The 144,179-nt window shown below is 37.4% G+C and overlaps 1 protein-coding gene and 1 long non-coding RNA gene across 4 annotated transcripts in view; one reads left to right on the forward strand and one right to left on the reverse strand.

Annotated features, from left to right (window-relative positions):
• Positions 1-4,788: 4,788 nt before the first annotated feature.
• On the reverse strand, positions 4,789-101,197 carry ZNRF2 (zinc and ring finger 2). Of its 3 annotated transcripts, none has more exons than XM_012735871.3 (5): positions 100,472-101,197; positions 50,368-50,463; positions 24,990-25,095; positions 19,459-19,538; positions 4,789-16,134 (listed from the first exon to the last, which is right to left on the reverse strand). In XM_012735871.3, the coding sequence occupies exons 1-4, from the start codon at positions 100,929-100,931 to the stop codon at positions 19,481-19,483; spliced, it is 720 nt and encodes a 239-aa protein (XP_012591325.1). In that variant the 5' UTR covers positions 100,932-101,197; the 3' UTR covers positions 4,789-16,134; positions 19,459-19,480. The 3 variants fall into 3 exon arrangements, with proteins under 3 accessions (XP_012591325.1, XP_012591324.2, XP_075862449.1); XM_012735870.3 differs by having other exon boundaries at positions 4,789-16,153; XM_076006334.1 differs by lacking the exons at positions 4,789-16,134; positions 19,459-19,538; positions 24,990-25,095 and adding an exon at positions 27,771-30,952.
• Positions 101,198-141,614: 40,417 nt separating this feature from the next.
• Positions 141,615-144,179, forward strand: part of LOC142872860 (uncharacterized) — a 3,297-nt gene continuing 732 nt past the window's right edge. The window contains exon 1 of the long non-coding RNA XR_012920951.1: positions 141,615-142,031. This is a non-coding gene — a long non-coding RNA (uncharacterized LOC142872860). The remainder of the gene's footprint in view (positions 142,032-144,179) is intronic.

Raw genomic sequence — 144,179 nt, forward strand, 5'->3', positions numbered from 1 at the left:
GCAACAAAGTGAGACTCTGTCTCAAAAAAAAAAAAAAAAAAAAGACTATAGTACAGCTCAAAAGTGGTATGATGCTATCATCTAAATAATGAAGTAGATTCATATTTAATGATAAAGATACTTACAATGTTCTCTTGAGGGTGCAGATTGAAAGATAGCATGTATGGTATGATAGCATTTATGTAAAATCATGTTTGTACAGATTAAGTAAAAGTACATTCACCGAATATTAACAATGGGGTATACACAGTGGGGTATAGGTAGTATTATTTTTCTTTGAGTTTGTAGTTACTTACATATTTCCCTTTGTAACTGTCCCCAAAAAAGTGTTGTTTTTTTTTAAAGCTGCACTGACCTGTCAGGTAATGATTTAAATACTTACCAGCAAATATCAACACGGTTTGAGTGCTCTCTCTGCCAGACAAGGGAAAGCAAAGTATAGCATTTATGAAAATTTTACAAAGCCAAGATCGTGATCAAGTCCTACTAAAGAATGCCCAACTGAGGTCTTACCTGTTATTATGTTATCACCATCATTTACTATATGCAAAAATGTAAAGCTACATTGCTATGGTTTTGTTCATTTGTTCCCCCAAACCTCATGTTGAAATTTGATCCCAATGTTGGGGAGGTGGGGACCTAATGGGAGGTGTTTGGGCCATAAAGGTGGACACCTCCTAAATAGATTAATGCTTCTGGGGTGAGTGAATTCTCACTCTATTAGTTCCTGGGAGAGTTGTTTGTTAAAAAGAGTGTGGCAGCTTCCCTGTCTTTTTCTTGCTTCCTCTCCCACCATGTGATCTCTGCACATGTGGGCTCCCCTTCGTCTTCTGCCAGGAGTGGGAACAGCTTGAGGCCCTTGCCAGAAGCAGATGCTGGTGCTTCTTGTACAGCCTGGAGAACACTGAGTCAGATAAACCTCTTTTCTTTATATTACCCAGCCTCAGGTATTCATCATAGCAACACAAAACTGACTAAGACATACATTAATACTTACAAACTGGAATTACCTCATCTTTAGGTCAAATACCATGGAAAACTTCTTATATTTTTAAGCCAAGAACACTTTCCAATCGCAAAACAAAGGTATAGTTATCAAGACTGTGTCATACTGGTATAAGGATAGATATAGATCAATGGAATAATAAGAACAGTCCAGATATAAATCTACACATTTATAGTGAATTGATTTTCAATAAGAGAGGCAAGACAGTTCATGGGGAAAGCACAGTCTTTTTTCAACAAATGGTGCTGGAAAAACTGGATATCTACATGCAAAAGAATAAAGTTAGACCCCTATATCTTATACCATATACAAAAATTAACTCTGGATGTATCAAAGACTGAAATATTAAGATATAAATTCTTTTTATTAATAAAAGTCTACAGAAGAATTCTAAGAATAGGGCCAGCTGTGGTGGCTCATGCCTATAATCCCAGCACTTTGGGAACCTGAGGTGGCAAGACTGCTTAAGGCCAGGAGTTCAAGACCAGCCTGGGCAATATAGTGAGACACTGTCTCAACAAAAAATTAAAAATTATCCAAGGACAGTGGATTGCACCCGTAGTCCCAGCTACTTGGGAGGCTGTGGTTGAAGGATTGCTTGAGCCCAAAAGTTTGAGGCTACAGTGAGCTATGATCATGTCACTGCACTCCAGCCTGAGACAGAGGGAGATCTCATCTCAAAAAAAAAAAAAAAAAAGAATTCTAAGAATAAAATTCTTAGAAGAAAACATAGTATAATCTTCATGATCATGGATTATGCAATGGTTTCTTAGATGACACCTAAAGCATAAGCCAAAGAAAAAAAAATCAGATAATTTGACTTCATTAAAATTCAAACTTCTGTGCTGCAAAGGTCACTATTAAAAACATGAAAAGACAACCCACAGGATGATAGAAAATATTTGCAAATCACATATCTAATAAGGGTCTAGTATGTAGAACATATAAAGAAGTCTTAAAACTCTATAACAGAAAAACAAATAATTTTAAAATGGACAAAGTATTTGAATAGACATTTCTACAAAGAGATATATAAATGGCCAACAAGCACATGGGAAGATGCTCAACATCATGGATTTAAATACAAATCAAAGGAGATACACATCTCACAGCCAATAAGCATGGTTAAAAAAGATGGAAAAGATATGAAGAAATTGGAAGCCCCATACATTGCTGTTGGGAATGTAAAATGGTACAGCCAAAAAGCTTGGTAGTTTTCAGAAAGTTAAACACAGAGTTACCATATAATCCAGCAATTCTACTCCTAGGTATATACCTGAGGGAATTAAAAACACATTCACAAAAAGACTTCATGGTAGCATTATTCATAAGCCAAAGAATGGAAACAACCCAAATGTCCATAAACAAAATGTGGTTTATGCTTACGATGGATTATTCAACCATAAAAGGAAATGAAGTATTGACATGTATTATAACATGGATGAACCTTGTAAACATGCTAAATGAAAGAAATCAGACACAAAAGCTATGTGTTGTATTATTCTATTTAATAAAATGTCCAGAATAGACAGACCTGTAGAGACAGAAAGCAGGTTTGTGGTTGCTGGGACAAAGAAGGAAGGGGGAAATGAGGAGTGACTGCTAAAGGGGATAGGGTTTCCTTTTAAAATGATGTAAATGTTCTAGAATTAGATAGTGGTGGTGGTTGTACAATCTCATGAATATGCTAAAAAACACTAAATTGTATACCTCAAAATGGTGAGTTTTATGATATGTGAATTATGTCTCAGTTAAAAATTATATATATAAAAAAAAGAATGATAGCAAACTTTAGACACAGTGTGTGACATTAGCATAAGTATAGATATATAGATCAGTGGAACAGAATAGAGTCCAGAAGCAGGCCCACGTATATAACAAGTTACTTGATTTTCAACAAAGATGCCAAGTTAATTCTATAGGGAAAAGATATTCATTTTAACAAATGATCTGGAACAAACTGGAGAGCAATATGGATAAACATGAACCTCAACCCTTACCCTCACAACAGACAATAATTAACTCGAATTGTAGAAAGCCATCGTGACCTTATATTAGGCAAGAATTTCTTAGGACCAAAAAAGGCAGGAAAACAGGAAAAAAATAAACTAAAAAATTTGACTTCATCACAATTTAAAACTTCTGCTTTTTCAAAGGCACTATTAAGAAAATGAAAAGGCAAGTCATAGATTCAGAGAAAGTATTTGCAAATCACATATACAATAAAAGATTTGTATGAAAAACAAAGAATTCTTAAAACTCAATAGTAAGATACACAAGCTATTAAAAATGAACAGCCCAATGAGCCTTTGCAAATATCTGGGTAAGGAGCTTGGCAAATTTTCTCCCACAAAAGCAATTATAAAACTCAGCAGAACTGTCCAAATGATCATTTCGGAGCTTTGGAAATTGACCAAAGGCATGCAACAAATTGAGAAACATGCATGTAGGAAAACCTACTGAACCTTGGTAAGAACAGTGCAGTCTGTGGATTTATAGCCTGAGGCTGCTTCCATCTCTCCCTCTCCCAGTGCCCCAAGTTCTGTGGCACTGTAGTTCTACCAGGGCAGGGCAGGTGGTGAAGGCCCGTGGTATCCCTGCTGGAGGCCGCTGAATTGATTTGGAGCAGAATGTGGGCAAAACTCATACAGCAGGGGTATTACTGGAAACAATATCAATTTCAAACAAAAAGGAAGGCCAACACTGTAGCTAGGTGGAGATACTGGTTGGAGCAAGCAACAGATGGGCAGAATAGCCAGAAATTTAATACAGAGAACTGGGGAAGGGAGAGAGCAGTGAGGAGTGAAGAGGGTGCACAAAGCTACATGCATATGACCCACCAATTCCATGCGTAGGTACTTACCCAAAACAAATGAAACATATGTCCACACAAAGACTTGAAAGCAAGTGCTCATTATTCGGAAAATAATTAATAAAATAATAAAAGCATTATTTATAAAAGCCAAAAAGGTGGAGACAATCCAAATTTCCATCAACTGGTGAATGGATAAACATGTGGTGTATCTATACAATAGAGTAACACTGAGCAAAAATAAGGAAAGAATTACTAATACATGCTTAACATGAGTGGTCTTCAGAAACATTATGTTAGGCGAAAGAAGCCAAATGCAAAAAAGCTGTATTTTATATGACTTCATTTATATGAGATATCCAGTAAAGGCAAATCTATGGAGACAAAAAGATTAGTGGTTGCCTGGGGGTGGAAGAGGGGGAAATGGAATTGATTAATAATAAGCGTGAGGTTTCTTTAGGTTGATGAAAATATCCCAAAATTAGATTATGCTGAAGACTGCACAACTCTGTAAATACACTAAAAATGACTGGATTGTAAACTTTTCATGGGTGGATTTTATGGTATGTAAATCATACCTCAATAAAGCTGTTAAAAACAATGGGATAAAGAATTGAACAGACGTTTTACCAAAGAAGATACAGGAATGACAAATGAATACATAAAAAGATGTTTAAACCTTTGCATTTGCTTGCTTTTTTCTCATTATCCACTCGACATTATCCACACTCGACATCCGAGTGCAAAGGGTTAATGTCATTAGTGATTAAATTCAAACTAAAACCACAAGGAGATACCACTACATATCCACTAGATGGCCAGAATTAAAAAGACTGATGATACCAAGTGTTGGCAATAATGTGGTGAAATTGCAACCCTCATACATTGCTGGTGGGAATGTAAAATGGCACAGCCACTTTGAACAAGTGTAAGACGGTATCTTATAAACAAATACCATACAACTCAGCAATTTCACCCCTAGATGTTTATTGAAGAGAAATGAAATCACATGTTCACACAAAGATTTATATACAAATGTTCATAGCCACTTATGCATAATAGCCCCAAACTGGAAATAGCCCAGGTGGCCACTGAAAGGAAAATGATAATAAACTATAGTATATTCATATAATGAAATACTGCTACTGATTCCAGCAACAACAATGATGCTTCTCACAGATACTATGTTTAGTGAAATAAGACTTAAGCAAATAAGTACACACTGAATGATTTCATCTAATTTACAGTGACACAAAGTGGACGACCGATGGCTGCCTAGGGCTGAAGGTAGATGGGAACTGACTGTAAAGAGACGTGAGGTAACCTTAGGTGATGAAAATGTTTCCTATTTACACATCTGTATATGTTTGTCCAAATTAATCAGATTGTGCACTCATAATGGGTGTTTATTTGTTACATGTATATTACAACAATAAAGATGCTTTTAAAAAGCAGTGAAGAAAAAATTTTATTAGAAACATAATACCGTTCTTACTGAGGAAACAGGCCTCTAAAAATGGAAACAAGTTAAATCTGTGTCTGGCTGGCTCTACCACAATCCTAGGGCTTGCAGTACGTTCATCTGCTTTCACCTTTGTGTTAGCAGTACTGACACATATCAGGTATAAGACCATTACCAGATGCACATTCAAATAAAGGGTTTTCCCATGACTTCAATAACCTTACACCTTCTAAGATCTGACACAAATGATTATTAAAGAATTAGGTTTCAAACGTCATGCTATCTATTTATTTGCTGTACTATATATAACTGACTACTAACCTTCTGCTAGGAATACTGAACCATAAACTCCATAAGGGCAGGAACTACCCTTTTTTCTCATCAATGTATATGCAGTGTCTCAAATAGTATCTTACATCTATCAACTGTTCAATAAATATGTGCTAAATGAATGAACCAACACTTCCATTCACTCTGTATTTATAGTTCAAACAACTCCTACACATTCTTTTTCAGGGTGACAAGATTTCTGAAGATTACCAACATAACTGTAAAAATGAAAATCAGACTATAGTTACATATTTAGGCCTCAGTAGCTTTCTAGTGATTGATATGAGTATAATAGAATACTATTTCTGAATTATTAGCTGCTACATTTTGCATTCCTGGTACTTAATTTCATGTGTTCCTCATTGATCATGGCAACTTAGTGACTCATTGGTGGCCGCTGCTTCAGGACGGAGAGATGATGAGTATAAAACAAAGACATTATTGCTCAGTCATGAGTGCTCAAGTTGATTTTTTTTTTTTTTTAATCCAAAAGAAAAGAAAAGAGTCTGAAAGTCAAAGGGCTTTTGATTTGTCAGAGCCAAATTCTGGAGGCAGAAAGAGCTTTTAGGAATTCACAAACTTTACTATGAAAATCAAGGATCAGAGCCTGGCTGAATTAGGCAGTTTATTCTATAAACCATGAAACTTGGAAAATACATAAAGATGTCAGAGCAGTTCTCTCATCCAAAAGGAGTCAAGAGTTTGATCAAGCAGAAAAGAGAATCAAAGGGAATGCAGTTAGAGCTTAGTTGCAGAGGTCTGAGACATCCTTGGCACTCTTTCTTCTTCAAGGGTTGACACTCTAATTTGGGGTACGGGAGAAAACCCTCGATAGGTTATACACTGCCTATACGACAGAATCACACAGAACAATAAACTCAGAATCTCTGGGTGAGGTCATTGCTTTAATATATTTAATGAGCTGCCTCTGTATTCTCGTCCTCCTTCCTGAATTGACCTAATGTTTAGATAAGTGTTGACAGCCACTGACTCATGGGGATCCCAAAGCAGAAGGACGTAACGTCTACCTTTCCAGTGTGTAGCCAACTTTATAGACAAATTCCCTGCCAACCTCTATCTGCTGACTCCATTCAGCATGGCACTGAGCACAGAATACCTAGGCAGACTAGGGAGCATCTTTCTGAAGATGGCTTAGACTTGACTACTGGTACCTCTCATGCTAGATTTTGAAGAGTCTCAGTTTTCTGAATAAGGGTCTGGTGGACAACTTCAGCAGTTTAAGCATGAACGTGGTAGGAAGTCAACTACAGCTGGAAGGCTGTAAAACTCGTGAAAATGCCTCAACAGAACTCAACACGGGACAAATCTGACTACAGCTACTCATCAGCACTGCTCACAATTCCAATTAATTATTTAGCTGAAAACCTCACAAACACACCAACTCCTAACTATAAAACTGAGCAGTTATTCAATGCCTGTGTGTCCTCACCAAAAAACTATAATCACAATAAAAGCCAGTGCTATCCGTAAATGCACATGAAGAGGACTCATTAGATTCTCAACCTTTTATTTCTGGCTCTTTTCATTAAAAAAAATTTAAAAATTGCCTTAAATTGGTAACAACATAGGACAAATTCTGCTCATATGTAGTAGTAGCAGTTAGATCAATTTTGAAAGAGCCCCAAGAATCTTTAGGAAATGGAATTACAACAAGGCCTTCAGAAATATCCAGGTAAGGATAGAGAAGAGTGGAAAAATCTCCCAGAGTACCCCGGACCTGACCTGCATAGTAACTACTGGTGACACATGACTCTGGAGCACTTAAAATGTGGCTAGTTCTGAATAGGGACATGCTGTAAGTATAAAATACCACACCAGATTTCAAAGACTGAAAAAAAGAATGTAACATATCACTTAAAAATTTTTTTATATTGATAATATGCTAAGATGATATCAGTTTGGATATTTAAATACCTTTGGCCTTTGTAATGTTTGAATTCCAGCAATGGATGAACAGTATGCCATTTGGCTTTCTTGATGAATAACATCTGAATATCTGGATAATGAATAGCCTTAGCATTTACAGATTTAATGACATTTCAATTCAAGTATTAACACACTACCTTGAAAGTTTAATTATATAGATATTTAATATTTTTCTGAAATATAAATTTATACTGCTAACACTGTACAGTCTATGTTCAGTTACCTAACTAGTTAGCTGGCCACAAAATGATCAAGCCAATTAGAAAGCATTAAAATCTCAAACTGACTTAGTTGGAAAGATACTTTTTGGTTACGTCATCTTTAAATCTCATAAAATAATAAACACTGAATTCAAAAGTTCATGGAAAATGTTACCACAGGAATAAGGCACTAAATGGCAGGATTTAAAAGCCCTGTTTTATAATTATAGCATCATTAAGTACTGCAGAAAAATTATTTTTACACACTTTATGTTGGAAATCAACTCTCAAACCACATAGTGATATTTGTAAATACAGGGGTTTTGACATCTTAGGATACATCCCTTTCAGGTGGTATGTTTCTACTATTTGCACAAGCTTTGCTTTGTAGGAATTCTTGGTCTAGGAAGCCTCAAGTTATCTAAAGGAGAACCCTTGAATCAATCTGGAGAAACCTGCGAAAACTTGAATGGGTGTTCCCATGGATATGTTATATTAATTTAGAGAATTCATGTGGAGAATTCAAGTCTCCTTGACCCACAAGGATATCCCAAGGTTTCTGCTGCTCCTCCATAAATGAAATATAAATTTACCCATCCCCATTGCCTATCCTTTGCTAAATAAAAAAGATCATGATGGGGCCAGCAGCAAACTATAGCCTTCTAAGAAGTAATAAATCTCTTCTTCTGGTCCTCCTCACCTAGCCCAACCCAACCTATCTTAGCAGCATCTAACAAGACAGCAGTTTCCATCTTTCCCGTATGTCTGCTTCAACAAGACTCTGATTCCAACAGCAACTTTACTTTTGCTGTGAAGATATGAGAAGACTCATATGATGAAATGAGCATGAGACAAATGAACCAAAGAGAAAACGCAAGAATGCTTCTGAATGCATCTTAGCATTTCACTAAATAAACCCAGGAAAGCATAGCTCTATTTCAATAGGCAACTGGAGCTAAAGGAGGAGGGGGACGCCAGGAGGGGTCCAACTCAACCAAGCTACACGTTGTTAAACTAGCTCAGTGTACTTCACTTAGCATGCACATACTGACTCTCCTAATAGTGCTCACAATACATTTGGGTCTAGGTACCTCCTGAACCCTAATAAGGTACTGCTATGGTTTGAATATCTACCCCTCTAAAACTCATGTTGAAACTTAATCCCCAGTGTAACAGTATTAAGAAGTGGGACCTTTAAGAGGTGACTGGGGCCATGAGGGCTATGTCTTCATGAATGGATTAGTGGGTTATTGCAGGATCAAGTTAGAGATCACAAAAGGGGGTCTGTTACAAAAGCCAGCTTGTCCATCTCTCGTGAGCCCCCTCACCATGTGATGCCTTACACAGTCTTAGAACTCTGCAAAGAGTTCCCATCAGCAAGAAGGTCCTCACCAGATAAAGGCCCTAAACCCTGGACTTCTCAGCCTCTAGAACTGTAAGAAATAAATTTTCTTTATAAATTACCCCATCTCAAGTATTCAGTTATAGCAACAGAAAATTAACTAAGACAGACAAATACATACACACACACACACACACACACATTCTCCCTGAATTCTCACAACTTGCTAACTATTCCTGTGTGGCTTCTCTCTCAAGGCTCTGCCTCCCATTTAAGATCCAATTCCTTCATTTTAGAATTGGTGTTCTTTATGTCTGGTTCTCTAGCAGATACTTCTATCAATAATCAGCTTTCCCCAGGCAGAGATTCAACCCTTTACCATATGGAAAAAGTACAGCTAGAAGTTGTCCTTTTCTTCTCTCATCACTTATATCTCAATGACTACCAAGATGAGTCAATTCTAGTCTTTAAATCTTTAAGTTCTTCCATCCTTGCTTTCCCTATTGTCATTGCCTAAGTTCTGCCCCTCATCACCTTGCCTGAATTAGTACAAATTTTCTAACAGGTCTCTCTGCCTCCAATCTCATCCCTCTCCAATCTTAAGTATAAATGTGACTGTCTTTTTCTTGCTTAAAATCCTTCAATCATAGTTTGGCACATACATCTCCACAAGATTTGTGATCTGTTTACCTCTATAGACATAGCAACTCTCTAAGAGTGCCATGCTTTTGTCATATCTTTATAAGCTTTCTACTTGGGAATACCCTTCCCAAACTTCCCACTTCATGTGTTTCTTTATTCATATCCCCTAGAGCTATGATCCATTTGTTCTGAAAGACTTAGTTTAACCATTTTTTAGCCTAGTCTGAGTTTAATAAGTCTTCTTTGTGCCTCCACAACACCTTGCGCATGTGTCTCCACAGCCTTTATTATTCTCTATTATATGCTTGTTTACTTACTTGCTTTACTCACTAAAAACTAAGTTCCTAGAAGTCAGCTATCTTTCATTTCTATGTTCTTGGTCCTTAACAATCTACTGAATCAAGTGGTGCTTAATTGTATAGTTGCTAAAATAGTAAAGTCACTAGATTTTAGTGAGAATGGAAATCAGAATCCATAGTCTTCTCTACTATACCTAGGTTGCTTTAAAAACATTAGTTAAGGTCATGGATATTATTATTACACCTCATGACTAGAAATAACAAAAATTATGCATAAATGGGCACAAATATCTTTATCACTAACACTAGTGCCTGGAGTTTGCATACATGTACTTTATCATTTAATCCTCACACCAATCCTGTTGTAGAAAGTCGTATTACTTCTTTTTACAAAGGTGAGGCCTCTATCTTGCCCATGTCCAGAGATGGTAAGACTGTCTCCAGAACCCATGTTCCTAACCGCTACCCTACAAAACTCAATACTTTTTACATTATGAAGACTGTGCTTCAAAAAAATTTATTAGTCTTCTTTGAGAAACATAATGGAATGTTACTAAATACAACCTAAATTTAAAAAGTTATTGATTACACACTAGCAGATCATCCCTCCCCAAAACTTAACAGCTCTCCAAACATATATTTCAATTACAAAATTTACATATAGGTTTTACATTAGAAATGTCAGAGTACATCTTTACTTATGGTTAAGGTAATGAAGACAGATCTCTTTGTCCCTTACTACTACAGACAGTCATTTCTTAAGTTATTACAGAATTTTAACTAATAATTCTGGATTCAATTTTATGGGAATGGATATATAAAAATAAAGAAGCCATAACATTAATTAATTCATGTAATTGTTCAGCATTCAGATATTTCTCAGTTTTATTGTAATATATTGTCAATTTCTAGACATAAGGGAGGATATGACAAATTTCCCTGAAAGCATTCTACTTTTTTTTCCAATTTCTAAATAACGGGATAATATAGCAATATCATTTGGAAGATTTATTTATTAAAATATCAATAACGAATTGTTCCATTTTAGTTTAGAATATACTAATACAAGTTACTCCTACAAGGTTTTCTCTATTTCTTGTGATTGATGCTTTTGATACCTTATTTAACAGGAAAACACTTTCTAATAGAAGAAATTAAGAGGTGTTACAGAAAGTTGTAGAGACCATGAATAAAGCAACAGAGGTAAATATCTATTGTTACCGTGATTTTCAATGAAACCCACATAAATGTTATCACAGAGAAATAAAATGTAATGAACTGGTGTAATAAAGATCAAGATCATCATCAAATTCCGAAATCTCTTTTTATCTCCTTATAGGGTCTGCTAACAGGTACTCAAAATGATGTTGACTAATAATGAAACTTTTTTGAGATTCTGGTACCAGGTTTACTGAAAAGAGGATACAGGCAGAAGTGTTAAGTTTACCAAACATAAATCATAAGTACCTATCAATTTCAACCTATCAAATCAGCAAGAAGGCATAAGAATTTAGTAATAGGAAAACAGTCGTTTCTGGTGCCAAGACTAGGGGTCTTGACAGGTGCCTCGCGGTCCAGGGCAGAACTAAGAAACACAATATTGGTTAACAGATACTGCAGTTTCATTTAAAATTTTTTCATTTATTTCTGGGATGTCAGTTTATACCATACTATTCTTTAGTTTATAGCATACTGTTCTTTGCCTCTCTATAAACAAGCAACCAAAAATCTATCTTATTATTAGCCATTTATCTAAAATTAATGATAGATTAAATATCTCAAAATAAAACAACTCTCCTAAATACAGTAATGTTGCATTTTCAACTAAAACTAAATATTATTATAACATATCTGGCTTTCTTCAACGTCTTTCACTTTCCACAGAGAATCAGCTGACTTAGGAGACCATGTATTTCCCATTTAATACAGTAATTCTGTGATTGAAAAAGACTTTTCAGTTTCTTAGCTAAGTGTAGCATTCACAGAATATGGTATTCAAAGTATTGTTTGGATAAATTACTACCAAAAAAGTTTTACCAGCTGTTCTTGAATATGAGTTACTACTAGGGGTATACCAAGTAGCAATTTCCTCTAAAGAAAACCAAGCAGCAATTTAGTTACAGAATGAAAGGAGCTAGGTAGAAAAACAATTAGACAGTAAAACAGATAATTTAAGTACTGTTATTCACAACACAGCCAAGAAAAAAATCAGAAGTTATATACTTCAGGATAAAAAGGGATGGGCCGAAGACAAAATATTGCCATGCTAGAATTTTTTTTTAAACTAAGAAAATATCTGTACAAGAACAAGAGACACTGAATAAGGGTACCTCACATTTAACCAATCATTGGCAATATATACTGAATTCACCTCAGGATAAATCAAAATTGCAAGAAAATGGCCCAGATGAACTAGAAGACTTCTAGCATGTAACAAACTTACTCATATTTAATAAGCATCATTTACCTCTATATAGTTTTACATAGTTCCCAACAATCTGATTTATATGGAAACTTTATCTGTGAAAGAATAAGATGATTTAGATATTGTTATCAATGCATAGTTGCAGAGGTCAACTAGATGATAAATTCGATTATTCTTGAATTGAAAAAAAAACCCAAGTGTCATGCTGTTTTCAAATGTAGCTTCTTATTGGGAAAATTCCCTCTTCTACTCTCCAAGTTAGTACATAAAGTAAGGTAATATTTACATTGAATTTACAGTCTTTTTCATTTAAAAGAATACCCCTATACCTTGCTATAAGAAATTAATTTAAATGATTGCTCTTAAACTTCCCTATAGCCAAATTTAAAAATACAGCTGAGTCAAACAAGTTTTGAAAAGGAATCTTGCCTTTTTTTTTATTAACTCATTCAAACTAAAATCTTTGAAATACATACTGCAGACATACTGAGGGTATCTCTCCTCATTCATTTTGGGGCTACGTTCTGTAATAGTAAAGTGTCTTGTGGGTGAAAATTGAAGTAATTGTATAACATTTATTTAATAAAAGAAATATAAGACTTGCACTATGAAACCAAAACCTATATATTATATAATATGACCTTTTTAATATTGTTTTGCTATCACAAAAAATCAGTTATAGAAGCCATTATTTATATTTCAATCACAACATCGCTCTTAAAATACAACCTATAATCTGATTTGTAATCAGATCTGAAAAACATATATTAAGACTATGCTTAGTCTATTTCTCTGGCAGAAAGTAAAACAGAATAATTTTACTTTCTGTTAAACATTCTGGCAAGAAAAAAAAAGCCAGATCAAAGTAAGATGAGGAATCAAAATTGGCAATAAATTCATCATGGACAAAGACTGGCACTAAAGTGAAATTTCAGAACATATTGCTCTCTATATACGCACTGTGATCTTATTTGAAGATGAGTATTTACAAAGATTCTAGAAAGCTATAACCACCAACTTGATAGCCTAGGCTTTTGATCTTCATCATGTCCTCATAATATTTCATTATCAGTAGTTTCAGCTCAATGTTTAAGCATCTAATGTGATTTTATGTCCTACTTACACTATTCAGTGTTTGCATATAGATTCACAAATACTGTAAGTGATATTACATAAAATATCACTTATAATATTTTCCAGAATAATGACCTTGACTTTGAATAGAAACTGGAGCATTTGGGCTTTAAAAACACTTTCTTTTTTTCAATTTCTAAATTGTTCTTTTCAGGAAGTCACTGATGGAGACAAAATTTAAAGTAAAAATGTCAACTTTTGTAAATTTTAACAAAAAAGGGATTTCTATAAATGGATTTAAGTAAATACTGTTCTAGACAAATACAATAATCAAGTAGCACTTGACAATGGCAAACACTGAACTTTCTTTAAAATCATGGGAGTATCTATTGTAGCAGCTGCAGCACAGACCCTAACACAAACAGAAGCTAAATTAGCAGGACTGTGAGAGCATGGTACAGGGTAAAGAAGAAAACGTGACCATAAGCCAATATAGTTTAAAAAGTAAAGTTAACAAGCAAACTATATTGAAAATCAACTTTCAGAGGAATACAGTTAATTACCACAGCTGTATTGAATCTCTTCCTTTAAGAATGGAAGACAAAATAATTCTTATCACAATATACCAGTAATAGAAAACAAATCAATTATTCACATTCTAAGAGGTTTTACTTGAGGGGATTGTGCAGGAGGGAATGAAAGCTTACAAAATTGAAAATATGAAATAAAATAAATTCAAATTAAGATTTCATACTAATAGAAAAATTTTTTCCAATATTTCCCTTGAGGGAAGAATATTTTCCATAACTGGTTAAAAAGCACCTATGAAACTGTGCTGTCAGCTGTCACAATGGAGGTTTTGGATTCTTTTAGCAATTGCAGCATAACAAAAGGCATTTCACAGCGTAATTTTAGAGAAAATGTTATCTGATCTAGAATCACACAGAAAGCAATTAAAAACTCTTTTAATTATTTATAATACACAAATTTTTCTGGGTAGCAGCAGTTGCTCCTGTACTTGCCCTTTTAAAAAAATATGAAACAGAAGCAATAGGGAAAAAAATTTAGAGAAGACTAACAGTAGCAGCATTAAATAAAAAAGCAAAATTTTAAATACATTAAAGAAAGCTTCAAAAAAGGAAACAGTTTTGTGCAACTTTCAATTATACCAAGTAAAGTGCACTACCTAAATATTCACTGATAACATTTTCCCTATGTTGAAAAGACAAAATCTACTTATCAGTATTTTTTCATATTAAAAAAAAAAAAAGACATTCACTATTGTAGCCCTGACAGCTCTCTTCCAGTATTTTTAACCATTCAGATGTATTTTGTGGGAATATTTATTCACATAATTTTACTTAATACATTTCTTTCTACACAAAACTGAATTTAAAACTCTCTATATAACATTTTCAATTACAGTAATAACACATTAATAAATTATAAATTAACAAAATCTTCATATTTGCTTTGAAAAAAATCATTTATCAAATGCTAACCTCCAGATTTTCTGGAAAATTAAAGATGCAAATTGCTATAAATCTGGAATCCCAATTAAATTCTGATTTTTAAAAGTATATAAAATCTCCCTCAAATTATTACAAGTTCCACTCCAAAAATTTTTATTTTATCCTTTTCTAAAGTTATTAAGTTTACAACTTGCTAAACATTCTACCCGAATGAGGGAAAACTGCCTGGAGATGCAAAGCACAAGAAAATAATTACATGAAAAGAACAAACAAAAAATACCCGTTAAAACAAAGTTATTGTAGCTGGCAACACTTAAAATTGGTAATTTGTATTTTTTCAAAAGTTGCATAGCTCCAAGATGATGCACTGCTGATTAAATATTGAGCAGTTTTATTTAAGAGGAAACAATATATTTAATAAATTGCAATTCAGTAGACAATTCTATATTTAATTAATTAAAATGTAATTATGTAACTTGATTTATTCTTTGGACTGCATTCTGATAATATTAAACCTTTAATTTAAAAATATTAGCATATTTTAGCTTTCCTATGTAGAAGTCTATTTTCCACTCTTAGGGGGAAAAAATGGAAGAACTTCAGATCATGGTCTACATTCAGAGAATGTTTTTACTGCTTGATTACATTTCTTGGTTTCACATTTAAGACTTTAGTTTATAAGAAGTAAATTATGTGGTTTTTCAATTTAAGAATAGATGAATGCAGAAACATTATGTTGGGGAAAATAAAGAGACCCCAAACTAAAAGGCAAAACAAATCAAAACAGAACTAGTTGCACAGCTCTAGAGAACTTAATAAAAAGTAAATCAACTTTTAAATCAGTTAACTTTGGCGTCTGAATACAAAACATTTATCAGTATTACCTATGTAGATGACTAATAAGGGATGTGCAGCATTTTCAAAATCCCTGTGTGTCCTTGATATGCATGTTTGGTACACTGAGTTCTGTGATAACTGTCCTCTCTGCAGCAGGGCTTTCTTCCTGTATGATTGTCCATCTCTGTATTACCAAGTCTCACAAAACTCAGATTTCTGGCTGAGTATCCCTGTGTTTTTGTTTCTCCAGAGACATGTCTTCATATCCTCTCAGTTTTTCAAGCATCTTGAAAAGACAAGAAAACCTGTGTAAAATAGATAAATTCAGTTTAAGCAGTGGCCCATAATAGTAACAAATCAAAACATAACATCCATTTCGCCATGAATATTGCTTTAGTAACAATAAATTTTCATTTCCTTACTATTCCAAAAACTCATAAAACCAGTGTGCTTGCAGAACAGCTCAAAACACAAAAGCACCAATTAAAGCTCAAAATAGTCACAAAAAAATATCAAATACATAACAGTCATTCCCTTTCCACAACAAAGACTATACCAAAGAATGCATACTTTTAATTTTTTAATATCTCCCCCAAATAACTAAAAACTCCAAAATAAAAATAATAAACTATGCTCAGATATGGACCCTAAAGTCCTTGTAAAAAAAAAATAATAAACTATTTCCTAACTAGTCAGGACCTCCAATATTCATGTATCTATTTGGAGCTGATTATGAAATTCTTACGTTGACAGATATCAGAAATGCTGAGCTTTGTTGCTACATATTGCCCTTTTTTTTTTTTTTAATGTTTTAACAACACTGAATCCTCTTTAAACCCATATGCTTTTAATCCAAGACTGCTTAAGGTATACAAAGAATTTATCATTTGACAATAAGAACACTCAGGACAGAATCAAAACTGTGAAAGAGTCAAGATACTCCATATCTATAAATTCTTAAAAATGACTCTTCAAGGCCCATAGAGACAGATCCCATTGGTTCAAGTATCTGTGGGTAGCTAGGACAGTTCAACTTGCCCCATATAATAAACTAGTTTCAAACTCAGCACATACACACACACATAGACAGAACATTCGTATGTGTAATATAAGGAAATGAAAGTTCTATTTAAGACCAATAGGCATATGTATTCTGACTATGAGAGTAAGATGCATGTTCCACATATCTGATAAGCTCACTGATCAGATGATAAAAGAAAAAATGTATACCATATAAAAAGTTTATTGACTCTACTGTGGTCTGAATGTGTATTCCCTTCACAAATTTGTATGTGGAAACCTAATCTCCAGTGCAAGAGTATTAAAAGGTGGAACCTCTGTGAGGTGATATGGTCATGAGGGCTCTGTCCTCATAAATGGGATTCGAGTTCCTATAAAAGAGGCTTAAGGGAGTTTGTTGTCCCTTCTGCCATGTGGGCACACACAGAAGGCACCATAATGAGGAATGAGCTCTCACCAGACACTGAATCTAACGCCGCCTTGATCTTGGACTTTCTAGCCTCCAGAACTGTGAGCAATAAATTTATGTCATTTAATTTATAAATGTCAGTTAATTTATAAATTAACTATGCAACGTATTTTGTTACAGCAGCCCAAATTCACTAAGACAGACTCTAAAGAGACAAATTCTACCTATAGGTGAAGGAGACATATTACTTTGACACATAAAATACTATGATAAAAATTCATTTTATTAGCATTGGTTTTTAGTACTTCTCTTAAAATGCTTCTATAATTTTAACCATAGTTTCACTTTATTGGCTCAGACATAAGGTGACACCAAAGACATTCCAAAGCATTCTCCTTTTCAAAAAAACCTTTTCCATAGTGAAATAAACACACATGTACACATACACTCAAAATACCACTTCATCACTACACTTCTCCACCCAGCAATCTTACCTCAATTCATATTTTAAATGTGTTAGGGTATGATATGAATAAGTTCATAGTAAAAGGTTCAAAAGCTGATGGTCTTTTATTTTACTTTAATATAGTTTATCAAGGCTTTCCCATTTCACATGAACAGCCCTACTATTAATATGACAGAGGTTTCATTCAATTGCAGTTATCATTTCAGTTGCTATGGCTGCCTTAAGTTACCTGAAACCTCTTGTCAATATTCTTATCTGCTACTCTCAAATTATCCTCATCAACAGAGCAACAGAATTCCTTGAGTATGTTTATTACCTCAACACTTACATTCTCAAGTTTAAGAGCAGAAGTTATTGAAATAAAAGGAAATTGGGGGACAGCACAGGACTAGACCTTAGGACATCATCTGCTCTAGTTCCCTGTTTTCGTTCTCAGCCTTTCATATTATCTGTTACTGTCTTCAGTCTCTGAACATAGAGGCTCTAACTCCTGAAACAATTCCAGGATTAGCTAAAATGTTCTGCCTTAATGTAACAATCCAATACTTTACATTATTTCTGCAAGTCTTTTCATAAAAGCTTTTCATATATTTGAAGACAGCAATTAAGCTAACTTTTATTTTTTCAAAGCTAAATGATGCCATTTAATTTATAATACTTCATGAAATATGAAAAAAAGCAATACTCAAGTATCATTTAATTCACGAAACATTTTCAGATAATGCAAAAAACAAAAACCAAACCATGAATTAGCTTAATCAGTGGAGCAAAACTAATTCTTTATCAATCTTAAAACTCAATTTGGTTTTATTTTTCGCCTATTACATAGACAGGCAATTTATTACATGCCAAGGATACAGAGGTGAATAGTTAAACTGAATGAATGAATCCATGATTTAACTTTTTAAAGAAAATGCTCCTACCTAATAATAGCAAAATTGCTAAGAACAGTCCTTAGAGCCACAATGCCCGGGTTCAAATCTTAACTCCACCAAATAACTAGCTATTTTGACCTTGACACATCAAGTTGTGTAAACTTTCTATACTTAATTTCTTCATCTGTATAACAGGAATAGTAATAGCACTGCACTCAAAGGATTGTTGTAACAATTAGATGAGTTGCTAATAGATGTAAAATGTTTAGAACAATATCTGGCACATAATAATGCTAAATGATCAGAATTATATTATCTAAGAACACACCTGGGAAGTTATGGATAAGAATATGTAATTTGATTCTATTGGCTAACTCCATGACCTTAGACTCTTGATGCAACTTGCTTGGGTTTTTTGTTTATTTTTTCCTTAAACCTCTTTATTGAGGTATGACTGACATATAAAAAGCTGTACATATAAATATACAACTTGATGAGTTTGGTACAACTTGCTTTTGAAAGTCATGGAATTTAACTACTCTGACCCTCAGGTTTCTCACTGGGAAAATAAAGTCATAATATGTATTTCATGGCTTTTGTTTAGTATTAAACTAAAATTAAATAAGTGAAAGTATTTTCAATATCAAGAATGTAGCATTTACTCAACATATTATTAACATATTTTTAAATGTGAGTTTTCTATGCAGTAGCCTAATAAAGTGTCTGAAACATACATATACATACATGCATATGACTCAATGAATAAAAATAATGATTAAGAATGTGTAATTCAGGATAACAGTTTAAAAAGTAATTAAAACAACAAAAAGGGAGAATTACCTATAAAACAGGAATCTGATGCTTAATCTGAAGGGTGCTCAGGGCAGGATCTATTTACTTCAAACCATTCATCTATGCAGCTAGAAATGAATAAGATCAGAAAAATTAAAATAGTTACATTTAATTACTTTTGTTATGATAGCCACAATAAAAATGCTTACACTTCTTGACTTTAATATATCTTTGTAGCAAAAAAAAAAATCGACATTTTTAACGATCATATGTGGCAAACATAAATAAAAGATAAGAATATGTTTATTATGTTTTGATGATTCTAAGCCATTAAGGAAAAAAAAATCTTTGCAAAATTATGCTATGAAGTACTTCAAAGTTCAAACAAAACTATCCCCAAAAAGACAATCTATAGAACTATCACTTTACCAATATTCAAAATTAAATGAAAAATTTAGATAGATATTTCTCTTCTTAAAAGTTATTCATTTATGTATATACAACCTGTTTGTGTTATCCATAGTGTAATAAAAAAACAGCTTTTAAATTTTAATCCTTGCCAAAATTTCATCACATTTTAAAAGACTATATTTATGTGATTATTTAATATTTTAACTCTATCCCACTCTGCAATACAGTTTCGTAGTCACACTAGCCATATTTCAAGTGCTCAACAGTGACATGGCTCAGGCTTCTTTATTGGATAGTACAGATATAGGACATTTCCATCACGGTAGAAAGTTCTATTTCATAGTGCTGTGACAAATGATAAAATCAAGATCTTGAAAGGTTAAGTAACTTGCCTAACAGTTAGTAAGTTCAGGATTCAAACTGTGATTCAACATTTTCATTGGCGACATATGCCAAATTTGCATATGTCACAAAGCCACAAGGTTTGGCTGATATGCTGAAGGGCAAAATTAATATTTATTGTTCTTGTATCCTGACAAGTTGATTTGGTAGATGAAAATGACTGATGAAATTAAAAAGAAAAAAGGTAAAGTATCTCATCCACATGTTCTTCAAAATATCTAAATTTCTGAAGACTTCTCTAAATACATCCCCAATTTGGCTTATGACATTGTCTTCAGCCTGCTGTCTACCACTTAGCTCTAGAGTCCCCTGGTCTACAAGAATACCTCTTAAAATGAAGTACTAAGAACTAAACAAAATGCTCTAGATGCATTAACTCACAGTGTATCTGAATAGTACCTAGGTGTGATCTATTAATAAAATGGGTATTTCTTATTTTAAAACCATGTAAATTTGTCTCGTCATGAGAAGTAATCATTTAAAACCTCAGGCCCTTTACATATAACCTGCTATCAATCCATTTATGTTCCATTCTAAACTATTTTCATTGGTGGTTATTTAAAATATTATTGTCCCTTCTTCTAGCCCTAGCAGGAAATGACTATCCTGAATTTGGTGCTTTTCTTTCTTAGGCATTTTCTTACTCTGTAACTATGTAAGTCTGTATTCTAAAACTACATATAGTACTATTTCCATGTTTAAATTTTTATATAAATGCTACCATAAAATAGCATTATGCTTTTTCTAACTTGCTTTTGTCAATTTGTTTGAATTTTGCAATTGTTAATAACTCTCATTCTGACATTTTCATTGTATACAGTATTCCATTACATAAGTATATCACAATTTATGTATTCATTTTCTTACTGATGGAAATTTTCAATGATGCTATGAACATTCTTTGACATAAAGGGCTTGCACCAGAATATAAGTTTTTATTTTTTTTTATTTTTTGCAGAGATGGGGGTTCTCCCTATGTTGCCCAGGCAGGTCTCAAACTCCTGGCCTCAAGCGATCCTCCCACCTAAGTCTTCCAAAGTGCTCGGATTATAGGCATCAGGCCACCTCACCCAGCCCCAGAACATAAATTAGTTTTGTTACAAATCACACCATTTTAATTAACTTTTGATTTAGTTAGTTAGTTAGTTAAATCATAGCAAGAGTTTCTCAATGAATGAAGCATTGTGCTAATTTATATTCCGTCACAAGCTCCTTATGTCCTTTTTACCTGCACTTTGGGTTGCAATACTGTCCTAGAGCAAAAGATCAACAATTTCTCTAGAAGTGAACTTTCTCTAGGGGTGAGTTTCACCTAAAGGTGAAATTATTGAGTTGTAGGATACATACTACACACACCTATTACAGAGTTAGCCACCAAGTATACCAACCTATATTTGTATATTTTTTGGCCATCTCGGGTTCTTTTTCTTTTTTCTGAATTGACTGGTAACAATTTTTGTCAAATTTTCTATTTTGATTTGTTTTTTTCCTTATAGATTTGTAGGAAGCTATTAGCCAGGTAATTCAGCTATAATGCAATATACATGTTTTTTATAAACCTTACTTTCCACAAAATTGTAAACTAAAAATAACAGGGATTATGGGGAAAAATCAGTTTAAAGGTAGACCACTCAACACAATTTTATAACCAGAACAAAGACATGTTTATTCCTCATAAATAAAATACTACATTAAATATGCTTTTAAAAAATGGTGAAGTTAGCCTCACAGAAAGGATTAAAGAAGGATTGAGACTGCTGGGTTATGAAGACAAAAGCCAATGCACAAAACATGAAAGCTGTGAAATAAGCACCTACAAAAAAAAGGCCATGGTCTAACTACAGTAAGAACATGGGGAGATGGATATCCTTATAGTACTGTATTCTTACACAGCTTGCTGTGTTAGCATACATGCTTTCATCTTGCTGTTAACATAAGGGAGCAAAACATTAATATGCTGGGAAATATTATGTATGAACCAGTAAGATCATGTTACTGATACTGTCTTCATTCTCTCTTTTACCAAATGCAATGAGTTAACTGTATTACAGCAAATCAGTGAAGGAGACTATTATTTCAGATACCAAACCTTTATTGTCATGAAAAACAATCTCCATCTAAGGTTTTGTTTTTGGCTTTTTTGCAGTGTCATACAAATAAGTTTTAAATTTAATATATAGCCAAATTTATCAATCTTTAAGTTTTTCATTGGGGGTATGGTTTAGCTTAGACAAAAAATAATTCCTTCCCAAGAGGTCAAAAATATTTCCCTATATTCTTTCCTTACCATTTTAAAATTTGATTTTCATAAGCAGGTATTCAGTTGAGCTAGAATTGATGTTTACTTCAAATGTAAGATAGGGATACAAATGTTTTTCCATATCAATAACCAATTGATCCTAGTACCATTTATTGAATTCCTTGTCTACTACATTATAAGGCCATCTCTAGCAAATCAATAATTTCATTCATTCTATCCAACAAACATTTATATAGCTTCTATTATATGTCATCAATTTCTAAAATTGAACTCATTTAAACCCTCATAACTCTATAAAGTTGGTATTATCATCTCATCTTACAGATTGAAAGAGAGAAAAACTAAGTAACTTGGCCAAGATCCATACAGCAAATTAGTGGAGGGGCTGAGATTCAAATCTTGGGAGTCCAGATTCCAGTGTCCATGCTTTTAACCTCCATGCTATGCCGTTTCTCCATATAGGTATGGATGTTTATAAACTCTATTCTGTTCCATTGGCTTACCTGTCCCATTTCCACACTGTCTTAATTAATATGGTCTTATAATAAATTTGTAAACAACAAGTCCTGCCAATATAATGTTCTTCTTCATGAGTGTTTTGACTGTTGGTGGCCCTTTGCTCTTTGGTCCATATATATTTTTAGAATCAACTTGTCAAGTTATGGGAAAAAAACTAGTTGAGATTTGATTGGGCTAGTATTAACTATCTAGATTAATTTGGGATAAAATCACATCTTTATGACATTGAGTCTTCCAATCTACAATGTGGTATACCTCCACATTTACTTTGGATCACCTATGATATATTTAAATAAAATTTTTAAATTCAGAGACATTTCTCTGAATGTCTTGTATATCTTTTGTGAAATTTATTCCTAATACACCTCTAGCCCTTGTAGTTTCTGTTGTCATTATGTTACTATTTTTTTAAAAGTTATATTTTCTTTTTTCTTATTGAGATTTTGGGATACGAATGCAACTGATTTCCATATGTTTACCTCATATCTGGCAATCTTGCTGAACTCATTAATTTTAATAATTTAATGTTTATTTTAGCTTTTGTTTTAAAATCCTTAATATGTTAGCATAGAATTTTATTGGAAGCTTTCTCATATTTATTGAGTTAATTTAATAGTCTTTCTCCTTTGATTTATTAATGTAGTAAGTTTCATATAAATATATATGTATTTTCAATCTTATAGGGTCTTGCTCTTGCTCAGGCTGGTCTCAAACTCCTAACCTCAAGTGATCCTCCCACCGTGGCCTCCCAGAGTGCTAGCTAGGATACAGGCATGAGCCCCTGCACCTGGCTCTGCTGTTACTTTTCTAATTTAAGTTAGAAACTTGGCTTATTGATTTCCAGCCTTTCTTTCTAATCTAACACAAACTTTCCAAAAGATAACTAAATATATGTCAAAAATTTTTCATTATTCAGTTCTGAGTATTTTCTAAGTTCCATTATTATTCTTTTTGATCTAGAACTTACTTTGAAGTATATGTGAGGATTATTTATATTTTTATTATTGACATCTAATAGTAGTCAGAGAACAGCATCTTGTACAGTACCAATTCTTTGTAGTTTGCTGAAACTTGCTTTATGGCCTAGGACATAATCAATTTCTATAGTACTCCATGTGTGCTTAAAAAAAACATGTATCCCCTAACTGCAAATACATACCCATTAGATCAAATTTATTACCTGTATTTCTCATTTTCCAAGTTTTGATTTATTTTTTGTGTGTATGGCTTGACTCAATGAGAGTTTGTGTTGAAATTTCCCATTTTTCAACTGATGAGTGTATTTCATGTAGATTATAATTATTGACATATTTGGATTTATTTTTTACCTCATTTTATACTATTTACTCTGTTTTCCTCCACCCCCAACTTTAAATAGAATTCCACCTCATTTTCATTGGTATGAAAGTCATTGTTTTCTGGTTTTTTTGTAGTTACCTTAAGTAGTTTTTCTTTTACCTAAAATTTTTACAGTATTGCTCTGAAAACAAGACGACCTTACAAGAAACCAGACAGGATCTGGAGTCACACAGATTCCAAATCTACTGTAATCTCAGCTCTGTCATTTACTAGCCATATAACCTTGGAAAATTCCCTACTATCCCTTAGCTTGTTCCTCAATTGTAAAATGAGGTTGTTATAAAGCTTACATGAGGCAACTTATTTTAAGAAGCTATGGACAATACCTGGGTTATAGTAAATGTTTAAAAAATGGTAGGCTTCTGGATATAAATAGGTGTGGGTTCAAGTCTTAGTTCTAAAAGGGAAAAAAGGCCATTATTTTGTTAAGTGTATATGTGTGTGTGTGTGTGTGTGTGTGTGTGTGTGTGGGTGGTGGTGGTGGTGGGGGGGGGGTGGGGGGGGCAGGGGGATTATGGCAGGGGGATTATTTCCACTAAGAAGAAACCTTTCCAGTCCTAACTACAATGTCTGAAACTATGAGAATAATCCTTTAACATCAACTTGGTTAACATAAAACTAAACTTACCCTTTATGATATATGCATAGACAAGGCAGTCGTGCTATGGTATCTCCCTGTTGCAATTCTTCAAGGCATATTGCACATTCCCCAGCATCTTTACTCAGTACATCCTCTAAAGAAAGAGAAAATCAATTCAGGACAATAAAATTATCCATCAAATTGAAAAAGAATTATGTGAATGTTAATATATAAAGAGTAGCGTATCTTGTTTTATCAGAAATACATAAAACTCAGCATCTATATTTTAAATACTATTCATAAACAAGTGAATAATGTTTACCCTTACTTACAGTGTCTCACATTGCCATTTCTACTTTACTGAGACATTACAAAAAGCAAAAAAAGTACAGAATTCCCCAAACGGCAAAGGATTTTGCTCTACAACTTTATCATTAAGTCAGTTATTTATAATGTGGAATTAATTTTCCTTCTATTAATCTATATTAGCTTGGTGCCCAAGATGGTTGAAAAAAGTTTAGAGTATAATGTCGCAGAAAAGACAGGAAAATAAAATACTACTATAATTTTTAAAATTCTAAAATAACAAAATTGGATAAGTTCAAGAAATCACCCTACATATGGGACTTTTAAAAGGCTTCTTAACTTAAGAAAATGCAAAGGAACATCAAAGGTTTTGTGTAGATTCCGAAAGAGACTTTTGGAAACTTGAGAATTTCAGACATGGATGTAGCAATTCTTAATAATCTTTTTCCAGGACAATGCCAAGCCTACTCTAGGCAGCAATTAGAGTGGCTTCCAGAGGGACCTGCAGGGTAGTTTAAAAACTTTATGGTATTAAACATTGACGGTGTTAAAATACTCCAGGAGTAAACGGCTTTATAAAGCAAAAGTTCCTTTTGAGAAAATAAAAACATTCTCTCAATTCATGTTTTATTAAGGCCGGGTGCGGTGGCTCACACCTGTAATCCCAGCACTCAGGGAGGCCGAGGCTGGAGGATCATTTGAGGTCAGGAGCTCAAGACCAGCCTGAGCAAAAGCGAGACCCCATCTCTACTAAAACAGAAAAAAGTTAGCCAGGCATGGTGGCATGCGCCTGTAAGTCCCAGCTACTGAGGAGGCTGAGGCAGGAGGATCATTTGAGGCCAGGAGTTCGAGGGTGCAGTGAGCTCTGATGATGCCACTGCACTCCAGCCTGGGTAACAGAATGAGACTCTGTCTCAAAAAAAAAAAAAAATTCATATGCCCACACCTCCTGTAAAAACCAACAAATTCAATTGTTGCACATATGTATTATAGTTCCTTATAGAAAAATTCATGCTATGAGAAGTGGTTCTCCATTTTAATCTATTCATTTTGAGACAGCACATTAAGAGTAAACACGGAGGCTATTTGGTCTATAAAAGGGAAGGTATTAGCAGATGATTTACTCAGAAGGCTGGGGGAGATAACAGGGCAATTTCTGCAGAAGGAGGAAAGGCCTCAGAAAGAAGGGTTTATACTGGCTGAATCTAAGCAATGTGTCAGGAGGGATTTTAGCTAACTACTGGGTAGCTCACAAGCTAATATATTACAATCAGAGACTTAAGCATGAAAAGATTTCTGGACAAGCAAACCTGTATAAACAGAAAGTATTGTTTATTACCACTTCCCTCAAGTTTCCTTTCCTCATTATTTTTCTCTTGAATCTGGAAGTCTCACCCACCATCCCCACCCCACCTGACTCCATACCCCAAAGCGTTTTCTCCTTTTGATCTCCATTTTTCTCTTATTGTTCTGGTATCTTTCAAGAAAAGATTCAGAATAGGGAACCAGTTTAATGCAAAGCACCTAGCTAGAATGATGGCAGTGAGAACAAAAAGAAAAGGAAACACTAAAAAAAAAATCTTAGTGAAGGGCTATAATTCCAAATAATATCATATATTCTTACCACTTAGATTTTTCCTTTTTACCACAAATATATCAACATTTTAAAAAAGAATTATGTGAAGATAAGTACCATAACAAACTTCAAAAAAAAAAATCAACCATCACTTTTTATCAAACCTAGGACCATCAATGATTATAAGATGCACCATTAGCTTTATATACCACCCAGTAAGAAAAAAATGCCTCTATTAAACCATGACATAGCATAATTTAAAGCGCATCTCATTTCCAGAGCTATAAAGTTCGACCAAAAAGTGCATGATGGACTAGGGTATCACGTTTTCCATCTTTTGGAATATATTAGCAATGTATCTAGATTTAAGTAAAAATGAAGCATCAAATCTCATTTTTCATAAATTAAGAAAATGAGACAAAACAGTTTTTAACCTAAAGAAACATTTCTGGCCAGGCGCGATGGCTCACGCCTGTAATCCTAGCACTCTGGGAGACCGAGGTAGGTGGATTGCTCGAGGTCAGGAGTTTGAAACCAGCCTGAGCAAGAGCAAGATCCTGTCTCTACTATAAATAGAAAGAAATTAATTGGCAAGTGAATATACATATATATATATATATATAAAATTAGCTGGCATGGTGGCGCATGCCTGTAGTCCCAGCTACTCGGAAGGCTGAAGCAGGAGGACTGCTTGAGCCCAGGAGTTGGAGGTTGCTGTGAATTAGGCTGACACCATGGCACTCTAGCCCAGGCAACAGAGCGAGACTCTGTCTCAAAAAAAAAAAAAAAAAAGAAAGAAAGAAACATTTCTGCCATCTAAGTCCATGATTCGCAACACTAAATGGAAATAAATAGAAATCTACTAGGTACAGGCTTCTGAATACATTGTTGACAGAAAAATAACTGTCTTGCAACGCTTCTACACTGATCTATGTTCAGATCGCTTCTACACTGATCTATGTTCAGATCGTATTTCTTTATTACAACAGATTTCTTAAAGTCTTTGAGGGGAACAAAAGCCCCCCAAAACCTGCCACTGTTCTATTATATAGAGGTTTCTAGCTTAGGTTAAAAGAGAGAGAGAGTGAGAGAAAGAGAGAAAGAAAATAAAGTCTTTGAGATGAAAATAATTTTAATATTTTAAAAGGTCTCAATTTTATCTTATTTATAAGAAAATTTATAATATAACAAAGACCAATCCAATCTGCCTATAATTAACAGAATGATATATATTTTAAGAATATAATGCTATTTTAAAATTGACAGGGGCAAGAATTATCCCACATATGCTTTGCAGGTACTAAGTATATAAAATCTTTTTAGTTTAATTCAGAATGCTGTATTAAAGTCAGTCACTTTAATCATAAACCCCCTTAAAACCCAGTAATGAAAAAGAGTCAGAACTACCCTTCAAACTATATTTTCTATATCAAAAAAGGTACACCTATATACAAAAACATCCCAAATACATTGATTTCAATGCAAAAGCAGCCCAATATCCACTATAGTTTCTAGTAAAATTATCTCTGCTCAGAAAATTAAAAGCTAATGTTAACATACTGCAGCCAAAGCTCAACTGCATTTTGATAACCAACTCTTGAGCCAGAAGACAGTTCACTCTTACTGTAAAACTTCATGACTACTGCTTCAACTAGCAAGTGCTTAGTTTTCAAATCTTAAAGTCTTGTTTCCAATACAACCTGTCTTTGAATGTTGGAAAACATTTTCAGCTTTAAAAATTTTGAATTCACTGTGCAATGTGATTAATTTTTGCTTACCTGGGGATTTGCTAGAATATTCCTCTCTCCCACCCCATTATAACACTTCCATTCAAAGGAAAGGTTTGAGCTTTTGCCTTTACAAGGGGAACTAAGTTTTACAATTGTGAAAGAGTTGTTAGTAATATGATACAGTCATTGTTAAATAGGGCCTGGAAACACTGCTAAATCCAGGACACTAAACCATCTTCAAGACAGTTGGGAAAAGATTATTAAAAGCTTTTAGTCAATCAACTGAAAACATTTATGAAGATACTATCCACAGGCACTAAGAGGTTAACACTTACAGTCTGGAATACCTTGGAGCAGAATACTAATTAGCCAAAACTGATGTCAGAAAAGCAGAGAAGGGAACACTAACAGATTTAACTACCATAGTTGGCTAGTCTGGAATCTTCTTCCACCAATGATGATCAATGGAAATATATGAGATTGCAAATAAGGAACTAAAGTGTTGCTTTTTAATACATGTTGTTGATCTCCTTCCTAAACATCTGGAGTAGTATAAGTTAAATCAGTGCATTGCTTATTGGTCTCTTTGTTTTACTCATATGATCTATGCATTAATTTAGATACACTGATACAGGAAAAGAAAAGTTAAAAGACTAGAAAACAGCAATGATTTTTAACCAGAGGTAGACAAAAGACAGAATCACTTTTGGGGGTGCATTCTCAACACAGAAAAAAAAGGCATATGTATCTGAGTTCTATTCCTACAGATTCTGAAATATATACCTGCCTCAGACACACAACTGCTGTCGAAGAAATGACATGCTGAAGTAGAAAGCTAAGATTTCAAGTTGAAACTTCATATGAATTCCCATTCTATTAGTCAGCTATATAACCTCAAAAATCTTAGTCAACCTCGAGTTTCCTTTTACTCTTCTTTAATATTAGTACACTAAAGGTACTCAGAATATTATAAAGATGAAATTTTAAAGAATTAAGTGGAAAAAAACTTCATATGTTAAAAAAATATCATACAAAATATTAGGTTTTTTTTAATCAGGAAGTATTTTATGCACCTCTCCAAAAACAAAAGTGGTCATCTTTCAGTTTCTTTTTCTCCCCATCTTTGCATTCTAGTTGTTTCAAACTTATATAATGCCATCAAATAACCCCAAGACAACTAGGAACTTCTATACGATACATTTTCCAGCACCTATTATAATTGCCAGGCTTGGAACAACTTCATGCAAACAACACTGCCTAATTAATTTATAAATGTTTTGGCTTCATTTCATATTTTAAAAGCATTACAAATGTCCCCTTTGTTACATGCTTTTAGACATATTTAAGCTATACATTAATCCTATGAGGTAATTATTGTTACCTCCATTTTACACATAAGGAAACTGAGGCTCAAAGAAGTAAAGTAACTTACCAGAATTTATTAAACTAGTAAGTCCTGGGGTCAGGATTCAAATTTAGGCTAAGTCCTTGGCCTTTTTCCTACTTCATGAATTTTGCTACGAGAAACAATTTCACTTTAAAGTAGCATAAGTACCAAAGCAAATGAACCGTTTCAGACAACTTTAAGTTTTAAATACTCAAGCTGGGGATGGCTACATATTTAGAGGCAGTATTCTTAGTACTAGTCACAAATTTTCTCTTTTGGAGTTATTAAACTGTTATAAAAACTGGTATCAGAAATGAGCTTATACTGTACTGCTTACACAGTTTAAAACAGCCCTAACAGAACTTTCTACGATGACAGAAAGTCTTCTTTCTGTGCTGTCTACAATGGTAACCACTAGCCCATATATGGCCTGAAAATAGCACTTAAAATGTGGCCAATGCAACTGAGAAACTAAATTTTTAATTTAATGTTGGTAAAATATGAAACCTTAAAATATATAGTACATAATGAATATACATTTATAAACTAGTTACAAACTTCTGTTAATTGGTATTTCACTTATAGCCTCTCAAGCTCTTAAAATTTGTGTTGTCCAAAGAAATTACTTAAAATTCAAGCAGCCAAATATGCAAAATGAAAATATTTAGCAGGTCCAAGCACATATCCAATAGTTATTGCAGATCAAGGCAACATGAAAAAAAAAAAAAAGCAAACAGCCAAAATTCTTAAAAAAAAAAAAAACCCAAAACATCAAACCAACAAATGAGACTGAATTTGTTAGAGGCAGCCAAAAAAACTCCATGCGAAAATTTCATAATCATCACAACTTTATTTTCAGATCAAGCATCCAAACAGGTATGTGATATTTCCAGCAAAATACAATGCCAAGCACTATTATGGATCAGGCATTTTACCTGAAGACTTATTTTTTGTTCTTGAACCCTCAATGATAGCAGTAGAAAACAAAAGCAGCTGAAATGTGAAATAATCCCTAGAAAAATCAAGAATTAAAAAAATTTACAACATTAGTAAGAAGCAATTACTCCAAGAATAAAAAGTTGGGGCTCACCAAGTTTAATAATAAATACTTGCACATATTAAGTTATCTCTAATGGGTTTAAAAGAAGTTAACGTTAATATTTTAGATGACAGATCCATGAGTTATTACTGTACTCAAATATAAGGGGGTTTAGAAATGATATTTAACAAAGGAAAGTTGCCATTTTCAATGTAAGATAAATATATTAATAAAAATATGGGAATAACATTTATTAATCTGTCTAAAACTTAAAAGTTTCTGGTCAGTGTCAGCTTTTACCCCTTTTAAAACCTTATATTTCTGATTTATCTGACTTGTCTGCCTAAATGCCACTGACAATTATTTTATCAATTTTTCTTTAGTTAAGTATAACTAAGGATTAAATACATAGCTACCCTTTATCTGCATTGTTAGAAACAATGTAAAATTAAGACTAATTCTCCAAAGGAGATAGAAGTTATGACTCTTCCAATGACTTATTTAAAAAACTTTGTACACTTGGGAATATTCTGGAAATTGGCATTTGGCACATTCTCAACAGAATGTAGCTAAAATAACATAGAACCCAACCTATAAACTCTAAAAGCTACAATATATGAATGACATATTAACTCCAACTTAGATTCAGCTTTCTTGGGCCTTTCTGCTCCTATCTTACCTTAAAAAGCTAACTCAAAATTAGGTATTTTGTAAAATTAAGAACCTAAAAGCTGCAAGTAGTCATACAAATCACCTATGAAATTATCAGATTACCATATTATTTCCCAATCATCAAATCAAACTAAGATAATTTTCCTATGACCTTTCCCTGTCACAAAACAATAACTAAAGCCCAAAAACAATTACACTGATATATTAAAGCCTAAACAAATATTATCCTAAATTAGCTGTCCATATGAATTGAGGAAAAACAATATTCTGAAACTGCTGAATACATACAAGAATAGAATAAACTATATTTAGAACTAAAATTTTAAATTAATTTGTCTTGAATCACTACAAAGAGAAAAACAATAGTCCTGAAAAAACAAACAAACCTCATCTGATTTTTCAAGCTTAATTTTGTTATTATATATATTTAAAATTAGATGAATGTATTGAATCACAATGTATGTAGGCTAATAATAGCAATAAAAAAGGAGACATAAAATCTGGGTAATATGATGTAGCAAACAAAAAAACTCACAGGTGTAACTTGCAGACAGTTCTAGGTTCAAATTCCAACTCTTGCAATTTATTTAGAAAGATAATAGGGATAACATTGCCTGCCCTAATAGGATAGTGGTAAGAATTAAATAATAACTCTAAAATGTCTAGCATTATACCTGGCACAGAGCAGGTATGTTCTGAATCTAGCTGTGTGATTATTGTTAAGAAAGTATTCTTTAAGTTTGCTTTCTGCAATCTGAAGTGGTAATAATGACAAAACCTGCTTGACTTGTCTCTTAGGATTGTGGTGAAGATCTAATAAGATAATGCAAATGAAGGCAGTCTCATGGAAAAAGAATAGGCTTGAACACTGGACAAGTCACAAACCTCTTTGAGCCTCATTTTCTTCAAATAAACTGCAAGTCATAATACTTACATTTCACATAGTTTTAACACTGATGATTAAAAATAAAGCTAATAAGTGTAAAATAATTAAAACGCATCAACTAAATCTTAGTTGAATATAAACAAAATTTTACTACAGTAGTATTGAAGAAAACTGAAAAATGTCAATTCGAGCAGTATTACAGCATGCAATACATAGTATATGTTACATCAGAACTATCATCGGATTTATAAACTAGCATTCCATACATCATTTTGTTAGGAGTATTACAATGTGCATGTCCTGTCTACTGCCTTTGTTGAAGCTAAAGTATAAAGCTCTTTTTTTTCTTCTAGAGGCTGTGAGATAATTATCAGGATTACTGATATATTTCACAAGGGATACAAACTCAAATGCCTAACGATGTAGTTCATCTTCTTAACTATGTTATAAGAAAAAAGAAGAGCATAATTGTGACCATAAATGCCCATTGAATTTGGCCTTGGTTTTAGGGATTTTCAGGGAATGGAGGCAAAATGGTACATGTCGTATCTAAAGAGGCAGTTGCTACTAGAGCAGAATGCTATGTGGAAATGAAGTCCCCGTGGGTTTAGATTATACATTTAAATCAGCTGCAAATTTAGGTTTTTAAGTGAATTTTCTAATTTCCAAATAGTGACTCAAAAAACATTTGATACTATGTAAGCCAAATAAAACATACCTGTGAGTCAGATGTACCCGATGTTTGCAACCTCAGTATTAAAGAAACAAGGTAAATTCTATGTGGGCAGGAGACCCTGTAGGTTTTGCTTATCCCAACATGTCAGCATAATGTTTTGCACACAGTGAGTGCTTGATAAATATTTCTTGAACAACTAATGAAGCAATAGATCTCAGAAGACTAGGGAAAACACCAAGCAATGAGTGAACAGCCAATAGACAGAGAAAGCCTTGTGGTGGTGTTGCCAATGATTTGGGTGGGCACTTTGATTATTTGTAGCCTTGGTGACTCAGCTGAGGTCAGATCTATTCTTTTTTTTTTTTAATTTTTAAGTACATTGATTTCTTTATCCAGAAGGTTCATATCAGCAATCAACTAAAAAGCACTGAATATATGCCAAGTTTGCCAATAAATGCTTTATAAGTTTCTTAGTATGTAAGAGTAAAGTATTAAAAATATGTATGCATAGCAAAGACAATAAAAATGTCCACTCAAGATAATAAAGCAAAGTGTGAAATTTAAATGTGTCTGGGGAAAACAAGATGCCAAGAACCAGTAGCTCTGACATTAGCAGTTATGTAACATGGACAACTGAGATCTTGGAGAATCTAAATCTAGACTCACCTGAAACCTCAGGTAATGTAACCATGTGAAAAATCAAGAAAGTGCAAGCATGAAATTATTTTTTTCTTTGTAATTGTTCTAAGGAGAGAGCGAAAAACACATTGATTTGGAAAGAGGTTTATTTTTCTTCACTGGTCTTGGTCAAAGACAACTAATTCTCAAATTAACTATCCAGGCAGTGAGCAGTACCTGAGTAAATCCACTAGAACAGGGAAGAAAGCTGCTCTTCTTGACATTGAAAGGACTGGAAAGAAGCCACAGAGTTGGGCTAAGGATAAGAACTCTCCCTGTACCCAGAAACAGCCTCAAACAAAAAATCTTAGTGTGCCAAGCTATTAATCACTAGGCTCACAAGAGAGTAATATCTTGCATTCTCTTTTTTTCTATTGAGAAAAAAGACAACAGTATGACCTGCATTAAGTGTTGAGAGATTCTACAACTCCTAACATTATGTAATCGAGAAAGATCATTAGCTAGCTAGGTACACACAGTAATGTTGATGAGGGGGGACATCATGCCAAAAAATTTAAATAGGCACCTCCTATAGGGACAGAATAAATGAAGTAAGGAAGACAGGAAGGAACAAAGGGAACAACAATGACAACAATACTTCAACAGTAAAAGATACTAGAACTAAAAACCACAATTTTTCAGTTTATTATTTCAGAGGAAGAAAAAATGAAAGGTCATTGAAGAAATCTAAATTAATGATGTAGAGTATCAAGTAGATAACTCCATGAAAAGATAATTCATGAATAAAAACATAAGACAGAGTAAAAATCTCTAATATTGGAATTATATAGTCATGGGAAGAGAAAAATGAACAGAAAGAAATAATAATCAAAGAAGTATTAGAAAATAAGCCCCAGGATGAATAAGACTGGAGTTTTAGACTGAAAGGGCTCATGGAGTCTCAAGCAGGATTAATTAGAAATGGGAGTAGGGTGGAAAAACACTTAAATAGATGAAACCTGGAGGAAAACAGAAAAATTTCTGATGTTCAAAATTAGAAATCATGCCACAAACTTCCAAATGGAAAGACCAGGTAATTAAAATGAAAAAATAATGAGACTAAGCCAGATTTCTTATCTATAATACCAGGAATTAGCAAGTAGAAGAATTTTAGATTCAAAGGGGAAAAAAACCCGAAATTAACAAATTCTATATAATCAGCCAAGATAGTATTCACATGTGAAAGCAAATGAAAAATATTTTGGGCATCTAATAGCTCAGAAAGTATACCACCCAGGAAGGCTTTCTAAGGAAATTACCCATATGTGTATTCCAAACAAAAGAAAATTAAAATAAGAATTAAGATCTCAACATATAGAAAAAGAAAAATAAAGAGTATAAAAAACAACAATGAACAAGGAAACACACATAGGTGAAATTTAAATCTAAACAGATAATACTGTGTCTAGAACTGTCACAGGGGTTTCTAAAACAAAATTAATATTCTGTTAACAGAAACTTAATGTAGAATGTAAAGTCTAAATTATCTCATATTACCTAAGACTTAGAATGAGAAGCTGTGCGGAGTGGAGAAGAGGGATGTGAACAAGTATATCAAGTGGAAGAAGTCAGAGAAAATCCCTCATTTTGATAGAATAAAAGGGAAATATATGTTTAAAGATATATATTAAAGTAAGGTAACCAGCAGAAGAACAAAAAGATGCACAGAAGTTGTGAATTCACCTGGAGGAAAGGGAAAACAACTTGCTCAATTTAGAAAAGGGTGGGAAGAACAAAGTAAAGTATTAAAGTGAAAAATAAGAGAAGGAACAACACCAAATTTACCAGTTATAATATAAACGTGTACATGTTGGAAGGTGTAACACATACATATTCACTATGCAGCCTCAACAAATCAACATATTTCCCATGAATACTAAAAAAAAATAGGGAAGTAATGATCTAAAAGTACATGCACAGCTGTAAGCATTCAGGTATAAGGATGAAACTTAAAGTGAAAGAAAAAAACTATTACAAAAATGAAGGTGAAACTAAAAGGAGCACAGTAAAATATTACTGAAATCACAGGGTCTGGGGGGATGGAAATGAGAAAAATAAGAAAAATAAACTGGAAAAGTTAAGAATTAGAAAAAAATGTTATCACAGAATACAAGAAAAGGAGATCGAATAATACAATACCTATCTGTAGTCAAAAAATAAAATTCAAGAAAATATGACAGAAATAAAAGTAGATCTAGATCTACATATTTAAAGGGGTACACTGAGTGCTAGAAAAACACTAAAAATGCAATTTGCACGTAAATTATAAAAGTTATGAATATTTATACACAAATAACAGCATCCTTTCAATTTGTTAAATTTTTCTTTTGTTTCCCTTACTAGGGTCTTAAAGTTTCTTTTAGAGCATTAGACACATCATATGTAGTTTATTCCTAGATATTTTTATTCTTTTATGATTCTTCTAACAGAAACAAAAGAAAAATTTAACAAACTGAAAGGTAAACCATATTCTTAGATAGGAAGACCCTATAGCAAATATGTTAATTTCCCAACAGTAATCTATAAACTGAATGTGACCTTTATTTAAAAAACACAATATTTTTATTTTAAAATCAGACAAGATAATTCTAAAGTTCATAGAGAAAATAATCAAGTATCAATGGCCAGAAAACAGGGAAGAGTAGATGACTGGATATTAGGACAGTATAAAGCTACCTTAACTAGAACAGTCTGACACTGAAACAGGACTAAATGATTAGACCAATGGAAGAGAAAAAGCAGCCCAGAAATAAAACTAAAATTAGTAAAAAAAAAAAAAAAAAAAAAAAAAAAAGAAAGTAAAGATATGCAAATGGGCAAATAAAAAGAACTGTCTCTGGGGAGACAATTCTCTATGGGTCTTGCTCATGTTTCTGTAGGTTCTGGACTATGTTTTCAAGGATATCTGTATGGAGAACAGCCTTGGAAGACAGAGACAGAATCACCCCCAGAGCAAAAGGAGAGACATGCCTGCTTCCCAAGATAAAAGATTCAGTTTCTCTAAGCTCAGGGTTCCTCTTCTGTCATGTAACTCGCTGAGTGTGTAGATGTCACCTGGCTCTCTTCACAGTATCATGTGGAAATTGGGGCTTAAGGGACTGACACACAAAAAATACTGATATTCTGGCTATTGTTATTGCTATGAGTTTAAAAAGTTCTTTGATTCTGATTCAGGGTCTTATGTCTTCTGCTGGAATCCATGAAACTGTGGCAGGCTAACTTGTTAGCTTGCAAGTAGGATAAAATCTCAGACCATTCACAGTTTCTAACAAGCATAAATCAAAACAATATTAAATAAAACAGAATATAAGGCTAAAAGCCTTAAAAGGGATAGAGACGAATACTTGATAACATAAAAAGATTCAATCCAAAAAGAAAATAATCACAAATATTTGTGCAAATAATATAGCTATGAAATACATAAGCCAGAAAAAACTGCTGCAAAGCAAACATCACCAAAACAACCTAAGAGACTTTAAAACATGAGAAAAATGAAAAAAAAAACAGTCACAGTGAAGATACTTTAACAAATTTCTTCCTAAATTTGTCAAGACTATGTAAGACCAAACACAAGCAATAATACAGAATATTTCAATAATACAACCAAACTCAATTGGTTGGAAGTATATACATATATGTACACACACACACACACTGTATTTTTCTAATATATACATATACATATCTTTTTAAAAAGTAAGATTTTTCACTCTACAGAAAACATATATGCTTCTCTTATATTCATAACTTACAGAACTCAATGATATATTTGGCCACAAAGAAAGCACCCAAAAATTTCAAAAACTGAGGGTATGGGCAGCTTTCTCTAAAATCAAGATCAAAATGACTTCTCAGTATACATCTCTTTGCAATTATGAAACATGTTTCCTAATTAATCTCTGACTCAAATAGAAAATTAAAAATTAAATGAGAAATTATTTAGAAATTAACAAAAGAACATTTCATATTAAAACCTTAAACTAAAGTTATTATAAGAAAAACATTTCTATTCCTAAAATACTTTATTAAAATTAAAAGACTGAAAAGAAATAAACTAAATAGCTTTAGTTAGTACTTGGTACTAATAAATTTCAGTAGAATTTTAAAGTAGCTTATTTTAAAATGTGATATTTTCAAATTAAATATTTTAGCTAGTCTAAGGTATAAAACTACAGAAACAAAAATATACACCATTAGAATGAAAAAAAATACAATGACAGATATTTAGAGGATTAACATTTTGTAAGAAAATGTTATGTGCAGTGCTATGGTAATTAATTAGGAAATTTAGAGGAAAAGGATTATTTTCTGGCAAAATACAAATTTCCAAAATTGACTTAGGAAGTAGTAAAACAAAATACACTAAAGAAAGACTGTCAAAGGTCTACCTTTAAAAAAGTAGATGGTTTTATAGTTAAGTTGTATCTACTATGAAAAGAACAGTACTTTCTGAGTTATTCAAATCATTTCAGAGAAAAGATGGGAAGCTTTCCAATTCATTTTATTAGCATAACCTTTAGCTATACATAACCTTGACTATAATGTTTTAAAAGAATAATACCCCATGATCAGAGTTAAATCCAGCAACCTTAGAAATTAATACAATTCAACTAGAAGATTAGAAATATCAATCAACAACTTAAAAGGGGGAAAAAAGCATTTAATAAAATTCAGCTATTTTACTTTAAGTAAAACAGGAAGAAAAGAAAATGACATATACACAATAATGATGATTTACCCAAATTCAAAGCAACCAAACAGTGAAACACTAAACACACATGAACAAGCAGACATGCCCACTGGCACCACTATTATTCTATACTGTTTGTAAGCTTCAAACTAAGGCAGATAGACAAAGAAACGAAACGTACATAAACACTTAAAAATATCATCTTCATTTGCAGATGACAGCTATATATCCAGAAAATCCAAGGTCTCCGCTAAAACCAATGACTTCTCTTTCATATCAGCAAAACTGGTTTGAAGTTCTCAGGGTAAAAACAAATGTCATTCTTAAAAGTAACAAAACCATAGAATACTAAAATACTAGAATACTAGAAAATTTAAGTTTAATACCAAAGATACAGGTTCTATCTATCTCTACTCAAACACATGTAGAGACAAACCATGTTCCTTCATAGGAAGACTGAAAAAACAGTGCTGAGCAAAAGATACAGCGTACATCTTTCTCTGATTTAATAAAGGGTAAAATGCATAGAGTCCAGTTGAGCCTCATGTTAATGAATAAGGAATACTTTATATTCACTCATCCATACTCTGTATATTAATAAACATAAAATATCTGAAATTACAAACTAAGATTTCATAAGTCCTTGCTATGAGAATTCAATAATATAACACCTAATAAAATTAACTCACTCACATTTTCCCTCTAAAACTTGCAGAAGAGAAAATTAAATCTTTTGTTTCTGGTGCTAACAATAGGAACTCTCATTTCCCCAAATCCTTTTCATCCACTATTTCAATGTTAATAATAAACTAAGATTATATGCTTTAAATTATACATGTACCACACACAGTATCTTTTAATGTGTCCTGGGGCTACTTAAAATCAGAGCGCACATGTGGCACATTAGAAAATTTGGGGAGAAAATTATTTTACGTCCCAACAAATGAGAATGTTATGATTAAACTTTCACTGTTCCTGATAGATTTTATTTACTTATTTATTCATTCATTCATTATTTTTTTTAGTATGGACTTGGATATATTTATTTTATCCTTTGGGTTGGAATCCAATACCATGATATATTAATTTTGTTGCTCAAATTGTTCCAGCTTTGGCACTGGGAGCCCTTTCAGGGGGCTCCTGTGTCCCTTTGACATGGCCTATGTTTTTGTTTTTTGAGCATTTCCTAGCTTTCAGACACTACAAGGTACTCCAGGCTCATCTTCATTTTCTCCGCCCCAGCCCCAGAATCAGCCATTTCTCCAAGGAGCCTGATTCCTTTAACCACTTCAGTATGAGCGTCGACTATAGTCAACAGCCACAGATGAATGCGCACAGCGACTTTTCTAATTTTTCATTTATCAAAATAAAATTGTGAACATTTAAAAATAACGTAATAAAAACATGTATGCATATGTTACCTATTCTGATTTACAAGTAAAGCTGTCTGTAAAGTAAAACAAGCTTTCAGTGCTTTAAAGCTTTCCTCATCACACAAGAGCACAACGGATTTGTTGTCAATGCACAGCACAAACTATCCTGCGGACTGAGTGCCGGCTGTGGGCAAGGTTTCGCAGCCGGTGAGCGACGTACCAAAGTGGTTAACAAGAGAATGTGATATTTAGAAACCAGGACCTGGGTATTGAAGTCAAAGATTTTTCAGTTATATAAAGATGCCTCATACTAAAAAGCATTACAAGGAAAAGCCTAGGAATTGAGGGGAATGCTGAGGAGTAGAGTTTAAAGGAATTAAGATAAAAGGAGACACAGTAACAGTAATCTAGAAGGTGTTGAGAGGTCAAGGTCTGGATATCCCAAAATCAGTCTACTGGAAAATGGAGGAAATCAAGCAAATCATAAATGTAGTATAAATATTTAGATGGCAAAAAAAATGGGACTAGATAGAATATATTTCCTTTATTATTTTTATTATGTTACCTTAATATACTTAAAATGTTGACAGTTAAAAACAATTCCCCAGAAAAGCAAAGCCACTGTGCTAATATTGCCTTCCCTGAAACCGAACCACTCAGTGGCCGGGAAGATCTGTCTCAAGGCCACCTCTGAGGCAAATCCAGGGCCAGTACTTTGGATTATCAGGACAAAAGTGACTCAAGGGGGTGGGAGGGCACTTTGAAAAGTTTTATACAAGTAATAAATGGTTGCTGAAAAAATATTCACACACCATCTAATAATCCTCTCTAAAGTCTTTCTTTTTTTTTTTTTTTTTTTTTTTTTTTGAGACAGAGTCTCACTTTGTTGCCCAGGCTAGAGTGAGTGCCGTGGCGTCAGCCTGGCTCACAGCAACCTCAATCTCCTGGGCTCAGCGATCCTACTGCCTCAGCCTCCTGAGTAGCTGGGACTACAGGCATGCGCCACCATGCCCGGCTAATTTTTTGTATATATATTTTTAGTTGGTCAATTAGTTTCTTTCTATTTTTGGTAGAGACGGGGTCTCGCTCAGGCTGGTTTTGAACTCCTGACCTTGAGCGATCCACCCGCCTCGGCCTCCCAAAGTGCTAGGATTACAGGCGTGAGCCACCGCGCCCGGCCTCTAAAGTCTTTCTTGAACTCAATACTGTACTGACCTTTACAAAAGCTATCGGTGAGTAATATACTGTTAGTTTTCTTTATCAAATTTCTTTATCAAAAACATTCAACAATCCTTTGTAATATCTTTACTCCTCCTTTTTGGAAAAATCCTAAAAAAAAAAAATCACATTTTATAATGTTCACATTTTGCAAAGATCAACATGCCTAGCATATTGTTTAGAGCAGATAGGTACTCTCTTATAATCTCTTTATCCCTGGACTGAGTCCACTGCCCACCCTCAAGTAGAATTTAAAGGAGTCAGAGTTTCCAGCAATCAGTAAATACAGCTCACCCTGTCTTTATAATGCCTCTGACATTTGTTTCTTTCTCCTCCCAATACATCACCCAGACCCTGCACATGTAAAATATTGAACCACCTTCCAAACTGGTGTTTACAGAAATTCTTTTCCTTACAAATTTTTTTGCATATTAATGCAAGATTAATTTTCCAAGTTCCAAATAATTTATAAAGGAACTTCATTATACAGCCCTAATTTAGCTTTTGACCGTCAATCCTCTTTTTTTTTTTTTTTTTTGAGGCAGAGTCTTACTCTGTTGCCTGGGCTAGAGTGCCGTGGCATCAGCCTAGCTCACAGCAACCTCAAACTCCCAGGTGTGATCCTTCTACCATAGCCTCCCGAGTAGCTGGGACTACAGGCACACACCACCATTCCTGGCTAATTTTTTCTTGTCCCGCTAATTTCCTTCTATTTTTTTTAGTAGAGAGGGTGCCCTGCTCTTGCTCAGGATGGTCTCGAACTCCTGAGCTCAAACAATCCTCCACCTCGGCCTCCCAGAGTGCTAGGATTACAGGTGTGAGCCACCGCACTTGGCCGATCCTCTTTTATCATTGTTACTCCCAACTACACCTGCCTAGTTACTTTTAAACATGTCCTCCCTTTCTCTCTAAATCTTCTTCATCCTTTTAGGTCTAAGTTAAATGTCTAAATAAAGATTAATTTATCTTTACTACATATATATATATACACAAACTAATTTTGTGAAAGGGTAAAACTGTTGACAGATGTGGGCTGAGTCCTAGCTTTGCTCCTTAACAGAGGAAACACAAAAATGAAATAAATGTGGAAATGCATTTTACTAATATTAGTACTAGAATTCCTTTAAAATGAGATTTTATCAATATCCCCCTTAACCAAAATAACAACCATGACCAGGGGAAAAAAGCTTTTCCTATTTAAGGACAGCTATGTTTTACTTAGTTTCTTGCACTCTCTGTTTTGTTTTTTCTTCTGATTTCTTCTTAAACTTAAGCAAGCTTTCTTGGAATGTTGGAGTGATACAAAAATCAACCTTATGAAAGTGATAGAAGGGAAAGGAGAATCCCCTAAAATGGCAGGGTTTTAACAAAGGTCTATGAAATGATGGAGCAAATTAAGAATCAGTAAATATAGGAAACAAAAGTCATCCTCCTTATCAAATGTTATTAATGAAATCAGAAATGGAATCTGAAACCTACTTCATGCCTTAGAGATCTATCAGAACTTCCTCACTGAACTACTTTTATTTTAATTTCTCTCCTATGCATTTCCTTTTAAATAAGCCATAAAGAAAGAATTTACCTCAACGTAAACACATTTATCCATGTACTTTTACAGCATTTGTATTTGTACAGACTATGAAAGGGTCTATGCTTCCTCAAAGATTAATTTCTACTAGAATTCTAGTAAGTAATCTGCCTGTCATCAAATTTAAAATTCAGATTATAGATTTATGTAGGCCATCATGTTGTTTATAAAAAGCAGGAATACAATTGATACATGATAGCAAGTAGTTTTCTATTCATCTTCCTACCCTCTACACCCTTATATATTATAGAACTAGTAATGTCATGCAAGACTTTTAGACTTCTAATTTGAGTTTAAACCACCATGGGATTTTTAAAATAAAATTTTCAAAAGAAGAATTTTAGATATGTTAGCATGTTAGATAATAGGGCACTTACTATATGTTTACCTCTCAAAGTTAAAGGTAATACTTTTTAGTAATAACAATAGGTCTTATTTACTTAGCATTCACTACCTGTGAAGAACTACACATGATTACTCATTTGATCCTCACACTAACTCTGTGTGTTCTGGCAAGTGTAACAGCGACTAACCAGGGAAAGAACCCAGCAGCACACAGAGAGTCCAAGAATTAGCCTTTATTCTGCCACTGGGCTCAGAGGGGCTCTAAGCACTGCTTCCTTATTCTCCTGCAGTTTTATACCCTTGGTGAAATTCAAAAGGTGTCCAATCAGCAACAAGCTTTACATCCAATCAGCAACAAGCTTTAATAATATCCAATCAGCAACAAGCTTTACATCTAATCAGTAGTGAGTTTAGCCATGGGGCCCTGGGGTGGGGAGTTTTCCCTATCATATGAAGATAGGTTCTATTTCTAGTACCATTTTTTATAGGAGAAAAAAAACAAGACCAAGATTACACTACTATTTAGCGACAGAATTGGGATCTTAACTCAACAAGCTAAATTCCAATTTTGTACTTTGTAACAAGTACTGCCATGCCTCCTAACATCTTAAACACAAATTGGTGCTACTTTTGGGTAGTTATGTGTTTACAAAAGGGCAGTTAAATTTAATTTAGTGTCCTGTAAAATGGGCTTACAATTTTGGTAACTGGATGACACTGTAACTATGATAAAGTTTCTTATATGACCATTTCTGATCCATTATCTTTATAAACATCTGCTAAATTTCAAATTACTCCACACACACACACACAAAGCATTTTAGAAATGTTAACACAAGTGGAACAGGGTAAATTACTACTTTGGGGGTTACATTAACATTTTTTCTCTTTTTGTTTGGTATTTGGTTTATGGATTAGTTATGGATTTATTTTTATTTACATCAGTCAGGATCATTGTGCTCCTTCAATTTCAGAATTCTAGTTTTCTGCAATTCTAGAAGGTTCTCTGCCATTTCCCTTCAAATATTGTCTTTCCCCAATTCCATCTCTTTTTCTGAGATTACTATACATATGGTAGATACTCTCTTTCCAGGCTCTGTGCCATGTACCTCTCATATTTTTCCTCCTTCTGTCTCTGTTCCATTGTGCATAATTCCCTTAGATTTATTTTCACTAATTCTCTTTGTAGCTCTACCTAATCTGCTGCTTAACCTACCTATTATTCAGGAATTTCAATGTCTAATGTCTAAAGAGTTTGAGTCTTTTTCAAACCTTCCTGTTCTTTATTCACAGTGTCCTATTTTTTTCCTTGTTTCCTGTTCATCCATTATAATTTTAATGATTTGAAAATAGACACATTTATAGTAATTTTTAAAGTTCTTGGGGTAATAATTCTAATCATATGTACTCTCACTGCTCATATATTTGTCATTTTTCATCACAAGTCCACCTTTAATAAAGACTATATTTTTCTATAGGAATCCCATGTGGGTTTAGTAATAGTTTTTCTTTCGTTTCTGCTAAGCTCTTCTGGGATATCACCTGCTGTGAGATTTCTGTAATATAGTACCAGAGATTTGACACTTTCTATTGCTTGTTAATTTCACTACATGGATGACAATTTGTAGTATAAAATATAACTCTTCACTTAAATGCTACCTCATAATGTAATCCTTATGAACTCACTTAAAACTACAATTAGGGATTCACATTTAAGTTAAAACTCAACCACAGAAACCTGCCATAGAAGGCAAATATCACACATACTCAGGCAATAACTTATACCTTCCTATTTAAAATTCTGCTTGGAGGTTGGCAAGTTTTCTTTCCCTCTCTCTTTTTATACTTAAATTATAAGAGACATGCCAATTTGAGAAAGACTAAAATAAGTGTGTGTGGAGAAATCTTAAAACTAGGAAAATGCAGTATATAAGGCAGAAAGCACAATTATGACTTAAAATGAGTAATCTCAACTGCCTGGAAGGCCATATTATATCTACAGAAGGAAAAAATATGCTCTCTCCAGCAAATATGCTATATGGGAATTCAGATCACTGGAAGGCTACATATGCAACTGGAAACAAGGTGTGCTAACTGCCAGATATAATCACATGTGCAATATTTGGGTGACCTTAATAAGATAAATTCTCCAATGGACACCATAGAAATTGGGATTCTTTTTCCTCCTCACTTATATTGCAGAACAAGTTGCCTTCCAATTGACTCAAGATTTCTTTAAATATGTTTAACAGAGTAATAGTCACATCTCGCTCTGTCCATAGAGTTGGTCTTTTGTTTCAGATGATTTTGAACAGATCTGCTTTGCACTACATAAGCTTATAATTTAACTCTCAGAAGACAATTTTATTTCAAGTTGCACATCTTCTAGGTACACAAGCACACACACAGTACCAACTACAAATAAAACAAAGATTTCTTAAATATAAATAAATCTTATTGCCTTTAATCACAGAAGTCTAAGTAAAAACTGAACTTTAGATAATATCAAACATACTATGATCCAGTATAGTTTAAAGATCAATACACTCAAGACTAAGAATTTGCTAAATCAAAACTACAATGAGGGCCAGGTGCGGTGGCTCACGCCTGTAATCCTAGCACTCCGGGAGGCCCAGGTGGGAGGATCGCTCAAGGTCAGGAGTTCAAAACCAGCCTGAGCAAGAGTGAGACCCCGTCTCTACTAAAAATAGAAAGAAATTAATTGGCAAACTAAAATATATAGAAAAAATTAGCCAGGCATGGTGGCACATGCCTGTAGTCCCAGCTACTCAGGAGGCTGAGGCAGGAGGATCGCTTGAGCCTAGGAGCTTGAGGTTGCTGTGAGCTAGGCTGATGCCACAGCACTCTAGCTCAGGCAACAGAGTGAGACTCTGTCTCAAAAAAACAAAATAAAACAAAAAAACAAAAAAAAACCACACTGAGATTAAAGTTGCCTTTAATTCAAAGATAGGCAACAACAGATGCTGGCCAGTATGAGGAGAAAGGGGAACCTCTAAGAGTGTAAATCAGTAAAGCTACTATGGAGAATGTATGGCGGTTCCTCAAAAAAACTAAAAATAGAACCATATGATTCAGAAATATCACTGCTGGGTATATATAAAAATGAAAGGAAATCAGTATATCTAAGAGATATTTGCATTCCCATTTACTGCAGCAGTATTTGCAATAGCCAAAATATGGAATAAATTAAGTCTCCATCAATGAATGAATGAAGAAAATGTGGTACATATACACAATGGAATGTACTTCAGGCATAAAAAAGAATGAAATCCTATCATTTGCAACAACATGGATGGAACTAGAGGATATTATATTAAGTGAAATAAGCCAGGCACAGAAAAACAAATATTGCATGTACTTATTTATATGTGGATGCTAAAAAAAAAAAAAAAGTTGATCTCATGGAACTAGAGAGCATGATGGTTACCAGAAGCTGAGAAGGGTAGTGGGGAGGGGGCAATAAAGAGAGGTTGGCTAATGGGTACAAAAATACAGTTAGTATAAGATATAGTGTTCAACAGTACAATAGGGTGACTATAGTTAACAATAATTTACTGTATATTTCAATATAACTATAAAGTGGAACTGGAATGTTCCTAACACAAAGAAATGATAAATGCTTGAGGTGATGGATATTCCAATTGCCCTGATTTGATTATTAAACATTGTATGTTCACATGTACCCCATAAATATGTATGATTATATATATATATAATATTTATAATACATTTTAAACCAAAACTTAAAAAAAGACTAAGGATTTGCTAATAATATTTAATTCATTTTTTTTGTTTGCTCTGAAATATTTTAGAAGATGAAGAACATGGAAATGTAGAGAGATTCTATACTTGTAAAATGTATATTAGGTTCATAGATTATACAAGGAATTACTAGGTCCATAAACTAAACAGTGAAGCACATGAAAGAGGGAAAAGTATATGAAATAGGCAGTCCTTAACTTAAAGGCAATTCTATGTTGATGAACACTCACTGTGGCATTATGAAATTTTTCCATTCTGCCAAAATAGATCTGCAACAGATACCACCACCCATTTCATCAGGAATTCTTCCCTGCTATGACTTCCTGGGATCTTCTACCTGAACCTCTGCTGAGACAGCTGCCTAAGCTCTGAGATCTTTCACCGAGCCAGCCAATTTTCTTTTTCATTACTAGAATTTGAGTGTTCAGATATATTATGAATTAAAAGAAGATAAGAAAATTATCTGGGCTAGGCTGAAAACTAAACCAATATTTAAAATATCATCACTGTGAGAATGAATTTGAAACTCCAAATTACCAACTTATTACTGGAATTTATCCTATTCAGGAGTTTATCTAGAAATATATCCAGCCTGAAAAACAAGCCCAATTATTCTCTTTGCTACCTGTGAATGTTTATAGACAGTTAAATTAATATTCACTTAACAAATACATTGTAAAATCTCAGATCTAGCTACTTTAGGAAAGGCTACAAAGAAATGTTAAGTTAATAAGTTCTATGCTAAAAAAAATTTTCTTGCCTGAGCATTAACATCATTTAGAGGCCCAATCTATCTCATGTGTCTCTCTTTATGGAATCAACATTTAGGAATTCATATATAAAATTGTGAGGAGTCCAGGGGACTAAAAAGATTTAGAGATTCTCTGACTTCACCTTGTTCTAAATTTTATAATAATCCTAGATGTCTTGCTTAGAGAGGCCAATTTTCATACAAACTCATCACCTATGATAGATGTTTTGGCATAGTTCTGTCTTTAAAACAAGGTGCTGTTAGAATTCCCTTAGGAAAACACATTGCCAATCTGCCACCTCTCTGTAACTCTCCAAATCAGTTTAGTCAAAGCTCCTTTCTTCTTTGTTTACCCATATCTGGCCACTGTCCAAAGGCTGCTTTTAAAACTTCTAAAACTATATATAATTTTTATGAAGAAGTTGTGAATGTTTACAAAGTTGATGTATATTTGAAAATTTTTAAAGATTCAGGTCAGCTACTTTAAGAATGGCTACAATTTTATTTACTTTTTGCATGAAGCTTACTAATTTCTGAATTGGAATACAGTCAAATATTTAAAACTTGAATCCTTAGTTTACAGTATCCCTAAGCAAAAGGTTATATATTGATTCTTTAAGACACCGAAAAAGTGATCTAGTAGAAAAGTTTAATGACTTGAGCACAGTTAAATCAGGAAATTAAAAACTGCCAAATATTACAATAAGACCGTATTCTAGATATATTACACAAAAAATAAATGTACAGAATACCAACATTGCATATAAATATATTGCTATATGAGTCAAAGGAAATATATTTGTGGTTTTTAAATTCAGGGCCACAGGCTTAAAATTTAAGGATACTTATTTTAAAGACACCTGTATTAAACATAAATAATTATGGAGTGTAATGGTAAGATAATGAAGTATGAGAAACAAGCCCAAACACTTTTAGCCTTAAATTTTGAACCTGAATAAGACCACTTTTTATTTCTTAACTGAATTTCAACTAGATTATGCAAAATAGCCTATTCAATTTCATAATGCAGGAAGGTTAGGATATAATCAACAGGTACATTTACCATTCGAAGTAATGGCTAAAAGCCACTTTCATATATTCATTGGCAAATGAATGGGGGAAAAGTGCTCTAATGTCATTACTGTAATAGTGTGGCTAAAACATTACCTTCTTAGAGAGAAAGAGAGGGATTAGTTTCTAGATGAATTTACAAAAAGCTATCTAAAGTAATATGCTTGTTTCAATGTTGAATTCTACCCCTCCTAACAATTTTGCTACCAGAGGAGAAATTTCAGATTAAGTTAACAAAGTGCTACTACATTTACTATGTTTTTCATGAAATACCTTTATTTAATCAATAAATCTTAGTTCAGTGATCATTAGTAGGCTATAAACTGTATCTGTTTATTCATTGCTATACCCCTAGTCCCTAACATAGTGCCTAATATATAACAGGTGCTCAAAAGATATTTGTTGCAATAAGCCAATCTGCTATAATATTTACTGGTAACTGGTACTCTTTCTATTCACTTTATTTCAAATAAAATATACAACAACAAAAATCAGACATTTTTCTTAAACTTTGGAAGTTTGCTTTTCTACTCATAAAATTCTGAAAAAACCTTTCATTTTTCCTTTATTTTATTCTATTTATTAGTCAGGACAGAATTATTAGATTTTTCCCCCCAAGTGTGCCAAGACTACACTGAAAATCTCACCTATGTTCTTGAACATATTATACAGAGATTTTGATCAGGAAGGAATGGCATAGCCTAAAGCACCAGAACAAACTAAAATACCAGTTAGCTTCAGGGCTCACAGATTGAAATTTTTTGTTTGTCTATGGAAGGAAAGACAGAGTCAGATATGCGTAGCATAGGTGGAGTTTTGGTCTCTCTTCATGCCTTTTTGTTCTCTCATTAGCCACCTATTTACTATACTTACTAAATAAATTTTTATCTTATCTACTCCTCAATATGTACCTTTCATTTACTATATACTCTTAAACAAAAAGAAAAGTTGCAGTTTCAACCATAAAGGCTTACTTTTGAAAATGGCCACTATGAACATTACTTTTTACTTAAGCCTGACCTGAAAGACTTTATTTCAATGCAGCAGTTCTCAAAGTGTGGTCCAAAGAATCTTGTAGAGTAGGGAAAGTGGGGGAGTCTTTGAGACTCTTTTAGTTTAACAAGGTAAAAATGATTTTCATAACAACACTAGGACATTGCCTTTTTCACTCCCAGTCTCTCCAGAGTAACAATAGAGTTTTCCAGAGGACATATGACATGCCATATCACAAGAAATTGAATGCAGAAGCAGATGTCAGAATTCTTTGTCATCAAGCCAGATATTAAAGAGTTTACAAAAATATAGGCAATGTTACTCTTGTCACTAAATATTTTATCTTAGAAAATTTACTTTTTTTCATTTAAAAATTATGTCAACATAATTATATTTGTTTAAATGAATAAATTAAATCTCAGTTTTAATTTCTAATGATAAATATTGACAGATATAACCCACATAAACAAAAACTCTTTGAAGTCCTCAATAATTTTTTTAAAACTGAAAAGGGGTCCACAAACCAAAAACTTTGAGAACCACTGCTTTAATAAAGAGAGAAAACAAGATCCTTCCTTGCCTTTTAGATTTTACTTGAAACATGCAATTCATAAAATGTAAGGTAAATCTAACTTTAAATATTATTTTAAAGCATTGGACTTACCATTATAGGTTATTCTTGGCTTTGTTAAACACATCACGAGATGCAAATCCATTTCATCTGAGGGTACAAATTTTGAGCATACAGGGCACTTAAATCCTAAAAAGTAAAAGAAATCCAAGTTACTTAACTATTCTGAATATCCCACTGTGGTTTTTAAAAAGCGTGAACAATCAAAAGCATTTCAAACTTCAGTATTACACTTATGGTAATGCACTGCACTATTTATGTGCAACTCAAATTGGAAAAAGAGCTTCTGACTTACATCAGTTTATGACAATCATCTCATCTTCAAATAAAACAAGTTCAAATAAGGAGGGCGTGGCCCACTACAAAACTCCTGCATCTCTTTTTAATGTGGTCCAGTTATTCTCTTTTTCTCTCTAATTTTTTATATTAACCTATACTTATGATTTTACATTACAGTTTTATAACCTGACCATGCTTGTAGAAATTATCTTTCCCAGCTTGGTACAATATACTTTGAGTCACAAGGTTTTATAGCCAGATGGTACCTTAGAACTATTCTACCCCATCAATCTTTTAAAAATTTATTTGACAAAGAGTGTGAACACTTTCAGAACAGCAAAAAATAGGACTAGAATCTAAGGGTCTTGACTTCTAGTTTAATGGTCTTTCTGTCACACCATACTACTAAAGTCATAATGCAAACAGAAAATTAGCATTGAACCAGGGCAGGTTTTTGCAGTCAATTTTGACACTTTAAATCTGCTAGTTTCCTACAATTTTCAATCTGCAATACTAAGTATTTGCCTAAAGTACTCCATTAAAAATAAACTGACATACTGGAGAAGAGAATATTTTGTGTATTCAGCTCTACCTTACCATCCCCCACTTACAAAGGTGAACTGTCCCACCCCTGGTTCCTTGCTGCTTAGGCAGTCATTATACAGTCATTATAAACATGAATACTATGTTTCCCTGCTGCCCCATTGCTCCCACCCCACCCCTCACCACATCCCTAAGCTGTCTGGACATGTGATCCCAGACAGCCAATTTATTGTTTGGCCAGGGACAAATCAGTAGTGGAACAAAAAGATGGGCTGGGCCTATCCTTTTTCTTCTTGGAAATATGATTAAGAAACAGTGAGAGACTACATTGGCAAGCAGGAAAGAGCTGAAGCAGAATGGTCAAATATAGGTAAGAGAGAGACTGAAGTGTCCAAGAAGGCTCAGGTATAAGCTGAACTTATGAGAGAACAGAAACTATAGGCAAGCACAGGAAAGTGGGCCACATGGAGGTCCTGGAGCAGAAGTATAGACAGAGGCAGCAGCACTGTGAGAGACAATGAGACAGATGGTGAAAGAAACATTCTGGCAGATCTCTAGTTCTAGCTCATGTATGTTCTTATAGGAACTGTCCTCCCTTCACCGTGACATGAAACTCACTGCAACCAAATGAGTCAGACTAGAATCATACCTCATACACAGGATTGGGAAAAAGGTGTTGGCATGACTACTCATACAGGTATTCAATTTCTTAAATGAAATAGATGATTTTGAACACTGTTTTTCAAACTATATTACTAATATATGTATTTTAAAAGAAAGGGATGAAGGTATGTTTACTTCAACTTCTTGAAAACCACCAAAAGAAAAAGAAAAAAAAAAAGGAAAGAGAATTCATCTAAAATAAAACTATAAAAACTTGTAATAACCAAACAAAAGACTGCATCAAATACGGTGAAACTGACTAACTAGTGAGAAGACAGAGAGACCCTAAAGCAGCCTTCGGATTTCAGGGACCAACTAATAAATCCTTTGCTTGAAATTTTAAAAATTTGCTTCCTTGAAGTTAAACAAGGCATAAAAGGGCAAGAGGCAACCAATTTTGCAGCTACTGATCAGAATTATCTGAGCACTGGCAAACAGATCCTAAATCAACAAACAAAAGTACAACACTATGAACCTAAAAAGCCTCATTGAGAACCATCCAACCATCCACAAAACAGAGCCTAAGGAGATAAACATCATGTACAAAGAATCACCTGGATTTCTAGTTAAATATAGTGAATTAAACACATGTGTCTCTTTCTCCTCCCAAAACCCACTAAAATGAAAATAAATAAAAGTAAATAAAAATGGTTTAAAGAAGAACATGAGAGGAATCAGCAGCAAATGGTATATAAAAATACAAAGGAATAGGACTGAGAAAACAGACATCATAAGTGCATGCAGAAGTAAGCCAATTCTCATTACATAATTCCCAAAGGACTCAGGAATCTATAGCTCCATGACTTCCTAAGACAATGGTGATGCATGAGGCTAAAATCTAGATTGACTGAAAGACTGAATAAAAAACAGATCCAGTCAGACACAGTGGTTCACAGCTATAATCCCAGCACTTTGAGAGGCTGGAGTGGGAGGATCACTTGAAGCTAAGAATTCGAGACCAGCCTGGGCAACATAGTGAGATGCTGTCTCTACCAAAAAAAAAATAGCTGGGTGTGGTTGCAGGTGCCTGTAGTGCCTGAGGCAGATGCCTGAAGCTGAGGTAGGAAGATCACCTGAGCCCAGGATTGAGGTTACAGTGAGCTATAATTGTACCACTGCACTCCAGCCTGGGTAACAGAGCAAGACTGTCTATAAAAGAAAAAAATAAACAAAAAACAAAAAAAAAACCAGATCCCCAGGTCCCCAATCTATGACATACAGCCAAGCACCTACCATACTCCTACAAGAGCAGAATGGAGTTTCACTGTGGAAAAAAGAAAAGAACCAAAGAATATTCAGAATTGAGAACACCAGGCACAGAAATGGGCAGGGAGGAAAACAGAGGAATAAATAAAGATCTATACACTGAAAAAGGCTCCTTGTCCCATTGAGACTCCTTGTCCCATCTATACCCATTGAGAAATTGGTAGATTCTTCTCTGAAATCAAAAGGTTCCACAGAATGAAACATCAAAATTCTTGCCAATTAATATGCCCTAGACTTTCCCATAAAGCTTCCAATCAGCTTTTTAGGGCACCTCTTAAGCATCATGCAATAAAAAAAAAAATTTGTTATGGCAAAACACTCCAGAAGCAAATTCAAAAGACAAATGATAAATTTAAAATATTTGCAATATATGTCAAAAACAAAAGGACAATATCCTTAACATATAGATGTTCCTCAACTTACGACATTAAGGTGAAAATATCCTAAATTGAAAATGCATTTATTATATCTAACCTACGGAACATCATAGCTTAGCCAGGCCTACCTTAAACATGCTCAGAACACTTTCAATACAGTATTCAATAAATTACATGAGATATTCAACACTTTGTTATAAAATAGGCTTTGTGTTAGATGATTTGGCCCTGCACCGTGACATTATCATACTGTACATTGTTAAATCAAGAAAAGATCGAAGTTCAAAATTCAAAGTATAGTTTCTACTTTCATATTGTTTTTGCACTATAAAGTTGGAAAACCACAAGTCAAACCATTGTAAGTCATAGACTATATGTATAAAGAACTCTCAAAATTGAGGAAAATAAAACCAAATACTGTTAGAAAAAGAGACAAAAGTTCTAAACAGACATTTCACCAAGAAAAAAAAAGATATGCATATGCCCCTTAAATAAATAAAAAACTACAGTGTTTGAATAAAAGAAGCACTTTCTACTCAAGTTCTTTACATTTCCTTACTCTCATTTTAGTAGGTATAAGAGGGAGGAGAGAGAAATACATCTTTAATTCACTGCATGTACCTAGAAATCCAGGTGGTTCTTGTAGACTGTGTTCTCCTTTAGGCTCTGCTTTGTCTCTACACTGAGATACTATTTCTCATCCTAGATCAGCAAAAACTCAAAGCTTGACAACAAGGTGGGCATGGTGGCTCTCGCCTATAACCCTAGCACTCTAGGAAGCTGAGGCAGGAGCATTGCTTGAGCTCAGGAGTTTGAGACCAGCTTGAGCAAGAGTGAGATTCCAGCAAGAATGAGACCATCTCTACTAAAAATTAAAAAAATTAGCCAAGTAACTAAAAATAGAAACAAAATATTAGCCAGGTGTGGTGGTAAGCGCCTGTAGTCCCAGCTACTCAGGAGGCTGAGGCAGGAGGATCGCTTGAGCCCAGGAGTTTGAGGTTGCTGTGAGCTAGGCTGATGTCACGGCACTCTAGCCAGGGCAACACAGTGAGACCCTGTTTCAAAAAAAAAAGCTTGAGAACACACTGTTGATAAGGCTGTGGACAGATACTTTCATATACTGATGGTAGGATTGCAAAATTGTACGATCTCTATGAAAGGGTAATTTGTCAATATCTAATCAGACTACATATGTACTTATCTCTTCTGATCTGGTCCTTGAAATGTGCACTGAAGGTATGTCCCCAATGATACAAAATACACATGCACATTAATTTACCATGGCACTATTTGAAATAGCACAATATTCAAAACAATTTAAGTGATCACAGAGATTTGGCAAATAAACCATGATGTGTCCGCGTGATGGATGTACTAATGCAGCTGTAAAAAAGATATGAGGAAGATCTCTATGAGCTGACACTGAGTGATTTCCAGGTTATATTAAGTGGGGAAAAAAGCAAGGTTCAAAGGAATGCATATGTTATGCTAGCTACTGTGCAAAGAAGAATAAATAAGAATGCATGTGTATAGCTGCACAAAGAAAAACAGGAAGGATAAACTTCAAACTAGGGTTTACACACGTTATCTACAGATGGTAAGAATGTGGTGAAAGACACAGGGAAGATGGTACTCATGTCTATACCTTTTAATAAACTATTTGACTTTTGAACAATGTTAATGATTTACATATTCAAAAATAAAAACCAAGAATTAGTAGAAAATCTCTAAATTTAAATAGAAACAAATGAACCTAATTACATATCAAATAGGTAATCACAAAGAAAAGTACACACAAACTTCCTAGCTCTGCCCACTAAAAGGACCTAGAAGCAATGACACTCCAAGAGCCACAGGCAAACCCAGCCCCCAGATCTTAGGTTTCTAAGTATTATTCCTCCCAAAAAACAAACCAGAGCTCCTTGGAGAAACGGCTGGTTCTAGGCCTGGGGCAGGGAAAGTACAAGATGAGCTTAGAATATCTTCTTGCACCAGACCAGATGTGGGGAACCTGAGGCTTTAAGGCCACATGTGGCCTTCTAGGCCCTTAAGTGCAGCCTTTTAACTGAATCCAAATTTTACAGAACAAATCCTTTTATTTTTATTAACATGTTTTTTCTTTTATATCTTTATTTTAAATATAAATATATTTAAAATACCAAAAAATAAAATGTTTCAATGAAATAATCCTCCCAGATTGACTTGGCACAATGAGAACATTAATAAACCATAGGGGCTAAATTGACAGCTGATACGCTCATGATTTAGTTCTAACTTCCCGTGCCTGACTGGTGCCACTACTGCATGAGGCTGGTTGGTGAGAGTTTATGGATCAAGTATGCCAGTCTGTTATCAGCTTTTGACAATGGTGCATTGTGTTTCTGCTTGAAGTGGAATTGTGAATAGTTGCACAGCTCAACAGTATTTTTTAATTTTGTCTGCTTAACAGTCTATCACGTCAAAGAAGACCAAGAGAATGCTGAAGGAAAAAGAGTTTTTTAATGAGGATTGGGAATTGCAATATTATCTTGTTTCTGCTAAAGATTTGCTTGCTTTGTGATACTACGACATCAACACTAAAGAAATTCAAAGCTCATCAGCATTATAACATTCATAAGGACCACAAATATTTTAAATTAGAGGGAGAGGCATGAAAAGTTGTATTGCACAAATTAAAAGATGGGAAGTAAAAGCAAAGACAATTCTTTCAAGCAGCAATACGACCTGGAAATAATGCCACTAAAGCAACTTATAAAGTAGCTTACATACTTGGGGGGGGAAACGGAACCCATTCAGTGATACAAAAATTGTGAAAGAATGCACTGTTGAAGTTGTGGGATGTTTAGACCGTGATAACATTTCAAAGTACAAACAACTGCCTCTTTCAAGGAGAACCATAACTGACTGGCAGCATGAATTAGCCTTCAACATAACAGAACTTCATGCAATACTTCAAAAGGAAAATATATATTATTCAATCTCTCTGGATGAATCAACTGATACTACTGACTTGGTTCAGGTTTTATACTTCATTTGGGTCATGACAGAAGATTATCTTTGCTACAAAGAGTTACTCATTTTGGGCACTCTTGTGAACAGAACAAGGGCAATAGATACCTTTAACAACTTTCAAGATAAATGTCATGAAGTTGGACTGAATTTGGTAAATTTAGTGAGTGTATGTACAGACGGTGCACCTTCCATGACAGGAAAACATGAAGGGTTTACTGCACAGATAAAAAAGGTATATTAACAGATACAGATGTTGATGTATCTTGCATCAGCAAAATCTCTGTGCTAAAGCTACTGTTTTAAGTGACACTTTGCAAAAGTTATAAGTATTGTCAACTATATTCATGCAAATGCAACAAGGCATCTTTAGTTTCGTAACACGCTAAAGTTGAATGATGGGGTATTCAGTGTGGATTTGCTATATCATCCCAAATTGTGTTGGCTATCACAAGGACAGGTGTTAGCCAAAAATTTATCTCTGTGAGAACAGATAGTTAAATTTTATAAAGAACAGAATCAGCAATGTGAATTACTGAAAGATTTTACAGGAATCCAGCATTCCTGTGAGATATCATGTCAAATCAAAACTACTGAATATTTCTTTGCAAGGCATGTGGCAAAAAATCCATGCATTTTGAAAAAAGCTATATTTTTTCAAAACACTTCTTTTTCAAAAGAAAACTTTGGATGAACATTTTCCCCAGTTAGCAGAGGTCACTGATGAATAGGACAATATGTTAGGAGCATTTGAAGAATACATAGCTGTTATAGATCTATTAATTAGAGAATACAATGAAAGTTTCACTAACTTTGAGAATCAAGACATCACTCAAATTAGCATGTCATCCTCACCTAGTTGATACCACCAAGGCACCTAAAGAACTACAGATGGAATTGACTGAGCTCTTAGTAGATGACATTTTAGTCATTGCTTGATGCTAAGAAAGATCTAATTGAAATATGGAAAAATGCAGAATACCCATGCCTATGGCAACATACTCTAAAAATGCTTTCTTTTCTACACAACTTATTGCTGTGACTCCACATTCTCCTACCTCACCCAAATCAAGACCCCCTTAAGGTCTTGATATTCATCTAGATGATCAACTGAAACTGTGGGTCTCCAAACTGTAACCAAATATTCAAATGCTTTCCAACAAAAAGCAGACACAAGAAACTCATTAAAAGGTTAACTTTAAAATTAACACATATTTTTCATTTTTTTAAATTGTTAAGTACAAAGTAGTCAGATTTTACAAAATAATGTACATTTTTAAGGATATCTAATTGAAGTTTACTGAATGCAGCCTTATTTGATTACAGCTAAATTAATCAGCCTTCCAACATGAAAAGGTTTTCTACCCTTCTGCCATACTAAATAAGTGCTCAAAAACTAATATGGACATATAAAAGGCACAGAAGCCAGATTGAAAGGGCTTCTTCTTACCAAATTTGGACTGAGAATCAAAATAAGGACATAGTAAATTATAATATATTAAATTTAAAAGGAATGCAAGAGTATGTATGTATAATTACACATTCTTTAAGTATCAACCCAAGATCACTTAATTAAGAGAAAAAGGTACTTTTATAATGGAAAGGCTGGTTTAAGGCTGACTGCCTTATACCAAAGTTAAAACTCAGTATCCCCAACAAAAGGGCAAACTGACATCATGTACGCCCTGATGTAATGCACAGAGGACATGTTACCTAATTATGCAGCAATTTGGGGAAAAAAAGTCTCTAATATTTAAGACAGTCATCAAAACAAATAAATAGACCAGGGGAACAAAGATAAAAGTCTTCTGTAGGTAACAGAAGAAAACTTCAACATTGCCAATCCCTACCCCTCATTCTTATAATTATTAATAAGATTTCTATTTAAGGTTTTAAAAATGTACCAATTTATTTTGTTCTACTTATTTGTTTTGGTTCCTCTCTTTTATGTTACAGGCTTTTTCCAAATTTCCTCAATCATCCCAATAATTCAAGATGATATCACATCCATGAAATAAGAAAAAGGGGCTATAAAAATAAGAACCAAAAGAAAGCTCTTAAAAAATTAAAAATTTGATAGAAAAATTCAAATAGTTGGAATATTAACTTGAGGTAATAATGATGCCAAATGATAACAATAACAATTAAATTTTACTATGTACCAAGAAATTATCTAAGCACTTTGGTTGAATTAACTCATTTATCCCTATAACCTTTGATATAAGTACTAATATTTTATAGATAAAAACAGAAAGAGTAACTTGTACAGGGTCACACAGCAGAATTCAAACAGGACTTCCGGCTCTAGAGTTAAATCCCTTAACCATTACTCTACACAGGTTTGTCAATCTCTCAGAAAGTAGAACCAAAGTCAAATAGGAGGCAGATAATAAAATCAGATCAGTCTATGTGGTCTAGTATCCAACCAACCATAAACACAGAATTGAGGAAAGAGGAAGAAACTGTCAAAGACATAACATATTTTTCCAAACTGAAGTTCATGAGTATATGGACTGAAAGAATATAAATGACATGAATGAAAACAAATAACCATACCAAGGTACATTACATGAAATAACAGAGATTAGAAATAAAAAACAAAATCTAAAAGTTTTCAAAAAGATCAGAGTAAAATATCTACAATAATATCCCAGATTTTATTTTTTTGTCTTCCACGATACTAATATTTTTGGAGAGTCTAGGTTCAACTGTTTCATAATCAGAATGGCACTGATCTTCTCAACAGCAGCATGTGAAGTTAGAGGACAAATGAAGCATTAAGTTCAGAATTCTGAAAGAAAACTTATTTCTCTTAGACTATGTACCCAAATGACTACATACTCACACTTGTTTGATAAATACATTTTTTTTTGCAGATAGGCAAGGTATCAAAAACTTTATCTTCCTTCTATGCGCTCTCTCAAGAAACTTCTATGGCAAGAAGTCCACTAAGATAAGGGACATATCCCTCACAGGAGAGAAGTTAAAGGAAATCACAATTTGTTTCCTTCTCCCTCTATAGAGAGCCGAATCTATATATATATATACATAACATACAGGTATCACTTGGTAGACATGGAGAGGAAATCTTCAGAACTCTTAAAGGGAAAATATATTGGGACTCAAAAAATTTATATCCTCAATCATTCAAAGACTCAGGACACAACCAAGAGATGAATCAAAACAAATAATTCAGGAATAGACAAGCTGTGGTTAAAAAAATAAATATATAAATAAACACACACACAGAGGTAGCACACACATGCATGATTCCATTTAATTGCAGAAATAAATGTAAAGAACTACAGGAATTACCTCTACAATACAGTATGTAAATATTATAAATGCCAACACTGTAAAAACGATTGAACTAACAAAAACTGGGAAGGGAACAGCAGGCTCATGCTGGTTTATAAAAGGCCAAGGGGGACTATAAGGAAGAAAATGAACATTAGAGATGAGCCAGATGACTCTGCTCTTTTTAAACAGAGGAAAAAACATGTATAGAGATAATGAAACAATGCCATTACTCCCTCTCTTCTACATATTTACACTTCTACCCTAAGGAACTTTAGATTGTCACCAAAATCCTGCTAAGCTTCTCCTGGAATCTTTTTCTAAATGCTCCACCCCCAAAGCAGATTTAATCATTGACTATCCCTTTGTATCTCTTCTGCACTTTAACAATACTTCCAATACTGTAACACAGCATAGCATTGTACTTATTTATATTTCTATCTCCTTATGAGCCTTAATAGTGTAGTGAAAATATGGAATTTGAAGCCCCAAAGACCTGGGTACAAATCCCAGTTCTACCACATATAGGCTATGTGACCTGGGGAAGGCATTTATGTCCTTTAGACCTGACCTTTTCCCTATAAAATGTTGATAATATTACTTATACATCAGAAATCTGGTGAAGATTAAATATTGCGATGTATATAAAGTGCCTGCAGCATAGTAGGTATCGGTAAATAGTGGCTATCATTTATGAAACTTTTCCCCTTTTCAATTCTCAGACAAGTTATTCTTTGTAAACTCTTAACAACAGTAGTTTTAAAATGTCATTCTTTGACTCAATGACACATACTGCTATATCAAAGTTACTTTACATAGTAAAATAAATAACATCAGCACCTGTAAATGTCAATACCAAGTGATTTTCCACTGTGGATGACTAAGGCAAAAAGATTCTTCTTTATATTTCCAGTGGCCCAACCCTACTTTTATTCAGTATTTGTACATTGTTTCCTCCTAGCAATCAACTACAAACAAAAAGGGATTGATCCTAAACCTGAGTCTGGTAAATATAGCTATTAATAGGAAAAATAAAGATGAAATTTTTTTGATTTTTTGGTGGTAGAAAAATTGCTCCAGTCAGAATCTGTTGGGATGATAGAAGATGAAAGTACCAGGCCCTATTATGAGATTTACATATCAATCTACAACTGCAAACAAGTCACCTAAATACAACTTGCTTATGAGAGCTCCTGATAGTTACAAACAAAGACACCAGAAAAAGTCACACTGGAGAAGCTATCCTCTTAACTACTAGCAAGTCCAGAGAGAAAAAAAAGACAACCAGGAACTACATTATATTGGGTGATGTGGAGAAAGAATAGATGTCAGACTTTTGGACCGTTCTATTTTAACCTTTATAACAATCCAAAATTTCTACCCCTCCTCCAGATATCATCAACCTCCTATTATCCTCACTGGTCACCAGTGTTCTCTCTACCCAAAGCTGGCAGTCCAGCAAGTTCCCCCCAAATGAAAACTATTCCTTTATACTGTCCCTAAAACAAAGCTCTATTCCATCTGATCTCAGTTAGGTAATTTAATTGGCTAATTTAAATAATCTCTAGAATGAAATGATCAATGGGCTTAATCTTCCCTAGGTAAACATGCACTGTGTATGACAATCAATGGAATGAATCAATGATAGAGATTACAGCAAGTAACCTCCATCTGCCACAACAGGTAATACAAAAGAGTAGCTGTCATTTCTTATCTGCAATAATGGAACTAAAAAATATTAAACATAAGGAGCCTATAGACTCTCTTGGTTTAAACTGCTCGCTTGAAGAGAATATAGATCTAAGCGAAAATAAATCAAAATTGCCAAAACTCAGCTCTTCTGATTCCTAAGTTTTCCAGCTTTCTGCCCCAGCAACTTGGCTTTTGACACTTTTATATTACTGTGCGCCCACAAGCACACACACACACAACCCAGGGAATTCTAATTACTGGTGATTATAACTATAATTAGTAAAGCTCTAAGCACTGCTTGAAAAAATGCACTGCTTTTTTTAAAAATTCAGTTTAAAGGTATAATTGTTTTAAATATGCCAATAAAAAGAGAGGTAATAAATCAACTTCTATAAGCAGAGATGTTTTATAATATATAATGCATAGCAAAAGGTCTGGAGCCTAAAAAGAGAAGACTTATTTTATAGGCTAGTAGGATATATTCAGAGTTCGGCAAATACAGCATTATCTGTTACAAAAAAACTTCCCCAGAAAATGCAAGCTAACTAACCTAATTAACTACAGGTAGGATCAGATGTAAATTACTACAGTTAGGATCAGCTGCAATTTATCTTCTCCTATATGGGAAAAGATGCTAAAGAGGCCAAAGGGGAAATGCCTAAGTAAAATCTATACTTTAAAAATGACTGTTACTTAACAAGGGACAGAAATATCCCTAACGAAATTAAAATGGCAGAATAGCAAATGTTCCAACAACACAATATAGCAGAATACATTTTGACCTTGTTCAGTCAGTACTTTACCAGACTAAATGCCTAAATACCTAATTTTGTAATCAATCATCCCAAGCAATCCTTGATGAACCTACAAAACTAACATTGGTATACATCAATTTGCATAACAGACATTCTTGAAAAAATTAGTTTATGTCAGGACCATATTTTCAGTCCATCAGAGAAAATCATTAGTTTTTACTATCCATTTGTGATCATTCTTTTACTTAATTTTTTCCATATATTTTCCTTTTAGAACTACTACTGCTGATGAGAATGGTAAAAGGAAATGAAGTAATTTTAAGTGAAAATTATGATTTAATTTATATTTGTAGTCCCAAACCAATAGTCTGCCTATTATGACACATATGTCACTCGAATATTTGAATGAATGAAAGGCTATCCAAAGAAGTGGAGTTTCTCTAATGTTATAGATACTGGTCTGCTGAAATGACTCATTAAATGTCTTAACAAAGTTTCTTTAGATATGCCCTGAATGTGTCTTTATAGTTGAAAACATGTAATTTCTTTTCCTTCTATTTGCTCCTGACCAAAAAAAAAAAAAAAATCTTATGAGATCAGACATTTTTAAATGTTTTATACTATGCACCTAACGATGCCCTCAGTGTTGTCCAAAAAGAGCTACTTCTCCATGTTCACTGTAATTACTCCCACAACATTTAGACTCAGCTTTTTGAGAATGTGAACAGACCCCTAAGGGAGCAGGTACTCTAATCTTCTTTCACAGATAAGAAAACCCAGTGAAGTAAAAATGCTTGCCAAGTCATAAAACTAGTCAGCAGTAGGGATGGAACTAGGACTCTTTTCATTACATTCTGCAGCCCATTCATCTCTTTACCAGACCTCTCATAAGCATTTATAACCAATTAAACTAACAATTTACAATATACCTTATACCTAAAAATGTTATAATATTGCAACCATCAGCGGAGGGGTCTATTCTGAGATTGTTTTCAAGAGATAATCCTTATGGTTAATCCTTATGGACAGTGGCAAAAATCAACAAATAAATGGCTAGGATTAATAATACTAGGTACCATGAATAAATTAGAATCCATACTGCAATCAAATTCTGGACATCTTAACAAATGTACTTCCCATATTTGAAAAACTATTCAAAAACTCAGAGAGTAAGTATTTGCCATCCAATAATTCCCCCCTCCACTGAAAAAATTTTACAGCACTGCTTAACTCACATAAAATGCCAAGAAAAGCATGCATACATTTCTGTCTTTGGCACATTCACAATCTTACATATAACACTGCAAAGATACCCCGTTTGCTTTTCTTATTTATTATTCATACCCTTTTATTGTCTTCTAGCCTATCAATCGATTTTGTCAACTTTTTTAACCTCCCTTACCCTACTCCCAAAAATATCCCTTTAGCTTTATTTCTCATCCTATATTTTGGCTTTTTTATTGTCTAAATTATTTTAAATATATATAACCTGCTAATCTAATAGACTTGAATAACTATAAAAGATTTTATTGGTGGTCTACAATTGACAGAAAATGTTTCCATGTCACTACAATTTGCATGTGCCCCATAAAATGTATAGAAAATAATTCTGATAATGAAAATTGCAGCTTGATTATAAAGGTCATCTTGAGCAACATGGGTATTTCCCTGGGAAAACAAATAAGAATTTCTCCTTTGAATTTGTTTGAATGAATTAAGAAATTAAATCTATTTTATAGAAGAATGTCAAATAGGATACAATGTGACTGCTCTTACCAAACAGCTGCAGAAGGGGAACAGAAGAATCAAATCACTATTTAGAATGTTAAAAAAGCCAACTTAAAACTATGGTAGTCAACTCCCACAGAAAACAAAATAAAATCCATGTGGCAATACAAAGTGTCCTTAATTTATAATATGAGAGAGTATGCCAATAATAAAACAAGGACCTAGGGATCAGTGGGCTTTGTAAAATCTAATATACTAAATATCTTTTGCCACTAGGGAACCTCAAAATGGTCACACATCACCACTGAGCAAGGAGGTTAGACTGGAGTACAGAATGACCAAAAGGTAGACACACAGAGGTTAAGTAGTTTTTACTCTTCACTGATATGAAACAAGCTCACTACAGAAAAGGAGGAAGATGCTTCAGTGCCAAGGGTAACTTAGTCTCTGCATTCTTAGGGGCAATTTTAGAACTTGACTACAAATGCAAGGCACTTCTGAAACTGAGCATGAGGTTCGACAGCAGTTAAGAGTCTATTTGTGGCCGGGTGCGGTGGCTCACGCCTGTAATCCTAGCACTCTGGGAGGCCAAGGTGGGCGGATTGCTTGAGGTCAGGAGTTCGAAACCAGCCCGAGCAAGAGCGAGACCCTGTCACTGCTATAAATAGAAACAAATTAACTGACCAACATATATATATATATATACATAAAATTAGCGGGCATGGTGGCACATGCCTGTAGTCTCAGCTACTTGGGAGGCTGAGGCAGGAGGATCGCTTGAGCCCAGGAGTTTGAGGTTGCTGTGAGCTAGGCTGATGCCATGACACTCACTCTAGCCTGGGCAACAAAGCAAGACTCTGTCTCAAAAAAAAAAAAAGAGTCTATTTGTTTATTTTCATAAATAGGACAATAGACTCTACACTGGAAACTTTCTTTCAGTTGGGGGGTGTAGAAGGGGGAAGGTTGGAGTAATGGCATTTGCTCTGGGAGTTCACAAACTAGATGAGAAAAGCACCTTTGAGCCACAGCTTCTCATCTAAGATACTACTCAAATGTATAATGCCCACTAGCCTGTGGGACCATAACATACAAGCCATATGGTAGTTTTGCCATGGCCTTATATTATATTGTAGAGGTCATATGAAGAGAAAAAAAAATTAAGCAATGGATTTCAGAATAACCATTACAACGAATTCTAACCACTACAGTTACTGCTTACACTTACTGGCTTAAAGCAAAACACTAGGAAAAATCTGTACCGACATAGCTTAAATTCTCAATTAAGTTCAATGTCCGAGAATATTTGCTTCTAAACATACACACACCCAATTACCTTCAGTTACAGACAATATATAATGAAAGAACTAAGAAGGAGCTCCAGAACCAGAGTATCAATTTGGATATAGCCCACATGGCTTATAATTGTTTATCAACTGACTGCTTCATTTTTGGTTCTTTTTGTAAGGTATACATACGATTCCAATCATAAGACATGCATATTATTCCTATCAGATTTATATCTGTCACCTTACCATGTTTTAGCTATCCTAAAAACTATTTGCTAAAGGTTCAATTGAATTTTACTGAAATTTCTTGTCTTTTTAAAATATAAGTGAAAACAAAATTACTGCTTTTAATGTGTAGCAACCAGGTAACAAATTCATTAGACTAAAAATTTATTCAAGAGCAACAGGTGCAGTTATAGTCTTAATGAAACTATCAATCAAATAATAGCTTTAGGACTTTCAAATAAAGACAAAATATCTCAAATGATTCTGCTGAACTAAAAAACAAAGAATAATTTAAAAACACATCTTCTTCATGTTTCATATCAAGGTACCTATTTACAGAAGTATGCTAAAGTATAGTATTCAACAAATATTTACTGAATAAACAATGTCCTATCTCTAATATATTCTTCTTCTTGACCAAATCTAAAGATAAAGTATTGTTTATTACTCTCTTCACAATTTTCTCCTAAGTGCTCAAATGAACAAAGATAGCTCTGAAAAGCTAAACTGACTTTTTTTTATTTAAATAGATCTGGGGATGTAAAGGAAAAATAAAAATCTCAGGACCCCAACATTCATTATGCCAAAAGGAAGAACCAAGCCCTCAAACTAAGTCACACAGGCACTGCCATCCTCTCTCCAATGAGGTACAGGGGTCCTCTTTTAATAAATAAAGGGGCTTAGAAAACGGCTATTAACAGGATTTTTCTCTTTGGACTGGACATGGGAAAGAGAAAGAAAGCCTGACTGACAAGGTGGTCTTGTTATGCAGATAAACTTCAGAACCAGAATAGCCCTCAGGGAAATATATTTATTCAGACCTTTAAGGGTGCCAGACTCTCTGCAGACCTGTCCCAGATCACATAGGCAAGGCCTGGCAGCATTTAACTGAGATTTTTCTACAAATGCAAATCTCTCTCCCAGCCTCCCCCACTTAGACAGCCTTACAGCATATTCCTGTTTGCCCATAGCCATCTCAAAATATGACAAAGAAATGTATTTTGAGTTAAAACATATATTTCCTTCAGCCCTTAAACAAAAAATCTTCAAAATATACAGCCCCTATAAATAATTGCATGTCAATTATAACCTTAGGACTGCAGCCTGAATAAACTCTTAAATGTCCAAGTTTATCTCCACAGATGCAAATCAAGAAAGAGATCACTCCTTTATGCACCCCAAGAAAATCACAAAATTGACTACTTCCTCTATCCCCGTTTTTTGGGAGGCGGGGTGACTTTATTTTTGAGACAGGGTCTCACTCTGTCACCCAGGCTAGAGTACAGTGGTGTCATCACAGCTTATTGCAGCCTCAAACTCCTAGGTTCATGTGATCCTCCTGAGTAGCTGGGACTATAGGCACCCACTACCACCCCTAGCTAATTTTTCTATTTTTTTATGTAGAAAAAACAAAGTAGACTCCCAAAGTGCTGGGATTACACGCATGAGCCACCATGCCCCAGCCTATAAGAGAGGTAAAGATCTAAAAAAAAATGCAAAATGTTTTTATGATTTGTCTCTTTAAAATCCCTACTCTTTGGGGGAATTAAAATTTACATACTTGCCGGAGGCCAGTAACCAAAGGGGCAGGAAAATGTTCTTTGCTGTGTGTTTCTAGCATATAAAACCACAGGAAAGGGCTCTACAGAATTGTCCAGAAAAGGTCATGAGATCATGAGACTATCTTCAATGGAGAGATAAGTAAGGTCCACCTAAATCACCAACTGTAGTTGAACAACAGCCCGAAGCCAGGACATGTGATACTGGTCACACAGACCCAAGCCCAACCACCAAAATTCCTCCCCAACCCCTTAAAAAAGCCCTGTATTTCTGCTTAAAGTCAGAATGATGTTATTTGAGAAACTAGTCCTCTGCCCTCCACATTTGCTGCCAAATTAACAAACTTCTCTTTCCTTTTCCTCAAACCACTTGTCCTTGTTCTTTGTTCTTACTGATTTTCAATGTTCATCTTATGTAGATTTACTGGGCACCAAACAGAAATTCACAAGAATACCATCAACTGCCTCACTGCTCATCTCCTTCACCCCTCCCTTTTTCCTATACACCCCCTTTTTTCCTTTAAATTCAAAATCTACAATCTCTTCTACAGAGAGTCTAGTCCACAACAAATACTTTCCGGGCTGTGCTTTTCCCAGGCACATCCTTAAAGTCTTGGGTTAATAAACCTCGACTGAATGTGACTCTCTAATTTTCAGTCACTTATTATTTTAGTTAACAGGGATACAAGTGGTTTTTTTGTTACATGGATAAATTGCACAATAGAGAAGTCTAGGCTTTTAATATCCCTATCACTTAAATAGTGTACATTGTACACAGTAAGTTATTTTTCATTCCATAACCTCCTCCAAGTCTCCAATGTCCATTAAGTCACCCTGTATGACCATGCATATCCCCACTGCTTAGCTCCCACTTGTGAGAACATGTGGTCTGATCAGCTGTCTCCAAGCTTTTTGGCACCAGGGACTGGTTTCATGGAAGACAATTTTTCTGTGGACCAGGTAGGGGGTACAGGGGGTGGTCAGGTGGTTATGTGAGCAATGGGAGCAGCTGTAAATACAGATGAAGCTTCCCTCACTCTCCCACTCACCTTCTGCTATGCGGCCCAGTTCCTAACGGGCCACAGACCAGTACCTGCCTGCAGTCCAGGGGCTGGGGACTGCAGATCTAAATGACATTTTTGTAGCATGGCTCACTGTTTCACTTTCTCTCTTTCACACACACATATACACACATAAACATGCACACACAATAGAAATTTATTATGCTGTCAGCTATCAGTATGTAACCTAAATCAAAGTAAAAAAAAAAAATTCTAGCAAGTAGGAGAAGGTGGGAGTGGAGATCATAGGGTTAAGAGACAGAAATTCTAAGCTTTGTTACTTTCTTAATCTGGACTAGTAACTTGGTGAAAAATAGCTGGTGCCTTTCTGTTGCTATTTCAGATAAAACATACATTGAAATGCCTTAATGTTCCATTTAGGAGAACAAGAGGTCTGAGAAGACAACAAAATGGGGCACACATTCTTCTGATTAATAATCATAGTATAGATGCTCCCTAACTAAAATACATGTTTTATAAAGAGCATGGAATGATATAGGAACCTGCACATTACATTCTTAGAGGTCTTTTCAATAAAATGCTAACATTTTTCATGTATACTGTTTCTAAAGCAGATAATCTTTTATCACTCATCCTGATCAGCTAAATTTTAAAATCTTTAATGATTCCATTCAATCAAATGGAATTAGAGATAGATTCCCCAAGAATAGCTATTTAAAGGAGCAAAAAAACCCCAAAAGTTAAGATCCAACTGGGAAGGCTTAAAGAGCAAGAGGAAGTACAAGGGGCTGATGTACCAGCTAAAGCAAAGCTATTAGAACACAATGAAAAAATAGGAAGACACAGGAAAGAGTAAAGATACTATTTAGGTCATTAAATATGAAATGTCCATTTTCATATCAAAAGTTTATTGTGTCTCAAACAAGAAGCAGTACAATTAGTCAAACTATGTGCCTAAACTATAGACACAGTTTTGCCATCTTAATGGTAGCTTGCTTATGCCAGCAGCGAGGAAGCCTGGAGAGTGGAGATGAAATCGTGAAAGGCATTTTCTACAACTTGTTGAGAATTGAATATTTTTCTTGCAAAAAGTGGTCCAAAGCTTGGAAGAAGTGGTAGTTAGTTGGGACAAGGTCTGGTGAATATAGCGAATGTAAGAGAGTTTCCAAGTCCAGCTTATACAGTTTGAGCAGCATTGTTTTTTGCAACATGTGGTCTTGCAAGAGGATTGGCCTGTCTCTATTGACCAATTTTGGCTGTCTAATGGCAAGTATCTTCATCATTTCATCCAATTTGTTGCAGTAGACATCTGCTGTAATCGACTGACCAGATTTCATAAAGTGGTAGTGGATAATACCAGCACTGGACCACCAAACAGACACCACTAGCTTTTTTTGATGAATATTCAGTTTTGGACTATCTTTCGGCACTTTATCCAACTATTGTGCTGAGTGCTTGCAATTCTCAAAAAGAATCCATTTTTCATCACACATAACAATACGGTGCAGAAATGGTTCGCCTTTATGTCGTGACAGCAAAGAAAGGCAAGCTTTGGATAATTTCTCTTCTGATGCTCGTTTAATTTATGAGGTACCCATCTATCCAACTTCTTTACCTTGCTCATTGGTTTCAAAAGGTCCAATATTGTTGGAATAGTAATGTCAAACCTTGCTGCTAATTCACACATAAGTTGAGATAGATTCATTTCCACTACAGCTTTCAGCTCATCATTATCTACCTTGGTCTCAGGTCACCCACAGGCTTATTTTCAAGATTAAAAATCACCAGAATGGAACTTCTCAAACCACTGACATATTGTGCACTCATTAGCCACATCCTTCCTAAATACTTCGTTGATATTTTGAGCTGTCTGCATTGCATTGGTTCCACAATGGAACTTATATTCAAAAATAATAGGAATTTTTTACTTATCCATGGTGTCACAAAAATTGCTCTAAAAACAAATTTGAAAGATAATCACAAGCCAAAACGTGCATTTGAAAGAATGAGGATGTACCCTCACAATAAAAAATTTAAAAAAAGAAGTTTCAAAGTAAAATGTCACAGACATCAACTGTCAAACTTAGTTCTTAAGGAAACTGGACATTCCATGCTTAATAACCTAATATATCCCTTCTTCTACAGTTGCATTTCCCTTCTTGCTGTACTCTATACTGTCCAAAAAAGAAAAAGAAAAAATATTTTAGTTAAAATTTTTAAAGAGGGTCGAAAGAAAAAATACTGGGCCACAGGTAATACATAGGCATATAATATGCAAAGCATTTACATTTTGTAAGTTGTTAGAATTAAATTGAAAATATATTGATGTCCTTCTAGTTGTATTTTACACTTATATGAATAAGCCCACTCTCTCCCCTGTGATCAATGTATTAATTTGAAGTGTGAGGACAAAAGAGGACAAAAGTAACTAATAAATAAAACAAGAAATTATAATTTACATAATAACCAGAATAGCATTTTTTTAAAATACTATTTAAATTCTGCTGTTTTCCATTAAAAGTAATTTGGTTTTGATGTTATAGATGGAGATTTCTTATCAACAATAAAATTCACAAATGTGTGTATGTTTAGCATAAATCTATTTCTCATAAACACTACATTCTTCAGCAAATAACTGCTTTTATCAAATGCAAACATACCTAACAAAATTTTATAGGATATTTTAAGTGTGCTTTTGGCAATTAGGACTTAAAATTTTAAATATATTTGGCTAAAGTGTTTTTTGTTATTGTCAATAATTTAATTTTTTTACAGGCATCATGACAAACAGATAACCATGAAAGCTAAATATATATTAGCTTAGTATCACAATTAAAATCAAATTTTAATTGAAGCAGTTGGGTAACTGACTGTAATCATTATCATTTACACAGATAAAATTTTGCCCACTACTGTTTACACTCAAATAATCCTACTGAATGTTGCCAGTATTTCATAAAACAATGCATACATAATTTAATCCTTATGAGTTATCATGTCAAAAATTGATTTAGAATTGAAGGGCTGGTTCTACAAGGGTTTTGAAGTTTAGCTGAAGGCATGCCAGCTCCTAAGTATGAGTCAAACTCACTTCAACTCACTAGAACCAAACTCTACTTTCTTAACACATTTGCATTTAGTCTGACAAAAGTTACTAACTTTCTTTCCCTAGGGGCTGACCTATGGAAACTACTTTCACTGGTATATTTTAATTACCTTCTAAAGATACTATTCTTCAGGGAATTCATTCTACATTAAATATTTCCTAGCTATATTGGGTTTGCTGGTATTCCTTGTTTTTAAGTGTATTTAAGTGTATTCTTGCCTCTTGGATCCTCCAAACTCACAAATGGAAGAATCAAATACATCATAAGTATTTATGCTTAAGTATTTATGAATCTTTAGGAATGAAAGGAATTAACATCTCATAGACTATTTACTATTTATCTTGAAAGTTTCTTGTAAAGAAATTACACTCGGGGTCATTCTATGGTTGGTAAACTATGGGTCTACAGGCCAAATGTGGCCTACTGCCTGTTTCTGTACAGTCTTCCAGTCATGGCTTTTTTTTTTTTTTTTACATTTTTTTTAATGGCTGCAAACAATTTTAAAAGAAAATTTTGTGGTACATGAAAATTACAGGAAATTCAGATTTCAGTACCCACTGATAAAGTTTTTTTTTTTACATCCACTGATAAAGTTTTATTGGAACATAGCTACACACATTCATTTATATATTGTCTAAGACTACAAAAAAAGAGGATAGAGATCAAATGGTCTGCAAAGGCCAAAATATTTACTGTCTGGCCCTTTACTGGAAGTTTGCTAACTACTAAAGTCAGTCATTAAAAATTGTTCAAAATGTCTGAATATTTGTTTCATAAGAGGAAACTAGGAAAACCCCTTTTAAAAAGTTTGGTTATGGCAAAAACTCTATTTGTAAGCTATAAGTAAACTTGATTAAAAAGTTTAGTCTACCAAAGGGTTAAAGAAAATAAAGATGATGTTCTAGTTAAGCCAGTATTATCACTGCTTCACTACAGCCACACCTGTTTGTTCTCAAAGCCTTTACCAACCTGCTGAATAGCTGTCAAATTCAATGACTTCTCTAGACATCCACCACCTTCCTAAATCTAGCTATTATTAACTTTTCCTAGACTACTGCAGTAGCCTCTATACACATCTGCTCTTGCCCTCCCCATCCCCCAAACTGTTCTCATAGGTTATCTTCAAAATGCAAATCTGATCTTATCACTCATTTAAAATACACACACACAAACTTTTTATTATACAAAGCCTTGTATCATCTGTTCCTTTCCAACTCCAGCCTCATTGCTCTTTCAACCCCTAATCCACATTTTTTATAATTTTTGATAAATTAAAAATTTATATTACATACTACATATCTGTAGTTCCCTAATCAGCATGACTTAATTGATCACTATAATGTAAAAACAACCAAAAATTACTGAGCACCTCTCTGTACTGCTTAATAACATATAATATTAGTGTTTAATTTTTGTCTTCCCATCTATCCTGAAAGTTTCCTATACTTTTTCTTATCCAACAATGACCCACAGAGTAGACCCACTCAAAAAATATTGCTTAATTCATTAACAAACATTGTGTTATTAATTCTACTGGAAGTTTACAAGGGGGTGTGCTGAGTTCAGGGTATCTGAACTCAGCACAACTCAACAGCAAGCCAGTGGCAGATGTAAAAGATTATATTATCTGGACTTCCAAAGAGTTGCTCCTAAGAATAAAAAGTGGGAACATCTTTCAGCTGTCTACTTTAGTCATTAACTAGGACATCATTAGACATGCTGAGTTTTATCAGGGAAGTGATAAATTTCTGAGCACCCGAAACATTTTCTTATCCCTAAAAGCAAATCCTGGGTTAAACAAACACTTTAAGAAACCTAAATTTCTGATTCTACTGGTGAAACAGAAAATATTCAATATGATTATTTAACTAAATATATTAGAAGAGTTCAGAGGATGTTTAAAGACTATAATTCAAAACCTCCCACTCACGATATCCAAATAACAACTTACATATTGTTTTGCCATTATTTTAGAATTTTTTAATATGATGCTGTTCTAACTTTTTAAAATAAAAAGGTCCTCAGTAATAAAGACATTGCTATCAAGTAAAGAAAATGGTACATATTTAGATATGCACATTTAAGTATATAGGGGTGAAATGACATGGTATCAGGGACTTGTCTTAATTCACAGAGAAGAGATAGATGAAGCAAATATGGAAAAATGTAACAAATTACTGAATGTGGATGATAGAGATATGAAGTTTTTTTAGTTCACTGTACTATTTCTCTCTACTTCTGAGTATGTTGGGAAATTTTCTGCTATTTTCATAAAGTCCTTAGGAAATTTAAGAAGTCCATTATTTCAATAAATCTGAAAATTCAATTTTAGTTAAAAGTGAATTCAAGCCGGGCTCGGTAGCTCACGCCTGTAATCCTAGCACTCTGGGAGGCTGAGGCGGGCGGATTGCTCGAGGTCAGGAGTTCGAAACCAGCCTGAGCAAGAGCAAGACCCCGTCTCTACTATAAATAGAAAGAAATTAATTGGCCAACTAATATATATATATAAAAAAAAATTAGCTGGGCATGGTGGCGCATGCCTGTAGTCCCAGCTACTCGGGAGGCTGAGGCAGAAGTATTGCTTGAGCCCAGGAGTTTGAGGTTGCTGTGAGCTAGGCTGACGCCATGGCACTCACTCTAGCCTGGTCAACAAGCGAGATTCTGTCTCAAAAAAAAAAAAAGTGAATTCAAAAATTACTCAAATTCTAATTTTAAAAATAAAACTTTGACAATATTAATTTTTACAGAGGATGTAAAGAAATATGAACCCCTAAACACCACCAGTATAAGTAAAAACTGATATAACCACAATGAAAAACTATCTAACACTATTAAGCTAAAGGCATTCCTCTTCTAGGTATATATCCCAGAGCAATGGTTCTCAAAATTTTAATGTACTTAAGATTCATCTACTGAGCTTGTTTCAGTTTCCTGGACCCCATTCCCCTGATATTCTGACTGAGAGTGGGGCCTATCAATTTGCATTTCTAACAAGCTCACACATGTGACAACACTAATGGTGCTGGTCCAAGGACCACACGTTGAATAATGTTGTCCTAAAGAAACCTATGCACATGTGCACCAGAATACATGTTAATGAAATATTCATAACAGCAGTGTTCATAATAGCAAAATGGAATACCCACAATGGAACGGTTAAATAAATTCTGATATATTCACAAAATGGAATACGATGTACTACAGAGTGATGGAAATTAACCATAGCTACACACAAGACAAATGAATCTAACAAACATAATACTGGGGGGAAAGAAGCAAGACCTAAAATAAGAGTTTGGGATGATTCCACTTATATCAAGCTGGCAAAATTAAACAAATTATTTAGAAATGCATATGTAAATGATGACCAAAGAATAGCAAAGACATAATTATCATAAAAGTAAAGATTATGATTACTCTAAGAGGAAAAAAGGGTTTGTAATCAGGAAGACGTAGGGGAAGGTTTCTGGAGTGTTGACAACGTTCTACTTTTATATATAGGTGATAGCTGCACTAGGTGCATTCTGTAGCTGCACTCTTCTGTTTTACACATTTTTCTTATGTCTATTTCACGCAAAAAATTTAAGACATTTTCTTTGGTGGTAGAATTTTATGAAACTAGCTTCTCAAAGTTTACTATTTAAGTTTTAAATACTCTAAATCTAGCCTCATTCATCTTTTTTTTTTTTTTTTTTAAAGATAGGTTATCACTCTGTCACTCAGGCTGGAGTGCAGTGGCCTCCTCACAGCTAACTGCAACCTTGAACTCCTGGGCTCAAACAATCCTCCTGTCTCTGCCTCCCAAGTAGCTGGGACTATAGGCATGCACCACCATGTCTGGCTAATTTTTCTATTTTTTGTAAAGACAGGGTCTCACTCTTGCTCAGGTTGTTCTCAAACTCCTGACCTCAAGTGATCCTCCTACCTCAGCCTCCCAAAGTGCTAGGATTACAGGTATGAGCCATCACACCCAGCCCTAGCTTCATTCTTTTAATCAATTAAATTATATTTTGTAATCAAAGTTTAAAGAATGAAATATTAGGCTCAGTTGTAAATACAAATTTCATTAAAAGTCTTGCAGCAACTACATAACAGATATTGCTAAAACCATATTTCTACCTTTTAAAACACTTGAAAGGCTCAAATATCTTTAAATTTGAAACAAGAAATAACACAACACAGAATGTGATAGAAAATTTAGCAGAGATAAAAGTCAATGGATAAAAATAGTATAATTTAATGGACTTCAACTCAATCTATAATTCTGCTCAAAATACTAGTAATTATGCTTTTACTGTACGTAGAGCAAACATCTTACAGAAATCTAGCTGGCAAAATCTGGAAAGATTCCAAATGCTGCAGGAAAAATAAAAGTAGAACAGATGTGAGAAAGAAAACTTTTCTCCTTCACATCCCAATTCCCCCTCCAAATAAAATAAAATAAAAAAGGCAGAAAGAAGAGAAAGGAGAGTGCAAGCTCCAAGAAAAACATTACTATGAAACACACAAACAATGGATGCCATCTGACACAGCATGCAAGGACAGGAGTACCTCAAAACTAAAGTCTTACCAGTCTACACACAGGCAACAATGAAAACCTGAGAAACCACAAAGACCATCTGGAATCTACAAAGTTTTTGCCAAGATAAAGTGAGGGTAAAAAAAATCCTCACTAGGTGAAAAACTTTGTAAATCTTATTTAAATACTTACCATTAAACTACTGGTTCCAGAAGGAATAGAGGTAGCAGAGTAGAAAAAAGAGGGAAAACCCAATCAATACTAAGGATACAAAGTGGCAACACAATATCAAATCTAAGCACCCAGAATAAAATAGCAAATAAATACAAAATATGAGGGTAGGCAGCCAACTGTCTAGTAGTATTGAGGTGGGTTGGCAATGCTCCTTTCTGTCTCTCATTCCTGTTTTGCTTATTATTTGGACATAGAGCTACTTAATAGCTATTCCAAAGAGCAGACTTGATGAGGCACAGAAGGTAAAATCTGTAAGTTTAAATATGGCCAACAGGTAGGTCAATGTGCAACTTAAATTACTAAAGGAACCAAGAATCCTTTTATTAAACTAAGTTCTATTCTATAGAATAGATTGGATTGGATTACCCAGTATTTTAGGAAAATCATCTATGTTTATTCATAATGTGTGTATGTGTGTATAACTAAAGTAGCTGTTCAGCATTTCAGTGAACAAAATAAATGATTTTATTATTTGCTGGTATGGTTGAGACCTAAACATTATCCTGAGCCAATGAAAGGTAACACTACTTAATCCACTTTACTCCCATACATTTAATATGTCATAAAAGACTGAATTCTATTCCTCCTGACTTGTTTTCAATAGCTTTAAGTATTTTATGTAATCATTTACTTACTACCAGTTTTCAAGCCTACAATTTAAGGCAACTACTAGATAGGAGAATTTATTATTTTCATAATAAGAATGTTAGCTCATTCTTTACTAAGAACACTTTACTATAAGCCAAATGCTTTGCTAGATGCTGTTATCTCACCTAATCTTTAAAACACTATGTGAGGTAGGTGCTATTATTATCAGTTGAATATAGTGGAAAGAGCAGCTTACAGAGTTGAAATGATTGGGCCAAAGTCACAAAGGCCCAACATTTGATGGTACAGATCCAAAAATCTAAATCACTCTATTAAACAAATAGTAATAAAAGATAAGAAAGTTAAAATAATATTTTCAATGTTATTTTCATTGCTATCAAGTGCTGGAAATATGTATGACAGATAAATGTTAATAAGAATCACAAATCTTATGGAAAATTTCCCAATTCACTGATTTTCTAAAGTATCAGAACATAAACTAATATACAAGTAGGAAATAATTAAACAATACTTGGACCTCACAAAAAAAGTTTCTTGGCACAACTGGTCAACCTCATCTACACTGTGGTAAGAATTAAATCATAAACACACAAAAACATGTCCCCCTAAAAAGAATGAAAAAGTATATTCCTCCTTGCTACAATGAATTCAAGAAACGAAACTTAAATGGCTTACAAGAAAGATAAACTGCGGGTTGTTTTTTGTTATAAAGAAAGATTTTTCAAGGATACTTTTAAATGACAAAGTTTTAAAAGACTAGGAGAAAAAATCTGCAAAAATACTTTCTACATACAAGTAAAAACTAAATAAAAAAGGCACATCTTTCCTTTAAGCTTAAGATAAATTTAAAAACATCTGAGCAAACTCGTATAGTTACCCATTTTCCTAAGAACAATTAAAGCTTTGTATAAGACTGGACTGCCCAAAACTTCAGAAAACAAGTATATTTACAATGATAAAAGACAATCAGTATCTAAAACAGCAAAATGTTATACCCAGTGGTATTCTAGTAGATGTTTAAGAACTGCTCTCCAGGGAGGGAAATAATCCTGATTTATAGTATTTAATGATTTCTGTGGTATAAAAAATCTCCATGTCCAATTTCAAAGAGTCAACACTGGACACAGACTAGGGAAGAGATGTGCAATAGTGCATTTATATATTATATTTCCACCACACAGATATACAATAGATGTCAATAACCTCAAGAACACAGGTAACAGTAAAATGTAATAAAATAACTAGGATATGAGTTTTCAGTATTAATTACCTTTCTTTCCAATTTAAGTTTATATTAATATAATTTAATTTTAGTGATGGTTATATTTAACAACTGGTTTGTCAAAGTTCTGAAAATTTATCAACACTGGGAAGAGCTGGTTCCAGCGCACCACTGGCACATAGTTCCCTTTTTAACCTACCCCTGTCTTTTGTTCATTTCCCTCATTTTCCTGTAACTTTTTGGTGGATTAGCAAGGAAGCAAGTCATAACATTTTCATCAATCAGCTCTCTCAATGATTTCTCCTAAGCCTATCTGAAATGTCCTCTAAGTCCACCCACCCTTGCTGCTCAGTCAAGCAATACCCAACCTGTGGCCCAAATATTATAGACTGGTAACATCCATTCATATTTTTCCCCAGTCATATTACAGAAAAATGAAAGCAATGGACAGGTGCATTTGCTGGAAATATGCTTTCCTCCACCTATTCCCTTGACATCATGACAGTTTTTGCCTGACAAGCATTTTTTTTAAGTTTCCTAAAAGACCAGAACAATTTGCATTTACACCAGTATCACTTACAACCCATACCACTTGCAATAGTATGTTATTACTTTATTTTCTGCCAATCTGACAGGCATAAAGTGCTATCACATTACTACTTCAGTTTGCATTCCCCTAGAAAGCAATTTGGCAAAATCCATTGAATAAGAGGAATATGCTGTTCCAAGAATACAGTGGAATAGGTACTTGCACCTGCCCTCCTAACAGAAACCACTCAAAATCTAAGATTAAAAAAAAAAAAATCTTAAAAACATTAATGACCTGGCAAGAAAACTATAAATTCTTAGGCCTGAAAATGAGAGGAGGCTGGAAAGCCAGAGAGAGAAACTGAACAATAAAAGTAGGCTTCTGTCTTGAGCTAGGATGCCCTCAAAAGGATTATGATTTCACAGTTAGGGAAAACTAAAAGTAACCCTCCTCCCCTTACCATCACCACCAATGCAATTTCAATGAAAGCTAGTCAGTGTTGATACTGGGGAGGAGAAGGGGTAGAAAAATCAAGACTGAGAATTTAGAATCACAAATAGAGTTCCTGCTGCTTCTGCAGTCTGAATTCATAATTCCTAGGTGGTCCAAAACTACTTTGCTGATACTCCCACATTTTAGTATTCATCAGAATCACCTGGAGGTTTATTAAAACAAACTGCTGATGCCCCTCTCTCTACCTTCAAGTTTTTAGCAGGTCTGGGGTGGGCCCAATAATCTATTTAACCAGTTCCCAGGTAAAGCTCAGACTGCTGGTCTGGGACCAAACTTTCCCAGGAACACTGATATGGAATGATGAGTGCCCAAGGCTTCCGGAGAAAGCAAACATTTATTTTATAATAAGGTGGCACTGCAGATCAGAGGCTCAAAAATCATGCTGGGACAAATGGGTATCCATATGGGGAAAAAAAATTAGACCCTACCTTACATTATATACAAAAATCAATTCCAGGAGGAGTAAAATCTTAACACAAAACTTAAGACAAAACTACAGTGCTTTCATCTTAGTTACTGAAGAATAACTTTAAGACCCTGGAGAAAATAAGAGTTTAAAAATAGGAAAAGAATGACAAATGTGACATTAAATAAATGATTATTCATCAAAAGTCTCCATTAGAAACAACATGTTTGGGATTTGCTTTAAAATACTTCAGGAAAATACACTATTCAGGTGATGGGCAAACTAAAAGCCCAGACTTAAGCATTATAAAAGGTATCCACATAACAACATTTGTACCCCCTTAATATTTTGAAATTTAAAAAAATCCAAAAATTTTTCAGGAAAATAGGGGGAATAAAGATAGATGATATAAGTATGGCAAAAATCTTGATAAATGTTGAATGTGAGTGATGAGGGTTTATTATACTATCTTCTCTACCTTTGTGTATATTTTTTCTTGTAAGTGAAAAAACAAACAAACATTAAACTATTCATTCAATGGAATATTACAAAAATGAATAAGCTACAATAGATAATAACATGAATGAAATGTACAAATAATGTCATATATTTAGAATCACTACATTTATATAACATTTAAAACCAAGCCTATTGTTTGAGGATGTCTATTATTTAGGTGTGCATAACTGAGTGGTAAAATCATAAAGAAACATACGGAAAATAGTGGTTATCATGGGAGTAGGAAGAATACAGGAGAATACAATAAAACGGCAAAAAAGGAAATTCTAAAAAAACCACGAATGTTATATTTCTTAGCATGGGTGGTAGTACATGAGGATTCACTTTATTAGTCTTTAAGATATGTATGTTTTATATACTAGCCTGCATATAAAATGTATTTCACAATAAAAAATAATTTTTAAAACTGCCCTTCAACTCAGAAATCCCCTTCTGGCTAATTTATCCTATAGAGATAATGGCATCAGTCCACAAAGAATACATAATCAAGGATTTTTATTTGTTTATAGTAGCAAAAATTGACCATCAATAAAAACAGCTCAACAACTGGTCCAACATCTCTACCATGAAATATCATTTTGCCATTAAAAAGAATATGAAGTATACTACTTGAAGAATTTTCACAATGTTTTAAGTGAGAAAAGCAAGATACAGACAAGTATCCATAACATAACCCCAATTTTGTAAAACAATGACCACGAAATCCCTATGTATGTTTGCATATTATTATATTCATGTATAGCACAAAGGTCCAGTGGATAAATACCAAGTTAGTGTACCTGGCAGGTGGAAGTATGAGGGATAAGAATGGGAAGAAGCCAGAAAAATTGTGTGTGCACATATACACACATATAAAGAGATGCACTGAAGAGTATACCAAAATGTTAGTGGTATTTATCTTAGGGAGTGGATTTTCAGGTAATTTTTATTGTCATCATACTTCCACATGTTATTTCAAGATTTAACAATAACATATATTACTTTATAGTCAGGAAACACCAAGAAAGATATTGTCAAAGTATTTCTGGACTCTAGAATAGGCAATATTCCATTGGTAACATCTATACGGAAGCAGCCCTGGGTAGCCAGTATATAAAATGGAGAATAAGTTATATTGTGCACCAAGGTAGCATTTTCCATTGCTGTATCAGTGCTTCTCATGTGATAATATGCATACAAATCTCCTGGGCATTTTAAAAAGGCAGATTATGTCTCAGTAAGTCAAAAGTGGGACCTGAGATTCTGTATTTCTAATAAGCTCCTAATAACACTATTGGTCCAGAGTCTATATTTTAATTAGTAAGGTAGTGAGCACTTGGAATGTGTCAGGCCCTTTACTAGACACTTCTGCATATATTATATCATTTAATCCTTATCACAACCTTTTGTAGGTAGGTTTAATCATTTCCATCTATAGACAACTAAATTGAATCTCATACGAATAGCAAAAAAAATACTGATAACAGAAGGGAAATACAGCACTCAGTATCCTTGGGAGAATTGTTTCTAAGACACCCCTCCCCCAACCCACTCCACCTCCACCCCACAGATAATGAAAGCCTTGGATGCTCAAGTCCCTTATGTAAAATGGCACAGAACTTACATATAACCTGTGCACACCCTCTAGTATACTTTAAATCATCTCTAGATTACTTATAATACCTAAAACAATGTAAATGCTATGTAAATAGTTGTTATACTGTATTGTTTTTATTTACATTATTTTTGTTTTATTGTTATTTTTTCCCCGAATTTTTCCATCCTTGGTTAGTTGAATCTGTGGATCGGAATCCTGGATACTGAGGGCCAACTGTAATGCTACCCTAAGTAATGTAGTTAATCCCAATCCCCCTTGGATACTCTTTTCATGATAAACACAATTATACCAAAATTTTAAGAAACATTCTTTCAACAGGAAAACACTAACATTATAGTCTATCATAAGAGTTCTATGAGCTTATACCTGAAGACAAAATAGAACTGGGAGGCACATAACAAAGGGAGCACAGGGGAGTGAGCATCAGCAATACCTGGAAACTAGACAGAAATGCAATTTCTCATTCCTCATCCAAATCTACTGAATAATTCTCAGGCCTACCAAAGTCTGAGGACCATAGAACATCAATAAAAGATTAATGGGAAAAAAAGGTCCAATTACTGTAAAATCAATTTGTGAAATACTGAATTAAAATAAATTAACCAGATTTTATTGCAGAACTGTACTAGGTTACAAACTTGCTTGGCTACAGAACCTTTTCTTCCAGGAGAATCTTATGAGACATTGTTCTATGGGATAAACTTCCAATGATGTTGTCCAGAGTAGAATTTGTTCCCTGGGGCCTTGCAGGTAAGGGTACACACCTTAGTAGTCAGATAGGCTTAGATTCAGATAGGCTGAGCATGAATTTGAGCTCTGAAAGCATCAGTAGTGGCAGTGTGGGAGTAATATTATAGCAGTTAAGAGTAGTTAAGATGATAATATCACTACCAGTTCATTTCTGTTTATAGAAGGGATACAGGTATTACTATAGAAAATATATAGCAATACATATGAATAAAACAGAACAGCAGTATGTCTACTAGCCAGAGAAAACCAATGTTTAGCGTATGGATATTACTTTTCTTTATGTACACATACACACACTAATTTGGTAACAAGATTACCAAAACAAAACCATACCACTTTTATATTGTAATCATTTGTTTCCAACACTATAGTAGATAGCCACTAGACTATAAATTTCTTAAAAACAAAAGGTTTTTTTCATCTTTGCATTCCCAGTACCAGAAAGCCTACCTAACCTATGGCAGCAGGCATGGAGTACTTTTTGACAATATGAATAAGCGACAAAGAAAAATCCTACATATAGACTATGTATGATAAATAGGGAACATTTCAAGTTTTCTCTATACTAAATTTTAAAGCCAGCTAAAACACAAAAGAAACCATGAGCTGCTTTTGCTTGTAAAAGTCCACTATCACATATTCATATATAGAATAAGGAACATTTCTTTCTACTCCTTGCTACATGTAATAGTAATTTCAAATTATAAAAAGTCTTGACATTAAATATGTGGACACATAGCAAAAGCAAAAATGTCAATAGGTGGTCCCAATTTGGTCCCCAACAGACCTCAATTTTCTGTGGAGTAAGTATGTCAGATTTCTCAAATTCCTCTAGAGCTCCTGATTCCCAAACAAATGAAAACTGCTTTCAGAAAACCAAGGAGTGAAGCTGATCTAACTAGTTCACCACCCCTCTGGGGGGGAGGAGGGGACTGAAACCACCTCCTTCTCTGAACAAGTAGCAGCATGCTCCTTTCTACAAGCATCATTATGACTCCTTTTAGTGTATGGCCAACAAGAGGACACTTCTCTTAGGCTGCTGACCTAATCGTTACTTCTTATACGTTTAATTACTTTTTAGAGATTGTTATAAAGGGATTTTACCTGCACTAGTATATTCAAGTCTAAGACATGGACATGGTTTTAACAAAAAAAAAAGCCTCATTATTCTATAGTCTATCTTGGAAACTGAAGCCCAAGAAAATGAAAGATGAAGGTCATAGAGCTAGTTTGACCTCAAAGTAAAATTGTTCTTGCCACGCCCAGTGCCTTTTCTAAAAATGCTTAATGTAACAAAAGTGAATGTGGCTAGCCATGCCCCAGATTGCTATGGGAATTTTAGCCAAATCTCTTTCCTAGTTTTTAAAAAGACACTCTTTTCCCCATAAATACTAAAAGAATCCAGACTGAGGTTCTGCCATCCCACTTATCCTCCTCAATCAGGCAGCTTGATAAGAAGAGCTGTAAGAACAGAGCAGCAGTTCCTTCTTTTCCTCTGGTCTCATCTTTGGTGAACACAGTAGTTCATATTTAAGACTCAGTACATTCTGTCTGTCAGAACAGCCATAAGAACTCCCTTTTCTGGTTCCTCTTGCATAAGGCAGAAGTTTCTTTTAGCCCCAAATGTTATTTTAGATTACAGTTAAATTGTACACAAAATATAACATATTTGATTCCTTTATATTTCCTGGACTTATAGATGAAAATAATAAACATACAGACAGAAGAAAACCTGTATCTAGCCACTGTATACCTAATTTTTTAAAAAATTTCGACTAAACCAAAAAACATAATAAAATTCCCAACTCATGAATCTTTGTCAACCCCTTCTCTACATTCCTTGAACAAGTGAAATTTCTCCCATACTTGGAAACACTGATCCTAAAAATAGTTCCCTGAACTTTGTCCTTTTCCTGAGAATTTAAAATTTGCAAATCAACCACTATATCCCATATCCCACTTTACTATAGTGAAGAATCCTATCTAAAACATTTAATATCATCCAAAAATTTGGCTAATCAGATGATTTAAAATTAAAGAACAGACAAAACAGGAAGCATTCATTGGATTTTAATGAAGTTCACCTTTTATTAAAAATATCTATGTACTGAAGCCTAGTATATCCATCATTAAACACTTTGGGTATTCTTAGTTTTAGTGCTCACAAATTATGGCACAGTATTACTGTACAGTAATTAATGGCATGGGGAGCAGGGAGTAGAGTGAAGGGAAAAGGGGAGTGGCAAGAATGACTTTCATTAACCTTTCCAATGACTCCCATTTCTAATCATACTTTACAATTACCCAAACTCTGGACATGAAAGTACATGTTGTATGACTGTTTATATGAAGTTCACCAAAGGCAAAACTAGTCTAAAGTGACACAATAGGTAATATTAATCAGCCTCGTAAAAGTGGGGCAGAAATGACTAGAAAAGAACATGAGAGAACTCTGCGGAAATGAAAGTATTCTCTACGTTGATAGTATGTTGGTTATACAGTTCATGCATTTGCTAAAACTCTTCAAACCCTACACTTAAGATCTGTGCATTCCACTGTATGCAAATTAATCCTCAATTTAAAAAAGGAAAAAAGTAGCTGTTTCCTTCCTACAAAGAAGTCAGTGCCCAATGAAGATAAAATTAGAGAAGGCTCAGGAAAAAAATATTAAAATAGTTAAAAAAAAAATTACAAGAACATGATAATTGTCAAGTTCCATGAAAAGAACTAAGTCTTTTACTACATACTTCTATATTCCATACAAAATACAGAATACACCAACAGCAATTTATAAAATTTATAAAAACTTCTAAAAGTAAAAAGTACACAGATAGTAGAGGTAACAAATTATTGTAATAGGGAATTTAGTATTTATAGGATTATATCATTTGGATTTTGGTCAGTTCTGAATCACTTTTAATAAAACAGAATAGAAATGATCTGGATAAACACCATCTACAGAATTTTTTAAAAGTTATTAACAGTTATTACCTTTAGACTTATCCCATTATACTGTCACAGTAAGTATTCTCTTCTTTCTACTCTTTGTTACTCTTAAGGAGTTAAAATGTTCCAAAAAAATGAGGAGCTAGATGGGGCCTATGTAATTTAAATCCCTATGAAATTCAATATAATATTTCTGAGCTAGCTAAAATCACAAAATATCTTGACAATGAAGGCCTTTTTCTTTTTCATTTATAGGAAGCAACAGACTTATATTTTAATTTATAGCCCTCTATGATTAGAATTGACAAAACAAATCTAATTCATAAAAATTTAATTTTGTAAGTCAATGGCATGGGAGGAAATACTTAAAACATATGAACACCAAAGACTAATATGTAAAATATACAATGAACTACAAATCAATATAAAATGGATGAACATAAAAATGGGAAAACCCAATGAACAGAGAATTCAAAAAAGATATATACATGGCTAACAATAAACATATGGGACAATACTCATTTTCACTAGTAATTAGGAAATATAAATCAAAATTTTTCATGCAAATAAATGAAAAGAGAACAGAATAACATCTAACAAAAAATAATAACATTTAGTAACAGCAAAGTTCAAGGAAATTGTACTGTTAGTACAGAATAAATTAGTATGCCTTTGGAAAGGGAGTTTTCAATACCTATTAAAAATTAAAGTGTACCTACTATTCAACCAGAAAATTATACTTCTAGGTATCTATTGTATAATAAAGAATCAGTCTAGTTCCTGGCACAGAGCTTCCTAAACCCCTTGGAATTTCACAAGTGATAGGGGTTATCATCATTATTCATGAGTACCTTGGATCACACCTAACTTTAAGGAGACAAGTCAGAATGGGAATTAGTCATCAAAAAGACCAACCATGTGATTACACGGTTGAAGCTTTGAGCTAACCCAATCTCATGAGAGAGGTGGGCTGGAAATGGAGTTCAATTAATTAGCCAATTTTACATCAATCATATCTACATAATTAAATCCAAGTAAAAAGTCTGGACACCTAGGCTTGGAGGAGCTTCCTGGTATGTGAACATACAGATGTGCCAAGAGGGAGTCACAGATGATTCCGCAGGGAGAGGGCAGGAAAGCTCTGCATTTAGGATCTTCCTGGACTTCAGACTGTGTCTCTTCATTTGGCTGGTCCTGATCTACATCCTTTATGATAAAACTAAACAATCATAAGTATAGTGTTTTCCTGAGTTCTGTGAGTCAGTCTATTGAATGACAAAACCTGAGGGATCCTGGGATCCCCTCAAACTTGTGATCAGGTGGGCAGAGATGCAGGTGCCCTGGGGACCTCTAAAGTATGGCTGGTATCTGAAATGAAAACAGCCTTCTTAGGATAGTGCCCTTAAACCTGTGTAATCTGACACTAATTCCAGGTGGTTAATGCCAGAATTATATTGCCATATACTTGTTGTTAGTGTCAGAATAGTATTCACCCTTGAAAAATTTGTACACATTTACAAAGACATATTCATAAAAGATGTTTACTATAACACTGGGAAAGTAGAAAAGTGGAAACATTCTAAATGTTTACTAATAGAAGAATGGCTAAGTAAACTGTGGTACATATGTATCATGGCACAGTAAATACACAGCATTTAGGAAAAAAAGTTGCATTTATATGTTCTCCCACAGAAAAATTCCCTAAATACATATTTTAAAAGTTTTAGAAAAATGCAGTATGACCACCTTCTTACCAATAACCGCCTCCACTGCAAAACCCTATACAAAATCAAAGTACTTTTTTTCTATGTACTTATAAGTATGTAAATGAATTAAAAAGTTAGAAAGTATACGTACAAAAAAATGATAATAGTTATATCAGGGAAGAGAATGAGATCACCAGAAGAAGACTGAAAGTAACTTTCATTTCATCTAAATTATTGAAATTTTATAGGAGTGGATTCTTATTTCTACTGCAATTTAAAAAAAAGGGAACTTCCAGTTAAAGATGAGTAGCTGAATACATTCATACCAGAAGAAGACTGAAACTGATTTTTATCTGCATCATCTAAATTTTTATAGGAATGGATTCCAATTTCTTCTATAATTTAAAAAAGAAGATTTCCAAAGATGACTAGTTGTACACATTTCTCAGTTTTTGCTCAGTCCAAACATCCTACTAAAATGATAACAATGTAATTTTTTAAAGGGAATAAGCCTATAAATGGATCAATAAAATGAAAAAAGGAAAAAGCATTATCTTTAGACTTTGGAAAGAAAATAAATGAGTGATAACTTTCATTGCAGAACTAGGAAAGCAGAGAAGCAACCTGATTTACACCAGGGATGAGAACTGGCAGGCACAAGATATCCCTGGAAGCAGGGGTGAAGGCAGGCCTAAAAAAAGAAAGAAGCTATTAGATCTCCCCAGTTGTTCTCCCTGACTTCCAGCAGCTAAGTAACTCCAACCCTGGCATTACTAAACTGGAGGTTTGTTATTTGGAAAGGGAAAAGTTTCTGGACTTGGGGACACTAGGAATAGCTGAAGGTAGAGGTAACTGTGTTGATACTGAATACAAAGATTAAATCTAAGTATCATGATGAGTGTTAAGACTCCCAACCTTCCTCTCACTCTGCTCCTAGAACACTGGCATAAAAAAATTATGTCTTCTAGGAAAGAAAAGCCATTTCTGGAAAATATGATTAGCCCAAGAGAAAAGACAATAATTTAATATTCCTTAGAAAGGGGCCCAGACAGATGACACCACATGCACAGAGCTTCCAATCAGTTTTTTAGTGTTCCATTTTAAAGTGTAAGTAGTCAGCCAAAGATCACAAAACATTTGAGGAAAATACCTAACAAGAGACTGAAGACAAACAAAGAGAAAAAGCAACTGGGAAGAAACTAAGTAATCAAGAAGAAGAAAAAAGCATATACATACATACATACACATATACACAAACATATGCATATATAATTACCTATCAGTAATATTTCTTAGAAATAGATGTTGTACCCATAAAAATGGTATGCATGAAAAAAACTCAATTTTTAAAAAGCCTTTAGAAATTAAAAAACATTCAAAATTTAAAAATAAAAATTATAGAGACAAAAATCAGCCAAAGGGTTGTAAGACAACATTGGAAAAAAAATCCCCCAAGAGAAGAACAAAAAGCAAAGAGATTAGAAAACAGAAGAGGAAAAATGAAAAAGCAAAGGATCACTCTAGGTGTCTAACATAAATAATCAAAGAGAAAATGGTAAAAGAAATAATCACAGAAATAATTTGAAAACACCACCCAAAATGAAAGTAGCAGATTGAAAGGGCCTACCAAATATGCTGTACAATGAATGAAAACAGATCCTTCTGAAGACATGTAATAATGAAATTTTCATACAAATGATCAAAAACTGGAATGACATCCCTGTGCTCAACAGCAACATTAGAAGCCAGAAAGCAAAAGACCAACACATCTAAAATTCTGAGGGAAAATAATTTCCAACCTAGAATTCTATATTAAGCCAAAGTATCAATCAGAGTAAGGGCAAAAATAAAACATTTTTAGACACTGAAGTCTCAAAAAATTCTTACTTTACACACATTCTTTCTCAGCAGGATATAGAAGATTGTGTCCCACCAAAAACAATGGAGAATATCAAGAAAGAAAAGACATGAATGACATCTAGGAAACAGGAGACTGAACCTAAGATGGAGGCAAATGAAATCTCCAGGATGAGGAACAGAGCGAGCACACTCAATAACCAATTCAGAGTGGGGGAGGCCAGAGGGCCCCAGAGAAGACTTTAACAAGCAGATAAAATTCAGAGAATACCTTATGTATATGAACAAACTGAGAGGAGATTCATACAAATGAGGGAGGGTTATGAAATAAATTAAAAAAAAAAAAACACTAAACATTTCTGAAAAATAAAAAAAAAATACTAAAATTTTTAAAACACAAAAAAGAAAACGTAAAATTGTGCAGGAAAAGAAAAGCAGCCAACTGTGAATAGGACTCTGAAGGTAATTAGGTTCCACACACTTTAAAACCAAAATACAGAATAAGTAACATTTAAAATACAAATTCTGGCCGGGCGCCGTGGCTCACACCTGTATTCCTAGCACTCTGGGAGGCTAAGGCGGGCGGATTGCTCAAGGTCAGGAGTTCAAAACCAGCCTGAGCAAGAGCGAGACCCCGTCTCTACTATAAATAGAAACAAATTAATTGGCCAACTAATATATATAGAAGAAATTAGTTGGGCATGGTGGCGCATGCCTGTAGTCCCAGCTACTTGGGAGGCTGAGGCAGGAGGATTGCTTGAGCCCAGGAGTTTGAGGTTGCTGTGAGCTAGGCTGACGCCAGGGCACTCACTCTAGCCTGGGCAACAAAGTGAGACTCTGTCTCAAAAAAATAAAATAAAAATAAAATACAAATTCTAGTAGTTCATCTAACTTCATAGTCCCATCTCCAAATAACAGCTCAGTTTTAATATATGTGCTACCAAAGAGAACAATAAATAACAGCTCAGAAAATTACCTACTTTTTATGACATGAGACTCAAAAGAGATATTGCTTATGAAATCACTATCCTAATATATAAATCACTAATAAGAGTATTAGTTCAATATTTATAAAGACACTTAGTTAGAGTGGCCTATAATGTTAAATTGTCTTAATTTTAGTTTAGTGGGTTTTTTAAAGAAACTAATGGCAATCCTTTGAAGAACTCTGTATATGCCAAGATATTACAGAAAGAGTGGACAAGAGGAATTATTAAGAAACTGAGATTTCAAGGTGACCAGATGTGCTATTTTATGAAGAAGTGCTATGACAGACAGGAAATCTAGAGAATTCCAAATCAAGACCTCCGCACTCTCAGACCAGAGTGTCAAAGCACCAGTAGTGAATTACTTTATTAAACGCAATGTCATCAAGGTTGCCTGAGATGCAGTCAATCATACAACAACTATAAAAATACTAAGTTTTTCACATTCTGCCTTAGAAAAGCAGCACACCCTTACCAAAAAGACAGACCTGCCTTATTGTCTTACCAACCAACCTTCCAATCAGCTCCAACCACCCACAAAACATATTCAGACTGATGAAGAATATGTTATAGAACATTCATATGGTTATAAAAGAGCTATAAGCACAGTGTAATTTCTAAGGCAATTTTATGACTGTCCCCATTTGTATAATCCAAATTATACCTATTTTCTTTGGTCCAAAAATTCAATTTACATATATTTACTTTATGCAAATAAAAACATAGCATATTGCTTCTTTCTAAAGCAATTAGTTTTAAAATATGTTTTAAATACAATAGTTTTGGTAATCAATGACCTTATTTTAAAACATAATAATGTAGTTATCAAATATATTTTGGAGAATATTCAATAGTTACAGAGTTTTTAACCATGTGTCTGGTAGAATAAATGTGCCATAAAGCTTAATTCAAATATTCAGGAGAGAATTTTGAAGATAGGAGACATATACAAAAATAATAGTAACAAAAACTAAAATGTTGGATTTTTTCAAAAATCTAAGAAGCTGGGAAGAGAAAGGAATGTTGTACCAGAGTAAAACACATGGTCTTTTCAAGAAGAGCAAGAATGGGAAGTGGGGCATGAATCTTGGATGTTTTCAATTTCATAATAAATTCAAATGTTGAAGGTATAAAGGACCTTATGTGGATTACTTTAAGCCTCAGAATATCAGAAAAGCAGGTATTATTTTTATACTATTTTAAAGATGAAAAACCTGAGGTACTGAGGTACTAAGTGACTGGCTTAAGTTCACACAGAGAAAATGGACTCAATCCAAGAAGCCTGATTTTAAGACACAAACTCTTCCCCGTAATAAAATAATGCCTGGATGTAGACATAATAATGTAGTTATATCAAATATATTTTGACACCACAAACAGCATCCCACCTCCTTTGCTTCTGTGATTGATTTATGGATTGGCACAGCATTTGAAATGAGCTAATCAGAGTCCTTTCTGCTGGAGGCAGAAGGAAGTACTCCCCTCAGGCCTGTAAAATCACATGTGGTGGGAAGTTTGGTGAGCCTGTAGGCCATCAGCTTAAGAAAGGCTATTTTCAAATGAGAAAGAAAAAGCTTTTATCTGAGGAATGCCAGCTCCTTTAAATTATCAGGCCCAGAAAAGCATTTAAAATGTAACAGCAGTCACGTCTCATTCCCCTTTGAGCTAAATAATTACCTCTTGAAGCCACTTGCTACACAGGGCTTTAGACTAACTGACAACAAGTAACCATAAAATGCCATACACCCTATAGTTCAGCAATGTATAGCCCATCACTAACCAATGTTATTTCTGTAAACCAATGAGAATTCCTGAACAATTTTTGTAATTTATCTTGAGTCGTCTTTTTCTTCTTTAAAAAGTTGAGCCTCTGGTTCTCTGGAGCACTCACCAAGACAACTTGGAAGTGTGTCCCTGGCTGTAGTCCTCAACCTTGAACAAACTCTCTTTAAACTAGAATCTAACCTTTTTAATTATTTTCAGTTGACAAAATTGAAGAGGATAAAACTAAGTGAGAAGTAAAAGGAGATTAGGTTGCCTGTTATGTGTTCATGTGCACACATGCAAACACACACACACACACAGAACTGCTAAATTTCAGCTCCAGGGGCCTTGGTTCCTGCACCTGTTCCTTCAATTCTGTAAGCCACCTTAGGATCATTTTTAATAATTTGTGACAATATGTAGTTTTTCCACTTAATGCTATTTTGAGTTGTGTTCCTATCATTTAAAACTGAAAGGATCTTAAGATTCTCCGATAACAATGCAGTATTTCTAGTTAACACTAGAAATAATAACAAAAGGGTGGTAAGAACAATAAACCTACATAAAAATGTTAAAGCTATACTTTAACTTTCAAGTAAAAGAAAATATTAAAATCCAGTTAACAAGATTATTCTACCATATAACTGACTTAAAAAGAAAAAAGTATACTCAATAACAACAAAAATACTAAATATCTAAAACTATGGTTTATACCAGGGGTCCTCAAACTTTTTAAACAGGGGGCCAGTTCACTGTCCCTCAGATTGTTGGAGGGCCGGACTATCGTTTAAAAAAAAACTATGAACAAATTCCTATGCACACTGCACATATCTTATTTTGAAGTAAAAAAACAAATGGGCAAAAACACCCACATGTGGCCCGCAGGCTGTAGTTTGAGGACGCCTGGTTTATACTATATGTACTAAGAAGTAATCATAGCCTTAAATGTTTTTATCATTAAAAAAAAAAATGAAGCCGGGCGCGGTGGCTCACGCCTGTAATCCTAGCTCTTGGGAGGCTGAGGCGGGCGGATTGCTCAAGGTCAGGAGTTCAAAACCAGCCTGAGCAAGAGCGAGACCCCGTCTCTACTATAAATAGAAACAAATTAATTGGCCAACTGATATATATATAAAAAAAATTAGCCAGGCATGGTGGCGCATGCCTGTAGTCCCAGCTACTCGGGAGGCTGAGGCAGAAGGATCGCTCGAGCCCAGGAGTTTGAGGTTGCTGTGAGCTAGGCTGACGCCACGGCACTCACTCTAGCCTGGACAACAAAGCGAGACTCTGTCTCAAAAAAAAAAAAAAAAAATGAAAAATGAACTAAGCTAAAAGAAAGAACAAAATTAACTTTGCAAAATCAGAAAGAAAATAATAGAGATAAGTATAGAACAGAATAAAAAGTTGACCTTTCTAATAGGCCATTTGGCAATAAAGATCAAATGCCTCGAACAAATGCGTGTCTTTGGGTCTAGCCATCCCATGTCTGATAAATTTCTAAGAACTGGAGAAACGTAAAACATTGCTTACCAGGGTACCCTGTTGACAGTAATAGTATGTACACTAGTAGCAAAATGCAAACAAACTAAATGTTCATCCATAAGGAACAACCAAATAAATCCTTGGCTCTTCATTTTCTCTCACACCTCCACATCTAATCCAGTTGGCTCTATCTTCAAAAAACTAGATATCCAGAATCTGGATACCTCTGACTACTTCTAGTGCTACCACCCTAGTCCAAGCCACTGTTATCTTTTGCCTGGATTCATACTTTCTTGCTGACTCTTGTCTTCTAAAGTTTACTCTCACATAGTAATCCTTTAAAAATCGAGTAACCCTTTAAAAATCAAGTCAGGTTATGTCAATCCTCTTCTCAAAAATGCTCCAATGCCTCCACAACTCTCTTTAAAACAAAAGCCAAAACACACAGGTTAATGGTTATCAATGGTAACAAGGTATTTTATGATTCTGCCCCCACCCTCACCCCACCCCACACAATTCTCTGCTCTCATCGTCTAAAGCACCCCCCCACTACACTGGTTAGACTGCTGTTTCCAGAGCACACCAGTTACACTCACACCTCAGAGCCTTTACTGTTAATGTTCCCTGTGCCTGAGTATGTTTTTTCCTTAGAGATCCTTATGGTTTGCTCCCTCACTCTCCCCTTGAATGCCACCTTGTCAGTGAGGTCATCCTTAAAACCCTAATTATTAATAAAACTGAAACCTTGGATAAGTCTCCACACCATCATCTCTATTGGCCTTTCCACTCCCTTTTTCTCCATTACACTCAACACCCTCTGACACACTATACTTTTTAGTCATCTGTTTATTCTCTCTCTCAAATAAAATCAAAAGCCCCTAAAAGCAGGAGCTTGCCACTGTTGTATCCCTAGAACAGCGCTGCACATTAAATATTTGTTGAGTGAATTTTGGAATACTAGGAAATTAAAAATGTTGTAAAAAAATTTAATGTGATGTTAGAAACTGATGAAGTGTGGAAAGAGCATGTTATCAAAGAATATGTAATCATGGATCAAGAAGAAATCGCAAGCGAAATTAAAAGATTTTTTTTTCACTGAATTTTAATAAAAACACTTCAAAACCTGTGGAATTCAGCTAAAGCATTTCTTGGAGGAAAATGTATAGCTTTAAAATCTTATACTAGAAAATTAGAAAGGTTTTATGTACACAAAATGAATATTCCCAATTTTGTATCTAAAACAAACACATATATATGAAAATAATAGACATCAATATTTTATTCTGGTTATGTCTAATAAGATTATAAGTGACTTGCAATTTCTTATACATGCTTTTCTGTATGTTAGTTTTCCCTAGGGAAGATGTATTATTTTTATAATTAAAAAATGTTTTAAACAACTTCTTTTCCTTATGGTTCAATTCTAATTGTTGGCTTCTTCCTTTGCCTGTCTCTTAAAATACTTGCTCCCCTGGATTTCTTTTTTGCTTTTCCTCAATTTATATCCATCCCTTAGTATACCTTCTATACTTTTTGAATTCACTTATAATCTGCAAATTGATGATTTCTCCATTTTTTGTAATATCCTGAATTAGAGACTCATATTTCCAAGTGCTTAAGGAATACTTCTATCTAGATGGAAATTCTATAGCCACTCAAAATTTAATAAGCCTAAAAGAACTCATTATCATTTCCTAAAAATTGTTCTTTTCATCTTTATTTTTAATATTGTTAAAGACATCGCTATGCACCCAGGTTCTCAATTTTATCAGTTCTACTCTGGAAAGCTCAATCAAATGCAACTTTTCCTCTTCCTCACCAATGTGGTGATTTCAACGTAGGCATCCTCCACCAGTTATATGGTAAAAGAGTAGTAGCTTATCTTCCTGCCATACTCCCCTCCTAAAGAATTTAATCCTGATCAGGGTTGTTGCATATAGCTCTAAGGCTGGGCACTGCACCACTAGACAAGGCCACCATCCATGTAAACTATGATTGTAATGGTGCCCAATGGCCTGATCATATCATTATCCTGCTTTCAAACTTAGATAAGACAAACTTATAGCACTATAAAATCCTTCAACTGGCCCAATTTTCTATTTTGGTAGCTTCATGTTCTCATCATTCCGAATCCAAGCACCCTACAATCCAGACATATTTAACTTTTCAGTATGCCCTATGGATTTTTCTTTAGTTTGTAGTTCTCTCCATAAAACTTCTAAATCCTTCCAAACACAGGTTACCTTCCTCTGTAAAGCATTCTTTATCCTAAAGATACTTCACTAAGCATTTTGTTAATAGTTCTATTATGAAACTTGTTACACTGTATAATAATCACACATCCATCTCTCAAGCTCAACAGAGTTGAGCAAGAGCAGGAGGAAGCACCCAGATGTACCCTTGAACCTACAATGCCCAGCCCCTAAAAGGAGTTTAGTTCATGTTTACTAATACTATACCTACCATATGCATTATTACAACTTTTATAAAGTAAATAAAAATGAGTTTTAAAAAAAGTTAAAAGTTACAAGTTTAGCTGATCAATTTAAATCTAAAATCTAGGGGGGAGGAGAGGTTGGGTAAATTCACAACTAACGGGTACAATGCACACTATCTGGGTTATGGGCACACTTATAACATTGACTCAAACTCTTCAAAAGCAATACATGTAACCAAAACCTTTGTACCCCCATAATATTCTGAAATAATTTTTTTAAAAAAATCTATAATCCATGAGGCAGACAGATTCAATGTGGTGACTACTCTTGATTCCCACTTCTTGGTGTTTAAATCTTTACATAATTCCCTCCTCTTAAATGTGAACTGGACCTATGACTTGCTTCTAACAATGAAATGCAGCAAAGGCAATGGACTATATGCAATTACATCATGATTACATAAAATGTAATGCCAAGCCCAAGTCTCTCTCCTTTGCTGGCTTTGAAGAAACAAGCTGCTATAAACCTAATCATGAGGAAATGAATTCTGCCAATAACCTGAGAAAGTCTGGGAACAAACCCTTCCCCATTTGAGTCTCTACATAACAACCCAGTCGTAACCAACACCTTGATTGCCATCTTGCAGCGGACCCAGCTAACAGCTAAGCTGCGCCAAGCCTCTTGACTCACAGAAACTGTGAGATAATGTGTGTGGCTTTAAGCAGCTAAATTGGTAGTAATTTGTTAATAAGCAGCCTAGAAAATGAACACAATCAGAACCTAAGGTATTTCTGAACCCTTTGTTCACACAAAGAGCTATGTTCCCCCTAATTTCTAAACACTTAAATGTGGAACCAGTCAAGTACATGCAAAATTAAAGCACAAACTAACATTTCAAATAAACAATCCTTCTTAGGAATATTTACATAAGGTAAAACTTAAGAAGTCATTTTCTACATAAAGCAGTTCCTATACTTCTCTTTTAACCCATTTGCCAATTTTACATATACCTAGTATATGTAATAAGTATAACATTAAGGCAATTCTTATAAACATAAAATGAATAATAAATATTAAAACACTGATATATAATTAATGATACTGGTAATCAAAAATAAGAATTGGTCACCAGGCAAAACAATCAAATTAGAGAAGAGCAGAGGACTTGCTGGAGACACTTTGTGTTAGCAGGACAACAGAGCTCTTACTCCCTCAGGCATTATGGCAGCCAGCACAACATCAAAGTACCAGGTACTCAGGTCATGCTGCTCTCAGGATGGGATGATGCCCTGTGCAACTCATACCACTCCTGCCTCCAGCCCACATTCCACCTTGTCAAGAATACTTTCAAAAAATTTCCCAAAGCTGAAACTTCAATTAAAGAGGGCATACTTCAGTATAGCATAGCATACAACATAAGGCATCTCCTATAGTGTATAAAAATATTTGGGATTACAAGTGAGAAACATGAATGAAAATTCTTATTTTTTCAGAGGTGGCAAGGGTGGTGATTAGAAGTGTCATTTTTCTTAGAAAAATAGCAGACATTTCTCTTCTGACACTCCCTATAAAAATCTTCAATTGAACAAAAGAACAAATAGGAAAAGGAAGAGGATTAATTACAATACCCCAAATTCAAAGATTTTGGCACTTGTTACCAGTTAAAAGTAATGATTGAGAACAATTCAATAACGGTTAATAGAGATAACCTAATACCATAAAAACTCTTAATCTGTCTTGAAAATTAAAAGAAATAATTCTTAGAAATACAGGTCTTATTTAACATATTCAGTTTTAAGAGATAACCTAAACTCCTTCCTAAAAGGAATCACTTTTCATAAGTAACAGGAGGCACTTAAATTACAATCAGTCTACTGAAACACTCATGAGCAGACCACACCTAAACAAGTTCATGACAATTAAGAGGCCAAGAGCAACCCAGTACCACCGATTGTCTTAAATTAAATCATTTTACATTTTCACTTCCAAACTCATGGATACATTATAAAAGTCTTCATGATTTCGCCAGAAATACTCTCCATTCATTGGTATATTCTTATAGTCCAATTCACTTCCTGTACCCTTGCTACATCAGTGAAGTATCTTTTACCATCCATATTAATTGCTTTCATGAAAGTCAGCAACTTGATAGAAAAAAAAAAAAAGACATAAAATAAGGCCAAACAAATCCTAAGACATCAGCAAGGCTTTTTTAAAATATTAGACTATACCCTTAAAGAAAGGTGACAGACATATTAGCAGTAGTCAACATAAGGCTTCTGTTCACTTTAACATTATTACTCACCACTATGAAAATAACAAAAACAGGAAAGATCTACTTCACCTAAAAACTCCTATATAGATAATAATCATATTTTGATGTCCAGCAACTCAATTCTAGGAAATTCCTGCAAACTGAACTATCTGGATCAGGCACCTTTCTTCCAGTTTTCTAGAAAAAATTAAATATATATCTAAAACAGAGCAATACATAAAACCAATGCAGAAACCTCCTCATTCAATCTGGCAATTAGGGAACTATTAACATTTTGACTTGCTAGACTCCTAAGTGTAAAAAAGAAAAAAAAGAAAAAAAAAAGTGGTGCTGTCTAAGTTTTCACTTTCTATAAATTACATGACAGCTCACAAGACAATAATTCTGAATCTCAGTATATTTTCTTATTTGAAGACATTAATAATACAAAAACAGTTTTACAAAATTACAGTAAGAATTTTTTATTCATAAATAATCCTTTTCTGTTTTCAGATGGAGTGACTTTGTATATGCCCAAACATTCGTACAATTTGTAACTGAATAAACACATTAATGTCAAAACACATACTAAAAAATTAAGTCAATGTGAATAGAGTCCATTCTAAATTTTAAAATAAGATTCATCTAGCTCCGTAAACCTCACCATGATGAAAAACATGCTTCTATAATTTTCCTAATGAACCCATCTACTGAAATATAGGTAAAAAGCTCAGTAAGGCACTAGGAAAATGGGTTTTTACATAAGTGTATTCCATCTCCATGTCTGAATGAGGATTTAGGGTCATGGCACTTTGATATGATCACATAATATAATAAAAATAGGTAATTTCTCTGATCCTTTCCAGCCTTTCTCAATAAGGTTCACTCACTGAATTACCAAACACAGAAAATTAATCTGAGTGATTGTTTTCACAAATGTTACAAGAAAAGAACTAGAATACAACTACAACTGTTCCGCACTGGAGATAAAAGTTCATTGCACACGATAGATGACCTAGGATGTGAGAACTCAATTGTCTCCGAAAAACTGGTTGAGAAACGCTACCACAAGTCCCCTAGACAGTGTCACTGTCCTGCTACTAGGCCTCAGTCATCCTAACTCTAACAGCACTAAAAAAACTATGTTGAGTGCACAAATCTAGGAACTTAGATAAGGAAAAAGATAAATGAGCAATTAGGTCTTTTCCACTTGCTCATTTACTATGAATTAATAGCACAGGTGTCAACTGTTTGTCCCTTGCTCTAAATGGAAGGTATTCACTGTAACACAATAAACCCACACAAATATAATTTTTGTCAAAGGGAATTGTCATCCCTTAAAAAAATGAATAAAAATAGTAATCAGTATATTAACTTGTCAAGCTTTTTCCTATTCCCTTCTTTAGCAAGCTTTGCTAAATTTGCATTTAGCAGTTATCAAAACATATATTTTTTAAATATTTACTTTTAAAAGACAAGTATTTTTAAAACCCAGTTGATCATTTATTCTTGCTCTAATCTCCAATTCTCAGAAAACTTCCTTTTTTTAATTCCTCAACATGGTGACTACAGCATCATCAATTGTATTGTTGTGATCAAATCATATTAAGGACACCAATAGTTCTTTTTCTCAAAAAACAAATGATTTTTAAAAGATGGCCCTATTTTAAGAATATTTTTATTCATGTAGCAAAAATTATTTTAAAATAAGGTAGCTCATTAAAAGTCAAGAACTGTTAAATACTAAATGTGCAAAGCATTATTTTTAAAAATAGGAAAACATAAACATGACATTCCTATTTTTGTTAGCATGAATGCTGATAACACTGAACAGCAGAACAAATTACACTACCAAATATTCCACTTTACCAAATCCCTACTCAAAAGTTCTTGCCTTTATCACTGCATGAGTAAAGGGGGCACAAAAATGGAGGGGATGGTATTTTCACTGCACATTTGTGCTCAATTGCAAATTTTTCCAATATCATATACATAATGCAATGATATGAGAATGTTTACCTTCTATACTTTTGTTTCTTTTCCTAAAGGGGGGAAGGTGGTCTTGATTCATTTACTATTAAGTGTTTTGCAATAAAGTAGATCAGCATAAAACTTAATTGGAGAGGGAGAATTCACTCTCCTCAGAACAAGTACACTCTTCCTGTTCCCACATAAAAGCAAACCATTTTGCTATCAAAAATTTCCCTTTTTTACAGTGACTTTTCCTGAACTCTAGTCAACAATGCTCTTCAAAAGAATCTAGCCAATTACTGCACCTTGTAAGCAGAGCTGTAACAATTTTAAGTTTCTCTCCTTCCGAAACTGTTTTCAAATTTTTAAACGCTCTGTTCAAATTAAGGTCTCACATTAACTATGATCTAACGTAGTTTTCTGGGTTTAAAAACACGCTTTTCATTAACACATTCATCTCATTAAAGTGTACGTTATAAGTGAGACTACTGACGCACACTTACAGATGACAGCTTTATATTAAAATTAAGTCCAAAGGAGATGATAACGCCCTCCTTTTTCAAATACTCAAATGTTCATCTGAGACCCTTGGACTTTCGGCCTTTAAAAATTGCTCTCACCACTCGAGTTCCCAGAGAGAACTACATTTAGCAACGGGTCTCCTCTTGACTTCCTGGTACTAAAAGCCACAACCACAAGGGCTGTTTCGTCAATTTGTTTTAAAACAATATTTGCTCCCTTTACCTCACTGGGGAAAAAAGGGGTCTTTCTATACTGGGGAGCTGCTACTGAGGTGAGGGTGCTCTCGGTGTTTAAAAACAAAAACCCTACGTCTGAGCCGTAGCGGCACCGCAGGGGTTCAGTGCGGATTTTCCTCCCAGGAGTGGGACCCGGCGCGGGCCGGGCGGCAAAGCCCCGGCGCCCCGGCTGAAGGAGAAAAGGAGAAGGGCAAAAATAAGCGGCGGCCGCGGCCCACGTGCCATCACGGGAGGCAGGCGGGAGGGCCTGGCGCGCGGGGAGGGGGCCGTACCTCCAAACATGTGCGGCGAGAGGTGAGCTGGTAAGGAGCCGATCACCAGGCGCGGCCCGCCGGGGCCCCCGCCCGCCGGCCGGTCCCTGCTGCCGCCGCCGTCCTCGGGGCTGCTGTGCACCGAGTCCTGCGAGCCGTACGGGCCGCTGCTGCTGTTGGGGATGTTGAAGGAGGACTGCGCGGCGCGGGCACCCGACGCCACACTCCCCACGGCCCCGCCGAGGGAGCGGCTGCGCGGGGCCGCCGGGGCTGCCGAGGCCGCCGCGGCGCCGCCTGAGGCGCTGGGCTGCTGCGCGCCGGGCACCTGAGCCGGAAACCTCCCAGCGGCCGCGGCCCGAGCCCCGCCGCCGCCGCCTGCGGTCCCGTTGGCCCCTCCGCTGCTGCTGGAAGGTAGATCCGAGCCCGAGTACGCGCGGGTGCGGCCGTTAGCAGCGGCCGGGCCGCTCTGCTTGGCGCCCATGTCCGCCCTGCCCCGGGCCGGGCCCGCGCGCAGCGCTCCGAGCGCGGGGAGGGCGGGAGCGAGCGCAGGAGCGAAAGGGCAGGGCCGAGGCGCCGCGGCCGGCCCAGAAAGGCCCCCGCACGTCCAGGGCCGCCGCCAGGCGCCCCGAGGGGCGGTCGGCGCCCGGCGAGCTCTTCTTCTCGGGGGCGGCGGGAAAGGCCGGCGGCCTGACGGGGGCGCGAGAGACGAGGAGAGGCGGAGAGGAAAGAGGGCCCAACTGCGGGCGCGGCTCGCTGGCTCCGGCGGGAAGGGGTGGCTCAGGTGGCTGTGCGGCTGCCGCTGGTTTCGGTTCTGGTGCCCGACGACGGGCCGCTGCCGCTCTCTGCCGCCGCGCTCTGCGCCCGGGGCCTCGGCACCGCCTCCTCCCGGGTGGCCGCCGCTACCGCCGCCATCCTCTAGCTCCCACGGCGGCTCGCGGGTGAGTGGGAGGCGCCCGCCCAGACTCCGCCGGTGCCACCTTCCCCCCGCCCCCAGCCACCCAGCTGTTATTAACGGAGAAAGAGGAAAAACGGGTGGCGCGTGAGGGGAGGACTGGGAAGGGGAGGGAGGGGCGGCGCACGCTTCCCGGCAACCGTCGCCTCGCTGTCCCCGTGAGGGAGGGGCAGGGGGAGCTGGGCTACGGAGGAGGGGGGTGTCTGACAGGGGAGGAGATTCCCGGGCCCCAGCACCGGAAGGCCGAGGAGCAGCGCGGCTCCAGGGTGCGCCTGGGCCCGTGTGTTTGGGTCGCGCGCGGCGACCCCGCCCCCGCCCCCTCGCGCCGCCCGGCGGATTGGCTCCCGCGGACCTGGCCCCGCCTCCCCCGGCCGCGGCCTGCCCGCCCGGGCCCCGCCTGGACAAGGTACGGCGGGGTAGTAGGTGCTGCCACCCGCGGACTCGGTGATGGACAGGTCGACGGCCCCGCCCCCCTCCCGGAGCGTGCCCCGCGCCCCCACCGCGGGGCCTATGCCGATTGGAGGGACAGAGCCCCCCGGGGCGCCAACCAGAAGGCGGCCCCTCCTCCCGCACGTGGCTAGCGGACGCTGGCGGAGAGCGTGTGTCTCCTTCTGCTTTTCCCGGTGGGGAGGTGTCTAGAGCCATTTGGTGTCAGTGGGTGTTCCCCTCCTCGTTGGTGTTACTCTGATTTAAAAAAAAAAAAAAAGCTCGAAAGCCAACTTTGTGAATTAGACTTACCCCGTGAAACACTCCAACCTGGGAGGAAGTGCGGCGTTGGAGGAGCTCAGGCTAAGCCAGCCCGACCTCAGCGGCGGGGCAAAAACCGCGGTGCGGAGAAGGCTGCACCTACTCGGAAGACCTGGATCTACGCCCAACACCAAACTAAATTATGTGTAGTAAACAAATTATTTTTCCTTTTTGGACTTTAGTTTCCTCACCTGGAATGTTTATATTAAATCCTAGGGCACCTGCACCTTTAAGATTCTGTAATTTCTCCAGGATGTAATTTAATAAAATTCTCAGTGCGTTCCTACGTGTAGTGTAGTATCTTGACAGCAGAACGTGGAAACAGCCCGCTCTGACCCTCCCATTGTCTGAAGAGCCACCTACCTGAAAGGAATAGCAAGTGGTGTTTTATACAAACTACAGAAATAAATACTTCGGGTTTTTTTTTCCATATTTGTAATGAGTCACTTATGTAATGATTTTTCATCACTCTTTCAAAAAATATGGGCATCAAGTTTTTAAACAAAGGAGTGAAGAACAGAGATATAAAGACATTTATATGCAGTGTGTATATATGTTTGTGTGTACACATACACACATAAATGGAAAAACAAAGGTACTCATTGCCACCATATGGAATATCATGTTAAAATGTGGTCATCATTTTTTTTTTATCTCCTTACAGGTGTCCCCTGTCACGACCTTCCTCCCTACCCCATCATCACAGACTGGCTTCAGTGTTCCCACTCATTGCTATATAATACCTCCTTCATGGCACTGATCACGTTGTTATCGTTATTAGACTTCTTGCTTGTCAGTAAACAACTGGCTCCATGATCAACTTGGTGCCTCCACCGTGTAACACAGTACCTGGCACCTATGATGGTACAATCAGTGTTCTGTGAGTCGATGATTGAGTGAATGCATAGATCTTTAGCAGTCATATTAAAATGGTTCTCTCTTGAAGGTAACTCATGAACTTACCGTGTTCTTATTCTCCTTGGCATCTCTCTTGTGGTGCGTGCCCCTTCCATCTCCTCTCTAGTAGCCTATTTTGTTTCTTTCCCCACGAAGATGCTGGTGATAAAACTGTGGCTTTCTATGTTCTTTCCTTGTCCCTCTTCCCTCTCTCCTCAATGCTCTCCTCTCTCTCCAAACAGTAATAATCCACAGGAAGCTGTCATTGTGTTTTATTGTCAACCAACCAGTTCTGACTTCATTTAAAATTTGTAGCTGCTTTATTATAACCCTAGCAGTTCTTCAAAAATTAAAAGTGTTACTTCATCCAAATGAGTACACATGGGTGAACACATATGTAGAACTGAAACAAGTTTAGTGGGATAATACCCATGTCACATGGAATGCACTTCATTTTCTATGCTATTTCACTTTTGTAAAATGCTGGTCACTGCCCACTGAATTGATTTCACAACCCACTAATGAGTTGTAATCTGCTGTTTGACAAATAAAGATCTAAATCAGCACTTTGCAAACTTTAGTGCATAGGACAACCTTGTTAAAACAAACTGCTGTGCCCCACCCTCAGTGATTCTCATTCTGGTAGCTAAGGGTTAGGCCTGAATTTGCATCTTAACAAGCTGCCAGTGGTGTTGCTGTCACCAGACCTCAGACCACGTTTACAGAAGCCCCAGGGTTGGGGAACCTGCAGCCTCAAGGTGACATGTGGCCCTCCAGATCCCTCAACCGATTCCAAACTTCACAGAACAAATCCCTTTCTTTATTAAAAGGATTTGTTCGGTAAAATTTGGATTCAGTCAAAAGGCTGCACTCAAGGATCCAGAAGTCCACATGTGACCCCAAGGCCACAGGTTCCCCACCCCGGCATGATGTTTCCCTCTACACAATCAGAACTGTTGTCTTAATGTCTTATTGACTGGGCAAGAGACCAGAGCCCCTGCTTCTTAAAATTACTCATATTTGAAGCTTTTAAATATATTTTTCTTCCTCTTTACAGGGTTAAATGATGATATTTTGATCCAAGACTTGGGTTTGAGATTAGTTTGTGTTCTTTTAAAACACTTCACATTGACAAAACTATTGGCCAGAAACCCAAGCTGGAACAGGTAAGCTACTTGTGAACTTTCAATAAAAAATACCTGACTGACCTGCTGCTGTCTAGTTTGAATTTCAGTTGAGCGGAGCTTCTACCCTTTGGCCCTTATTCTCCTTTGTGCTCCCCTTTCCTCTCTTGCCCCCTCTTTTAAAGCTGTGCTGGATCAGACCTTTGACACATGGGACAGCAGATTTACGTAGAGCAGAAGACCTGCGGCACCCATTGGTTCCCTGAGTTGGGGCCCACAGCCTCCCACCAGGGATCTCCTGCAGCCAGCACCAGCCCTGCACATTTTGCTCAAGTCTTTGCCAGCCTGCTTTCCCTCTCATTATAGTATTTTAAAGATGGCCCTGGTTTTGCCTTTAAAAAAAAATGTTCATACACTACCTGGTTTCTTTACCAAAATGAAACTATATGTATAATTGCCTTGCTTTTCTTTTCTTTCTTTCTCTTTCTCTCTTTCTTTTCTTTGTTTGACAGGGTCTCACTCTGTCACCCTGGGTAGAGTGCAGTGGCATCATCATGGCTCACTGCAACCTCAAACTCCCGGGCTCAAGGGATTCTCCTGACTCTGCCTCCTGAGTAGCTGGGACTACAGGCACCCCCCACAACAGCTGGCTAATTTTTCTATTTTTAGTTGAAATGGGGTCTAGCTCTTGCTCATGCTGGTCTCAAAATCCTAACCTCAAGCAATACTCCCACTTGGCCTCCCAGAGTGTGAGAATTACAGGTGTGAGCCACCTCGCCCGACCAATTACCTATCTTTAAATAGGCCTTTTTTCCGATTATTATATTTTATTTTTTAAAGAAGTAAATGGACCATCTAAACATTATGTTTATCTTAATATATTCTACAGAAAACACTGTTCAAGATTTTAGTGGTGACTACAGACTTACATATTCTGAAATTTAAAGCATTTAGGAATCACATTGTTGGGTAATTCTTCAGAGAACAACAATAGTTTATGTATTGTCTTTAACAAACTTTCATTCTCCCTTTCCTGTACTTTCATTGGTTCTTTAATGAAAAGCAAAGGACAGGAGCCAATCATGACAGGATTATAAGCACACATCATAAAGTGGGTGAGCTCAAGCTGGGGTTAGGCCCTGGCTCTGTCTAACACTGGCTGTGGGATTCAGGGCAAGCCACTTAACCTGGCTAAACTTGTTTCCTCTGTAAAATTCAGATGATCATACAGTTTAATATACCAGTCTCACAGAGTGGTTATGAGTCTCAGAAGATTGTATCTATTTGAGAGTACTTTGAAATTTAATAGATATACAAATGTTAATCTCAATGTTATTATCCTTAGTGAGTTGTAAAAATTTGCAGGTTATCTCTAGCAGGTTATGATATTGTCCAGTTTAATATATACTAATACTCACTGGAATTGATTTTACCGTTTTGTCTATTTGTAATGCTTTTTTTGAGACAGAATCTTGCTCTGTTGCCCTGGGTAGAGTGCAGTGGTGTCATCATAGCTCACTGCAACCTCAAACTTCTGGATTCAAATGATCCTCCTGCCTCAGCCTTTTGAATAGCTGGGTCTACAGGCATGCATTACCACACCTGGCTAATTGTTTCTATTTTTGATAGAGATGGGGTCTCACCATTGCTCAAGCTGGTCTCAAACTCCTGACCTTAAGTGATGCTCCTGCCTTGGCCTCCCAGAGTGCTAGAATTAAAGAAGGAGTGAGCCACCATACCTGGCTTCTTAATGCATTATTGATGCTTAAGGATTTATTGGTAATAATTGTTTAATAGTAGTTTACTAATAAGCATAGATGTCACTGCTATAATATTGAGGATAATATGACATGTCTTGGTGACAGATCTGTATCTTTCTACCATGGTTTAGATGGATATATATATGAAATTAGAAAAGAAATTGTCATTAAGAAACCAGAGACTATTTGAAATCTCTAATATTTAAAGCTTTTTTTTAAAAAAAAAAATTCTCTTGATTCTACAGGGTAGTTAACAGTTTGACTAAAGAGTCTCTGGGGTGCTAAATAGACTTAAATATGTCACAAAAGCATCTCATGTTAATCAAAGACCAGAGCCCTATGCTATGTTTAATATAGATTTCAGAATAATTTTCCTTTCTAAAAATAGCTTAAGATACAATGTCAGCACCTGCTAATAAAAATAAATAACTTAATTCTTGCTTGTCAAAATGGTATGTAGTATTAATAAAAGCTTAAATATTTATGTTACATTTTCAAGTAATTCACTTGCAAACTATTTTCTTTAACCTCTAAAAGCCCTTATTTCAAAATCCTTGATACAAACCAACCACAGTCCATGATGCTTTTCCTCCATTATAAAGAAACCTCTTAGATTCCATATATAGTGTTTTGGAAGGATTCCAAGATCTTTACTGGGGTCGTACTGTTGGAAAGGCCTAAAATTTAGTGGAAAGGCATGTCATGGGGTCAGTACCAAGGGGATTTTCAAAGCCGACAGAAGTGACGACTAGCTCAGAGAAAAAAAATAGCTCTCTGCTACATAATGCATGTGGTCCCTCCTCCAATGCATATGCACCCTCCAAACTGCCTCCTGTCACTTGCTTAAATCACTATGGTTATACATGAATGATTAAAAAGTATTGTAAGACATTTTTTCTTACCATCTCCTCCCTTAAATGTAGCCAAAAGCCCCAATAAAGGCAAGCCCCACGTTTTAGGCCTAGATTGCCTCCCAAGTATAGGAACTCTCCTTCTGCTTTATTTTTAACTCCTCATGGTGCCTGCTTCTAGAGAGCTCCAAGACAATCTGCATGCAGGAGACTTTGCATAACTGCTATGGGTCGCTTAGGGCAGGCAACAGTGATTAATGCATGTCCTGAAATACTACTGACTTAACAGACTGTCATTACCACATTGTGTGTGTCAAGTTGGCTGTGTGCTACACCTTCCCACCAGGGCAGTTTGTACCTTAGGTGGCCAACTCCCTTTGAGTTGCTGTTGAATGATCTGTGCCCCCAGGTTAGGCCAGGTTGAAGAGGATAAGGTCATAGTTGCAGGGACTATCTTTCCCAGCAGCAAGAAAGAGAATAGAGCAAAAAGAGCTCCTGGTCAACTTACCCCACCCTCGTTCCTCAGATGCTATCTGGGCTCTGGCTGAACTCTAGGCATACAAGTCTGAACTGGGTAGGTTTTGGAACTAGCCCTGAGCTGGGTCATCCCTAGTGCAGGGAAACATCAGGATACCTTAGGACCTGTGCTGGGGAAGTTTTCATTCCTTAAACAAAGAGTGGCTGAGCATCTATAATGTGCCAGGCCCTGTGCTTGGCGCGGGGTATCTATAAAGTTAAACCAAACAGGAGGGTCCCTGCCTTCAGGGGGCCTAGATATAAATAAAAAGAGGATCAGAGTGCAATATGGGAAAGGCATACTGGAGCTCAATGAAAAAAAGAGAGTTGGCTGAAGGGCATAGATGTGGTCCCAGAAGTGACACTGGGCTGAATCTTGAGAGACAGCTGGCCTAGGCAGCCACGGGCATTCCAGGCTGAGGGAGCATCTGAAAAACTTCAAGAGTTCATTACAGCTGGAATGAAGAGCAGCAGGCGAGAAGGGGAGAGAATACGCTGGAAAAGTAGGCTGGGGCAGAGACTAGCAGGTCTAAGAGTGGAATCGATCCAGAAGGCAAAACAGAAGCACTTTCCTAAACAAGGAAGTAGCATGATCATATTTATAATTTGGAAAGATGACTCTGGCAGTATTTTGGAGAGTGGATTGATGGGAGGGAGAAAATCACAGTGAAGTGGAAAACGAGTTCTGAGGCTGATATAGTCATCCAGGCAAGAAGAGAAGGGAAACTGAATTAGGGCCATGGTAGGGCAGATTCTAACGCTCTGGAGAGAGTAGCTGCCACAGGTCTTGGAGAACAACCAGATGTCATACATGACAGAGAAGGAAGAGTCAAGGATGACAGGGAACACTTTCCGGTCGCTGGTGCCAGCACTAAGTAGGAATATGGGGGAAGGAGCACATTTGAGAAAGGGAGAGCGGAATTCAGCTGTATGTGGGCAGAACAAAACCAGCCTTGAGGTTGCAGCAAGGCATGGGGTGAGGTTCTGTTGGCTTTAGGCATCTAACTCTGTTGAATTTGCAAGGAAGGTACATATGGGTCACCCTAGTCTGGTCTCAGCACTGCATTTCATTTTGCTCAATGCTTCCCAGTGCAGGGATGGTGTCTCCTGCTCTCCACGTGTGTTTACGCTATGCCAACTCGGTGCTATTCCTGGGATCAACATCCTGAAAACAGGGATCACTGTGAGGCAGTGGAGTTAGAGCCTGGTCAGATTGGAGGCTGACCAAATATTAATGCAAGGTGTGGCAAATTTATTTTTCTACATTGTTATCATTCCATGAGTGAAGGAAATTTCAGCCTTACTATTTTCCAGCACAGTCTACTGTACAAACAGCAGTTGTTTATGGCACTGAATTAGTCTATTAAAAAGTTCATCACCTGAAAAATGCATGTTACTCTAAAAATAATGATTGTTTTAGGCAGGAAAATGCCCCTTCCACCCACCCAAAGATTTTCACATCCGCATCCGCAGAACCTGTGAATATGTTACCTTACAAAGGCAAGAGGGAGTTTGCAGATATAAATAAATTAAGGATCTTGAGATAGGGAGATAAAATCTGGATTATCTGAAAGAGGGAGGCAGGAGAGGCAGGCTCAGAGTGATGCAAAGAAAGACTCAATAGGCTTGTAGGTTTTGAAGACAGAGGGGGCCTCCAGCCAAGGGAAGCAGGAGACCTCTGGAAGCTTAAAAAGACACGGAAATGGATTCTCCCTGAGAGCCTTCAAAGAACGAAGCCCTGCCAACTCCTCGATTTCAGCCCAGACCCATTTCAGACTTCTGACCTCCAGAACTGTAAGATAAATTTGTAGTGTTTTAAACCACTAAGTTTGTGGTAATGTGTTCCATCAGCAATAGGAAAACTAATACAATGACCATTCTTTAAGGCTTCAGAAACTGCCTGATTACAAATCACCTAAAAAAAAAAAAAAAAAAAAAAAACGAAATCTGGTAAACATGGCCCCTAAATTTTTACGTGGCTGATCATATATATTTTTCTTGGTTTTTTGCCCCAATCTTGAGCCATGGTAGCATAGGATGCCATGGTTTCCTAAGGCTGGGCCTACAGGAGTCTGGGTTATCATGCGATGGTTACATGACCCTAAGTGGGATCTTCCATTGCCTGCCTTCTAACATCCTTGTAGGCTGCCTTCCCAATGCACGCCCTGAGATTAGAAGATCACAGCTTTAAAAAGACCCATCTTTGGCTCAGAGTTTGTGTTTTTAAAAGTTCTGAAAAGTCAAACTATGTAAGTAGACAAAATGTTTGGTGAAATCACAGTTCTGAAAATAGCCCTGTGTTTGCCAGGACTTGAGGAAGGACCCTGGCTGATGTCTAGCACATATCCAGCAAAGGCAAAAAGGTGGTGGTTGGGAAAGTCCACACTGACATCTAGTGATACAAAACTGCGCTGCTGAAGGCTCCAAGCGAAGCAGTTTGCATCTGTGGGCTCCTCATTCCTGATGCACCTACTACCCACCACGTGTCTCAAGGCTCAGTGCAGACCAGCCAGATTCATCTGCCCTGGTGGCGGCTGGGGCAGTTCTGGCACCTCTGTGTTTGCATGCACCAGTACAAAGTTTGGCTGTCTAAGAGTTATGCCTCAAGTTTTTTAAATGATCCTTTCTGCACATTTTAAAGCTAAAGCTTTTACTTTTAAAAACCTTTTTGTGTTTCTAGTGGCCAGACCCTATAATGCCAAATGAGCTTTTTGTTTCCTATGTTCTCAAAACAATCGCTTGGGCTGAGATGTCCCAGTGAGGAATAACCTACTTCAGGGGACAGAACCGGTACAGCAGGTACCCGCCCTTCTTTGCCCTGAGAGTCTTTTCTGCGTTTGATTTTCAGCAACTCTGGAGCCTAAAACCCGGAAAAAATGACAAAGAATGCCCCTTCCTTATTTTTCTTCTATGGTCAGCAAAGATAAGATTTCTATTTCATTCCTTAAGGGGGGCAAAATTAAAAGCAACACTGGAGTCTGAAGGCCATTGCAGTAATCCAGCTAAAAAAATAACGATGCGGTTGCACAACAATGTGAATGTACTTAATGCTACTGAACGGTACATTTAAAAATGGTTAAAATGGTAAATTTGTGTTATGTATATTTTACCTCAATTAAAAAAAATGATGAGGGCCGAACAGTATCGGTAACAGTAGGAATGGAAGAAGATTCTGTAAGACTGACCAAATGCCTGGATGCAAATTTCATATCATTCTCATAGGCAAAATGCACATGTGAACAAATATTAAACTCTTTAGAACACTAATGCCAAAAACACTCCTACAACCTCCACATTGAAACAGACCTAAACATTAGGAAATAACTTAATCAGATTTTTTTTTACAAGGAAATGTGTTTTTTTCATACATTTTTAGAACATTTTCTTTTATGACATGTAAATACCAAACGCTTCAAGCAAATTATACAGATGGGAAAATAAAATGTGCTGCACTAAAAACACACAGATTTAGCAAAGAAGGGGCAAAAAGAAAAAAACAAAAATCTCCACGAGGCATGTCTGATTCACTTTTGACTGTCAGAAATACATGAGAGAGATAAAAACATTTCCAGAATTCAGTTGCTTCTGTGAGGAGCAAAAAATGAAAAGATAAGCAACTTTTAGGAAGGTGCTCCAGACATAACTCATGCAAACAGCAACTTCAAAGGTTTGGAAATGATGATTCGTTTCTTTTAAGAATTTGTAATAAATTGAAATAGCGATTCATTGACATTCCAGGCAGGCATTAGAAGGGATCTGGAACTTCTTTGGTAAAATGTAACATTTCAGTACAATGTTTAGGTGCACATCTATCTGGTTTCTCCAGTATATCTTTTAGCAGTTGGCATGCTATCATTTAATAATAATAATAAATCTTGCTGTGTTTCTTCATTGCCACCCCCCCCACACACACACACAAACAACCAATGATTGGGTTAAAAAGTGAAAAATACCATTAAGACCAATATTAATGAGAAGAATGACAGCTATAATTAGGGTTTCATTTTGATACAGCAGGATTTTTATACCTAATTAAATGTCAGTGTACATTTATTTGATAAGAGCTCATAAGTTTCAGTAGCAAGAAAGTTTTTTCTGAAGTTCACAAACTTAGAATATACAACTAAAAAATAATTAATCGCCCTACCATGTAGGAAATTTACTTAGCTTGACACATATGGACATGAGAGAAACAAGAGTTTTGGAAAGCCAGGCTACCTCCTCTGGTATTTTTGTAAATTCAGTCATCATGTAGAGAAAAGAAGCAAGTGCCTCTTACCTTCAATGCTCAATACTAGAACGAGAGCCACCTACAACCAAATTTGAAATGGTGATGACTCGATAAACTAAATAAGAACTATCTTGTTTTTCATATTTGGTGTAATCTAGCTAATGGCTTGTGAATAATTTTCCAGACTGCTTAATGGATTTTTTTATGACTTACAATAATTATCTTCCATGTCAGGCAAGACATAAAGAATCCAAATTCCCTCATGGAAAAGTGAACAGCCTCAGGAAGAAGTTTATTTTATATCTATTAGAACAGTGATTCCAATGTCTGGTCTACGGCCCAGCACCAGTCTGTAATGAAGGGTTCACAGTGAAACAAGAAAACACTAGGACAATGTTTAATGTACAAACCTCAGTCTAAGATTATATCTTCCTACGCTTATGATAGTTGTAGATGGCAGATTTGTGGGGGGGATTGGGGTTTTTTCTTTTTTTAAAATATCGCTTTATTGGAGACAAAGAAAAATTGGCATGTGGATATGGATTCCTAAACTCTTTTTGAATTTTTACAGGATCTGTGAGATCTAAAATGTGGGAAACCATTGCTCAAGAGATCAGTAGTTCTCACCTTTGTTTCTCCTGCCTGCCCCAACACACTGGAGCGATAGGATGCACCCACATCAACCAGAGCCTCAGTGAAGCTTGTTTTCAGCTGGAATTTAGGCTCTTGATGGGGGAGGGCACATATCAGACCAGCTGGGAGTCATGGGTACTAGACAAAGGTCCCAAGTGCTTCTAACAGGGCCCTCTTCTCCTCCCCACGTGGCATCACCCTTCCCCAAACCTAGCTAAACTGAGAATTCCTACTCGGTAATATTGATACATTCAGGGTATTTTAATGGGGCTAGAAATGTCCCAGATATCTCAGTTATTAATTCACCCTTTTGCCCTCTCTACAGGGCTATGCCTTAGCTTCCCAGAAAGATGGGTAGGACTTCAGGTAAGACAAGTCCTGCTGAAATAGGCACTAACCAATGCCACACAGGTTTTCTTTATCTTTAACCCAAATCCTTTACACTTGAATTTGAACCCGTTTCCCTTTACTCTTATAGGCCAAGCCGTTTAGTTATTCTGGGTCATTGTTTCCTCAAGGGAAAATTGAAGGGACAAGGTCAAGGTCTTTCAAATTGCACGTTGTGACCCACTGGTGGGGCAGAAAACCAGTTCTGCTAAGCATGACCAGCATTTTTTTTCTAAAAATGCGTTTTTTTTTTTCTAAAAACAGTGTTCTCTTTCAAGAACACTATTGAAAAACTAGAAAATATTAAAGTGCATCTCATTTGGTGAAGGCAAATATTATTTTATGAAGCTTTATATATATATTCTAAGCTGAGACCTAGAATGTTTCTCTTAATGTGGGCTATAGTCAAAAAAAAAGTTTGCAAACCATTAGATTCATTAGATGATCTCCATAATCTGTTTTAGCTTAAAATTCTGTGACTCTCCCTTTGGTAATGAGCACAGAACTCTCCCTTCACCCACACCAGCTCGACATTCCCCCTCAACAAATCCAAGAGCTCTTCTTTGTCCTCGACACTGAGCTCCTGAGTGGTGTCCTCCAAGCAATCTGACTTGCCATCAGCCTTCCTCTAGGCTCCCCTGGCTCTTGTCACAGTGCTTCACATGCTACTTATCACACCATATTGTAATTGCCCATCTCCCCAGCAGTTGAGTGCTGTTGGTGGCACATAGAAGAAGAATGAGGGAAGGAAGCAAGGGAGCAAGCAACAGCTGTATTTGCTTAGTAAGGGAGTGGTTCTCAGGCCTGGTTTAGCAGCAGAATCTCCTGGGAAGCTTTTAAAAAGCCCAATACCCAGAGTCACACCCAAACAATGAAAACAGAATCCCTGGGAGTGGAGCCCAGACGGCAGATTCTTTAGAGCTCCCCAAAGGGAGTCCAATGTGCAGACAAGATTGAGAAACACTGATTTAGACCAGGTTCTGGGAATCCCGGGAAAGTGCAGATTCTGTCTCCCAAGGCCTGGAGTCGGGTGCGAGGGTCTATCGAATGTTCTTCCAGGTGATGCAGATGCCGGTGGTCTGCAGACCACACGCTGAGAAGCGAGGGAAGAGTATCTGATGGACACTCTGGCAACACAGAAAGAGGTGAGATAGCAAAGTTGCACAGGCCTGGAAGACAGTGAGGGTAGTGACCAGGCATGTGATTACTAGATAAATTGCCCGGCTCAGTTTCTTACTAGCTACGTGACCTTGGGCTAGTTATTTAAAGTTTCCTCCATCTGATAATGGAGATATAACAGCGTCTAATACATAGGGTGGTTGTGAGGGCCCAGCATCATATCACACAGACACCTTGGTACATGCATGCGAATTATTAGTATTATCATTTTGTGTCCCAACTCCACCACTCACTAGCTTTGTGCCCTTGATAAGTTGCTTAACTTCTCAGAGCCTCAGTTTCCTTAAAAGTAAAATAGAAAATCATAATATCCATCAATATCCTTACAAGATTGGGAAATAAAGAAACTATAATATTCTTAGCACAGTATTTGATCCAAGCACATGCTTCATGAATGGTTATTCCTCAAATTAGTTTCATTTGTACTGGGATAAATCCTTCTGCCCTCCCATAGGTACGTTCCCTATTTAACCATCTACCAGGTGGCAGAATCTTCTCCTGCCCCCGTCCCACACAGGCCATGGGCTGTGGGAATAGATGACAGGGGATAGGAGGCTCTTCTCACTCTCTATTTCAACACGTTATACTTCAACAGCAGGACTTGTTTTTATTACCCTATTGCGTTCACATGGGTAGGTTTTGGCAGCAGCAATTATTCTCCTTATTACTCTACAGATGAAGAAGAAATAGACTTGGCTCTGACATGTTGGATTTTCTCAAGCAAGTCCCATATGGAAAATAAAAGCTTTTAATTCTAATCAGAGGCAGCCGAAAAAAAGCCTGGCTTCATGCTTCTTTAAAGCCTCTTTTTGAAAACATTTTGAGGACCCGAGGTGTGCCAGGTGTCGTACCTGATTCGAAGTGGAATACACGGCAGAGGTTTGAACAAATTGCCACAAGATCACTGGGGAGTGGAGGAGGAAGGAGGCGCTTGACAGATGGGGACGGGGCAGGCAGGAGATGGCTTCACAGAAGAGGTGCTATCTTGGCTGGGCAGTGAAGATTAAAGAGGGGCTGACAAGGAGGAAGTGGGGGAAAGGCGTGCAGGAAGAGAAGACAGCATGGACAATGACAGTGAGGTGGGGAAGAGCTTGGTGTGTTGGGGGAATGGCAGTTGGATAGAGTGAAAGAAGATGGAGAGAGAAAGTTAGCTTGGGGACAAACTTTAAGCCAGGTAAGAAAGTTAGTATTTAATCCTGTTAGCCATGATGGGAGGACCACATAATTCATCATCCAAATAGGCCCTTTCTGAGAGTGAATAGGTGTGCTAACCAGATAGAATTACAGGACACCTAGCAGAAAAGGGCACTGTTTTAGGCCAACAGGGATCTACATGAAGAAGACGGGGGGGGGGGGGGGGGGGGGGGGGGGATAACTAATGATGACTCAGCATTCCCAGGCTGGATGCCCTGGGGGCTAGAGAAAACAAGAAGACCAACGGGTTTGAGGGAAACAGTTTGTACAGTTTGAGGCATGTTGAATTGGAGATATTTGCTAAACATCAGTGTTGGTATCCAGTAGGCAGTTAGGACTAGAGACATGGAGGTCACAGATAGGGGTAGGAGACATAGGTTGTTAGGACACTAGGCAGAAGTTGCTAAAAACATAAAATAAAAAGGGGGGGGGAGAAAATTTGAAACCTAGGATGGACTTTGAGGAAATTGCAAGGAGCTTGTGGAAGAGGAGGAACCAGGGAAGAAAGAGGTGGAATCAGAGGTGTAGGGGGAAAAATAGCAGAGAAGTATCCCAGAAGGTGATGGAAGGAGAAAGTTCTGGGGATGAAGATCAATCCATTCATTCAACTCTGTCAAAAGCAGCAAGCAAGCAGAGAATGATGAAGACTGACATCACCCTTGAGAGGGGAGCACCCATCATTGTTGATCTTTTTCCAGGGGTGGGGATGGAAGGCAGGCTGCTGCATGCTGCAGACAGCATGGGAACGAGGACTAGACGGCAATTACCTCTGCCCAGGGGTTGACAGCGACAGGCAGGAGAGGGAGTTGCAGCAGGCTGATGGGGAGCCAAGGTTTCCCTGCTCGATCTTCCTCATGCTGTTTACTGCTAAGTCTTGTGTGAACATGTGGTTGGAAAATTAGAGAAAAGGCAGCTGAATCCACCCCTGGTCCCCTGAGTCTCACTTTCTTAGTCTTGAAAGCTGAACCCAAAGTGCTTTTCACAGTCATGAGAGCTGACCCAGAGTGATGGTGACTTTAAGCACTTATATTGACAGTGTGTTTTCCAGCCCCAAATCTTGAAGTCTTGGTTTGTATCCAGACATAAGCATAACGCTTTTTGCACATTACTGTCGTAGACTCCTATAACTGAGGATTTGATGGTCATAGCTATTATAGATTGTGAAAAGATCGATTAAAAGAATTTTACATAAAGACTACTCATGACTGTGTGTAATACCAAAGATGGCTAAATCAGTACCCTCAGGGCCTGCAGAAAGTAGTGACTTTCCAAAAATAAAAGCAATGTGTGGCTCTCTGGGATTCTCTAGGCCTTCACTGACCTTGGTCTAAAGATGCAGGTCATCAACCTGGTCCTCAGGGTAGGTCAACTCCAGTAACAGAGACTTGTGGGCTCTAACATGATGTAAACCTAGAGACAAAACAGGTAACATAAACTCAGAGAAAGAAGACTGCCTTCAAGAATGAAGAGAGAGGGTGACTCACAGGAATATGCAGCTATTAAGAGTGGCAGTTCATGCCTTCACCTACTGATGCATGGAGAGATGAGAGAAAAATATTAACAGATGAAAGAAGAATAGAGAAAGTTTTCTACTAGTAGACCAGCAGTCCCCAACCTTATTAGCACCAGGAACCAGTTTCATGGAAGATAATTTTTCCACGGACCAGCATGGTTGGGGGATGGTTTCAGGATGATTCAAGGACATTACATTTATTGTGCACTTTATTTTTATTACTATTACATTGTAATATATATCAAAAATAATTATACAATTCACCATAACACAGAATCAGTGGGAGCCCTGAGCGGCTGTAAATACAGATGAAGCTTCGCTTGCTCACCACTCACCTCCTGCTGTGCCGCCCAGTTCCTAACAGGCCACAGACCAGTACCAGTCCACAGCCCGGATATTGAGGACCACAGAAGCAGACCATATAAGTTATACTGATAATTTATCTTGGCATAAGATATCCATCTACTTGTCATGGTACAAGATATCCATCTACTTGTCATAATTCTCTTTTAAAATGTCTTGGTCATCCTCAGTCTTCAGGCCGTCTCTATCATTGTTCTCCGCACTGGCCAGGCAAGTGATAACTTTCACTTCCCAACACTGACACTGCCACCACCCGCCAATCTCAATTAACTCCTTCAGTCAGGGAGCACTTATGCACCTGGTTCCATCTCCATCTCCCTCCAAGCACCCTCATCCTGGAGGATTTCAGCACCACTGTGGACACCCTCTCATCAGCCTGGCCTTAAGAGCCATTGCCCATCCCCAACACCAGCAGCGACCTTCACTCGGTACTCCACTCCAGCTGGCCGTTTTCTTGGCCTTACCCTGGGTCCTGTCATCACTTGGAAACCACTCACATTCTCTCCCCATTAAGACTTCATTAGGAGGCCGGGCGAGGTGGCTCACGCCTGTAATCCCAGCACTCTGGGAGGCCGAGGCGGGCGGATTGCTCAAGGTCAGGAGTTCGAGACCAGCCTGAACAAGAGCGAGACCCCGTCTCTACCATAAATAGAAAGAAATTAAGTGGCCAACTAATATATATAGAAAAAATTAGCCGGGCATGGTGACGCATGCTTGTAGTCCCAGCTACTCGGGAGGATGAGGCAGGAGGATTGCTTGAGCCCAGGAGTTTGAGGTTGCTGTGAGCTAGGCTGATGCCATGGCACTCACTTTAGCCTGGGCAACAAAGTGAGACTATGTCTCAAAAAAAAAAAAAAAAAGACTTCATTAGGGTAATGTTAGCAAAAAAAAAAAATAGAGGACAGATTTCCAGAACTTCTCTTTTCCATAAAAGTAATGAGAAAGCTGGCAAAAATTGTCAGAATCAAATTTTTCCACACTCTGTAAATTAACCCAAGGCTGTAGTGATATCCAGGAAGTGTTTATTCCAGAAAAATGGTTGAGTCTCAGTAACAACAGTGAGCTTGACTTGCTCTCCTCCCCTCCTCCTCCAGCTCTGTGGTAGACTTGAAGATCAACAACCCACAATCACCATGAAAGCCAGGCTGGCAGCCCCGAGAGAGAGCAAAATAGGATTAAAGCTCCTTCAAAACCTCACTCCCAGAGAACTGTCAGGATTCGCCCTGTCCAGGAGGGAGTTCCCTGGAAGATTCCAGTTGCAAAGCAGTCTTCATTTGACATGATTTGAAGGTTACCCAGTGTGAAAACCCTTTTCCTGGGGGCATTTGCTGAAAACATTTGGAGGCAATTGTTTAATTTCCAGGCTGCCTGAAGTAGTGGATAATAGGTAGCAAATAAAAGGCTAACCAAGAAGCGTAAAAGGAAAAGCTGAGGAATTAGACATCCGTAGGGACTTTGAAAAGCTCTGACATACCCCTGAGAAGCCAGAAGGACATGTTCCTACGTAGAGCTGTGTGAGAGCCCAGGGCTGTGCATGTGCTCAGGAAAGATCTGAGAAGGCCCTAAGTGCTCGCCTCTAGCAGCCGAACCTTGAAGCTGTGTGCACGCCGGCAGTGAAGGCAGAGGCAGAATCGTCCACTGCCTGGCTGGGTGTCGAAGGCGTGCCCCAACACGCCCGCAGAGCCCCTTTGCGAAGACGGGGAGGCTTGTTGAGTCCCAGTGTTTAAGGAAATCTTTCTCCAATCGTTACCCGACCAGCAAGCTAACCGAGCAGGGGCTTCAGTGGCCAAACATGACCAAGAGTAACAGACTTCACAGAACAGTTCAGAAAAGTCACTAAACAAACCAGCGACAACAAACAACAGCAACGACAGACCCTCAGGAGGGGGAAGATCTAATTTCCATAGTTGCCACAGTATATAATTTTAAGTGTCCAACTGTCAACAAAAAAATGACAAGACATTCAAAGAAACAAAAAGGATGGCTGATACACCTTTTTGCAAGGAAAAAAGTAATTAATAGAAACTATCTCTGAGGAAGCCCAGAACTTAAGATGTTGTCTCACATACACCCAGAATATATAATGTTTGACCAAATAGCCACCCAAATAGCTTTGTCAAGTTGACACATAAAATTAACCTATGAGACTCACACCCATTAGGATAGCTATTATTTATTTATTTATTTATTTTTATTTTTTTGAGACAGAGTCTCGCTTTGTTGTCCAGGCTAGAGTGAGTGCCGTGGCGTCAGCCTAGCTCGCAGCAACCTCAATCTCCTGGGCTCAAGCGATCCTACTACCTCAGCCTCCTGAGTAGCTGGGACTACAGGCATGCGCCACCATGCCTGGCTACTTTTTTCTATATATTAGTTGGCCAATTAATTTCTTTCTATTTATAGTAGAGACTGGGTCTCTCTCTTGTTCAGAGCTGGTTTTAAACTCCTGACCTTGAGCTATCCGCCCGCCTCGGCCTCCCAGAGTGCTAGGATTACAGGCATGAGCCACCTCGCCCGGCCACAGGATAGCTATTATTTAAAAAAAAAAAAAAAAGCAGGGTTGGAGGGACTATTATAATATGTACTGAAGAGGATGTGGAGAAATTAGGCCCCTGGTGCATTGCTGGTGAGAATATGGTGCAGCTGCTGTGGAAAACAGTGTGGTGCTTCCTCAAAAAGTTAAACATAGAATCACCATATGATCTAGAAGTTTCACTTCTAGGTGCATGCCACAAAGAATTGAAAGCAGGGATTCAGGCGGATACTTGTATCCCCATGGTCCTAGCAGCATTATTCACACGAGATAAAAGGTAGAAACAAATCAAGCGTCCAATAATAGATGAATAGATTTTTAAAAGTGGGGGGTGTGTGTATGTGTAGACACACACGTATATGAAATTCATGCTTCTTATAATAAAGTTAAGATATTTGGTATGTAACTCCCACTTGTTAACGGCTTACTGTGCTATCCAATGTGTGTATGCTTAGTTTGTTGTTGCTATTATTTTTGGGTCTTTGCAAATGAGATCAATAGCACATCTTGACATCTGTCCATTCCTGTATATATAGAGCTACAGGCTTTAGTACTTGAATACTTAGAGAAAGAAAATCCTATTTCTTTCTTTGTGTGTTTAGGAATATTGTGGAGAGTGAGTTTCCTATCATTATTATTATTTATTAGCAGCGTAGTGGGAAAGGTACAATACCAGGAAGCCAGAGTCCTTTCCTCAATTACTTACTTAAATTAATAATTACAACAACAACAACAACAGTAGCAAACACTTATGTACTGGCTCTTAACATGCATTAATTTATAACTACCCTGTGAGGTAGGTACTGTTATTATCATCATCCCTAACTTAAAATTGAGGCAACTGGCACACAGAAAGATTAAGAAACTTGCCCAAAGTCACCATGCTGCTAATAAATAATAATAATAGCTAACATTTAGTGAGCACTTGCCATGTTCCAGACACAGTCCTAAGTTACTTTGCGTACATCCTCACTGAATCTTCTCATTGAATCCCCTGAAGTAGGACCATCATTACTTTCATTTTTGAAGTGACAAAACTGAGGTTTAGAGAAATTAAATATTTAGCCCAAGGTCATGCTGTTACTAAGTGGTAGAATCAGGAATTGAAATCAGATGTGGTTCCTAAACTTCTACATTATATGAACAACTCGACAAGCAGAACTGTCAGTTCATTTAATAGGAAACAGTTTAAATGGCCCCAAACCATCCTCCTCCCTATTCCACTGCTATTTCTCTACACATTTCCACAATGGTGTTTTTCCATGATTAGCTATAGCAATCAAGTCACCCACTGCTCTTTTTAAAACTGAAAAACACCATTATATTTTCTAAATCTCAATAATTTTTAAGGCTCTATTCTCTCAACCCAGTACCACAAGCACACCAACCCCCCTAAAACCCAAAGCACAGAACTTTCAGGTCAAACTGGAAATCAAACTCTTTAGTGTTAGAAAGTTTGGTTGCATTATCACAGATTGGTGTTTTCCATTGAAGACACACCTTCTGGGAAGGAGAGAGTTATGGACTGAATGTTTGTGCTCCCCCTACCACCACCAAATTCATATATTAAAACCCCACCCCCAAGTGTCATGCTATCTGGAGATAAATCTCTAGGAGGTAATTCGGTTTAGATGAGGTCGTGAGGGTGAGGCCCCCATGATGAGCTTGGTGTCCTTCCTTACAAGAAGGGAAAGAGACAGTAGCTTACTCTGTCTCTGCCATGTGAGGACCCAGAAGGAGGTGGCTGGCTGTGCACAGGCCAGGAGGTTGGCCCTCAGTGGGAATTGAATCGGCCTGCACCTTGATCTTGGACTTCTCAGACTCCAGAACTAGAAGATATAAATACTTGTTAGTGAAGCCACCCAGTTATAGTGTTTTGTTGCAGCAGCCCAAGCAGACTGTAACAGAGGGTCTCTCTGAAGACAAGAGTCTTAAAGATTTAAGGAAAACTTGATCTTTATGAAAACAGCAAAGAGCCAGGTAGTAGAACCATAAGGGAGCACAGTGAATGGCTTGTCTGTATCATTCCCCGTCACTCAGCAGGACACAGGTGGGGACACCAGCACTATTAAGACAAGCAGATATTTCCAGCAAGCTCAGCTATGATGGGAAGAGCTGCTGATTACACAATCATAATTCATATCACTCCACCCGGTCTTCTGTGGGAAGCCCAGTGACAGATGTCATAGATCCTGCCACAGTCATGATCCACTTCAGGGGATTTGAAGGTGACAGTTGGTTCCGAGACATGGGAGAAGGCCATGTGATGGACATCTGTTGCAAAGAGAGAAAGTGACTACACAGGGAAAGCCAACTTGCAGGGGTTTCCCTGTTCATAGTTTTTAGAGACATATGCGAAGTGGCATTTACAGCTCATTAGCCCAGATACCTTTGAGAGATTCTGCCTAAGCTACTGTAAATCTCTTATTTGAGCAACAAGGAGACAGCCATGTGTATTCATGAAGAAAGAGAAAGAGCAGGTGTGTGATTCTGAAAGGAGAGATCAGCAAAAGGCCAAAGAGTTCAAAGGTAGCCCATGTCCCCCAGAGTGGGTGGACTATGTCACACACACTCCCTCTGTGCCTATGGCAAACACTATGTCACACACACTCCCTCTGTGCCTATGGCAGACACTATGTCACACACACTCCCTCCGTGCCTATGGCAGACATCAGTAACCAATCACGGTAGCTGGTCGCTGCTAAGACTGTCCGTGACCTCAGAAAACGTTCCAGCTCGGGACTCCCGGGAGCTGTCACCCATCCTTCAGACTTGACTCCTACAGAAATTCTGCCATCCTTGGCCTGGTTTCCCCAATTAGTTGGGGACACCATCCTAAGTATTTTTAGTTGTATTCTCTGCTCTCCCTCCTGCCACCTCTCCTCAGGTTCCAGTTCTCTTTTCTTAAGCCACCCTCTAGACCCTTCTCTTTTTGTGGCTCTCCATGGTCGAAAAAACCTTGCCCAAGAGGCACCGTCATCGTTACAGGTGACATTCAGTATAGGTACACCTCAGAGATATTGCAGGTTTGGTTCTAGACCATCACAATAAAGCAAATATAGAAATGAAGCAAGTCACACAAATTTTTTGGTTTCCCAGTGCATATAAAAATTGTTTGCACTATTCTGCAGTCTATTAAGTGTGCAATAGCATGTCTAAAAATATACATACTTTAATTTAAAAATACTTTATTGCTAAAAAATGCTGACAATCATCCAAGTCTTCAGTGAGTCTTGATCTTTTTTGCTGGTGGATGGTCTTGTCTCAATGTTGGTGACTGCTGACTGATGTTGGTTGTTGCTGAAGTTTGGGGTGGCATTGACAATTTTTAAAAATAAGACAACAATGAAGTTTGCTGCATTAATGAATTCCTCCTTTCAGGAAAGATTTCTCAGTAGCATGCGATGCAGTTTGATAGCATTTTACCCACAGTAGAACTTCTTTCAAAATCGGAGTCAATTCTGTCCAACTCTGCCACAGCTTTATCAACTAAGTTGATGTGATACTCTAAATCCTTTGCTGTCATTTCAACAATGTTCACAGCGTCTTCACCAGGAGTAGATTCCATCTCAAGAAACCACTTCCCTTGCTCATCCAAAAGAAGTAGTTCTTCAGCCATTCAAGTTGTATAATGAGATTGCAGCAAGTCAGTTACACCTTTGGGCTTCATTTCTAACTGTAATTCTATTGCTATTTCCACCACATCTGCGGTGACTTCCTCCACAGTCATCCATGAGAATCGGAATCAACTTCTTTCAAACTCCTGTTGATGTTGATATTTTGACCTCCTCCCATGAATCATGAACATTCTTAATGGCACCTAGACAGGTGATTCCTTTCCAGAAGGTTTGAATTTACTTTGCCCAGATCCATCAGAGGACTCACTGTCTGTGGCAGCTATATTGCCTTAGGAAATGATCTTTTTCTTTTCTTTTCCTTTTTCTTTCTTTCTTTTTCTTTTTTCTTTTTTTTTTTTTTTTGATACAGGGTCTTGCTTGATCGCCCGGGCTAGAATGCAGTGGACTCATCACAGCTCACTGCAACCTTGAACTCCTTAGACTCAAGTGATACTCCTGCCTCAGCCTTCGAATAACTGACACTGCAGGCTACAGGCATGCACCACCAGGCCCAGCTAATCAGTCTTTCTTTCTTTCTTTCTTTCTTTCTTTCTTTCTTTCTTTCTTTCTTTCTTTCTTTCTTTCTTTCTTTCTTCCTTCCTTCCTTCCTTCCTTCCTTCCTTCCTTCCTTCCTTCCTCCCTCCCTCCCTCCCTCCCTCCCTCCCTCCCTCCCTCCCTCCCTCCCTTCCTTCCTTCCTTCCTTCCTTCCTTCCTTCCTTCCTTCCTTCCTTCCTTTCTTTTTGTAGATATGGGTCTCACTCTTGCTAAGGCTGGTCTGGAACTCCTGGCCTCAAGCAATCCTTATGCCTCGGCTTCCCAGAGTGCTAGGATTATAGGCGTGAGCCATTGTTCCCAGTCTGAAATGTATTTCTTAAATAATAAGACTTGAAAGTTGAAATGACTCCTTGATCCATGGGCTGCAGAGTGGATGTTATGTTAGCAAGAATAAAAAAAAAAAACATTAATTTCCTTGTATATCTTCATCAGAGCTTTTGGGCAACTAGTTGCACTGTCAAAGAGCAGTAATACTTTGAAAGGAATCTTTTTTCTGAGCAGAAGATCTCAATAGTAGGCTTAAAATATTAAATAAATCATGCTGTAAACAGATGTGGTTATCATCCAGGCTTTATTGTTCCATGGATAAAGCACAGGCAGAGTAGATTTCGTGTAATTCTTAAGGGTCCTAGGGTTTTCAGAATAGTAAATGAGCACTGGCTTCAACTTAAAGTCACCAGTGGCATTAGCCCCTAACAAGAGAATTAACCTTTCCTTTGAAACTTTGAGGCCAAGCATTGATTTTTGTTCTCTAGCTACAAAATTCCTGGGTGGCATTTTTTCCCAATATAAGGCTATTTCGTCTACATGAAAAACCTATTATTTTGTATAGCACTTTCATCAATGATCTTAGCTAGATCTTCTGGACAACTCACTGTAGCTTCTACATCTGTACTTGCTGCTTCACCTCGTACTTTTATGCAATGGAAATGGCTTCTTTCCTTAAACCTCAGGAACCTCCTCGGCTAGCTTCCAACTTTCCTTCTGCAGCTTCCTCACCTCTCTCAGTCTCATAGAATTAAAGAGAGTGAGGGCCTTGCTCTGGATTAGGCTTTGGCTTAAGGGAATGCTGTTGCCGGTTTAATCTATCCAGACCACTCAAAGTTTCTCCATATCAGCAATAAAGCTGTTTTCCTTTCCTATCATTCCTGTGTTCACTGGAGAAGCACCTTTAATTTCTTTTGAGAACTTTTTCTTTGCATTCACAACCTGGCTAACTGTTTAGCACAACTGACCTAGTTTATGGCCCATGTTGGCTTTCAACGTGCCTTCATCACTGAGCTTAATCATTTCTGGCTTTTGATTTAAAGTGAGAGACGTGTGACTCTTCTTTTCACTTGAACACTTAGAGGCCATTGTAATTTGGCCTAACTTTAATACTGTTGCATCTCAGGAAATAGGGGGCCCCAAGGTGAGGGAGAGAGATCAGAGAACAGCAGGTTGGAGAACGGAACGGTCAAAACACATGCAACATTTATCACTTAAATTCTCCATCTTATGCAGAAGTCCTCAAACTTTTTAAACAGGGGGCCAGTCGCTGGTCCCTCAGACCGTTGGAGGGCCGTTGGAGAGTGCGGGGTACATTCCACACATGCTCACTGTGGGCCCGGGACAAGTCGGCTGCTAAGCAGGACAGGCGGTGGTGGCAAAATCACCCAGCGGGCCGGGTAAATTTCCTCGGCGGGCGCCTATGGCCAGCAGGCAGTAGTTTGAGGACCCCTGCAGGCACCATCGATAGCACCCCGAAAACAATTACAATAGTCACATGAAAGATCACTGATCACAGATCACCATAACACACGTACTAACAATGAAAAGTTGGAAATTTTGTGAGAATTACCAAAATGTGACACAGAGACATGAAATGAGCACATACATAGGAAAAAATGGCACCAATAGACTTGCTTGAGGCAGGGTTGCCACAAACCTTCAATTTGCTAACAAAGAAAGAACAGGCACTGTCTGAGAAGCACGACAAAGTGAAACGCCATCAAACAAGGTCTGCCTGTATATTTAGCCACTGGTTCAGCCCAGGTGTTGATCAACCGGAATGGCAGCCTGCCGAGCCAGTGTGAAGACAGCCCCGCGCACGGAGCACGTTGCCTTGGAGAAGCATGGCAGGCGGCCAGAGGGCTGGCATTTCCAGGCAGCGTCTGAAAGATATGCTGACTTGTATACTCGATAACAACAGAACTGTCTGTAATCCTCAAAGGACTTTTGAATTAGTGTGACTGCTCCAGCCGGATTTATGGTCTCCGTCATGCTGACGGTGCCCGGGCACATTCCTTGTCCTTATGAATGGTGCGTACAAGGGTGTCCTCGCTCCGATCATGAGGACGCCTTGGTCCTCGCCCCTCCCCCACCTCAACCCTCTGCTAAAGATTCTTCTCTTTGGCCCATTTTTAATATTAAAACATACCCAGAAAAAGGAGTGATTATTTGGAGGCCTGTGCAGTTCCCTCTCAGCATGTAAGGTCAAAAAGGGACATTCTTTATCGCTGTCATTTGGAAAGAAAAATATTAATAAAGGAAAAGTCTCCATCTACCAGGTGAATGATGATGTGCCTCTTGAGTGAAATGTGGATTTCTTAGAACTGTTTCCCAGTGTGCATTCCATGGCTCTTTTGCCTGCATTTAATCCCCTGGTTTGATTCCAAGACACCCCCACCAGACCTACTGAATGGAAACCTTTAGCTAGCAGGACCAGGAACCTAATTTTTTAGCTAAAGTTTGCAAACCTGGAGCTTAGGAGCCTTCGGCCATTCTGCCCAAAGCTTTGGCCTTCCCTCGAACTGATTTCTTAACTATGAAGGTTTGGAAATTCAAAACACTAGCCTGTCTTTGTCACTTTGATAGCAGAATTTCATCACAAATAAAACAGATATCACATATAGAAATAAACACTGGCCTGAAAAATCGCTGAATACAAGGCCAGTTGCTGGTTCCAGCCCTGGAGGACAAATGATTCGTCTGTTTCTATGCCATTCGATCCGGTCAACATCGATTATTCCTGTGGATAGAGGGAGAATCAAGGAGAGATGATACCATAGAAAAGATAATCCAGAATGTTTTACACTGAGCTCTGGAACACATTCAGGGCCACAGACTTGGAGACTTGGTCTTGCTTGGTCCTTGGCCTTGGCACCAATTCAGACTCTTTTACAAACCCCACAGACAGGAAGGAGGCCCTGGTGTGGTAGAGTAGGTGGTCTCTATGACAGCAGTGAGTCCTGTGCCTCTGAAGTCTTTTCAGGTGTTTTTTTTTTTTTTTTGGTAGTTATTAGGATTAAAATGCCAGTCTCCAAATGACCTTCAGTTGACGTTATATATTCCCAGATGGGAATGTGTGTTTTGAAGCATTTGTTTCTTTGTTTTGAGAAAGAGTCTCACTCTGTTGCCCCAGCTAGAGTGTGGTGGCATCATCATAGCTCACTACAACCTCAAACTCCTGGGCTCAAGCCATCCTCCTGCCTCAGCCTCCCGAGTAGCTGGAAATACAGGCGCATGTCACTACATCCGGCTAGTTTTCTATTGTTTGTAGAGACAGCATCTTGCTCTTGCTCAAGCTGGTCTTGAGCTCCTTCCTGGCCTCAAGCGATTCTCCCGCCTAGGCCTTCCAGAGTGCTAGGATTATAGGCCTGAGCCACCGCACCCAGCCTGTCTTGCTGTTTTATTTTGGGAATCAGGCTCGCTAGCGAAGTTAGAAGACTATGGACTTTGAGCTCAGACAAACTGAGTTCAAATTCAGACTTTAATGGTTAACAACTGGAGACCTGGATCAAGTGACTTTTCTTCTCTGAGCTTCAGATTTCTCCTATTTTAAATGGGCATAATACTTCTAATCGCATAGAGTTCCTAAGAGGATTTGATGAAATAATGTACATGGAAGCACCAAACGCAGTTCCTGGCATGCAGAATACCCTTAGCAAATGCTACTGTCCTTCCACTTAAGAAGCTGGGTAAATTTCCAAAGCTTAGCATTATCTCTGCCAGCCAAAGTAAGTTAATCATTGACCAACGAAACCAGGTCACAGACCATCTAGGAAACAACAACAGGGTTGTCGTTTGGCTCAGTGTTTTCAAGCAGACTTTGGAATTTTATGACAAGCACATTTGATGGCCATTAAAAAACCAATTAACACCACAAAATAGGAAGGGCGTTATCTCAGAAGAAAGAACATCTGACAACATGGGCACTCACACCGCATTTGTCCTTGTTTTTCTCACTGGCTACAGATCAGACCAGATTGGACCTGATCCTGTGGGAGCCACTGCTCTAGAAGCCACACCAAGTCTCAGGCCATAGAGCGCTTGTGAGGTGTCAGGGCCCTATAACAACCTTTCATGGAACCAGCGCGAGAAGTGCCACAAGTCCCTGGCAGGCCTGCATCCCTGCACGGCCCAGAGGTCAGACATCTGTGTGACAGGCACAGCAACAGCCATGAGTTGCAACTGCCCTTTGCCAGACTCCTCCAGTCACATGCAGGGCTGGGTCCTCTTTCTATGTCACATGTCAAAGAACTAAGACATAAAGGGGTTAAATGGCTTTTCTAATTCACATTGATTCAGCAGTGAAGACAGAAGGAGAAAGCATATCGTAAAACTGGGCCTCGTGTTCAAAGATCCGAGGGGAATCTACCCAGCCACTTATGCAGGCAGGACACATACAGCAACTATAAATCTGCCAGCATCAATCTGGATGGCAAAAGTGGCATGAATGCCTTTTTTTATTCTCAAGAAACTATGTCTTCCCTAAGCCAATTATTTAAAGAAAAGTTCACATGTGATTTTTTTTAGATAGAAACATGAATATTTAGAGACTATAACAAATTTTTAAAAGCTAATAAAATCACAAACATCACAAAATCAAAAAAATATATATTATATGTGTTTTAATTAATTGCCTGACACACTTCTATACTTACACATGAGAGAGACTGGGCATTACTGATGTCAGAAAAGTCACATTTAAATTAGGGAGTTCTAGCCCGGGTGAGATGGCTCATGCCTATAATCCTAGCACTTTCAGAGGCTGAGGTGGGAGGATCACTTGAGGCCAGAAGTTCAAGACCAGCCTGAGCAATAGCAAGACCCTGTCTCTACAAAAAATAAAAAATTAGCTGAGTGTGGTGGTGTGCACCTGTAGTTCCAGATACTCGGGAAGCTAAGGCAAGATGATCGCTTGAGCCCAGGAGTTTGAGGTTGCTGTGAGCTATCATGACACCACTGCACTATAGCCTGGGCGAAAGAGCAAGACACTGCCTCAAAAAAATTAATTAATGAATTAAAACAAATAAATTAAGCAGTTCTAGTGTCTTTTAAGGAGTGAAATAGAGAAAGGGGTAAATCCAGAGGAGGAAACTGAGGCCCAGACAGGAAAAGTGACTTGACCAGCAAAAATTGGATTCTGGTTCTTGTCCTACCAAAGGTGCGTTGTGAGCTGGGAGCACATCTCAACCTTACTGTCTCAATCTAATGTTTATACCATTGTGCTTCACATTCTAAGGACTGCTGTCACCAACATGTTTGCTCAAATGCAAAGTAAAATGCTTCAAATTTATGCAAAGAAAGATTTCACAGTCAGTCAAATTACTGTAGGCCAAGCTGGTACATTTGGGAGTGACAGAGTTTTCTGCTGCTGGTGTCTATCTTTCAAGAATCAATTGAGCATGGCAGGTAGAGATGAGAGACAAGTTTTACCTTCTCAAAAATGTCCCTCCCCCATCAGCGTGTGCCAGGGCCTGCAATTCCCACCATCTGTCTGTTCTTTGGGTTAAGAGAGTGCTTTCATTCATTTGTTCATCCATGCCCTTACCCAACAGTTATTACCTGAACCCCTGCTATGTGCCAGGCAGGTGCCAGGTATACAGTGGCACAGTGCCCTCGTGAAATGTGCAGTCTACTGGGGACATTAAACAGTTACGAGATGTTTGCACTTTCTGGTAATATCTACAAAAGAAGAGAGGATAGCAGGAGGGCTAAATTGTGGGGAGGGAGTGAAGGGTGAGGAGGAGTTAATGGAGTGCTGAATCAAGGGGGAGATTTTCTGGGCAGTGGCAACAGCACTGGCCCTAGGCCAAGGCTGAGGGCATTGAGGAGCGAGTTCCAGGAATTGTCCTTGAGGCCGAAGCAAAGCATGTGAGAAGGTAAGCTGTGAGAAATAAATTGGAGACTTTACCAACGTTGGTATCTCCAGAAAGTAACTTTACAATGTAATAATGTTGCCTTAAATATGACAAATGCAGCCACTGGATAAGGCGGCATGAATGAATGTATCAAGCTGGCTAGTCTCAGTGGGGGAGTGACAAAGGACAGAGGTGTTCTTTATACTTCTAAAAAGACACATTCAGAAGGCAGAAGGCAGAAGGTGAAGGTAAGGTCTGGAAGGGACATTGGGTAGGAGCTCCGTCCACCTCGTGGGCCAAGGCATGGGGTAGAGACTGGAACGAGGTCGGGGGAAAGACTAGTGGGAATCAGCTTTACCTGCTGACATGGCAGAGTCACCTCCTGGACTAAAGCTGCCTAATCAGTCACACACTCCACTGGCCCCAGTTCTGAAATGGAATTACAGCCATGGCGTCTAGGAGCTGAAGCGCCCAGGGAGATAGAATAATCCAAGTTGCTTATTTCACAGATTACAATGCTGTGGCCTAATTCAGGGGGAGCAAGAGCCTACCGCTGCCCGTGGTAAGCTCCAAAACATTGCCTGACTCCACGCACCATACACCTTGGCATCGACCCCAAGCTCCTCCACGTAGTCAGAATCAGCTCGCAAGGGCAACTGAGTCACGTGTGGTCAGACAGTAAGTGCCCAAGAAACACTTGCTGAAATAAGTGACTTCTCTGCATCAGAGTTGGCTTTAGTTTCTATTCAAATTTACACAGATTGAAGACCGAACCAGACAACTACAGTCTCACACTCACATGAACTTGTGATTCAACATTCTTCTAAGAAATTGCCATTTTGCCAGTTTAAAACAGTATTTTAGATTGAGAATATTTAAGAAAATGAAATACACAAAACGCATCATCTGAAATAAGTTTCTTCTTTAATTTAATAAACTATAGGGAAAAAATTGAAGCTAAGTAAAGGGGCAAATAACAGATTATTTCATTTCCAAGAGAGATTATATTTAAAAAAAACAACCTAAAATCAGTATGTTTAGTGTTGAAACCACAGAGATGATAGCTAACAACTGGATGGTAGTAATTAGTAAAATTTTGGCTCTGAATGTGTCTTTTTAGAAGTATAAAGAACACCAGAATGTATTAACATATAGTGTGTGCATGTGTGTGTGCACATACATGCATGTGCCTGTGCTCCTGACACACATGAGCACAGTGCTGTTTCCATGGCAACGGGGGGGGGGGGAGTGTGTCTTGAAGCCGTGAAGCAATCTTCTTATATTCAGACACATTTATAAAGACCCATGTACTGAAAGCTGCAGGGAGATATTTTATTCTAGAATCCTTTGAGATGAGTCAGGCTATCATCTCGGCCGCCCCAGTCATTCTTATGTGCTGGACCCATCTGCCACCTCCAGACTAAGCTTTAGATACCTTTTTTCACACATGGCACCATGTCCCCAAATCCAGCCTAGCAACAACCCCAGTTGCTGCTATCATCTACTATATCCCGTGGAGTTTCTCAAACCTGGCAGCAGGATAGGACAAAGATCTCATTGTCATTGCTCCTGAAAGCAAACACATAGGCTCTTTTCTTATTAAAGTTTTATCACTAAATTCTATGTGTGTGTGTGTGTGTGTGTGTGTGTACAGTAGTACAAGTAGAGGGAGGGGAAGGGAGACATATAATAGGTATAAAATTTAGAAATGTGAGAAATTTGACTATACATCCAAGTTTCTTATAGTAGTGGTCCTTGGTCTATAATGTCTGACTTCCTTTTGTGATGGCTAAAAAATAAGGATGCCCTAGCTGGGTGTGATGGAGCACACCTGTGTCCCAGCTACTCAGGAGCCTGAGGCAGGAGGATCACTTCAGCCTGGAAGTTCAAGTCCACCCTGGGCAACATACCATTTAAAAAAAATAAAGGAGACTTGGTTTTCAGACATCCATTTTTATCCCTAGACATGGGGTTCACAAACCTTTCCCTTTCTTCTGATTCCATTTTTACGTGTAGACAAAATTCAATATAATAATAAATATCCCTTTTGCCTTAAGTGAGCAAGTTAATTTCTAAGAGGATGCTCAGCCAGGGGTAATCCCATCTGAGCTTTTCCTCAAAGACATATAATATGATTTCTAACAATGACTCTTTATTGAACGTTTATTATTTCTAATAATTCTCACAAATAATTATGCTGTTTACTTATTTCATTTTCTTACCTTTTAGTAGCTAGCACTTCCAGAAATAGTGGTCCTGATTAATAAGAATGCCTCCACTGTTTAAACATATTTGAAAAGGATAAACGTAGGCATTTCTACCTACTACCGTGGTAGTTTTCTCATAGGAAACGTTCATCGCATGCTTTCTTCACCAGGAGTCTGATATTGGCTGCACAATTTCCCACCAGACAGCAGGATGGAATAGATCTTCTAAGTGAGCTCCTTATACTCACAACTTAATCCAGTATCAGAGTTTAAGAGTAAGCTCCATCGAGGAGAATGTTCACTTAACTAAGACCATCAAGCTTGTAGTAGAGCAGAAAGCAAGATCTTCATTCGGCTGTGAGCAGTAATGACGGTGTGCACCTCAATAAAGAACAACGTCAGGTTGAGTGAAAAGACTGCACGCTGGGTAGGCAGAGGTGAATGAGACATAGCAGAGTGCAGGCACGTAGGAGTCAGTCAGGCAATATTGATGCTCATCTCCTGCCCACACTCCCCCATGAGAAAAGACCTAAGGATGATCCCCTTCATATATATATATATATATGTGTGTGTGTGTGTGTGTGTGTGTGTGTGTGTGTGTGTATATATGTATACATATATATATATATATTTTTTTTTTTTTAAGACAGGGTCTCACCCTGGCTAGAGTGCAGTGGCATCATCATAGCTCACTGCAACCTTGAACTCTCGGGCTCAAGCGATCCCCCTGCCTCAGCCTCCCAAAGCACTGGGATTACAGACGCGAGCCACTGCACCCAGCTTGCCCTCAGTCTTAACAGCAAGACACTTCCTGAGCCACATAGAGAGGGTAAAAATCTCCAAGCCAAGGGTGATTGCCTTCCTCACTATGTATATAATTCGTCTTCCTCTCATGAGACAAGGATGTTAATCACATTCATCTGGCTGCTTTGTTTTCTGAATTAATATCTTGCAGATGAAGTCTGTAAGACAAAAACCAATTTCCTTAGGATTCTCATAATCACGAGGTGTCCACAGTCATAGGGAACAGGAATAGTTAAATAATACATGCATTATTTTGCTTCCTTTTCGCTCTTTATGTGCATTTCCCAATGGAGTGAAGAAAACAGAGTTCAGCTCGGAAAACAAAGAAGCAATGGTTCCTAAAATCCCGTTGCTCTGTGAACTGTACTCGTAGCACAGTCATGGGGCAAAGTCAGAAGTGATGTGGCTTTGCTAGTGAGGCTTGCTCCATTTGCACGAACACATTGAACTCAATGAAATTAGGAATAAAAACAAGAAATGTATTATCCTTTCTGGTTTCCTCTTTGTCATGCTTTCTGTTGGGTATTTATAGTTCTTTCCTAGCTAGCACTGTGTTTCAGTATTTTAAATCACCACTCATGAGTTCCTCTGTCCTGTTCCTCTACTAGGAAAACAGCTTTCTTAACACCAGTTGTCAGCTGATTTAACGGTTCAGAAGCCCTGCAGTGCGGCTCTATGTTCGAAATACACACAGAATCTGACCACTTCTCACAGCTGCTCTGCCACCGCCCGGCCTGAGCCAGCATTATCTCTTATCAGGATGGCTGCAGTGGCCTCTGACCCAGCCTCCCTGCCTCCACCCTTTCCCTATTGAGGTCCATTGTCAAAGCAGCAGCCAGAGCGGTCATTTAAACACAGAAATCAGAACAGGCCATCCCTCTGCTCGGAGCCCTGCCAGGGCCTCCATTTCCCCCAGAGTCGAGGTCTTTACAATGGCTTCAGAGGCCCTTGTGACTTGGCTCCCACTGCACTGCAGCCACATCTGCTGCCGATCTCACTGTGCTGACCTCCTTGCCTTCTTGTTGTCCTTCCAGCACACTGGACATCGCCTGTTCCCTCTGCCTGTGATGCTCTTCCCTATAGAAGGACATGGTCACCTCCCTCCCTTCCTTCCATTCTTGAGTTTGAATGCCACCTTCTCAGTGAGACCTCCCCTGACCACTTCATTTCAAAGTGTGCCCTGTCTACCCCATGCCAGCACTCCTCGTCCCTGTTACGTGCCATAAGTTTCCTTGTCCCCGTAGAGCTTTATCACTTTCTAACACGCCACATTGTTTCCTTGCTCATTGTCTGCCTGCTCCCGTGGAATGGAATCTCCAGGGCAGCAGAGAGCTTTGTCTGTTCGCTGATGAACCCTAAACACAAAACAGAACCTGACACGGAGAGGGCACTCTGGACACATCGAAGTATTTGTTGAAGGAACGAATGCTTCCGAAATGTCTAGAGCTATTCCTGGCACACAGAAAGCTCTTAATACCTATTGAGTCTCTCTCCCTGGGGATGAACAGGACGAAGTGTCAAAGCAGGGGGGGGGGCCCAGCAGAACAGCACAGTGATTCAGAAGAATCAGAAGGTCAGCCTCAGCTTGTTTGGGGTCTTGGCTCTGCCACGTCCCACTGGCATGACCTGGGCCACTTACTTCATGTCTGAGCCTCAGTTTTCTCATCTGCAAATTGAGGATGATGAGTACCTCCCTTATCAGGTGGTTATGAGAATTAAATGTGATGATTTGGATGATAGGTCTGGTAAATGCTCCATAAACTTGAGCTATTATGATGATGAGATCTTATTCTTTTCCCTCTCTTTTCAGGGAAATAACTTCCACGCTCTTTCTTACCACTTAGGATTACTGCAATGCAAAAAAAAAAAAAAATAGACAACACCATACGTGAAAAGCACTTTGTGCACCACACACCACTGCACAGATGCTGGGGGCTATGATGATTATGATTCTTCTGGGTCGCCGGTGATTCCTGGCACCAACCACGCCGCATGTGGCAGCGGTGCTCAGTGGACACTATTGACTGATTACTCTGGGAAGTCTGTGGGCAGGTGTGGAACAGTCTTTTAAGTTCTGAGAAAGAAAATTGCACTGGCTCTGATCAATAGCTAGCCTCTTCCCCATGGCATAGCAGAGGCAGGAGGAGGGCCACGGCTGTATTTCAAAGCCTCCCTCCTTCTCTTCCCTCTGTCTCCCACGCTGCCAGGCCTTTGCTCGCAGTGAAAGCACAACCCGATTGCTGCAAGTGAAATTTGCAATCTGCCCTATCGGATGGTTTCTGCACACGGGCTGTTACTGTGTTCAAAGCATTAAACTGTTGACAAGTGGATTATTTACAGAGCTTCTCTCTTCCTAGAGCCGCTGATAAATGACAACTCAGCCTCTTCGCCCTAATGCACACTTTCTCTCTTACTTTCCACCGAGACTCTTTGTTTGCCGGCAGCACCTGGCTCTGCTGGGTACTTACCTCACCTGCCACAATTCTCTCCGATCCCTAAGAGAAATAATAGCTCGCAACTCCGTGCCAGAGATGAAATAAGATTGCTGCTCAAAGCTAGCAACCTTTCTCTGAAGTGGTGTCACACCTAGGCAGAAAAATAAACGTGCTATTTCTTCTTGGATGATGAGAAGTCAGTCTTTCAGGCAGACTTTTGACACAGGAAGGATCAAGGTGTAACCGCTTTTCAGTAATTCTTGCAGAGAAAACAGCACCTAATTGAGCAAAGGGAGAAAGGAGCCAGCTGCCGCTTTCATGATTATTTAAACACCCATCTCCAGTCAAAACCGCTTCATTGTTTCATTACAAGTGAAATTTGATTGCTGCTACATTTTTCTACTGGCCTCCCCTCTATGCAAATTGGAGAGAAGAAAGAAATTCATAAGGCACTGGAACCCATTTGGTTTCTAAATGTACTGTTTGCATATAGACATCAGCAGCCTGAAAAAATCCTAGCAAGGAATGTCAAACTGACAACACTGTCTGTTTTCCCATTGTTCTCTCTGAAAATATCATTTTTAACATGTTCACAAAGGCAAGCCAGACTCTGTTTTATCGGAGTTTTAGTAAAAGACAAGTGGCGTGGTGGTTCAATTGTGTGCATTGGACACTAACGAAAACAATATCTGGGAGGGCTGAGTTTATAAAAGATTAAAAGAATTCATCAACTTGAAAAAAAATTGTTTTAACTCTCTCTGCTGACAGTCAATGTTTGTGCTGGGGGCTGAGTATTATGCAATATTAATAATTTGTACGGCAGCTTATAGTTTTCGAAACATTTCTGCCTTAGGAACGTCGTGTGACACTCCCAAGGACCCTGTGAGGAAGGCAAGGGCAGTTCTCTAATCCTCATTCTACGGATGAGAAAGCCGGATCACAGAAAGATGGGGACTTTTTATTGTCATAGAACATGCCCCACTCCTGGGCATTCACGTTATAATGCAGATTCCTTCTCATCCTTCAAAGATGCCCAAAGAAAGCATCTCCCCTTTTCTATAGCATTTCCTGTTCCCCTCCGCCCCGTCCCCTGCCACCACTGCGGCAGAAAAAATTTGTTTATTTATTTAACCAGTATCAGTGAGAAACCATTACGTATGTCATGGGAGGCGATGTAGCAATGTCAAGGTCATCATGGTTCCTGTGGCAAGGAGCTTGAGGTCTGTCTAGTGATATATAATATCTAACTATTGGGGTCCTTGTTGGGGGCAAGAAATAGCTCCCCTCTGTCCTGACCAAGTTCTCAATTTACTGAAAAATAAGTCAAAAAGCATCCGGCAGATGGTGCCCAAAATATACCATCTTTGATTACTGACAAAGGTGGAGCAGGGGGATGGCCAACTAGGTTGCTACGGGAAACCCAAATCGGGCCACGCCCTGGTCACCGGCAGACAGGGCTGGCCTGGGCAGGTCTCCCCATAGGGCCAAGGGTGGGCAGGCACACAGAGGACCATCTTCCTGGCAGGGGATGTGCTCGAGAAGACAGGGCAGTAGCCAAGCAGTGCACATCAGCCACTATCCCAGGTCACCACTCAGACAAATCCCACCGAGGGGGAGTGAAGCCACCAGGATGGGTAAGAGTGTCTGAGGGGAAAATCTCCCTTCGGGGGAAGCAAAGAAGAGGAAGGTGGCCCCCTCTAACATGAACCCAAATCGAGCTCACTCTGTGGCCTCAAACTCAGAACCCCAAGATGGGGAGGTGCATGCACTCCCCATGGAGCTAGCTGGGGCCCTCTGCGTGGGGTCCCCACTCCGTGACAGCCCCTATGCCTGCTGACAGTGTCTCTTCTGCTTCCCTCCAGAATGTGGGACTCCTGACAGCAGGGACTGTTCCTCCACCAGCGTCCAGTGTGGGTCCGAGGAAGGACGACACCCCATAGGTGGTTGTTTTTATTTTTGAGACAAGAGTCTCACTCACTTGGTCACCCTGGGTAGTAGAGTGCAGTGGTGTCATCCTAGCTCACTGCAACCTCAAACTCCTGGGCTCAAGCAATCCTCCTGCCTCAGCCTCCTGAGTAGCTGGGACTACAGGCGCGTGCCATGAAGCTGGCTAATTTCTATTTTTTTAGTACAGATGGAGTCTCGCTCTTGCCCAGAGTGGTCTCGAACTCCTGAACTCAAGCAATCCTCCCACCTGGGCCTCCAAGGGTGTCAGGATTACAGGCATGAGCCATTGCGCCCGGCCCATCATTGCTCATTGAATGCACCTGTAGCATAGTGACCCATGTCTGTTCACCAGAAAACAGGGCCAGAGTCCACAGCTCTGACTCCTGGCTCCAAGTCATTTCTGCCCTGGGCTGCCTTGTGGCAGCTACGCCATGACACATAACCTGCAGCACTCCCCAGCAGACGCACCCCTCAACCAGCAAAGAGAAGGGGAGACAACGACAGACACTAAGAGTAGCTCACATGCACAAGGGCTTACTATGTGGCAGCCCCCCAGTGGTTGCACATTCATACCTCCCTGACCACCCCCTCTGAGCCAGGCACTAATGTTCCCTTGTCCTGTGGATGAGGAAACTCCTGCTTAGAGAGGTGTAGGCACTTGCCCAAGGCCACACAGCTAGTGCTGGTGCTGATTCACACCTGAGCTCTTAACCTCCAGCAGTTGTTAACAAAGGCAGAGAAACCCAATGGCCACAATTTGCTTATATAATTATCCAGGGATATTTCCTGGCCATAAGTCTTCATTATGGACTCTAGATGAGGTCATACAGAGCCACCTAGAGCTGATTGGGAAACTGTCACCAGCCTGTGACATAGAACAGACAGAAATTGAGAGTAAACATTCAATACCCTTTATGACAACTTGATATTGCTGCTATAACCAACCGTCTGACCAGTGGTCTTGCCTCACTGAACAGGATTAGAGATTGTTTAGATGACACAAACTCGCCTGATAAGTTGCAAGTGGTCTGAGCCGTGCGCTAGTATTAGTCTGCAATACAGTGGAAAATTTTAGAAACTGGTTCTTCATCACAGTTCGAGAAGCACAAAGACTGTGGTACTATTGCAGTTACCTTGGGAGTAGAGGATGGAAGAAGCAGTTTGCTACTGCCTAGCTAGGTGGCCTCAGATAACTTCCCCATTGGTGATTGTAGAGTGAGGCTTGCACCAAATTCTAAGCCCCTCCTGTACGGCGACACACCAGGAGCATTTGCTACTAAAGCAAATCATTTTTTTTTAGCATCCTCCTCTTCTATACAACAAAATTGTTCTCAGCAATAATTGTGTTATAAACAGAAATGAGCAGGATCTTCTTGATTTGTTTTTTCCTTTTTAAAAACAAATAAATTAAAAAGAATAATTTCCTTTTAGAAGAACACTTGAATGTGGCGAAATGTATCACGTATGAACTAAAATTTGCATCTGCCAAACAAAAACATCATACCTCACAGTTCACTCTCTGTTAGCTCTTTTAACTTTAAATCCAATACAAATAAAAATTTGCCAAAGTCACACAGAATCGAAGTCGCTCAAGTTTTGTGTCTCTGTCTTTCTAGCCACCGAGTTCTTGTTGTTGATTGAACCTACTGTTTACGTGTAGGAATGTGCAGGAGACACGAATCAAAGCCAGCTCCAACAGTTCCAAGCTGGTATAAACCGAGTCTGCAGGTGTCAAAGGCTGATTACATAACTGGAAATTCCCCAGTAGAACACAATATTTGTTAAAGGGTAAGTAATAAAAATGTGCTAACTTGCAGCTTACAGATCTATTGTTAAAACTCAATAGTAATTATAGCAATCGCTTGGAACTTAAGGAAACAGAAGTTTTGGGAGGGGGCTATGATATCACTAACATTGTTTAGAAATGTGGTCACATGGTGATAATAAAAAGCAGATCAACTTTTAATTTTCGTTGGGTTTTAAGAATTATTTTTAAAATAGTCTTTATAGACAGTGGACCCCCCTGATTCTTGAACCCAGGGCAGGCCTCCACACCCACACCCCGCTTTGGGTATGCTGCTGCTTCCAGTTTTAATAGCTTGTGTATTTTAGGGCTTGAAAATGACTTGGTTTCAAGGCGTTTCAGCAGCGATGCGCTTGCTCTTTTAATTCAGTCGGTTTAGTCCTGGGCCAAGGGAGGAACAAATTCCATCAACATTAATAATAGCTAACACTCACCGGGTGCATACATTGTGCCGGGCACCGTGCCCAGTGCTGTCTGTGCGTTATCTCTTCCCTTCTTCCCAATGCACCCTGTGGGAGATGCACTATTATTACCTCTGGTTTACAGATAGGGAAACTAAAGCTTAGAGAGGCCAAGCAACTTCCCCGAGGTCACACAGCTAAGTAAGTGGTAGAGGAGAGATCTGGACCCAACAGCCTGACCATGATCTTGACCTTCAAGCTCTACTGCCTTCTACTGTGCGTCCCTTCACTGCACACCCATTAAACAGAACACAGCACACCACAATAGAATAGTTACTCCGGGGGTGTCTCCTCAGCGCCAGGAACTGTAAATACGCTACAATCCTCACAGCAGCCTCAGTAGGGAGGTATTTAGGACCCCCTTTTACCTAGCAACAGCATGACATTCAGCAAGGCATTGCTTTTAGATTACAGTCAGTAAATGACTGTATTCAAACCTATGCTTTTTTTTTTTCTTTGCTTTTTCTGTTATCTTATACTTTTTGCCTAAGGCATTCGGTGCTGTATGGCACGTTGAGCCACAAATAGACAGGTGCACACACAATGTGCAAAAATCCCCATGCCTAAGAAACAAGATGCTGTCAATCTAGTAGGAAAGCTAGGTACTCACTTTCCCAGCCTGCTCTGCAGGCAGGATGGCACGGGTCAGACCCATGAGGTGTTAAAAGGAAGTCGGCTGGTGGGAGGTGGGTGGGTTTTTAGAAAACTTTTTTTCTTCTGACAAAAGGAACAACGGACCGTCTCCCATTCTTCCTTTCTTGAATACTGATGGCAATGCTGGCTCTGCAGCAGCAATCTTGTAACCACGAGGCATAAGCAAAAGGCATTTCAGAGACAGCTGCCCTAACATCACAGTGCTGCTGAACCAAGACCAATAACCACCTACCTCTGTACTTCTGTGAAAAAAATCCATATTTATTATATTTAAGCTTCTCTTAATTGGGTACTCTGTTACTTACAGCCAAATACAACTTTAATTTATACAGAAAGAATACTCTGTTTGAGTAGCCTCACTTTCCGTATACCTGAATTAAGCCTTTGATGTCTATGCCTTTTTTCCCGTCTTCTTACATAGAATACCCTGAATGTAATTTAAGATACCTGATGCTGTAGACATGACACTGCAAGTATCTTCTATACTCATGCCCCTTCTGAGGATTACCACAAGAGGGTCTTTATGAGCGGATCCCCATGCTTGGTGCCAGGTGACTGTGATTCTTTGGCCAGAACTAGGTTGACCCAAAGCACCCATCCATATGTCAGCCAGTAGCCATGAGAGCTCTGTCCAGTATGGGCACTGTACTGATAGATATTGACCAGCACGCCTGTAAGAGAGAAGTTGAGGGATACACGGAGAAGACATAAGACAAGACAAGTCAAGGATAAGCAGAAACTAAGAAATAGAGAGAAGGAAAGTCAAACAGTTATGTGATAACAGAAGGAGGATCTTAGCTATGACACAGCCACTGAGGTAGGAAGCCACCAGTGATGGCTACTGAGGGAACAGTGAGATGGCCAGCCCCTTATCCTAGACCTTCTAGAGATAAGCTAAGGTTCTTTGGAGCCACAACAGCTGTTGTGATTCCTGGTTGATCATTAACCTTGCTCTAGCTGGTGAATGTCATTGAGCTTACCTCCCAAGACACACTTACAATGGCCCCAAAAGATCACATTAGTCCTAGGAGTCTGAAAGAGCTTAACCAACACGTTGGCAACCCAAGCTCATCATTCATTCCCATCATTGGTCCTAGTGACAGGCTGCACACACATCTGTGAAGCCCTGAGAGTACAGGCAGGGTGCCTGTGGGCCATATGTGGCCCAAATACATGTCTTATCTAGCCTACGTGGTATTGTGCAGCTGGCTGCCTTTTGATGGGTGTGTGCTCTTTAATTTGTCACAGTCCCCACCTCACCTCTCTCTACTCCTAATACCTGCCCTACTTTGTACATTTACATTATCTACTTGTAGGCACTTGAGCTGCAGCCTCAGGCAGAGTGTTGCAGAGGTGGCTATGTATGATGCTGAGGTATTCCACATGGCAGGACAGGAAGCTACTGCTCTCCCCAGAATCTGCCTCATTCCTAAGGGATATAGCATTGCGAGAGAAAGAGAGAGAGTGGGGGAGAGAGGGAGAGCACTGGTTGCTACCCCTGCAGACCACAGCGCTGCTATCTTCGGTCGCTTCCTCATCAACCTGCCTCTCCACTGCAGAGTGTCTGCTGCTCATTACTCCTGTCCCCACCTCTAACCACATCCAGCTCCACTTATCACCGCAGCTTTCTCTCTCCAGGCTTTCTGCTGCTTTTTATTATGCCTGTCTTGCTGGGTGTTCGAGTGGTTGACCTTTGTGGTCAGAGCTAATTAGTGGGTACTTTCCCTTCTGCTCAGCAAACCATGAATCTCAGCACAGTGTGGTCTCTGGGATAGTGGCTTTGGTTAGCAGCGTTTGCGAGCCAGGTCCTCAGGGGGTGTGCTTTGCCGTCAATCAGGTCTATTTCTATTTTCCAAAAGACTTTTGAGTCCAGAGGGATGCCAGCAGCCCGAGGGATCCAGAAAACCGGGCTAGTGCCGAGGTGTGGCTTGTCCAATACTGAAAACAGCAGCCTGTGGGAACAGTGAAGGGAGAGACCACTGCGGACTGGTGTCTGAGGAGGTCAGCAAGTTTTCCTTGCTGAATGGGTTAAAACAGACAAAGAAAGGATTGCAAGGGACATCTGAAACCTCAGAGGAGGAAGCCTGAGTACAAGGTGAGCAATGCCGCTGGGCATGGTGTACACACATAGGAGTGTGTGTGTGTGTGCGTGTGCATGCACATGAGCACGTGTGTGTACAAGGATTAGCACTGGGACCTGTACATAATAAAGTCAGGAAGGAAAAAATTATGCATGTCTTCACAGCTAGATGAACAAATTTGGAATCATTGCAGCAGGCAGTTGAGAGCTAAGAGATTGGGGCCCAGGTACCTGTCTCGGTGATGACATAAAGGCAAAGGTAAAGAGAGAGGAAATCACCCTAGGACATTTGGAAGGCATAATCAACAAGTCAGGATGATTGGCTCAATTCGAAGGGCTGAATGGAGGGAGTAGTCGATATTGATGCCAAAGCTTTGAGCTCAGGGGCATACTGGCACCAACCATAGAATGGAAAGTTCGAGGGAGCTGAAAGAAGGTCATGAATTCTAGAAGCGACATTTCATCTTCAGAAAGAGACCTTCCCTCCTCATCCATTTATACGGCTGCCTATGTGGTTAGCAGAACAGACCTGCCTCTGGCGTGCAGTGGGGAAGCCAGAAGCACAAGGACCAGCTTCTCTTTTACCTGCATTCCTGGGTTTCTTAGCTAACAGGACAAGACCAGAAGCTTACACTAGACATTGAATGGCTTCTGGGTCTTTCACTGAGGCCTGTGGCCAGAACGAGACTAACTAGCGTGTAAACTAGTTAGTCCAAGAGAAGAGCTCAGAAAATCATGCTCATTATTTGCGTGACTTCAGAACAATGCTCACATCCTTTTGCTGTCAAGTAGGTACCAACCGAATTTGGCACTGTCAGCGTTTTGGCAGGTAGCCAAAATGTTAAATGGAAACTGATCCTTCACAGGAAAAAAAAAAAGGAAAGGGAAAAAGATCTTTCTACCCCACATTCCTTGCCATAAAGCTCATTCCAGCCTCTGAAAAACCAGAGACCACATCCCTGTCCTTTACAATTCAAATGACTTTAAATACAGCACCCCCCCCCCCAACAACATCAAGTTGGGAGGCCCTAGTAAAGGCAATTGTTCTGAGGCTGTTCAAACTCTGCTAGGAGTTTGGGAACCTTTCTGCACTCCAAGCAACTAAATGGGGGCTGTCCTGGCAGGCAGTCTCAGGGCCAACTGGACTTTGATTTTCACAACACAATCATGCACTTGAGTCTCAAACTGGCTATGGACTTTAGAGCAGGGTCTATATAATTTTTAAATGCTAGCATGTAACCCTCACTATCACCCTTACCATGATGGGTTCATTTAGGGACATTTGGCTTTTCTCTGCTTCCAGGCATTCTGGAAATCTTAATCTGCATCCACATGACATTACAGCATAGTGAGCAGTTCTTCGGCGTATAGGTTTTATGCAAGTGGAACTGTGCCAGAGTACCACCAGCTATGCTTCTCCTAGCTGCTCTGATCCTGGGAAAATTAACTAACCTCTCTAAGCCTCAGTTTCCTTATCAGTAAAATGGGAATAATAATACCTAGTTCAGAGTGTTGTTGTGATGAATAAATTATATATAAAAGCTGTATCAGTTGTCTACTGCTGCACAGCAAACTACCCTAAAATGTAGTGGCTTAGAGAATAATCATGTTTATTGTTAATAAGTTAACAATTAGTGTTAATGGTTAATGTTTAATTATCTCACAGTTTTTGAGGATCAGGAATTGAGGAGCAGCTTAGCTAGGTGGTTCTGGTCCAGGGCCTTACCAGGTTCACAGAAGTCAGGCAGGGCTGCAGTCATCTGAAGGCTAGACCGGGGCTGGAGGATCCATTTCTAAGGTTGCTCACTCACACGGCTGACATGCTGGTGCCGATTCTGGGCAGGAGGCCTCAGTTCCTCTCCACATGGGCCCCTCCACAGGATTGTTAGAGTGTCATTGGAGCATGGTGACTGGCTTCTCCCAGAGCAATCGGTCTGAGAGACCAAGGCAGAAGTTGCAATGCCTTCTGTGGCATGGCCTCAGAAGTTACACATTGCCACTTCCACTGTGCCCTATTGGCCATACAGGTCAGCCCTGATTCAGTATGGGAGGGGACCGCACGAGGCACGAATACCAGGAAGCAAGGACCAGTGTGGCTGTCGTGGATGCTGGCAACCACAGGGCTTGCGCAGTACTTAACTAAATGGTAGCTGCTAATAGGGT

This window comes from Microcebus murinus, chromosome 9, assembly GCF_040939455.1.
Source record: "Microcebus murinus isolate Inina chromosome 9, M.murinus_Inina_mat1.0, whole genome shotgun sequence".
Taxonomy (NCBI): Eukaryota; Metazoa; Chordata; class Mammalia; order Primates; family Cheirogaleidae; genus Microcebus; species Microcebus murinus.

What these genes read in the sequence shown, in the direction of transcription:
- ZNRF2 (XM_012735871.3), bottom strand. Translation starts at nt 100,931, where the DNA reads ATGGGCGCCAAGCAGAGCGGCCCGGCCGCTGCTAACGGCCGCACCCGC. An exon ending in GCCAAGAATAACCTATAATG is followed by an intron (nt 25,096 to 50,367) that starts GTAAGTCCAATG and finishes CTCTTTCTTTAG; the next exon opens with AGGATGTACTGAGTAAAGAT. An exon ending in CTATGCATATATCATAAAGG is followed by an intron (nt 19,539 to 24,989) that starts GTAAGTTTAGTT and finishes ATTCATTTCTAG; the next exon opens with CTGCATAGATGAATGGTTTG.